This window comes from Mustela nigripes, chromosome 9 (assembly GCF_022355385.1).
Source record: "Mustela nigripes isolate SB6536 chromosome 9, MUSNIG.SB6536, whole genome shotgun sequence".
Classification (NCBI taxonomy): Eukaryota; Metazoa; Chordata; class Mammalia; order Carnivora; family Mustelidae; genus Mustela; species Mustela nigripes.
The window spans coordinates 1,357,665-1,493,591 of NC_081565.1; the positions used below are offsets into that span (position 1 = coordinate 1,357,665).

The 135,927-nt window shown below is 63.7% G+C and overlaps 3 protein-coding genes across 3 annotated transcripts; all 3 read left to right on the forward strand.

Moving 5' to 3' along the window:
- Window positions 1-3,045: 3,045 nt before the first annotated feature.
- Window positions 3,046-45,753, forward strand: CCDC187 (coiled-coil domain containing 187). Its single transcript, XM_059412126.1, has 24 exons — window positions 3,046-3,138; window positions 3,738-3,952; window positions 9,888-10,417; window positions 10,517-10,615; window positions 12,537-12,629; window positions 17,410-18,560; window positions 18,805-18,899; window positions 21,116-21,675; window positions 22,062-22,173; window positions 24,976-25,088; window positions 29,137-29,201; window positions 29,446-29,559; window positions 30,525-30,658; window positions 30,769-30,860; window positions 33,251-33,336; window positions 34,129-34,319; window positions 35,209-35,296; window positions 36,441-36,587; window positions 37,479-37,615; window positions 39,924-40,087; window positions 40,494-40,627; window positions 40,885-41,081; window positions 41,620-41,696; window positions 42,172-45,753. Exons 1-24 carry the CDS (start codon window positions 3,046-3,048, stop codon window positions 43,941-43,943), a joined length of 6,459 nt encoding a protein of 2,152 aa, XP_059268109.1. The 3' UTR covers window positions 43,944-45,753.
- An 8,279-nt stretch (window positions 45,754-54,032) lies between these two features.
- QSOX2 (quiescin sulfhydryl oxidase 2) lies at window positions 54,033-84,656 on the forward strand. Its single transcript, XM_059412127.1, has 12 exons — window positions 54,033-54,363; window positions 67,226-67,326; window positions 69,440-69,488; window positions 70,108-70,213; window positions 70,358-70,448; window positions 71,750-71,895; window positions 73,114-73,248; window positions 73,459-73,588; window positions 75,357-75,479; window positions 76,546-76,696; window positions 79,610-79,798; window positions 81,875-84,656. The coding sequence occupies exons 1-12, from the start codon at window positions 54,033-54,035 to the stop codon at window positions 82,420-82,422; spliced, it is 2,100 nt and encodes a 699-aa protein (XP_059268110.1). The 3' UTR covers window positions 82,423-84,656.
- A 1,697-nt stretch (window positions 84,657-86,353) lies between these two features.
- On the forward strand, window positions 86,354-94,744 carry LHX3 (LIM homeobox 3). The gene is made up of 10 exons (XM_059412128.1): window positions 86,354-86,429; window positions 87,034-87,151; window positions 87,249-87,324; window positions 87,948-88,027; window positions 88,130-88,479; window positions 90,652-90,823; window positions 91,388-91,590; window positions 92,066-92,217; window positions 92,337-92,508; window positions 93,335-94,744. The coding sequence occupies exons 1-10, from the start codon at window positions 86,354-86,356 to the stop codon at window positions 93,751-93,753; spliced, it is 1,818 nt and encodes a 605-aa protein (XP_059268111.1). The 3' UTR covers window positions 93,754-94,744.
- Window positions 94,745-135,927: the final 41,183 nt, after the last annotated feature.

Here is a 135,927-nt window from a genome sequence, read left to right on the forward strand (position 1 = left end):
GCTGCCTGCCTCCGTGGGGTCCCCCCGCAAGGTCTGGCTCTCGGTCCAGCAGCAGAGAGGGGCCTAGGAAAGCAGGAGAAGGGGCCACACCTCTTGCCCGCCCCCACCTGACCCTCACCCTCGCCCACAGGGGGTCTGTTCCCTGAGCCTCTGCCCTGTGGTTCCCCGCAGCTATGGTTGCCATGGAAACCCTGCACCCTAGAGCCCCTCCTCCCACGGGTTCTGCCGGAAGCTCAGCCAGGCCTCCTCCTCTCCGGGCCGTCTGTGGCCTCAGGGTGGGGTTCTTTTCAGAGCTCATTCTCCCGTGCTGCCCCGAAGGAAGGACAGCGAGTCCTTTCCCGCATTTCCAAATCACCCGGTCGGCTCCGTGGGAGAGGAAGAGGGAGGGAGACGCGGGGCCCCGGGTTCCCGTCACGGTTTTCACTTTCCCCTTGGTGTGGGACCCCCGCACCAGGGGCCGTAACCCGTCTGGGGGGAACGACTGAAGCACATGGCAGGGGTGGGGTGCTGTCCCCTAGCGCAGCACAGCAGGCGTCCACGCCAGGCCCTAGGGAGTCCCCAGGCCCCAAAGCCTCTGGAACCCCACCATTCTGGTCCTCCAAACCGCAAGCCTCCTGAGATGGGGGCACGGACATTTCCCAAGGGTCTGGCCTGGAACACCCGGGGAAGGGAGCAGAGGAAGGAAGGAGAGGCAGGTCTGGCCCCTCCGTCCCCGGACACAGGACCCCAGGCTTCCAGGCTCCCTCCTTTCCCTGCAGGACTGGTCAGAGCTCAGAGCCAGGCTGACTGGGCAATTAGGGACCCACTGGGGACAAACCAGCCGTGTGCGTTTGCTTTTGGCCCCTTGGAAGCCCCATTAAAATGACTGTAATGAGTTTCTTTGTTAAGTTACAAGCTCATAAAGACACAGAGGACCTAAGAGGGAGGCAAGTAGCTGGGGGCCGGCCCTCAGGTGCCAGGGGGGGACTGGATTCCAGAGGTGACCCCCCACAGCTGGAGGCTGGGACCAAGTGCCCCACGCCGCAGGGGCAGAGAGCCAGGGAATGGGGTGCTTACAGACTTCCCTGCCTCTGGCTCCACCCCCCACGCAAGAGAGCGGAGGGGCCTTCTCAGGGTCTGGCCAGCCCCAAAGGTTTGGAGTGTGCAGCCCGCCATCCCTCAGAGTGACCGGTTTGACCTAGGCCCCACCTGCTGCAGGTCAGTTTCTCCAGACAGGGAGGCCAAGGCAGAGTTTGGGGTGCACGATGTGGGTCAGGGGCCTACACCCGGTGGCCAGGCCTGCTGGGCTCTGGCTGAGTGAGACTTGATCCCACCCCTGGGTCCCCAGGCCCTGCTGTCCTTCCTGCTGGGGACGCAGCCCGCAGGGAGATCCTGAGCGAGGCACCCTCCCCTCTCAGAGTCGGGCCCGGGGGCACACCCGGCTGTGTTCTCCTTGCTGTGGCTGTGTCCTCAGTTGGGGCCACCCCCTCATGCACTCTGAGGAAAGTGGGAGCCGTGTCACGGGTCAGACGTGCCTATAACCCCAGGGGGTGGTGTCGGCTGAGGCCCCGTGGGCAGAGCAGGCCAACCCGTGCCCTGAGACCCCCTTCTGCGAGGACCCCCTCCTGCCCTTCCGGAACAAGGAGGCCCAAGAGAGCTGCCCGGTGGCCAAGCTCTGGGGCCCCGTGCCGCCCCGAGTGCTGGCAGGCTGGGCATTTGGAGGCAGGGAAAGCTGGACCAACTTTGGCCCCTAAGAGCTCATGGTGCTGGGCACACGGGTGGCCTCCGTCCGTCTCTGTCAGTGTGGCCCGCGCCCCTCGGGCCAGCACCAAGGCAGCTGGTGACCCCAACCGGCAGGGCCGGGCGGGGTCTAAGTGGCTTCGTACCGCTCCTTGGCAGGTGCTCGCTGATGGGCAGAAAATGGAGGGAGAGAGACCCGCGTGCGCTGCACCCGCGCCCTGAGCCTCTGCCCAGACCTCCTTTCCTGCACGGTTCACTCCTTCCTTTTTAGGGTCCTAATCAGCCGGGAGGCCGCCCGCCGCTGTCCTTCCACACACGGGGACCGGGTGCAGAGCCCTCCCCGGGAGGCCATCCTATCCTCACAGCCTTCTGCCCTGTCCCCTCCGGCAAGGAGGGCGCCTTGCTGCCGCGCCTGCGCCGGCTTGACGCCCAGGGGCCCACCCAGTGACCAAGCTCGGCACACCCTGCCCCTTCAGCTGCCAGGCTGGGCCGGCTCCGCTCTGCAGCCGGAGGGCCAGGCTGAGGGCCGGGTGCCGCAGCCGAGGGTGCCATGGGGCCCAGACCACGGTTCTGGGTGAGCCTCTTCTGTCCCACGTGGGCTGGGTAGGGCCACTGGGCCTCGGGCGTGGGAGGCCTGGCCAGACTCCGCTCGCGATGGCCATACTCGGTGCCAGGCCCGGCTGGGCTTGGGGCCCAGCTGCACACTAGACTTACATGCCAGAAGGCATGTATCTCAGTCTGCTCGGGCTGGGTAACAAAACTCGGCCACCTCGGGCCAGGAGGACTTGCCCTGTTTCTCTGACATCAGTGGAGCAGGGCAACCCCTGTGTGTGCCCATTCTGGCTCCCACCGCCCCGCTCCAGGTGCCAGATGTCTCTGAGGGCTGAGGCGGCCCAGCCAGTGTGCCGAGCGTGGTCGGGGAAGCGGGGTCACACCCCTCCTGATCCTCGGGCCCCAGGATGCGGCTGCCTCCAGTGTGTTCTTGCTTGGAAGGCCAAGCTCTGGGCCAAGGGGTCCTGGCCAAGTGCCTCGATTTTTCAGGAGAGAGCCCAGCAGCTCCCCAGGGCCGAGGGGCTGCTCCCGCATGCCGCTTCTGGGAAGGGCAGGTGTACCCCCTGAGTAAGAGACCAGGCTGCTCCGAGTTTCTCTGCCCCCAAACCCGAAGTTCCTGAACACTGAGAGGAATCTTTTGGTAAGAGATTTTACTAGAGTCTGTTTGGGAGGCAAAGACCCCCCTTCTGGGGGCAGGAGGTGGCAGGGACCGGCAGGGTGGGGGGAACCTCCCTGGAGAGCTGGCCCCCTTGGGCGTGACAGAGAGAAGACACCATGTCCGGGGAGGGCCCTGACTTCCATCAGACAGGCCGCCCGTCGAGGGACTCCTGGGCGCCCCTGGAGTGCGAGTTCGGAGCTGACAGGGCTGTGGGCAGCACGGTTCCCCCGCGCACCGACCCGCACCCACTGCTGAACACCTCCCATACGGGCCGCACGTACGGGCACAGATCTTAGCCAGATGACCAAACCCCAGGACCCACATGCAGGTCCAGGCACAGAATGCACTGCTGGGGTCCCCCAAGACCCTCCTGTCCCTCCACTGCCAAGGTGAATGCCCTGGGGAGCCCTCCCTGAGCCACAAGACTCCAAGGAGGCAGGCGACACTCAGGTTTTGAGTTTGGTCACTGGGCTTCCCAGCGGCTCTGCCTCCTCCCATTTCCCCGCACTGGGCCCTTCCCTGCTGTCAGGAGTCCCCCCAGCCCCACACGGTGCCTCCAGGACAGGGCTCTTAGATGCTGAGCAGCACTTCCAGAAGTCGGGGTGGGGGCCTGGGGGGAGCTGCTGGAGGTCCCTCGGGGGCAGGGGCGGAGGGCAGAGAGGGAGCAGTCTGGACCGCACTAGAGATGGCCCCCTACCTGCCTCCTGCCCTGCCCCCACAGCCACAGGGCCCCAGGTGTGTGTCCCCTGCCCAGGTGGACTGAATCAGCAGGTGAGGCTGTGCCCCACCCCCCACCCCCCACCCCCAGATTCCGGAAGCCAGCCTGGAGGAGGAGCCTGCATGGATGGACTCCCAGGTTTCTCTGGCAACATCAGGGCGGGTCTTCCAGACTCCTCCCCCACCTCCCGCGCACCTGCAGGTACAGGTGCCCTGCGTCCTGGTGTCTGTGCTCCACCCGCAGGCGGTGGATGGGCCTTCGAGCCAGGGCCGGCCGCTGCCCTGCGCCCTCCCCGCAGACAGCTGGTGAGTACCCTGGCGGGGGGCCCTGCCTGAGCCATACCTGGCCTGCCCCAGTGTCTTGGGAGACGGTGTGGGGGCCACGGGCAGGTTGGGAAGGGGGTTGTTAGCCTTTCCTTCTTACACGGAGGTGGCTGAGAGCAGCGTAGACCTCCTTCTCTGTCCTGCTTTCCTGAAGAGGGGTCTCCCTGTCTGGGGCTCCGAGGCAAAGCCAGGCTGCCCCTGGGAGTGCAATGCCCGTGAGCCCTACCCAGGGGGCTGCCCGCCTCTGGGCTCAGGTGCTGCTGTAAGGCCAGTACTAGATTCCCCTGATAACCTGTGCCTCAGTTTCCCCATGTGTACAAGGGGGTGAATACACTCCCAGACCCTGGTTGGGGCTGGTGGGTGGTTCTGCATTGGGTCCCCCAGCAAGGCCATCATCTGACGAGGAGGCCAGCCCAGCCTGGGTCCTGTCTAGCTACCTCCCTGGGTACAGGGCCCATCAGGCCATCCTCTCCTGCTGGAAGGTTCCCGTCCAGTAGCATGAGTTGCCGGTTGAGGCAGAGGCAGGAGGAGACCCATGGACCCCGGCTGACTGCTCTGAACCGTCTGAAGATGGTTTGGGCCCCGGGGTGTGTCTGTGTCCACAGGCTCCTTCTCAGAGTCCCCAGGTGCCCGGTCTGCTCCGGTCTGGAGGACGCAGGACCCAGGGCAGGTCTCTGCTCTGTGTTGTGACTGTGGGCAAGGTGACAATGCCTTCCTCGCCAGCTCAGGGAGGAGCCCTGGGTCGCCTGGGGAACGCCCCAGGCGCGGGGCGGTGCCCCAAGCCGTCTCCACAAGTGACCCAGCAGCCTGAGGGGGGCATGTGGGGCATGGGGACGAGGGCAGGGGCAGGGCCTGGGGGCGGGCGGAGTTCCCTGCTGACTCTCGGTGGGGTCCCTCGTGGCAGGAGTGGATGGTGGCCCCAGGGTCCCCCGGGCCGCAGGTTCCATGGGCGGTGGCGTCATGGGTTCTGGTTGTGTGGCCGCGGACGTTTGCTGGAGCCGAGAGGCCGTGGGGGTGCGGGCAGCCTCCGCTCCACCGCACTCACGCGCATGGCCCCCTCTGCCTGCCGACCCGGCCACTCGAGGCTGGCCAGGGTGTTTATCTGCCCCACCTCGCCCACCAGGGCTTCCATCTGTCGCCCGGGATGGTGCCCTCCTCCCGACGGCCAACCGTCTTCCCCACATCGCTGGCTGTGTCTCCGCCTCCCCGCCCTCGCATCTGCCGCCCTGGGGGCCCAACCAGCTGCGAGGAGTCCCTCGGCCTCTGTGAGCAGCTGGCGGAGACGCTGTGGCCGTTGTGGCAGAGTGAGTGGCAGAGGCGGGGGACACCGCCCTGGCCAGACTCCCGCATGAGGCCTGTGGCAGCCAGGCCAGCCCGCCCTGCCTGCCCCGCCCTGCAGACCCGGGCAGTGGGCATGTGTGTGCATCTGTGTCCGGTGTGCCCGGCAGGGGAATGTGTGCTTTTGTGCAAGAAGGCCTAGTAGGACAGACGATTTGTTGCTGTGTGTCTCCCCAGACACCACCGGAGCTTGGGTCAGCCTCCCACTGCTTCCTTTTGGCCCTCGAAGCCCCCCTGCCCCCCCCCCCCCCCCACCTGGCTGCTGCTGCTGGCGGGGGACTTGCCGGTGGGGCGTGTGGCCGCTGGAGACTCCAGTCTGGGTACAGGGCCGGCCTGGGCGTGTTCGTTGCAGGGACCGCTGAGTACCGGGGCTGGGTCTGAGCAGGTAGCTGTAGGGGTCACAGCCACGTCCACGCCCGTATCAGCTCCGGTGGCCGGCAAGCTCTCTGTGCTCTCAAACCCTGGGGCCCAGGGGCCGTGGCACGGTGGGCCCTTCTCCTTCACGTCCACTGACCCCGTCCCCAAGCCTGCTTGGTCAGCCTGGGGCTCGCTGCCCTGGGAACCGGCAGGTGAGAAGCCACATCCAGCTCCTGGAGGATGGCCCCCACCCCGCCCCACCCCTCCAGCTTGCCTGGGAGCAGCCCAGCAGGGGCCTGGGCCAGAAGAGCAGCGTGGTCTGAACGGTGAGGGGCTGTGGGTGCCGTGGGTGGCCCCCTGACGCCGGGACAAAGGGCAGGAGCCCTGGTGAGTTGCCCCTTGCAGATACCCCACGGGACAGGCCACTGGTGGGGATCTGGGCTGGCCGTCCAGGTGCCAGCGTGGGCTGGGGAGGGCAGAGGTGTGCGGGCTTTCTTTCCTCAGTCTGCACCCCCAGGCCGCCGCCCCCCAGGTGAGCACTGTGTCTCTGACCCTCCCTCTACTGACAAAGGAACCACCGGTCTGAGGTCAGGGCCCCCAGGACATTGAGGTGCTGGGCAGGGCGTGCGCATGCTCACCTTGCTCTCCACAGTAAGCCTCAGGCCAAGAAGCCCACCGTTGTGGCCCTCCCCACCCCACTACTTCTGACCCTGCCGCGACCCTGGGCTGTGGGACCTCTCAGGGAGATAAAGTCACACGGGACCCTGACATGCCATGGCTCTTACCGGGAGCCGCCCCTGTCCCCCAGTGTCCCCAGTCCCCACGGGGGCCAGAGGAGTGGGCGCCAGGACGCAGTGGGGCTGGCATTGGTGGGTCCTGAACCAGAAAGGAGGTGGGGGGTGAGGATGGGGGTGCCTGCCACAGCCGGGGGACCCCCCAGCCGGGCCTACCTCTCTGCTCAGGGCTGGTGGAGACATGGGGGCCCCACCTGTGTAACGGGTGTCCCTATCCCAGGCTGTGGCTGTTGGTCCCCACACCACGACTGGTGGTCCTGGCCGTGGCCCGGCTCACAGAGCTCCTGTCACCCCAGCAGGAGCCAGAGCACTGGGGCCGGTTGTGCCACCGCAGGCCAGCGGTGCTCGGAGGGTCCTGGGCAGGCAGAGGCCTCGGGGGAACCAACGGGGGACCAGCCCAGAAGGGGGTAGCTGGTGGAGCAGGGGGCAGGGCAGGCGCTCTGGGCTGGTCCCAGCTCACGGGGTCGCTGCGATGCTGGGGTCATGTGCACCGTCACACACTCGTTCCTGGATTCTCCTTTTACTGACTCTGGAGCATGGCCACCGGCGGCCGAGTTCACAACCCCACCGCTTCCCACAGAGGCCACTGCTCTGGACCCATGGTTCTCCTGCTCGTGGGAAGCTGGGACCACCAGCTGATCTCCAGAAACACGTGGACATTGGCTCCGGTCGCCACAGCTCAGGATGACCCTTTCCCACTGCCCTTGAGGGAGCAGGGCTAGGAAATCAGGTGGACACTGGGGAGGATGCCTCCCAGGACATCAGCTGATGTAGGCACCCCAGGGCCAGGCAGGGGCGTGGCCCTCCAGTACAGGCCTCAGGGGCCGCAGTGACCGTGGGGTTCGTTAGTAGAGGCCGCGGGGGCCACAGTGACCACGGGGTCCGTCAGTTGAGGCCGGAGGAGGCCGCAGTGACCGCGGGGTCCATCGGTAGAGGCCGGAGGGGTCTGCGGTTTCTGTCCAGCACGGGGAGACTCTCTGTTAATCAGCAGAGGCTGAGCTGTCTCTGGGACTCCTCGGTTGTCCGGCCTCTACGAGTAGTATAGGGGACACTGTGGTCACCCCCTGGTGATGTCCCCTGAGCTTGCCAGCTCCCATGTAGCAGGAGCTGTCTGCAGGCCCCGTGTAACCCCTGCAGTTCTCAGGAAACTGCGTGGGCCACGTGGCTCTCCTGGATGGGCCTGCTTTCCCAAAGCCCCGGGGCAGCCCTCTGTGACACCAGCCCCTTGCAAACATCGTGAAGAAACATGGGGGTGGGACCCATGGCATTTTGGCCTCACCGGGCGATGTCCCCAGTGGAACAGGCCAGCCAGGGCAGGGTAGACTCTTGGCTAGGCGGACGGGGCAGAGGGGATGGTGGTCTCGGGGCCATCGGCAGGGGGACCATGTCGTTAGTCTAGGCCACCAGGTGTGGTCAAGGGCCTTGGGGCAAAGGCTGGCTCTGCGGTCTGAGGTGCACGCTTTCCGCCCCTTGTCCCGACTGCAGGAGAAGCTGGTTTTGGAGTAGAAGGGCAGAACCTCACATTCTGAGCAGGGCCTGTGCCTGGGGCGTTCCCTTTCTTCTGCTGGTGGCTGAACATGGGACCATGTCCTCTGCGACCAGGGGCCCGCTGGGCTCAGAGCCCTGCCCTTTGTCCTGTCCTGGGGGCAACCATCTCCAGGCATCCCTGCCTCCCGAGGACAGGCTCTTAGGATAAGCGTCAAGGAGGCTCTCCCTTCTGCTGGAATGAGGAGCTCTTCTGCGGCAGACCCCCTTCCTCTGGGCATCCTGGAAGTGGAGCGTTCGTGGCCAGCTCAGCCAGCCCGCTGCTCATGGACGTGGGCCGCCCTGCTTCGTGCTCTCCTGCTGGCGTGAACTCACCAGAAGCTCACAATACCCAGAGGCAGGGCAGGGTGGGGTGTCTGGTCACCCGAGGTTACTCAGCCGGCTGGGGGCAGAGCGGGGATTGGAAGCAGCTCTCCTCCTCGGGGCCATGCCGAGCTCAGAGCCAGCTGACAGCGTCCACGTCTTCCCCAGCACACTGCCCTGCCAGGGTCGGCGAGGAGGTGACTGGACGCCCGCTTCAGGTGGACCCGCCTGGGGTGCTCCCCTAGGAGGGCAGGGCCAAGGATGCAGGCCAGGGGGTCCTGGGGCTCAGACTTCTTCAGCTAGCGTGTCCGTGGGCCAAAGGATGCCCTGCGCGTGTGCCAGGGAGAACTGAGAAGCCAGGGCCTGCTTGCCCTGAGCTGCCCCAAGGAGCCAAAGGCAGCGGCCTGGGCAGTGGTTCCCAGCAGGCTTCGGGTTGGAGGACTGAGACTCTTGTCCAGCCGCTGGGGCCGTGTCCTGGGCTGGCTCCCCGGGGCTCCCAGGTTGACATTGCCCAGAACTGGGCTTGAGCCTGGGGTCAAGCCCCACCTCTGCCCCCAGCCCTGCACTATGGCTGCCCCCCGCCCCCCTCTAGCTGAGCCCGCCCCCCAGTCCTGGCCAGTCCACTTGCCACACACACAGCTATAGACTCCTGTGCCCTGGAGGATAGGGGCGGGCCTGCTCACCGTCCCGGCAGGAGTCAAAGGCCTTGCTGTCGCTGAGTGACATGGGGTAATTGTGCTGTCACAGGCCACCCAGAATTCTCTCCCACCCTGCTGAGGGACAGCTGGTTAGGAAGGCTCCCCCAGGCCATCACCAGCCTGGGGCCCGGCAGATCGCCATGCCCACCCAGTTTCCACGACTATCTGAGGGTTTCCATCGTGGGCCAGGGGACCAGGGCAGGCCAGCCCTCTAGCCCGCAGTGGCCACCCCGTCCTGAGCAGGGATGGACACCAGGCTGCAGGCCAGCGGGCGGCCCTGGGAAAGCACCAGCCGACCCCAGGCAGGCGGCGACTGGAAGCTCACTGGGCTCTGCCCTTGACCTGGCCCGGTGGCCATGTCGACCTTGGTCATGGGGGCGCTGCCTGCTGGCCTAGGAGAAGTGATCCAGCCCCACCCCAAAGATAACCAGAGATGCTGCCCCTGTCCCTCTGGCTCCTCAGGACCCTGGGCCGCCCCCAACTGAAGGGCTGGAGCCAAGCCAGGTAGTGTTTGTGCTGCTGAGGCGAGGGACGGCCTCCTTACCCAGGAGGGTGGCCGGGTCAGCGTGAGGCTGGAGGACTTGGGGGGCCAGCGTGCCCCTGCTGGACGCCTTTACTGGACCCTCAGTCTCCCCTTCTGTGAATTGGGTTGATGTTCGTGCCTGCCTCCAAGGCTCGAGGTGGCAATCGGAGAGAAGGTCATGGCACTGCCCTGCCTGGGGGCGTTTTATCAGCCCCCCAACTTTCTCGGCTGTGAGCACCCTGAGACAGGAGGGCGAGGGAGCAGGGCGGGGGCTGGAGGGCCGCACGCTCTGAGATGCCCCTCTGCTCAGCACGGCCGGGTCTCCACGCCTGACTCGTGGTCTGCTTCTCTGTCCCCAGGGAATCCGGGCTCTGTCCCCCTGAGGCTGAGGATGAGACCATGGCTGCCCTGAGGTGGCCCGGGCCCTCCCAGCAGCCAGGTGACCTGCGGGGAGCTCCCCACACGGCCTGGTCTGACAACATCGAGCAGCCAGGCCCCCGGGGGAAGGCCCGCAACCACCCGGTGTGGTCAGAAGGCGAGGAGGCCAAGGATGGGGACAGCTCGGTGTCATCAGGCCGCCTCTCCGGCTCCTCTGGGGGCCACGAGCCCTGCACATCTCCCCCCGGGCCCTGGAAGGAGAGGCCCCCCCAGGTGCTGGGGCCCCGGCGGCAGCCCAGAGAGAGCAGCCCACGGCTGGAGCTGCTGAGGGACAGGATCCGGGCCCAGGCCCAGTGGCAGGCCAGCTGCGCCTCCCTGGGCACCTCTGCCCCGTCTAGTGCCTCCCACCTCTACAGAGCCTCCAAGCCGGACGCCCGGAAGAAGGCGGGGAGGCCGAAGAAGGCCCCTCCGGCCCCGTGGGAGGCCCTCGGGCCCCGGGCTTCCGCCGCAGGTGCTGCTTGGAGGCGGATGAGTGGCTGCTACGAGGGGCCTTGCCCCGCAGGGTCTGCACGGAACCCGCCCTCACGGTGCTCCTCTCGCTCCTCTCCAGGCTTGGGCACCCTGAGGGCGGCTCCGTGCGGAGTGGAAGACAAGACGATCCGCGGCCCGGGGAGCAGGCCCTCCGGGGTCCCTCAGCGCCAGGCCTCAGGTGAGGGGCTGCACGCCTGGCCGTCCTGGCAGCCCCCCTCCCGGGCCCTCTGGCGGCGGTCAGGGCGGACGCATCCGGACCCTGCAGCTTCCCTCTGTCTACGCCACCGGCTCTAGTGTGACTCCGCTCAGACCACGCTAAAGAGGCCCCCGCCAGAGAAGGGCCAGGCCCAGATTTGGACCGAGCCTGCTGTTTTCTGGAATGTGGCTTCCAACCTCTGCCTCCCCCTCAGGGCAGGAAGGCGGGCAGGCCCTGCGAGGCAGCGCAGGTGCAAAGGGCCAGGGGTTCCCTGTACAGAATGGATGACTTCTTTCCCTCGTAGTCCCACACCAGCCACAGGGCTGGGCTGAGCCCTCCCCTGGGCCTGGGAGGCGCTGAGTGCTTGGTCGTGCGTAGGCAGGCTTCGTGCAGGTGGGAAGGGGCCGGGGCCAAGGGAAGGTTTGGGCTCACTCCTTCACTCAACAGATAGAAGGGGTGAGGTTGGAGACGCAGACAGGAGCCACGCTTGGAGGCCAGAGGGAGGTCCACTTAAAGAGTCTGGAATGCACTTAGATGTCCCAGCTGGACATCTAAGCTGTCAGATGCTCATTGAGCCCAAGGGTCCTGCCGGTCTGAGCCAAGGGGACAGCGTCCAGCTCTGGCCCAGCCATGGGCTGCAGCCACTCCCCATGCCAGGTGCCCAGGCCGGCTGGGGCTCACAGCCCTCACCCCACCTTCTCCTCCCCTGCTCATGGGGACCCCAATAGCCTCAGCTCCCCAAATACCCCCCACCCCCCAGAGGCCACTGGGACTGCTCAGCCCAGGTCAGGACTGGCCACAGGCCACTTGGGGCCTCAGCATCTAGTGTCATTGGTCACCACTCTTGACCGTCACGTCTCTTCCTCTGCGTGTTAGAACCCTCTGGAAGCAGGCAGAGGGCAGAGCCTAGGTCTTTTCTGTTTGAATTATGCTAAGATACACATATCAAGATTTACCCCTTCACCACTTTTCAGTGCGCAGCCCGGGGACAACAGCACGTTCACACTGTTGTGCACCGTCCCCCTGTCCGTCCCCAGGACGTGGTCCTCTGCCCAGACCGAGCTCTGTCCCGTCACACGCAGACCTGTCCCCTGCCCCCGCCACAGCCCCGTCTGTGGGTCTGACTCTAGGGCCCTGTGTCGCTGGACCTACAGAATCAGGGCTTTTCGTGTGGGCTGGGCTGGCTGGAGGCGCCTCCTGCCGGCAGGTTCTGAGCAGTGAGGACGGAGGAGCCGGCCCAGGCCTGGGGAGGCCTTCGGGCAGGCTCTTCCCAAGCCCCGCTGGCCCCACTCGCACAGCACTGGCCAGTTGGCTTCCTCATGCCCCCGCAGAGGCAGCCGTACCCCAGCCACGGACAAAGACGCTGAGGCCGAACGGCACGGGGAAAGGTGGCCACACTAGCCCTCGGGCAGCTGGCGCCCTCCTGCCAGCCTCTGTTTGTCACAGGACTTGGACTGCCTCTACCCCCTTGGGGTCTCCATGTCCCCTCCTATCCAGCCAGGTGGACCCCACCATGCAAAGCCCCTGTGGCCCTCATTCTCACCCCCTGCCCCTGCCGAGCCCCTGTCCGGCCTGGCTGGTCGCCGCTCCGGGACAGCCCAGGAGTCAGCATAAGGGCTGTAGGTCAGCCTGAGGTGGGCAGGGGAGACCCAGCTGGGAGGCCACTCTGTCCTCCTCTTGGCCCAGGCATGCTGGAATCTGTGACCAATCTGGTTGGGGGTCTCTCCCAGGGTGACCCCATGCAGACCACGGAGAGGGGCGGGCCGTCAAGCGTATCCCTCTGGTCCTGCTCTCGGCCGCCGGCTCTGGCACAGGTCCAGGGAGCCGGCCGGACAGGCGCAGAAGCAGGGCGGCCTCTGGGAAGGTCCCTGCTCACCTTCCCTCCCTCTCTCCTCCCCCGAAGTTCCCCGGGAGAAAGCCAAAAGGCAAAGTAGTTCTTGCAAGAGGGAGAAGACCCCCAGAGCGCCCGTCCCCCGGGGAGCCACCAGAAACCAAGGTAAGGTCTGCCCGTCGGGGCTGCAGCAGGGCCTGGGGGTGGAAGTCCGTGCCCCCGCTCACCGGGTGGGCACAAGGTTCTGGTACAAGGTTTCTGGCGCTGAGACAACTGGCCGCCAGCAGAGGCCCGGGCTGCTGTGGGATCGGCAGGGGCTGGGCTTGGGGGGGGGGCGGGGGGTCTTCAGGGCATGGGGGAAGGGCAGTCCTGGTGTCCACATCTCGGGGAACCGCCGACCCTGGCCGTCACCGCAGTGCCAGGGGTCCCCCCACACAAGGGCCACTCCTGGCGATGGCGTGAAAGCGAGCAGCGGGCTGTCCTTGCGACGGCCCCAGACCGAGGAGGTGTCCAGGCACGCAGAGCCGCTCACCCCCCCATGCTTCACACACACGGATAGCCCGCACGCGCCCGTGTGAGTGGGCGGCTGCGAGGTGTCCGGGGGACGAGGTGTCGGCTCTGCCTCCGCAGCATCCCCGGAGCCGCCGTGCCGCGGCCTTCAGCAGCGGGAGCCCTGGTGGAGGGAGTGCGTTCCCTCCCCGCCGGGTCTGGGTTTGACTCCGGGCAGCAAGCCCAGAACACCTGCTTTCACCTGAGCCCTTGGTGGCAGGAAAGGCCTGGCATCATGTCCATGGTCTCCGGGCCCTCTGGGGGACTTGAAGCAGGGGTGGCGTTGGCTGACCACGTCCCAGGAGAGTCACAGAAGAGCGGGGACGGTGACGGGCTTGAGGTCGCAAAGGAATTTCTCCTTCAGGCGTCTCTCCCCTGGGGCCGGGCTGGGGTGGTGGGGCGGCGGCATCTGGCAGGGACCCTGCAGTCCAGCCTGGGTAGGCTTGGGGCCGTGCCCTTGGACCGGACCAGGCAGTCCCCAGGAGGGCCCTGTGTGGCGTGTGGGGAACGAGAAAGGCAGTGCCCCTCTGGGCGGTCAGTGCAGAGTGGCCGCCCTCCCCGGACATCAGCTTGGTGACCCTCACAGCCCTCCTCCAAGGCAGGTGGGCTCCCATTCTGTCGATGGGGACACTGAGGCTCCCAGAGGCCCACACGGGTGAGCCAGTTCCAGGCCTGTGCCCCTCACCTGAGAGAGCCGGGCGGTGAGCGCTCTGCCCGTGCCCTGCGCCCGTGTCTCTGCTGCGCGCCCTCAGACCCACACCTCTGCTGGGGGCGGTGCTGGCTCCGGCGGGACGCGTGATCTCCTTCCTCCTCCACGCGGGCTTCTGGGGCCCTCGAGGGAGGCAGGCGGCCGCCTTCCGCTGGAACAAACACATTTATTGAGCAGGGCAGGAGGCGACAGGAGAGGAGGGCAAACCCCATCTCGAACCTGACAGGGAGGGACGTTGGGAGCCATGCAGAAGGTTCTAGAAGGTTCTAGAAGGCCCACTGAAAAGGCACAAGATATCACAGTTTTCTGCATCGTTGTCTCCTCCTGCCCCTCAGCTTTGTGGTTTGCTCTATTTTAACGGTCTGCTTGACAAATGACCTGCTTTCTGCCTGACACGGGGTCAGAGGGCGTGCCACGGCTGCATCTATCATCGTAACCACGTGTCACCCTGACGGACTGGACCATTAGTTGCTGTCAGTGACCAAGTCACAGCTGGGCTAAGGAGAGATGAGCTTGGGGTCAGAGGTCGGAGCCAGAGGACTCGGGAATTGGATGAATTAGGAATTTGCTGTAGTTAACAAAAAATTAAATCGCAATACTTATAAAATATTCATCCATCCGGGCCGAAGGAAAATGAAGCCCAATATTTAATTTCAGATTATAGCCCCTCACTTTGCATTTTTTATCATAGATTAGGTCGGCCCTGGAACTCTGACAGGGCACCTGGGGACTTCATCCATTTCCACAGATTAAAAATCCTCTTGTAAAAAAAATTAATTGCCATTAAACTGCTCGGCAGAAGAAAAAATGTGCCCATCAGGACCCATTTATCGACCTAGACCCTTCTGGCGGGCTAATGGGGGGTGAGCGGCCAGAGATGGAGGGGCCTGGGAGGGGTCTGGCCAGCAGGCAGCCCCCTTGCCAGGGGCGGGGGTCCCTGCGTGGTGTCCCCACAGAGGGAGCCGTGGTGGTGATTTCGCGCAGTTCAGCAGTGCCCGGGGCCAGGGCGCAGGAGTCTTGCTGGGGAGCCCCACCCCACTGGTCCCTTCCAAAACCCCGACTCGCCCTCCCCAGCCAGCACCTGCGGTGAGAGTAACCACTTTCCTGCTTGTGGTCCTGCAGACGGGGAAACCAAGTGAAGTCACTCACCCCAAGGCCCATAGCCTATCCCGGGCAGAGCTGGAGTCGGACCTGGCTCTTACCTGTGGGTGTCCCAGGGGTCTGTGTGAGAGTGTGTGGCCTCAAGGGCCCTCCCTGGAGGAATGTGGCCTTGGGGGCAGGTCCTGGAGGGATGTGGCTCTACAAAGGGCAAGACTGCAAGGTGGTGTAGCCTTGGGTCTTGCCCTGGAGGCCTGGGCTTCAGGGTGTGACCGAGGTTGTCCTTCCAGGTGTGGCCTATGAAGGGCATGGCTTGATGTGGCCCCTGCCCCTTTTTGGGGCCTGCTACTCTAGGCCTGTGATTATCTCTGGGTCTAGGAGGTGGGGGAGGGATCCTGTTGGTTGCCTGGCTCCGGGGGTCAGTCTCTGCATGGTCTGGGCTATAAGGCACCCTTCCTTGGCAAAAATACCCCGCTTCGTGGGAGGCAGGACAGCTTCCTGCCTGGGAAGTCCAGCTTCCTGCCCAGGGCTGGCTCAGGGGGAGATGCAGTGTGCGTGTGTGTATGCCTGTGTGTGTGTGCATGTATGTGAGCATGTGTCTATGTGTGTGAACACACGTGTTCCCATCTGTGTGTCTGTGAGTCTGTATGTATATGCGTGCATGTCTGTGTATGTGTGCGTATCTGTGTGACTGTGTGCACGTGTGTGTATGTGGGCGTATGCGTGTGTGTCTGTGTCTATGTGTATCTGTGCCTATGTGTGTGTGAGTGTGTGCTTTCTGTGCGCACACATGTGCAAGTCTGTGTGTGAGTGTGAACACACATGTGCTTGTCTGTGTACGTGTGTGCATGTCTGTGCACGTGCACATGTGCATGTCTCTGTGTGTGAACATGTGCGCACGTCTGCGTGTGTGTGCAAGTCTGTGCACACGCATATGTGCGTGTCTCTGCGTTTGTCTCCGTGAGTGTGAACACACGTGTGCATGCCTGTGTGTGAGTGTAAACACGTGTGTGCACATCTGTGTGTGTGTGCCTATCTGTGCATGTACGCATGCGCATGTCCGTGTGTGAGTGTGAACACGTGTGTGCGTATCAGGGGATAGCTAAGGCTTGGCCACTGCTCTGGCCTCTGCCAGCAGCCTGGTCTGTAATGGGGGTGCTGATGCCGGCAGTGGTGTGTGCTGTGGGATTATGAAGTAGGGCTTTCATAAGTGACGTTTCTTATGTGGCAGCATCTGCTGTGGAAAGCTCATTCATGCTTCAGAGGCAGTGGGCATCTGTGTCCCTGCTCCCTGGGACCCCTCGTCCCATGGCCGGGACATGCTCATAGGTGGAGCCCCACAGCAAAGACCGTGCGTAGTCCGATCAGGGGCGAGGTCCGCCATCGTACAGACTCGCCCTCGCGCCGCCTCCCGACTCTGGCCCTTGCTGGGATGGGCCGGCGTTGACCCAGGATGTGCAGGGCACGTGGGCCCATGGCCTTGGTTTTACTTGGCTTTACAGGCAAAGCCGTGGGGAACGGGTTTTGTTATCCCACTGATCGAGTGTCAAAGAAGTCAGGTCACCATCCAGAGTCATCCTGGGACTCGGCCAGGCCGAGTGGCTGAGGCTCCCCCCAGCTCCTCTGAGAGTGTGTGACCTGTCTCCGGGGGCTTCTGGGGGCCGAAGACCTCCTCGTGTCGGCCGCCTTCGGAAGGTCCCAGCCACTCCGCTGTGTGTACGTTTTCTCTGTTTAAGATTCTGAGTTGGTTGGTGTGTACGCCTGGAGGAAAGGACCAGCCCTGGTGAGGGCCCTCCTCGGGCCCGCTCCTGCCTTCCCCAGGCTTCGGAGCAAGGCTCCCTCCAGAGACCAGTCCCCCACCGTGGACTTAGGTAGCTGGTACCTCTCCGCCTGGGCCCTCCCTGCTCTGCTAGGACGTCTGGAGGGTGAGCTCGGAGCAGGGAGGAGGTGGCCTTGGGTGTTGCAGCAGCTTTTCCCCGGCGGCCTGTCGAGCGCCCTGCCAACCCACCATCAGGACTTGGAGAAATCCTTATCTTTAAAAGCCAAGGAGGGGGCGCCTGGGGGGCTCAGTGGGTTAAAGCCTCTGCCTTCGGCTCAGGTCATGATCCTAGGATCCTTGGATCGAGTCCCGCATCGGGCTCTCAGCTCAGCAGGGAGCCTGCTTCCTCCTCTCTCTCTGCCTGACTCTGCCTACTTGTGATCTCTGTCAAATAAATAAATAAAATCTTTAAAAAAATAAAAAAATAAAAAAAAAAATAAAAGCCAAGGAAAGGCTCCCAGGAGGCAGGCCCCAGCCGTCTAGTGTTTCCACCACCATAGGGAGTGCAGGATAAGAGCGTCAGTGGTTCCTCTAGCAAACATACCAACCCCCACTCATGCTGTTTCCGCCAAGTCTAGAGTGGGTGTCTCTGTGCCGGGTGCTGGGCAGAGTCTTGAGTCACCCCCATGCAGCACCTGAGCCCACGATGTGTGTGAGGGCCTAGGGGCGAGCTCCCTGGGAGCAGGGTGGAGAGTGCCTGGGCGGGGAGCTCGCTCTGCTCCTTCTGGAGCCCCACAGCTCCGGACACCTGTGACCACCTGTCTTTGCAGGAGATAGCAGGAAAGTCGGAGCGGCCGAGAGCTCCCCCGTCTGCCCCCGGATGCCCAGCCCAGCCTCTGTCTGCCATGACCCGCCACTGTCCACCAACACACCGCATCTGGCTTCTTGTGATCAGCCTATGACCATCCAAAATGCTTTGACTATCCTTAGAGACCTCCGCCAGCAGATCCAGGCCGGGCTGGAGCTGGCCCGGCATCGCCACCCCACCGGAGGGCTAGAGCTAGGACAGTCAAACCTGTGGCTGCAGGACACAGCAGGGAGGAGGCAGTGGGGCCCCTGGGGCACCCCAGATGTACGGGGCTCCTTCTCGAAGAGTCCTCAAGCAGGGTTGAAAGGGAGGCGCTCCTCCCAAGACCGTGCCAGCAGCTTCCCCACTGGGAATTGCTGGAGCACCCTAGCTGGGCCGGAGTCCTATCCCCAGAGGACTGGAGCGGCCCAAGGGCGGAACCCCTCTTTCCAGAGGCCCGGGGATCCCCCCGAGAAGCTGACCTCTTTGCCTCAACGGCCCTGGAGCGCCTTGGCCGGGCAGGCCTCCAGGACACAGCGGACTGGAGCGGCCCAAGGACGGAACCCCTCCTTCCAGAGGCCCGGGGGTCCCCCCGAGAAGCTGACCTCTTTGCCCCAACAGCCCGGGAGCGCCTCACTCGGGCGGGCTTCCAGGTCCCAGCGGACCTGGGCCACTTATGCAGACTGGAAGACCCCTGCCCGAACAGCCTGGAGCCCTTGTGGCCCACGGTCCTGGAGCGCCTCCTTCCCACAGGGCACCAGCACCCTGGGCAAGGCCAGAGGCTCGCACCCGCCGCCCTCGGAGATGGAGCACAGCTGGCTGAGGCCCACCGGAGGTGCACCTGGGAGAGAGGAGGGGCGGGTGCCGCCGCCCTGCCCGAAGCCCCGGGGGGCCCTGGGCCACCCCTATAGTGCCGAGGCGCTGCGGGAGTTCATGCGCCAGAAAACTCAGGCCCGGCGGCGGCAGGCCTTGGAGGAGAAGGCCTCGGCCGTGCGCGCCCTGGAGCTGAGGAACCAGCGGCTGCAGGACGTGTACAGGAAGCAGAGGGAGGCCGTCCTCGGCAAGGCTGTCCCTATGGTCTCCCAGACGACCCCTGGCATAGTGACCTTCTTCCCACACTGTGCACAGTCCACGGTAGGTGCTGGGGGCGGTGGGGGTGTGGGGCTGGCCAGCTCAGCCTCCGGGTTCCCAGCAGACCCAGAGACTGCCTCCCCAGGCCATGGAGGGGAGGGACCCACTGCCTCTGCCCTGGAGGGGGAGCCCCCACGGGGTCCAGCCTGAGTGCCTCCAGAGGTCAGGGCTCGTGTGGGGCTGAGACACAGGGTCTTGGGGTCTTCCGGCCTGGCCAGGGCTCTGACTGTGCTCCCTTCTGGTCTAGGGCCTGGAAGCTCCCGGGAGCCTGGGGTCGCCTGTGCTGGAATGGAGCAAGGTGACCTCCGGCATGGTGCTGGGGGACCAGGAGGCCCCGGGCAGGTGGGTAGATGGGCTGCCATGGCTGGGTGGGGCTCCCTCTGCCCAGAGCCGATGATCATGGGGGATACTGGATCTCATGGCCCATTCACGGTGCACGAGGCAGGGGCATCGAGCCACCCCCCGTGTTGGGGGACCACGCCCTCTCCCTGCTCACAGAACATCTCAGCACCCCACCTGAAAGCAAACCGCATGCCCAGCAGCTGCTGCCCCAACCGCCTGGCTGCATTCTGCCTCTGTGGACGCATCTGTAGGGGGCGCTCCCAGGAACGGGGTCCCGCAGCACCTGGTCGTTGGGGTCTGGCTTCTTCCTTGGAGCATGTCTTCTGGGTTCACCTGCTGTAGTGCGCCGTGGGCCTTCGTTCCTTCTCTACGGCCAAATAAGATTCCGGGCGCGACCTGCTGCACAGGCGTGGCCGTGGGCCAGCTGGTGGGCGTTTGGGCCGCCTCCCCCTTTCGGCGGCAGCGAATGAGTTGTTGGGCTGCCCGTCTTGTGTCAGGCTGCAGACCTGGGAATGACCTTGCCGGGCCTCTCCGGGGGGGGGGGTCTGCGTTCCATTCCTGGGGGGCCGGCCGGCGGCTTTCCTCACGGGCCGTGCCATTCCGCACCCGCACCCCCAGCAGGGTCCCCGCTTCCTCTGTGCTCCGCGGCCTCCATCTCCGTGTTTTCCCTTCCGTGTGCGTACTTTGTTTTTTAAGACTGTATTTATTCGAGAGAGAGAGAGAGCAAGAGCAGGGGAGGGGCGGGGGGGTGGAGCGCGCTGAGCAGGGAAACCGAGACAAGACTCGATCCCAGGGGCGCCTGGGTGGCTCAGAGGAAAAAGCCTCTGCCTTCGGCTCAGGTCATGATCTCAGGGTCCTGGGATCGAGCCCCACATCGGGCTCTCTGCTCAGCAGGAAGCCTGCTTCCCCCTCTCTCTCTGCCTGCCTCTCTGCCTACTTGTGATCTCTGTCTGTCAAATAAATAAATAAATAAAATCTTTAAAAAAAAAAAAATCTTATAAAAAAAAAAAAAAAAAAAAAAAAAAAGACTCGATCCCAGAACCTCGGGATCATGATCTGAGCGGACGGCAGACGCCCAAACGAAGGAGCCCCAGGTGCCCCGACTATTGTGTTTGCTAACGGAGCCCGGGCAGCTGTTCCGAAGGTCCCTCCCTGGGCAGCCTCTGGAGGGGTCAGGAGTCCGTCCCCCATGTTGCTCAGGGCACCCCTGCAGGGCCCCGGTCCACAGAGCAGCCCAGGAGGCTGCGTGGTTTTTACCTGTTTAAACTTGATGTCTGGTCGGTGCAGCTCAGTGAGCGCTTACAGGCTCCTGCCCCCGGACCTGAGCGACCCGCACCCACAGGCAGCCCCTTCCTCTGCAGACAGGCCAGCAGGGGGGCTCCTGGCCGCGCTGACCTGATGCCCCCCCGGGTCCTCCCCGGCAGGCAAGGCTGTGGATCCTTCGTCTTCCTCCTTGTGTTCTTTTTTCCGTCCACATTTTAGAGAAATTGTAGGGAAATACACGTAACGTGGATTCACCGTCTTCACTGCTTTTACGTGCACAGTCTGGGGGCATCGGCGCACTCACACTGCTGGGCACTGTCCCCGCCGTCCGTCCCCAGGACGTGGTTGTCTGCCAACACCGGACTCTGTCCCGTGGAACCCTGTTCCCAGCCGCCAGCACCCCACTCCCCCTCCCTGCATCTGTGGTCTGACTCCTCTGGGCCCTCCTGGGAGCGGATCCTTCGGGGTCGGTCCCTCCGTGCCCCGCAGACCTCGCTGGGGACCACGGCCTCCTCGTTCATCTGCGGTGTGGCTGGTGTCGGGATTCCTGCCTTTTTACGGAAAAGTGATGTTTCTGTTATTGTTGAGTTGCAGGCGTTCCTCATACATGTGGGCATTGACCTTATGAGATATGGGGCTTGTGACAACGCTCCCCTCCCGGGCGCCGCGGTCTTGGCTGCCGTTCGTCCGCGCGCACAGCTGCGCGTCCGAGACTCTTTGCTTCATCTGTTTCTTCCCTCGTCGCCCAGGCTTTCAGGGTGAAACCCCAGAACTCGGTCTTTCTCAGCCCTGTGTGGCCGCCTCTTGTCTAGAGACCCCGTAGCCACACCTCCAGCCGCAGAGAGTCACTGTCATCAGACGCGCTCCTTCCCAGAAGCTGTGCCAGGCTCACCCCTGCACGCCTGTGCTCCAGCGCGCCGCGGCCTGACCCTCCGCACCTTCTCTCCCTGCAGCTTCTGCCTGTGTTTGAACAGAGCCTTGAACCGCTCTGAGACTCTAGAGATGGGCGGCCCCCGGGACGGCTGGGACGGTGCCCCCATGCTGACGTCCTCCCGCTCCTCCCCGGGCCCCCTGAAGCTCCAGGACCTGACCACCCGCCCCCCGCGCCCAGGCATGTGCATCTACCTGGACCCTGAGGAGAGCGAGCGCCTGGGCACCCTGGGGCCCCTGCATTTCCGCTATAAGCAGGCCCGGCTGCAGGCACTGGAGACCATGGCCAATGTCCTAAAGCAGCGGATCGACATCCTCACGGCCAAGCTGCACAGGCCGGAGACACCAGATGCTCTCAGGGACCCTGTGTCAGACCCCGGCACTGTGCCCACTGCCCGCGTCTGCTCGGGGGCCCTGGTGCCCGACGGGAGCAGAGGGGGCCCCTGGGACGGGGATGACGAGCCGGCCAGGACGCTGGTCACTCCCACCTGCTTCCTGGACCAAAGGCCGCTGCCGTGGAGCCCCGACTGGGAGAGGCGGCAGAGCGTGAGCCCAAGAGGCCACCACTACAGGGAGCCCCAAGGTAGAGCCGCTGCCCGGGCCACGAGCGGCCCCCCAGCCCCACCAAAGGCCAAGGGGACCCCACTTTCTCCCTGCCCCTCAGCTTCCTCTCCCTAAAAGGGAGTAGCAGATGTCCGGGCCACCTGGGGGGTCGCTGGGGACAGTCCTGGCAGAGCCCAGACATGCGCTGAGCTTTCCATCAGCTACAGACCCTGTCAACACCTTGGCCCTGGTGGGAGAAGGGGTGAGACCTGGCCCCGAGGCTTATGTGCCTGCCACCTCCCTGCCCTGCCTCCGAAGAGGGGCGAGAAAGTGGACCCAGCCCTCTAGGCCCCTCCTGTGCTGGGGGTGGGGGTGACCCTCCCTCCATCCCCACTGCCCCCTCAGCGGCTCCTTCCTGTCTGCCAGTTGCTGGTGTCCATCTCCCCAAAGGTTTCACTGAGGACGGGCGTTTGGAGCTGGATAACAGGCTGGCAAGAAACACGGCTTCCTTCCAGACACTCGGCCCCTTCATCGGGAGGTGAGCCTGCGCGTCCCCCACACACCCCCACACCACGGGCTGCTGGCAGGGCACAGCGGGTGCACAGGGGTGCACGGGGGTCTGGGTGCAGCCGGGCTGCTGGGGGAGGGACCCAGCTCCTGACCCAACCGTGAGAAGCCCCCACACCAAGATCAGGCCCCGCCGGCTCTGGCGCTGGCCACACGGTGGCTCAGGGACGCCACTCTGGCTGGGCTGTGGGCAGTGGGCTCCCTACCCCAGCCGGACACTGCTGGCCTCACCATCTTGGGCCCCGTGTCCCATGTCTAAGTGCTCAGGACCACCCACCCACGGACCCTGCACCTTCCTGTGGCTTTCCTCCCCAGCACAGCCTGAGGCCTTTTGGGGATCCCTTGGTGGAACAGGACACTTGCTGCCAGCAGGGGGCAGCATTGGGCTGGGCGTCAGGTTCTCCGCCACCAGCACCCCAGCCCCAGTGGAGAGGTCAGGGAGGGGAGAATCCCCAGAGGCTGCCCTGGGGCCTGAGCTCCAGGCCGACACCCCACATCTGCACGTCCCCCTGCTGCACGGCGGGCAGAGGGCCCAGCTGCTCACACCGCCGGGGGTTCCCACCCAGGAGCCCTCCCCATCCCCCACCCCGTACCCCTGGCCCCGACCATGCTGTGCAGGGTCGTGCCCTGGATGGTCCAGCAGCCTTCCTGGGCAGGGGTCAGGGCACAGGGACTTGCGGGGCCCTCGGCGTGTCCAGAACAGCTGCCTGGCCTGTCCCTTGCCGTTGGCTGCTCTCAGCTCTGTGCTCTGGTCTCCTCCCTCACTGCCTGGGTCCGAGGATGAAGGTCAAAGTCTCCTTGTTCAGCTTGTGGCCTTCCCTCTGCTGCCCCAGGCTGGTGCCCCCAACGTGTCCAGACCCAGGGCCTGGCCCGTCCTACTGCCTCTCAGGCCAGCTGTTGAGTTGGGGTGAGGCCACGCCCCAGCCTGTCCCTTTCCTGCTGGGACCACGGGGCTCTGTCTGGCCGGGCACCCAGCCTGTCCGCAGCATGGCACGGTGAGGCTGCCGGCCCCCGCTCTCCAAGGGCCCGTCCACCCCAGCATCTCTGGAAGGAAGTGTGGGGGAGGGCACGCCCCGGCTGTGTGCGGCCCCCCACAGGCCTTCCTGCACCTTGGGACTGTGCTGTCAGACCCCTGTGAGATGTGTCCTCATTCCCACTTTATGGACAGCAACACTGAGGCCCAGAGAGACCCAGTGACATGGCCAGGATCCCACAGCTCATGGGAGGCTGGACCCCAGCATCCACGGTTCTCCCACTGCGCCCATTCCCGAGTCTGGACTCACACTGGGCCCTGAGAGCTCGTCAGACGTGCAGAGTCCCTGGCCCACCCTGCCCCCACCCCCTGGCCCTCCTGAACCTGGTACACGAGTCCTGCAAGGGATCGTCTGAGAACCCCTGTCCTGGGAAGTCTAGGCCCGAGGTCACCGAGGCCCGCGGGCCCCTGGCTGTCTGAGGGTAAAGCCGCATGGGCAGTCAGCCATGGTCAGCACCAGGCTCATCAACACGCAGCGGGGCTGGGTCATGTCCCCAGAGGCAGGGACTATGTGGCCAGCAAAGCCCACGTGTTTGCTGTGTGTCCCTTTATGGGGCGTGTCTGCCGACCCTAGCTGGTCAGCCGATGGCCTCCTGGGCATCCCCTTCAAGGAGAGCCGCTGGGTAGCCCTGCAGGGACGTGTCCCCTCCTGTCCCCTCATGGTCACATGCTCCTGCAGCAGCCCCTGCCCCATCCTGGTCTTCCTGGATTCAGCCCCCTGCTCTTCCCATCGCCTCCCCTGGGCTGCTCCCTCGCCAGGAGCCTCTTCCCAGCCGCCTCCCCTGCAAGGCCATGGTCTGCAGGGGCAGGGGCCATGGGAGGAGGGCCTTGCCCGCCACCCCCACCCATCTCCAGCGGTCCCGAGTCGCTGTGTGCCTGGGAGAAACAGGAAGTGAGGCAGGGCTGTGTGTACGGCAGATGCCAGCACCCTGTTCCCACGGTCATTTCGGGACACAGCGGCTCTCCTGGCCTGCCGCTTTCTCTGGAAAGGCCCCCCTCACGCCTCCCTCCTAATCCTGTTAGTGACATGTGCTGGCCAGGCTCAGGGCAGGGGGTGAGGGTGGCCTACGTGGGGGCCGGTCTCCGAGTCCAGCCGGCCGGGTGTGACCCCTGTGTCCTCAGACACCTGGCTGGCTCAGGCTCCCTCCGTGGGATGCGGCAGCATTTCGGGCCATGAGCAGGGAGTGGTGAGGGTTAGGGCTAGTGTGTCTGCCCTGCTCTGCTCTGGGCCTGGAGGACAATACCCCTGCAGATGGTAGAAGGGACGAGAGACGAAGAGCGTGCCCTGTGCCCCTCATCCCCCGAGTGGCTGTCTCCCCACGAAGAGCGTGGCATGGGAGGAGACCCAGAGCAGGCCCGGGCTTCCAGGCGGAGGGCACTCCGGTCCCGCACAGTGCCTAGCAGTGACAGTGGAAGCCGGGCCTCAGCTGTCTGAGCTCCCGAGGGCTACTGGTCCCCGGAGTCCCAGTGCCCCCTGCTGCTGCTCACAGATGACGCCCCCCCGGCTGGGGGACACTGCTGGCTCAGCACCTAAGGGTGTCACCTGCTCACTGATGCCCTCCCATTCCTCTGGTCACAGGCCCATTCCCCTTAGGCTTCAGCTCTGGACACAGTGGGTCTGAGAGCTGCTTTGTTTAGGCCGAGGGAACCCGGGTCACTGCCCCCCATGCCCCCAGCTGCCTCGTACCGTGTGGGTGTTCCCTCCCGACTCTACTCATGTGCGTGTCTGTGTGCCCCCAGCTCCCTTGGGGTGCCAGCCGTGCTGGACCCCACCTGTGGCTCCCTGCAGCTGGAGGACGTGTCGGCGGCCAGAGGGGCAGGCTTGCTCACGCCCTGGACCGTGCGAGGCTGCGGTAAGGGCGAGCCCGCGGACAGGCCCTGGGCTGGCTGGTCGGGTGGCCGGGGAGGTCCGCCGGGGACCCCCTCCACTGCTTGATGCTCTGGTGCGTTCCTATGGGTTAGAGAGATCCTTTTCTACGTGGAGAGCGTCCACGCATCAGTATTAAAGTTTTCTGGAGGCTTTCGGGACCCAGCTGCGTGCCGTGTGCTCTTGCCACGCTTCTGTCGTGACCAACACCTGCTTCATCGAGGGTCCACTAAGGGCCCCGCTCCTGGGCCACCTCCTCTGAGCATCCGTGGGCCCAGGTTTCTCTGCCTTTCCTTTTGCTTCTGAAGGGTGTTGTCCTGGGTTTCAGGAGACTGGCAGGGGACCACGGGGCTGGTGCAGAGCCGGGGTGCAGGGGTGCGTGGGGCGGTGCCCTGCCTGGAGTGCTGAGTGGCCTGGATGGGCTGGGGGGTGCTCCTGGCACAGCGGCTGGGGACGCATGTAGAAAGCAGCCTGTTGTGGGAGGAGGGGTCCTGCCATTCCTGTCTCGTGGTCAGTCTCCCCCACCTCCCTTGCCCGGGGGACTCCCAGCCTGTGGGGTTGGCGTTGGGGAGCGTCACGCCTGGCCCTCCGTCTCCCCATCTCCTGAGGCCCCAGGAGCCTTCGCAGCCTTCTAATTCACTTGTTTGTTCCTCCCTCTGCTCTTCCAACTTGTGCCCACTGAGCCCCTGCTGTGCCCGACGCCAGCCGGTGATCTGGCCCTGCCCTGGAGGCACCTGCTTTTAGTGGGGCTGGGCGTCGGGAGACGCTCGAGTGAGGGCACACAGCATGTCAGATTCTGAGCGATAAGTGACAAGGATGAGTGACTGGCTTCCCGGCAGAGATTTCCACCCTGTTTCCAGTCCTAGAAAGTGTGGCCCAGAGAGGGGCAGTGAGGGGCCCAGGGACACCCAGGGAGGAGCCGGGATTAGGGCTTGGACGCAGGTGTCCACACCGCCCGTCCTTGGTGCCCGTCTGGAAGGTTGGCTGAGCGGGGGGTCGGGTAATGGTGGCTGGGGGTGACTGCTTCCTGGCCAAGATCCTGCAAGGGGGTGAGGCTCTGGCCTTCCCTCCGGCGGGGGCAGCCTGCTTCCTCGCCCCCAGCCCCGTCCACCACGCCCGCAGGGCCAAGCAGCAGGAGTGGCTTCTTCCTCTTGGGAGGGGCATCCACGGTGGGGGCCACGGTCCCCAGAGACCCCCTGAGAGGCCCCGGCAGGAGTGAGCTCTCCAGTCCCTGCACCAAGGTTGGGGTGAGGACCCAGGAGGCTCTGGCTTCGGTGGCTTCAGGGGACAGTGGGGACGGCCCCCGGGCCTGACCGCACCTCCACACCTGGGCCCTGGCTGCCAGGAACCTGGCGCAGCTGTGTGTTCCTGAAAGCTAGGGGAGCACAGGTGGCCCTTTCTCTCAACCGTCAAATGGGGTGACGAGAAGCTCAGAGTTGAGCAGAAAGCCCGAGACCCTGAGGACAACCACTGCGGGGCTCTGAACTTCCACTGCTGCTGGTTAGCAGTGCCCTGTCACTCCGGCCCTTCTGAGGGCACCTGGCACACGTGCACCCCCCGACTCGCGCTCCCTGCGCGGAATCTGCCTTCGTGGGGGGGTCAACATCAGCGGGGAGCGGGCAGCCCTGCCTCGAGCCATGGGGAGGGGCATGAGAGCGGAGAAGGGGACCCTCTCCGCATCCCAGTGGGAAAACCATCCGGCACCGGCTGCGAGGACACCCACCACCGAGGTGTGAGCTGCCCCGCGGACTCATTCGGGGGCAGTGGTCAGGGGCTCGGTCACTGGCAAGGACGGGCCTTCCTTCAGAGCAGCCCCTCTCCGCAGGTGCCTCTCCACTAGGCGAGGGGCCAGGCTGACTTAGAGGGCCCCATGCCACCTGCCATGGGGCCTCGGGGTCCCCAGGGCTCCCATCCACACCTGCCGTGCTTCCAGAAAAAGGAGACAGGCAGAGCTGTCCCTGCTCTGGGACATGTCCGTGAACAGCCTTCCGGGAGCCTCGGAGTCTGGTCTGGGAGGAGCTGTCGGCCAGGGCCCTGGCAGCTTCCACCAGTGGAACCTGAGGCCAGGTGTCAGGCTGTCCAGAAAAGCCTGCTCCTCTCCCTGGCCCCACCTCCAGACTGCCTCTCCAGGAGGCAGGGAGCAGGATGGAAGACAGGTGGAGGCTCACCCCAGCTTCTCGCTCCCTCCCACGTCGCTCCTTACACTGACCGTGGGGCAGGGCCTGTCTCTCTGTGCACAGACTGAAATTCTCCCGCAGGATCTCTTTACCCTGAGGCTACAGGCTGCCCCCAAGACTCACTTGAAATCTGAGCTGCCTGCATCTGGAGTGGCTGAGAGCAGGATCTCAGGTAGCCAGAGACCAAGCAGCGAGCACACCAGAGCGCATGTGCCCGGCTTGCGTGCGACACCTCCTCCAGGAAGCCTCCCAGACGACACTTGGGCTGCGCCAGGTCCTACCGCTCCCTCAGTCAGAGCTTGTGGGCCGTGAACACTTGACGGTCTGAGACCACGTTATCTGGCGGAACCCTCTGGAAGGAGGAGAGTGTTCTAGATTCTGAGAGATCCAGTATGGTAGCCATCAGCCACATTGGCTGTCTAGCTGGGATACGGGGCCAGTGTGGCCGAAGCATGGCATGTTGGGTTTTAGTTCCTTTTCACTTAAGTGTAAATGGCACGTGTGGTGGCCAGTAGCCCGGGCCGGAGACCAGGAGACGTCAGCTCCTGGGCCAGTGGTGCTCCCTCTCGGGGCATGGTATCCTGTCAGCTCCCTTCCAGCTTCGGGCCTGATTCCCTGAGCCGAGCCTCACAAGTGGGGACACGCTTGTCATGACACACCTGCTGTGGGGACAACCGGCTTTCGCCCAGGTCACGGCTGAGAGCTCAGGGCCACGGAGCCCGTGTCTGCCTGGTGACCAGGGGGTGCTGACGCGGTGTGGCCCTCCCTGGAACTGTGAGCCTGCTGGGTGCCTGCAGGGTGGTCGGGCCTGGGGGTCCCGAGCATCTTCTTCTCTGCCTCCAGCTTCTCCCAGTGGCCACAAAACAAAAGCAAGAGAGGATATTTCCTTCTTGAGGGAACTTGAGCTCAAAAGAGACTTCAAGCCGTTCTCCCCAGTGGGTCTCCGTTCCCCGTGGAGGCCAGCAGGGAGGGAAGGGGGACCCCACGCTCAGCACCCATTAGATGGCCTGAGCCCCTGCTTCTCCCCTGCTTTGTGCTTCAGAGTTTTCTCAGAGCTGTGCAAATGCCCTGGGGCTGGTTTCACTGCAGTCCACAGCCCCTCCATCCATGGAAAGCTGGGCCACTCTGCTCTCTCTGGAGCAGGAGAACAGTCTGGGGGACGACTTTCTCTCTGTACCCTGGCCAGTGATGGCAATGGTCATCCAGGAGGCACCAGTAGAGCCTAAGCCCTGGGAGTGAGCCCGCACGCCTTCCTCTGCCCGCTCCCACCAGGCACAGGCCCAGAAGACAGAAGATGGGCTGAGGAGGGAGCAGCGACCACCCCTCTGACCATGGAGTCGCCCTAGAGTCAGCCAGCCACCCAGGAGCCAGGAGCACCAACGGTGTGCAGAGCCCGAGCCGAAGCCCCCCACTGCCCTTAGGGACTGTCGCCCTGGCCGGGGAGGCGGAGGTTCCCGTGCTCATTCTCCAGAGCAAGCCCAGACATCTCAGGGACGCCTGGGGACCGACAAGCTGAGGCTCGGTCATCTCGCTGCCCGGGAGGCCGGCGTGTTCCCGCCGAGGGGCTGAAGGGCTGGCGATGTGTCCCAGGTTCCCCAGGGCAGGCAGGATGAGCCAAGGTCTGTGTGCGTGGCTCCCGCTGTCTGCGGACTCGGGCACGCCTCCCGGGAGAGTGTGGCCGAGGTTCGGGCGGCAGGAGCCCCAAGCAGAGGCGGAGTCGTCTCAGCAGCCGGCTGCCTCCCCCTGCCCCTGGCTGCAGGGGCAGTCCCCGGGGGTTGTGCTGGGAGTTGGGCGCCTGCCCTCCTGCGGGCAGAGGGCAGAGGCCGCTCAGCTGCCCCTTCTCTGTGGCTTCCGCAGGTCAGCACTCCAGGCACCTTGCCAACATCCCCTGGAAGTCCCTGAGCTCCCTCAAGTCCCTGCAGGTGTGTCCTGCCCCCACCCTGTCGGGCTGATGACAGCTGCGTCCCCCGGGAGGCCCGCCTCGGTGGGGCTGGGAGTTACTCTCGTCCCCCTGAGGCTGAGCAGAGAGGCTGAGTGGGGGGTTTCTGGGGGCGTCCCTCAGGGAAGTGTGGCACCACCTCCCTCTGGGGCTTAGGGCTTGGGGGGCAGCCATGGGGGCAGCACTGTGGGGCCCCCCAGGAATCGAGGCTCGGGCCCTCCCTGCAGCTGGACCAGGAGAAGCCAGAGCAGGGGCTGGCGCTTCTGCGGCAGCGGGCGGAGCTGGAGGTCTGGGAGACGCAGAAAGCCCTGGACCAGCTGCTCTTCAAGCACCAGTTGGAGGTCAGTTGGCCCGCGGGCTGGAGGGGTCTCCACGGGCATGGTCCACTCCCTGCCACGGAGCAATGCCACCCCGCCTGCCCCAACTCCAAGCCCGGGGCCCCCCCAGATGGATTCGGCTCTGGGGCTGCATGCAGGCCACCTGCCCTTGTGGGAGGGTGCGGCCACAGTGTCACCTAAACCACGGGCCCACGATGCCCGGAGGAGGACAGCATGGCTGCCTGCCAGCAGCCAGCTCCGTGGGCCACACACAGACGCTCAGTTTAAAGCAGACACAGGACGTTTCGGCCCACGACTAACCCAGGGGCTCCTGGCTGAGGGCACTGATGACCACCTGAGCCGCTGTCCTGGGCGTGTTGGCACCCACCCGAGTCTTGGGCCCTCTGCTGAGGGCCTCGGGAGCTGAAGACGTGTGCAGGACACACAGCCCTGGCAGGTCTTCTGGGAGGGCCAGGGGCCCCACATCTCCAAACCACCTCTGCCCAGCCCCCTGCGCGTGCTGGTCCGGGTGGTACAGATGCCCCCCACCCCCTGCCCTGGGAGTGACATCTGGGGTCTCCTTGGATGTGACCAACCTTCTCTGTGGCTTTGGTTGGGGACTATTGGGATGTACTCACAGTGCAGTTGGGGAGGCATTAGCAGGAGGGTACCTGAGCCCGGGGGACTGTGTGTAACCACATACACGCATGTGCCTGTGTGTGCGGGTACCATACACACGCGCCCCCGGGTTCCAGCTCAATCCTTCCCCTGGCTGCAGCTGGGGCACAGGGCTGTGGCTCCCCGGCTGTCTGAGCCCCAGCTCTGGCCTTACTCTGTGTCTGCTCGGCCCCTGCCGCCTTCCCCCAGCCTGCCACGTCCAGCCCTGTCTGGAGGGAAGGGGCTGCTTATCAACCCCACGTGGAGGACGGATGAAGGAGGCCTCTGAGGTCGGGGCCTCCACGACACACTCTGCCTTCCTATTCTTGCAGCGTCTGATGGAGAAACACTCCCCCCAGGCCAGGCCAGACCCGGCTTTGGCTTCTGCTTCGGAGCAGGAACGGCCACAGGTGTGTCGAGTCCTGGAGCCCACCACCTCTCCGAGCACCGAGACCGCCAGTCCCAGGTGGGGCCCCGGGTGGAGCTGGCCACAGCCTCCCGACGTAGCAGAGGCCGGGCCGGCAGGGTGAAACGGGCGCAGGCGGCTGGTACCATCTCCAGCACTTTCCCCCACAGATCACAACCAGCCAGGGGCAGAGACGCTGCCACATCCTCCCAGGGTCCCCAGGAAGGACAGCAGAGACAGGAGGACAAGTCCACTTCTGCAGGTGAGTCCTCGAAACATGCACGCAGCAGGTGCCTGACCCCGTGCCTGGGGCAGGCAGAGCCCCCGCCCGAGGGCTCTCCCGGGGCTTCCCCTTCCCTTTCCCGGGCGACACCTGCCTTACACAGTTCAGGACCTCCACGAGTCTCCTTCATTGTTGGAAACACTCTGTCCCCTCTGAAGGTGTCTGCACACTCCCATTTCCCATGCTGGCTCCGGCTGGTGTAGATGGGATTCTGTCTCTGGCTTCACTCTGCCTGGACGTCCGTTCGCATGAACGGTGCCGGTGACACAGTCTTTTTGTTTTCATAAAGCCTAAGGACAAACTCCTTTCATCTTTGCCCAATGTAGACGTCCAGGTGGATGTTATTCCTCGCAGCTGACACGCTGCCCGGTCCTCCAGTTGCCGTGTTGGCAACGAGAAAGCTGGGTCAGGCTTTCTGGGGTCAGGCTCTTCTCCCACGCAGGAGGCGCCTTTCATCTCCGTCTGCCTCTCCTGCTTTCTCTTCGTTACGGGCTATGACGGGTTCGGGTGAAGCTTCTCTGTCTCTTGTGCTCGGGGCGTGTTGTGAACTTGTACCTGCAGGAGTGCTGTACTCGTTTTGTTCCGGACTGTCCAGCTGCACTCCCGTGTCCTCACCTCGCCTCCACTCACCTGGGCGTTTTGCCACCTTCGGTTCTTTCTGTGTGCTTGCTTTTTTCTTTTTTCCTTCTGTGTTTCCTTCCGGAGAGTTCCGACTGCTGTGTCTTCAAGTTCATCCCTCCTTTCCTCTGCGGGGTCCGATCTGTCACTAATCCCACTCCGCGTCTTTTTCTTCTCATGCATTTGGGCTTCGTCTCTAAAAGTTCCATCTGGACACTTTTTTATATCCCTGATTCTACTTGACTCTTTGAACATAGGGAATGCAGTTATAAATGCTTCTAAAGTCCTCCTCCGGCTCATTCTACCCTCGAGTTCTGTCACAGCCGACGGAGCACTCTCGTCATGGGCCGTGCTTTCTTGCTTCTTCACATGCCTGTTGGACACTTCGCATTTTACCCTGTTGGGAGCTACAGTTGTGTGCTGCCACACACGGTTGTGAGCTTTGTTCTGGAATGCAGTCCCTTGGACGCAGTCAGATCCTTCCAGGTGTCGCCCCGATAATTGCCAGGAGGCTGTGAGGCAGGGTTCCGTCTGCGACCAAGGCAGAAACTTCTGTGAACTCTGCCCTAAGACCCCTGGATCATGAGGTTCTCCAGTCTGGCTAGTGGAGACACGTGCGATCTAGGCCTTCTGCTCCTTCCCGTGCTTCTCTCCCCAGCATGGGTAAACCTCCTCATATGGTTCCCACTGAAGGCTCGTGGGAAACACTCCAAATCTCCAGGTTCTCCCTCTGTGACTCTCTCCTCTCTGGTCCTTCTTTCGTGAGTTTTAGCTGCCTGGGTCTCTCCAGATTTCCAGCTCCATCTCCTCTCCTCTCGAGGTCCACAAGGCTCTGCCTCAGTTTCCCCTCCGTACACTGCAGCCTAGAAACATTCTCAAGGCAGTAAGCTGCAACAATCAGAGGTCTCACCCATTGTCTGTCTCTCAGGGATCACTCGTGCTTTTTTTTTTTTTTTTTTTAATTATTTAATTTGACAGAGATCACAAGTAGGCAGAGAGGCAGGCGGGGGGTGGGGAGCAGGCTTCCCACTGAGCAGAGAGCCCTATGTGGGGCTTGATCCCAGGACCCTGAGATCATGACCTGAGCCAAAGGCAGAGGCTCAACCCTCTGAGCCACCCAGGCGCCCCTCACTCGTGCTTTATTGCCTGATGTCCGGTGTCTGGAAATTTGTTCTTTCGTATGTGTGTGTGAACATTTATGTATGTGTACTTGCATATACATATGTCACTTTTTTGTTTTATTGTATTTTAAAGTTCTATTTAGTGGGACGATAAATCACAATCCAATCCCTTTTGCTCTCTTGGTGGGAAACACAAGTCCTCAGACGAACATTTTAAAACCATAAAGTCCTTTCTGCACCCAGCCAGCGCCGAGGGACAGCTAGCAGTGCTTGGCGGTAAGAGCCGCTCAGGCTCAGATTTGGGCGCTCTCACCCCACCTGCTTGGTGCTGGACCTCAGACGGGTCACACTCTGTCCTGGGGCCTCAGTCTCTCCCTCTGTGAAACTGAAGCTGCAGAACTAAGTCCTCCCTGAGGCCCCTCTACCTTGGGTCCGGTCTTTTGTACATCAGTGGGTTCACATACAACCTCACGTTGGGACAGAGATGGTTAAATTCTCCTGCTGTGAAGCTGTGTGTGTGTGGGGGGGGGGGTACTAAACTACCCCAGACATCCTACTTGAGAGGCCCTCCTGGAGAAAAGGGCCCTGGAACCCCTGCATGACCAAACACGGTGTGCTTTCTGTCCTCAGAGCCCAGACAGGCAGTGAGAGCAGACCAAGCTCCCTACCAGCGGCCCCGGGCCAGGCTGGACCCTCGGGTCAGCCCCACCCACCAGGTACAGGGAGCCTTGTGCTGGGGAGGGGTTCAGGGGAGGCACTGGCAGCAGCGGGGGAGGAGCAGAGGGGGAGGGAGAAGCAGGCTCCCTGCTGAGCAAGGAGCCCATGTGGGGCTGGACCCCAGGATGCTGGGATCACCATCCCAGCCAAGGGCAGACACTTCACTGAGCACCCCCAGGAGCCTCTGGCAGCAGCTTTTTGACTCAGATCCTCCGGCTGACTGCCTGGAGCCATTAGGCACTGAGGCCCACCTCGCCTAGAGCCTGCACCCAGGGTGTCTCCTCTGCAGATTCTGGGCTGGGGGAGGCAGTCCCCGGCACCAGCGTCACCCACCCTTCCAACTGACATCCACCCAGGCCCCGTCGTGCCTGAGGCGGTAGGTGAGAGCAGGCATTTCGACAAAGTGCTTCAGGCAGGGCTGGTCCCCACCTTTCAGGCCGCACATTTCAGGGCAGGTGGCCCAGTCTTTCCCTGACCCTCTTGGGCACTAAGAGTGCTCAGCCTGGATCAGGGCTGGGGAGGAGCCCCAGACGATAAGTACCCCGCCCTGCCCTTGGGCGCTCACAGTCGCGAAGGGGGTACTCCGCCTCAGGAAAGGAGGCACGAAAGGGCGCCGAAAGGGCGCCGGGGGTTGTGGGGGTGGGGGGGGGTTGAGGGTTGGTGGCAGCTGGGAGGAGTAAGGGGGCAGTCCGGGAGGGCTTCTTGGAGGCGGTGCCCTCCCCTGGGCGGGGCAACGCTCCCACCCAGCGAGGCTGGTCCCGGAGTGGCCTGCTCGGTCTGCCCCACCACAGTGGAGCCTGGCGGGGCCCTGGAAAGCCAACATCGCGGGAAGCCCCGGCCACTTCACGCTCCAGATGCTCGAGCTGAGCCTGCGGGAGGAGGAGCTGCGGGCGCAGCACCAGACCGCGCTGCTGCGCCTGCGCGAGAAAGCGCTGGAGGAAAGGATGCGCGCTGAGCTGGCCTGGTTGGAGCAGCAGCGAGGGTGAGCGCATGCGCAGTCCCTCCCCCACCGCTCGGGCCCGCCTCCCGACGCCGGGCCCCGCCCCCCCCCGCGGGCCCCGCCCCCGAGCCGCGGGCCTGACCGCGTGGCTGGGGTGCAGACTGCGCCAGTCCCGGTCGTGAGGGTGTTCGCGGGAGGTCAGCGAAGCCCGTGAGGCGCCGAGAACAAACGCCCGAACCCGCCTGCGGTGCCGCCTCCCCCGGGAGCCGCGGCCGGTCCTGCCGTCGAGTCGAGCGGCGCTCCCGGCTGCTGACGGCGTTCGGACACGCGCCCCGGCCCGAGAACCTTCCCGCGCCCCCCTACGCCGCCGCCCGCAGGGCCGCGCCCCGCTCCGCACACCCCTGCAGCGGGCGGCCGGGCCTCGCGCCGCTTCCCGCCGTGCGCCCTCACCCCGAGCTGGCAGGGAGACGCCTGCAGAGCAGATGCCTGCGGGTGGGCCGTGTCCGTGAGGACGGACGCCCTGAATCCGCTGTCCGCTGGCCAGGCCATGTCCCTGACGACGGACGCCCCAATGCCGCCGTCCCTCAGGACGGACGCACCAATACCGACGCATGTTCCCTCTTTGGCTTCCAAAAAGTACACCCCAGTGAAGGGCTTCCCAGGCTGTGGTTCCACGACGTGCCCCTCCCCAAAGGACCCTCTGGGCGGCGGGAGCTCCAGGGTGCAAGGGCATGAAGCGTAGGTGGGAAGAGTGACAGCCTGGACTGGGCCCCCAGGTCCCCTGGGTTCCCCCAGCCTGTCAGAGCCATGGGCAGGGGCCATCCCGGGTCCACCTGACTGGCCAGGGCTGGCCAGGGCTGGCCATGTCTGCAGTTTTCCACATCCGCTTGCTGGATGCGAGGTGGGCAGCGGGTCCTGCCTCCTCCCCCAGGTGTCTGGGCCACGAGGGGAACACCGCGGTGCTGGCAGTCTTGGCAGAGAGGCAGAAGCAGGCCCTCAGCAGCCTTGAGCAGGAGCAGGTAAGGGCCAGCTCAGCCCCCAGGGGTGGGTGGGCAGCCGGCACCGACTCTGTCCTGCCACCCTCCAGGCTGACTCGTGAGTTCTCTGCACCACCCTGTGATAGTTCCCTGCCATCAGCGCCCTCCCGGGGAGCTCTGGACCCTGTGGTGTGAGGGCATCGTCCAGGGCCCAGGGGGGCCAGCATGGCCTTAGTCCTGCCCCCTGGGGCCTCCTGGAGCCTCGCCAATGGGAGAATGACAGCCGTGTCTGCTGCGGGGGCGACAGGGGCCTTAGCACGGCCAGCACTACCCACGGGGTATTGTGCACGACTGCAGAGGGCCTCACTAGCTGCTCCGAGCCCAGTGTCCCGGGGCCACTCTGTGGTGGGACCAGTCTTAGCCCCCCTTAGGCAGATGGAGAAACTGAGGCTCAGTGTAGGGGGCTTGCCTTGCTCAGGGACCCACAGGGGCCAGTGAGGGGTGATGTAGGTTGACAGAAACCCTCCCCCCAGATATCTATGCAGGGCATAGATACCATGACTGTGAGCTGTGAAGGCAGCTTAGAAGGGGCTTGAGTTATGTTGTGGCAATGCAGTGGTGAACCAGGCAGTCTGAGCTGCTGACCACTGGGGCTTGAGCAAGGGACCCAGCTCTTGGGAACCTTGAGAAGGGACATAGCTCTTCTAACCTATGAAAGCTGCCACCACCTGGGGAGGGTGCGCGAAGACCAAGCGGGTGCTCTGGGCAAGGTGGCTCTGCCGAACGGCATCCCTCCAGAGGCAAAGCAGGGACCAGAGGACACCTGTGGACAGTTTAATGAAGGGACAGGTCCAGGGGCTGGGGGCAGGGCCCAGAACCTGGAGAGAGGGAGGGCTATGTGGGGGAGGGCAGAAGTGCAGCCAGCCTGTCCCGACCCACGTTGAGGGGGTCCAGGGAACAACACCCTACCTTCCCTCCCGCCTCCTGCCAAGCCTCCTGTTGGCCAAACCCAAGGGTGGCCAACATGCTGAGCAGGATGAGGAACGCACCTGGAGCGGCTCAGGGAAGGCCCCTCTGGAGCCAGGATGCCCCCCAGACTCCCCCTTCCCCGCTCATCACTCTAATCCTGTGGGTCTCTCTCTGCGCATGGCTGGGGTTTTGCTGACTTCTCCTCTGGCTGGTTCAGAGAGCAATCCGATGCCTGCAGAACGCCCACCGCTTCTCGCACGAGGAGAGGAAGCTGCTTCTGCAGCACCAGAGGGACATCCTGTCCCTGCGGACAGCTGTGGCACAGCTGCAGCAGGAGCTCAAGGCCCAGACCGGGCTGCCTCAGGTGGGTGCACTCCCCAGGCTGGAGACCTGTCACCTGCCACCCGGTTGCTCTGTGGGACAGTGCAGGAGCCCCGTCAATATGCCTCAACCCAGAGCGGGGAGGGCCTGGGAGAGGTCTAATGGGAGGGCAGGAGGCAGTCGCCTCCTGCAGGGACCAAGGAGGTTTCCCGGATACCACAGTCCTGGTCGGTCTCTCCAGGGGGATCCAGACCACCCCCCCCCACACACCATAGTAGGGGTCAGGGGTGGGGGTGAGAAGCCCAGTGGGAAGGAGGGGGTTAGACTAGAGCTGGGGATGGGGCTGGGGCTGGTGGCGGCTGAGGCAAGAAGGAAGGGTGGCCTGGGCTCCTAGGGGGACAGCCCCTTGGGGAATGCCAAGCAGCGAAGGTGTCCTTGCTCCAACTGCCCGTCCCCACCAGCTGTCGCATGGAGGGGGTCGTGTGGACACTGAGTGGGGCGGCCGTCCCCAGCCTCAGTGTATCCTCGGTTGAGATGGGGATGCTGACACGGCCTCACCTGGCGGGGTGAGGATGGAAAGAACTGGGCTCTGCGGGGTGAGCAGCAGGTGGTGTGTGCCCTGCCCTAGGCTGGCCTGCAGGACAGGTGACCCGGGACTGCCCATTGCCAGAGCGTGGCCTTGAGTGTGGGTACGGTGACCCGGGGCAGCCTCGGAATCCAGCCCCGGGCCTTACGTCTGCATCTGCCAGGGGGCAGTTAGTTCCGATGCAGGCTGCCTGGGAGGTTAGAGCCGCCTGTCTCCGCCGGCGAGAGCGCCAGCTTCCACGCCGCAGCCCGGGCAGCCAGCGGCCTCCGCACATGCAGCCTACCCCCAGCATTGCCTGAGCAGGTGACACAAGTGTGTTTCACACTGCTTTCCGGTGCTGTTTCTCAGAGGTCTGGCCCCAAAGTCAAGACCACTCAGGTGGAGGGGCCAGCACAGGGCGATCTGTGCCCGTCAACACCACGTGGGCCTGGCGACCCCACCAGCCCCAGCCCCCGGAGAAGCTCCGAGAGCCCACGCGCCCAACAGTGAGTTGTCAGCGGCACTCCTGGTCTCCGTGCTCACCATTAAAGCCTTTCCTGTGCCGAGTGGCCCCGGTACTCATGGCTGCTGGGCCCTGCACGTCTCAGTCCTGCTGGTGGGGAGGGGGCGGCCCTGGAGACCCCAAGGGGACCCTGCTCCAGCTGACCGGCCCATGGGGATGTGGGCAGAGGCCAGCGTGGCCCTGGGGTCCAGTGGGAGGAACACAGCAGAGGAGCACAGCGCTGGCTCACGCCTAGCTGGGCTGCTGGCTAGAGTGTGGCCCTGGGGTGCCCTCCCTTCTCTGAGCCCGGCTCCTCATCTGCCACCATGCCTTGGCTACGTGGGGTACAGGGAGACAAAACAACTAGACAGGCTTTGCTGGGAGGCAGCAGGTGGCCCCTGTGTGCCCCCCCCACCCCCAGCAGCCAGGAGCCTCCCTGGAGGCTGGCTCGGGGCTTTGCTACCAGCTGTGACGGCTGGGCCTTTTCTCCCAGGCCTGGCCACGTGGCTGCTGGCCTCGTTTTGCCACAACAGGGCCTCTCCTGGCCGATGAGAGGGGCGCTGCCCTGCGAGGGTCGAGGGGGAGTCCAACGACCAGAGCCCTGACCCAGAGCCCTGTGGGAGAGAGCGAGCTGCTTTTCCCATCACGACTGTCCTACATCCCTTCTCTTCTGCCTTAATCAAATGGCCCCAGGGCTGTCGGCCCACCAGCCAGACTCTAATCCCAGCAAGCTGGGGAAGAGGACACAGGAGGCAGCCCCTACCGTGGGAAGGCCTCGCCGCCCCCACCAGGAGCGGCCTTCACAGGGACCCCCGCCTGCCTGCGGGAGCACCAGCGCCTCCAGCAGCCCTCTGACCACGTGGCAGGACCCTTTGCCTGCCTCCTCTGCACAAGCGGGTCTTGGCCCACTCGGCTGCCCGACCGCAAGCCCCGCGTGCCTTCCCCGTGAGAGGACTTTGCAAGTAAATCTCAGCGTGGACTGATCTACCCTTCACGTTGCCTTCGATGGCCGGGCCCGGGGATCTCGGAAGACGCTTCCAGGCCCGCTATACCCTCTCGGTCCCAGGGAGCCGGGTTGGGAAGGCTGGGTGGGCGGGGCCGTGTACAAGGCTGTGGGTCGGCCTGGGTACTGCGGGAACCAGCCGTCCTCCGGGGGGGCGAGGCCTCGCTTGATTTCTCCTGACACCAGCGAGGCACGAGTCGCCGTCGGAAAGTTAGGGAACAGAGAAGCTGTGTACACAGAAGGAAAAATCTCAAATTTCTCCTAACCACTCCCTTCCTCACTGAGAGAGACCTTTGATTTTTTGCGGGAGGTCAGGCCGTGCAGAGAACAGGAACTTCTCTCGGCTCCAGCAAGAGGAGCTCAGTGGAGCTGGGGCTGGGTGAGGGCCCAGGTGCACCCTTGAGCTAGGGCCCCCGGGGCCACTCCCTGCGCTGCTAAGCCCCACACCGCCCTCCCTACCCCCTGTCCTGGCTCCTGGCCTGAGGCCCATTCCAGATTATTTAGCCGGTCCTGTCCCCTAGGCAGTGCTGAGGGGTGGGTGATGGGCTCAGGCGCAGCCCCCTTGCTCCTGGGGCCGGGCAGGGCCTGCGTCTGGGACACCCCAGAGGGGACAGCTGCCTCCCAGGCCTTGTCCCAGAGAAGTCAGAGCTCCAGTCCCTGAGCGGTCCCCTCCTTCAAGGCCCAAGATTACAGGCTCTAGGATGGCCCTGGGACCCCAACCCTGTTCACGCCCCCGATGTGGGTGTGACCCCACTGCGGGGAGACGCTGGGCAGGGGAGGGCAGCAAGCTGTGCCTGGTTGTAGTGTGCACCTTGGGGGAGAGGGTGGAGAAACACGGCAGGCAGAGCCTGAGAGAGAGGCAGCTGTGGCCCAGCCGGGCTCCCCATCAGCACTGACCTTCGCACCAGGCCCTTGCCCCCGGCCGCCTCCTTGAGGCTGCGACCATGGGGGAGGGGGCTCTTGATGTCGGTCCATGTGTCCCGAGCACGGGAGCAGGTCTGGATGTGTGGCATCTGGGCCTCCCAGAGCGCAGGGGAGCCCAGTGGCCGGTCCCTCCCATTACGCCGCAGAACCATGCCTATGCCGTTAGCCCCCAGCCACGGCCCCATCTGGGGGCAACGGCCTGGTGGGCAGGGCCCAGGCCCTGTCTTCCCTCACCCGTGTGCTGACCACTCAGCCACTGTCCACAACTGTGCCCTGGACACATGCCGTCCTGCTTGTGGAGTGTCCCAGTCAGGACTTGTCGCCTGGGGTGGGGGGCACAGCCCTGACAGGCAGTCACAGACCCTCTGCACTCACTGCCTTGTAGCCTTCCCACTGGGCAGGAGGACAGGACACACCCCGAGGCCACTTCAGCTGCAGACAGTCACCGACCGCCTCCAAGGCCTGTGTGGGGAGAGGACATGCCTGTGGCCAGTGGCTGGCCTGATGCTGGGGGCCGGCTGGTAGAGAGCCAGATCCCTGTGGACCAAGGTAACCAGATAAGGCAGCAGCGGCCGAGGACGGACAATCACTCTGTCCGGGGGCCCTGGCCACCTGGGGCAGCACCCGGCTTGTGATCAGACAGACCTGCATCCTGGCCAGCCTTGCCCGAGCTGTGCGACAGGGCTGTCCCCCACCGCTCCCTCCATGTCTAGGTGCAGGGGGCCTACCGGCAGGAGGGTCCCCTGCACACACCTCCACCAGCATTTCCAGGCAGGGGGGTGGGTGAGGGGTGCTCCTCCCTGTCCTCAGTCTCCCCCTCTATAGGACAGGAGGCCAGGTCAAGGGTGGGCCCATTTTCTGAGACTGTTCCACATGGCTTCAGAATTCCTAGACATTGTGCCATCCACACCCTGCGTTCCACTCCCATCAGTGCTCACGGTCTCTTTGCTCACAGGAGACCCCCCGCCCAAGCCCCGCCCTTTGTCATCGATGGAGAGGACGCAGCCTCTGAGGGAACGCCGCGGGCAGAAACTCCAGGGCCGGCGCTCCCTGGGCGGAAGGAGTCCGCGCAGCCCCCCGGAAGCCGGCGTGAGTCGAGGCTTGGCCCTGCACCCTCTGTGGGCAGAGTGGGGGCCTGGCCTTGCTTGGTCAGGCTCTACTGTGTGGCTTTGGATGGGACGGGTCACCCTGTCCACCAGATGGGGGTGTGGATGTTTGGGACCTGTTTGGCCCTTCCCAGGTGGATTCGTCCATTGAGGGGGTGTTTGGAGTCTGGGGTGGGGTATCTGGCAAGTGGGGGTCTCCAGGGCCGTCTTTAAGGGGACGGTCTTTGTTCATTACCATAGTCACAGGAACGTGCTGGAGGTTATCCACCGCTGAGGGGCCAGGACCCAGTGCCCTGGGGCGGTCTCTCTCCAACATGCTCCCAGCAGGTGGTTGAAGGCAGCATAAGCCCAGCAGAGTCAGAACCAGAGCTGGATTTTGCCAACAGCCCCAAGGAGGAGCCCCACCAGATGGAAAGCCGGGCGTCAGGGGGACAGAGGTGTGCACTTTGGAGGGCTGCCTGGGGCCGGCGGGACTCTCGGGCAGGAGTCGGGACCTGGGGCATGGAGATGCCTGTCCTCTCCTCCAGAGAACCGCATTCCCTCCGGGTACCCCTCGTCCTGGCCTGGGCCCCCTGGGCACCCCCAGCCCTCCCCATGCTGTCCGGAGCCTGACCCCCTCTGTGGAAACAAAGATGTCCGCTGGGGAATCAGCCCCAGGTCCGATGGTAGGGGCGGTAGGAGGGGCCCTTCTGGGGAACATGTGCCTCTGGGCTGCTCAGATGGCAACACCCCCAGAGACCTGATGCTGCAGGCAGGGACAGGCCAGAACCCGCAAACACAGGGCCCCTTGCCCCCACCCGGGGAGTCCTGTGCCCTGGCGGTCCCTTCCTATTGGGGCAGATGCCTGGCAGGCCGGCTGTCAAGCTCACGGGGTAGTTGAAGGTCCCGCAGAGGCCCTGAGCCTTGAGGAGGAGGCTGGGGGGATGGGACCCTCTCCGGGGAGCCCCCGGGACACGCCCAAAAATGTGCCTGCAGGATGGAGACCTGTTGGCAGGAGGACCCCCACGACCCCTTCTCTCGGCCGGAAGCTGCCCCGTGGACTGCTGCTCCAGGTGACCCCCCCCGCAAAAGGCCCCACTCTGCACAAGGGACAAGGAATTCCCACTTAAGGGTCATCCAAGACCAGCTTCTCAGTCAGAGTCAGGTTTCTCCCAGAGCCCCACGGGGGAGCCCTGCCCGCCCCCACCCTCCCGACACGGGCCCTTGCGGGGCAGGTGAGGGAGACCCCTGTCCAGGGTGTCTGGGCCTCAAGGAAGCCGGCCAGTGTGGGTGCAGCCTCCCCGTCTAGCACACAGCAGCTCCCAGGCCAGACCCACCCAGACGTGACTCCCTCCCCTGCGGGCGGGTGGAGAGTGGGGGCTCAGCCACGCGGGCGCTGTGGACATTTCTTCTGCCTGTCAGGGCGTTTCTGGTTTTGGGCCACTGGCTTGGGGCCTGTGGCTTGTGGGCTGCAGCCCGTCCGTGCCCGCAGGGGTGACAGAGCCTAAGGACTGTGGGCCTCACCCCCAAATGCCCCTCTCTCTGCAGCTCCTGCGCCCTCCAGCCCAGATGCGGGCAGCCCCCTGGGGCTGGGCCCCGAGTCCGAGTCTGAGTCAGCTCCCGGGACCTGTGCCGGGTCCCATGCCGCCTCCTCCCTGAGCGGGCTGTCCTGCTCTTCTCTCCAGGAGTTTCAGAAGGCGTCCGCCATGCTGGTGCAGCTTTCCGAGAGCTCTGTCTCCCTCTCGGACTGGGAAGCTGGGGACCCCATTGATGCAGACCCCGGCTGGTCTGGGGAGCTCTCACCCCAAGACTCCTGGGGGGTCCACCGGGGTGGGGAGCGGGTGGCCTGGGAGAGGCTGGAGGGCAGCAGGACCAGTCGCCAGGGCGGCTCCCCCACAGACGCAGGGGGTCCAGAGTCCAGGGGAGGACTCGTGCGCGCGGGCCGGCTGCTGCCTCTCCCGGATGCCCCTTCTGGGAGGTCAGGGTCGGAACTGTCAGAGGCATCCAGCGAGGTCTGGGATGAGGAGAACCTGCTGGGGCCAGGCCCCGGTGCTGACCCAGCCTCAGGGCGCCGCTCCCCTGCGGGAGGCTCATCCCATCTGGAAGGTGGCAGGGTGCCCTGCTCTGTATCTCCTTCCCTGGGCCTTGAGGAGGGGCAGGAAGCTTCCGGAACCAGCGGGAGCCTGATCAGTGGATTAGATACAGAAAGAGCCAAACAGGTGTCCCCGGAGGCTGCCTCCCCACCACTCCCGTCCACGGCCTCTCCCTCCAGTGACTCAGACCTGCCCCTTTCCTCTCCCTTCGGGTCCCTGGCATCAGAAGGGGTGGAGTTTGGCGAAGGAGGAGACACTGGGGCTCTTCAGGCCTCGGCTGGCTGCCCCGAGGGGTCTGGGGTCACTGACCTGAGTCTGTCCAACCACAGGAAACCTCAACAGGCCTGGTCTGAGCCTGAGGTCCCCGTGAGCCCGCAGGCTCCTCCTGGGGACCCTGGTGGTCTGGTAGCCCGGACGCCCGAGGGCTGGGCACCTGGATGTGGGGGGAGGGGACACTCCCCTGCCCCGGAGGAAGCCCGGCCCACCCTGGCCAGCGGGGTCTTGCGCGAGATCCTGTCCCCCGTGGACGACGTGCTGTCCTATGGCAGTGCTGACCTTCCGTCCTCCACCCACAGGGACGCCAGCCTCCCTCCTTGGCCACCCACCCTCCCAGCAGAGCGCGAGGGCGCCAGCCTGCCCTCGGGAGACTTCCCTCCCCCACCGGAAGACGCCATGTCTGCTGGGGGCTCGCGGGGCCTCCCCGGGGACGATGCCTCCATCAGAACTGGGGAGTTGCCCTCCTTGTCTGAGGAGGTCCTGCCTGAGCCACTGTCCCCGGGGCCCCAAGAGTCAGGGCTCTGCCTGGGGGCGGGCAGACAGGGTGGAAGCCTTGGGAAAAAATGGGGCGGATCGTGTTCTGATGGGGGAGCTGAGGCTGTGGGCAGCCAGTGGTCTGAGCCAGCTTGCTGCCTAGGGTCCCCCTTGTGTGGGGGGGATGGTGGTGCCGTGGTGGGGCTCCCAAGGCTGCCAGCGCAGTCCCCAACCCCATCCAGAGTGGCCTTCATGGCCGCGGAGGGTCTGCCCATGTTGTTGGCAGCTGGAGGTACGGGGCCGTCTGGCACTGGGCAGGGCGACCTGGATCCTGCTTTGGGCGTGGGCTCCCACGCAGATGTACCTGGTGGGGAGAGAGCCGAGGTGGTGGACTTGGTGTCCAGCCAGCTCACCAGAAGGATCCTGTGCGACACGCTTGCTGTGCTCTCAGAGTTGGCCCAGCCGGCCGCCCACTGATGGAGAAGCAGCTGTGTCCCCACGGCTGACCCGGCACATCCCCAAGACTGATGAGACTCCTGAGGAGACAGGGCAGGGCCCGCGGTGACACACAGACACCTGTGACATTGCTGTGTCACTGTGCCCACGTGTGCCTGTGTGTGGGGGAGGCTCCGGAAGTCTGGACCACCGAGGCCAGAGCCGCCGCTCAGAATAGCCACCTGCCGCCGGCCGTGCAGGTGGTCCTCTGACGCTAGGTGGGGGACCGGGCACTGCTGTGACATCCCGTGCAGTGGGCTCTGTTCTTCCGGGCTTTGGGTCCACGGCTTCCATCAGGCCCCCAAAAGGGTCCCTGCTGCATAGTTCAAGAGGCAGGAAGCTGAAAGGTTGTGCGGGGCATGTCCGAAGGCTGGCTGGCCCAGGACAGATGCGGAAGTCACGGATTCAAGAGAGAACATTCTGGAGGAGCCAGGAAGGGGAGCAGCTCGAGGCTGAACCAGGCACCAGCCCACAGAGACCGCCCGCCAGCACAGAGAGCCTGCCACAAAGGCCACGGGAGAGAGCACCGTTCTGGGGATGTGGGAAGCCCGGGTGGAGGTGGGCAGGGGGCACATCTGTGCGGGCTCACACCCCCAGCTCTGTGGTCCTGGGAGGCCCAGACCTGCATGGGGGCCAACCCAGCTGTGTGGATTAGAGAAGTAGCCCACTCAAGGGCCAAAGGTCACTGGCCAAGGTTTGGCCTGTCCTCTGGGGGTAGGTGGGCCCAGGGCGCTCAGGACACCTTCTGGAAGACACAAGAGCCCGTTCCCTGGTGGCCGTCCACCATGGAATGAGCCCTCGGGGACACCGGCAGTCTTCAGGATAAGGGCGGGGTGCTGACCCCTCAGGCCTTGGCTCCTTCCATCCAGGGCCTCACACCTCCCAGCTTTCGGAGAGGGATTCATCCCCTCGACAGCACTTATGGACCCCTGGGAAGACCCAGACCTTCGTGACTTGTAGCTTAGGTGGGACACGTCTCCATGCCTGGCAGAGCCCCGAGGTCGGCCTGTGCCCTCCACCTTCTGGCTCTGGCAAGCTGCCTCCTCCAGGCAGCCCTCCACCAGGCCCCAGCTCAGGGGCAGCCGCGTGTCTGGGCCGGCTGCTGGCCAGACCCACCTTTGTCACAGGCTGGCTCGGGGCTCGGGGAGGCACAGCTAAGACACCTCACGCGCTCCTGCTTTCGCTGGGGAGAGGCTTGGACCGGGGGTGGGGGTGTTCGCGCTCTGTAGACACATTTCCAAATAGCTTCTGAGCGACAGCTTTTTTATTGATTTCCTTCTAGTTTTCTGAACAAATCAGTCTGTAATTTTTTTATTTTTCTCTATTTATTGCTGACCCTTTTGGATTTACGAGGCTGAGAGAGGAATTATGTATCTCGCACACAGGTTTGGCCACCATGGTAATAAATCTCCTGCGTCACAACCCTGCAGATTTGCCCCCTTCCTGGCGGCCGTGGGTGGGGTGGCTGCGCTCCCAGCCGGACCCTCCTGAGCGACCTTCCCCGGTGCTGGCGGCCCCGCACCCACGATGGCCCTGCGCTCTGTGGGAACTTTGTCCAGCTCAGCCCCGGGGAAGGTATCTGATGCCCTCAGTCTCCCCCGGCCCAGCGAATGCAGAGCACAGCTCTGGCGCTCGAGTCCATGGAGCCGGCAAAATTCTGCACCGAGACTGTGGCCGCCAGGGCCTCACGCCTTGACTCCAATCCCTGACCATCTCTTGGGCCGATAAATCCTGATACCGGCCTCCAGAGAAGTCATTTTCTTTCATAGAAAACGATGATTTCTCAGTTAAAGCCCACACTTAATTTTCCAGTGATCTGTCTCTTTCAGCTGTCCTGCTTTGCCGTCCCCTTCTGCATAAAATGCCCCCGGAGGCGCCTTCAGCGCTTTAAACCCCAAATCACCAGACCAGCTTTACAGGGCCTTTTGATCCCTTACCCGGAGTGGCCGACACAGCCGTTCCTATAAAACACAGCTGGGAGGGGCGCCTGGGTGGCTCAGTGAGTTGAGGCCTCTGCCTTCGGCTCAGGTCATGCATGATTCCAGGGTCCTGGAATCGAGTCCCACATCGGGCTCTCTGCTCAGCGGGGAGCCTGCTTCCCCCTCTCTCTGCCTACTTGTGATCTCTGTCTGTCAAATAAATAAAATCTTAAAAAAACAAAAAATACCACCGAAGGCCAGGGGGGCAGGTATGGGGCAGCAGCAGGTATGCGCCCCAGGGGAACACAGCATTGCCCATCTGGATGGTGCCATCCTGTACCCAGGGCACGTAGCCCCCCAGGGTCTGCCTGGGCCATGTTCTCCAACTGTCAGCTGAGTGCCTGAGCAAATCCAGCTGAGATCAGACCTGTCCGTGCCCAGTCCCCAGGCAGCCCCCGGGCCCCAGAAGGTGGTCTGTGAGCCCCCACAGCCCACCCTCTGCCAGGCACGGACGCCAAGCTGCTCCCCACCGTTTGTCCCCCAGCAGAGGCCCTCCCGTGTCCCCGTGAGCACAGCTGGGAGCAGGTGGGAGAGTTTGCAAAATGCCGACAGGTTTGGGACACAAGGACAGGATCGTGGGCACACGTGCAGCTCCCCTGCACCCGTGGCCCGCCGGGCCGCATCCACCCAGGCCTTAAGATGACCCAGCAGGGCTGCTGTGACGTTCAGAGCCCATCCCAGATGCTGCTCTCCAACTCTTCCTGGGGGTGTGACAGGAACCCTGTCCCCACACGTCCACGGTCCGGGCCCTCCTCAAGGTGTCCTTATGAGGACACACAGGACTGAAACCACCACCACCACCCCCCCCCTCCAGGCTCCGTTCCTGGCATGTGGCAGTGGTCTGGAATAATCGTCCTTCTAGAAGGTTTCTGAGGATGGACGGTGTTCCCGAGCAGCTCCGTGGGGACACCAAACACCAGCTGGAGGGCAGGGCCCGCTCCAGAGCCCGGGCTGCAGCTGGATCCCTCCCTCGGTCCCATGCAGAGTCTGCCCTGTCTGTGGGGCACAGAAAAGGCTCAGCGGCTCTGCCCTCCGGGGCTCATGCCCAGCCAGCTGCAGAGGCTGGCGTGGCTCAGCTCCGGGAGCAGGGAAGGAGCTGCGCCTTTGCCGGCCCCTCCTGAGCCTCAGGGTGCCCAGGTTGGAGACCGCACCATCGAATTTGTACCATGTACGCTGAACTACAGTACCTGGGCCCCTGAGCCTCAGTTTCCCCCTCTGTAAACAGGAACACCATCCCTCACCGTATCCACTCCACAGTGCGGGCATCCCCACCGTCGGATGCCTGTGGTCGCAGCGCATCGTCCTGTCGGAGGGTTGGACAATCACCCCGGGCTGCGCATGTTCCTTCCTTAGCAGCACAGTCGCTGGGGCCCGCGCTCCTGCGGAGGGCAGCTCCTCTCTCCGGGCAGGGCGGTGCCAGGGTGGGGGCGTGGGGCTTGGAGCAGGGCCTGGAAAGCCAACAGGAGCAGCAATGCTGCCGGTTTCTCGGATTCTAAGATACACCCCCCACACCTCGTTTCGATGCTTCTGAGCTTGGCTGCACTCCACACTCAACGTGTGCGTTTCCGGGTGCAGCGTCTCCGTGCTGGGCGAAGCCGGGTGCCACAGCTGGCTCGATGTCACCCAGCCCGTTTGGGGTGAAGTGTCACCCGCCCATGCAGACTGGCCACCAGCGGGGTTCACGAGGTCAGTGGCACGAGCCTGCCTTGTCCCCACGTGGCGGGTCACCCCCTGCCCCCTGCCTGATGAGACCTGAGAGAAATGGATCCCCACAGCAGGAAGGGGGGTTTGGCCAGTGCTCTCTGGGACTGGGGCTGGCGGAGTGGGTGCTGGCCGCCTGCCAGCCAAGGAGGAAACAGGAGAACCCCAAGGCTGTTCGGTGGGGCAGCACGTACCCCACCGCCCCAGGGTGCTGCCCTAGAGCACCCCGTTCTGGCTCCCTTGCCACCTGGATGGGGACACGCAGGCCCCAGGGTAGAGTGGTGACAGGGGTATTTGCACCTGCGGAAGAGAGGAGCACCGTCTCTCCAGGCGGCTCTTGGTGTCTCCCCAGAATTCCTATGTTGAACATTAACTCCCAGTGTGCTGGTGCTGGGAAGCAGCTTCGGGAGGTGGTGGGAGTTTGATGGGGCCATGCAGCCGGGGCCCTGGGAGAAGAGGCCCCAGAGAGCGGCTCTCGCTCCGTTCACAGGGGCACCCAAAGCAAAGGCCCCAGGAGGACGCGGCCGGGAAGCAGCTAGCAGTTCGCAAACCCAGGAGTGGGGCTCACGGGAAGCTGACCCGCGGACCCCTATCTGGAACGTCCAGCCTCCTGAACTGTGGGAAATGAATGTCTGTCGTTCAGGAAATGCCCGGTCTGAGCGGGCCAAGACAGCATCCTAGGTCAAATTCCTCCTGGGAGTGGGGTGCAGGCGTGCATGGCGGCCTGCAGGAGCCCGGCCAGCCTGCCTTTGCCAGCCCGGTGACCAGCCTGCTGGTCTGTTTGCGCCTCTGTCGTCTTGTGGCTTCCTGGCCGTGCCTCGCAGGTGGGGTCTAACTGGTCGTAGGTGGCGGGGGCAGAGGCGGGGGCATGGGGGCCCAGAGGAGGCTGAGCTCCACCTCCAGGGCAGCAGGGGCTCCCATGGGCCCCAACAGAGGAGGAGGGGCCCATGGAAGCACAAGAGGCAGACAGGGGCTCCCTTAGGACGCCGGTGCAGCCCCCTCTGTGGAGAGGGGCTGAGCTGGGGGGATTGAGGGGTGTAGGGACTGGGTGCCTCAGTGGCTGGCTTTCACCTTCTTTCCCTCTCTGGGTTCCACTAAGCCCACCCTGGCTCTCCCCACCCTGTTCCCTGCTGGGCAGGGCTCTCCCTCCTGCCTGCAGCCCTCCTACCCGCTCCCAAATCTCCACTCCCCTTCCCAGAAGGTCTCCTGGGAAGAGCCATCGATCAAGTCCTCATGGATCGCTCCTTCTCTCCTTCCGCCTCTCCATAAACCGTCCCCTCTGTCCTCCTGGCCTGCTGTGGTGACCTGCACCAGCCCTACCTACCCTCGGAGCCCCACACCCCCAGAGCCCGCCAGTGGCCTGGCACCTCCCTCAGATGTGGAACCAAGCTCGGGCTTCCATCTCACCCCGACTCCACCCCCCGTGTTCTTCGCCAGTCCATGGCTCAGTCCGCAGCTGTCTCTTCCCTCCAGGAGGACACGACCTCTCTGTCTACATCTGGGTTTGAGTCACCATGTGTCTTACCTTCAAGATGTTCCTAAAGTCCGACCCCATCACTGGCACTGCCATGCGCCACCATGAGTCCCACCATCCCTTGGGGGGCTGTGATGGCCTCCTGCTTCCCCTCGCCCCTCCTATATGGCAGCCAGAAGAGCAGACCCTCATCCCTACTCAAAATCCTCTGATGGCCACACGACTTTCAGAGCTGGGGCCCTTGTCTACAGTCCAGCTAGTAAGGGCCCACCCAGAGCTCCTCTCCGCTGGCTCTCTGGTTCCCTCCCTTCCCTGGCTCACTCTGCTCCAGCTGTTCTTCCAACATGAGGTCCTTCTACCTCAGGGCCTTTGCACATGCCCTCCCTCTGCCTGGGCTGCAGAAGAGCCAAGAGGCCTGAAGCATAAGACTCTGACCAGGCCAGTGGCTGCCGCTGACTCACGTCTGCTCTGTGATCCACTTCCTCTTTTCTCTGTTTCAGTCCCACAGTCCAGAGAAAATGTGGATGTGCATAACAGTTACAAATAACAATTAAAAACCAGGTCTCCTGTTGGAGTAAGCAAAAAGGCATAGTGATAGGACTTGAGGAGTCAATAGGTCATCAGGGAGCTGGCGTGAGCAAGGTCGTACCAAGCATCTGCGGGTCAGGCTCTATATGCTGAAAACTGGACGAGCAGCCACTGAGCGAAGAACCCATAAAGTGACCTAAAGCAGACACAGAACGTTGAAAATACAGTGTGGAAGGCTGAGCCGCCGGCCCGGATCCCGGGAAGCGAGGACCAAGCGCCATGCCCGCCAGGTCCTGGACGCCACAGCCTCAGACAGAAAAGTCTCTAAACGGAAAACGGTCAGCAGTGGTCCCCGCCCAGAGAAGACTCCTAAGGCAGCTGGACCAGACCCTATAAGGCTGCGCTGCCCCCAGCCCCTTCCCTCCCATGTGGGAGTCCTTTCTGCTCCGTGAAGCTGCCGCCCCGTCTGGGTCTCTCCTTCCCCCAGTGCACTCGGACACGGATGCGGGGGATGCCCACTCGGCGCTGGGGACTCCTCTGGGGGCTCATCAGGGGTGTCGGGGAGGCTGAGCAGTACCGCGACAAATGCACTTTCTCTTTTCTTCTCCTTTCCTTTCTCGGGCCATCTCTGCCCTACAAATGTTGCTGTGGCGCGCAGGAGCACCACGGGAATCCGTCAGCCCGCGCGTGCCCGCCGTTCTGAAGCCTCGGGGGTCGGGCTTGGTGCACCCGGACTGTGCAAATCGTAATCGTCCTGTTCCCGGAGCAGGAACTGTTGGCTCTGTCCAGGGTCAGGGGCTCGGAGGCTGTTTGATGGGAAGGGGCGCCCCCTCTCGGCACCTGAGGGTCCCCGGCCAAGGCTGCTCATGGTTGGCTTCCGAAGTAGAAGGGACAGGGACACGGTGACCCAACGGGCGACCCAACCCAGCGGACCGTTGGCGGCAGTCCCGGGTGAGCAGCGTGCCGAGTGGAGCCATCTCCTCTCCCCGACCCCGCTTTCCCCTGGATCCCTTTGACCCCGAGTTTTCCCCTGAGATCTGCACCAGGTGATAGGCGGGGGCTTCTCTGGGGCCACAGACGACACCTGTGGCTCTTCAGGCCCACGGTCCCGCCTCCGGTCACCAGCGGGCAAAGGCTGGTCACAGCCCTGCTGCAGGAGGCCTTTTGCTCCTGTAATTAGCGTGGGTGAGTCTCTGGGTAGCTGAGAGGAGATGTGAATGGGGCGAAGGGGGGATCCCCGATTTGCCTTCCCTGGGAAAGCCTGGTTGCTGCAGAGGGAGGTCCCAGATCGGAGCACATAGCCCAGGCTCTCATCTGGAGCTCTGAGTCAGGACAGAACCCCATCTGCCTGCCGAGGCCGTGGTTGGCCTCTCCTTCTGGGGAGCCCCGCAGGCCGTGCCCCTGAGGACCTGGTGGGGACAGGCCAACCGCACACAGGCCGGCTCTAGCGCTGAAACAGGAGAAGGAGGGCACGGGGGACCAAGGGCTCAGGGGCACCGAGCGGCCACAACCCCGACAGGCCTCACCCCTGCCCCTAGCCGCAGAGGTAGGAGGAGACATCCTGTTCAGGCCGTACTCAAGACGCAGAGAATCACAGGGACACTCAGAAAGTCCTTATTCTGTAGGTGGGGAACACGCCCTCCACAGTTCACTCTCCCCCGGAGGGCATCGTCACAACCGACCCTCAGAAAGAAGCATCTGACAGCCTTCCGCCCCTGTGCTGGCCCGAGGACCAGCCGGAAGGTGGAGGGAACCGCCCTCCGGGGGAAGTAGGAACCGACAGCATTCTGCACTCACACCTGTTCTGTAAAAACAAACAAACAAGGCAAATGGTCTGGAGGTTCCTATTTATGTGGGGGCTCTCTTCGCCCTTCGGGGTAGCCCTGGCTTGGACAGGACATGTGTGAAGGACCCAGCCTTTCAGGCCGTGTGCAACAGATCAGAACAAGGCGGGGACAGAAAAAGAAGTCAGATCTTGACCAAAGCAGAAGGCAGCTGCTCCACCAAAGCACCCTCCCCCCATACAGACTGGAGCCTGAGCGCCCAGTCATTCCTTTCTCCTCCCACTGCAGGAACAAGCGCCGGACGAGGGAGGGACCCCTGGGCCGGTCCCCCACCCGCTGTTGCTCCAGGACTTGAAGCAAACAAAAAAGGCCGCAAGAAAAGGCTCGGCTGATCTTGCTGACTCTCAAGGTCCCTGGAGAAGCCAGTCAGGTCTTCCATCTTCCCGGCAGAGACAGTATGTTCCTCCCGAATTGGACCCTCTCTGCCTCTGAAAAGGATCACCCGTGTGGGCAGACCGGATTTACGGAGATGAGCCATGGACAACGGGAAACCCCGGCCCTCCTCGACACCTCCGGCCTCCGTCTGAGCCCCCTTCAGATGGCCCAAGAGCAGGGGCGCCAGGCTCCACATAAGGAGGGGGAGGAGGATGACACCCTTCTACGTACCATTGGGAACCAGGCTGTCCCGATCTGGAAGGGAGACGGAGGACCAGACGTGCCCCCGATGCGTCGCTGAGCGTCTCAAACACACTTGCCATAGGCCTCTTTTTAGAAAAGTTCTGAGAGGCCCTGAGAAAAGTATTAAATTTAACAATTCGGATCCTGATAATTACTAGGGACGGCTTATTCTTAAGGACACATTTGTCACCCATCTACATATATGCATTTTTTATTTACTTGAGAGAGATCGAGAGAGAAAGAGACCAAGAGAGAGGTGGAAGCAGGCTCTCCGCTGAGCGGGGAGCCCTACGCAGGGCTTGATCTCAGGACCCCAGGATGGTGACCTGAGCTGAAGGCAGATGTTTAACCACTGAGCCCCCCAGGCGTCCCCTGCTCAGGCGACCTCTGACATTAGGAAAAAGTTACCAATATCTCCTCCCGGACTCGAGGACAGCCTCCTGAGGACGGCTACCGCCATCTTCCACACTAGGTGAGGCACCTCGGGGAGCTCCCCCAGGAGACACAACTTGCATGGCCTGCTCTGCTGCCCACGTCCTGTTAAGGGTCAGGAATACTCCCCCTCCATAGGAGATGAACTTCTAACAGATCTGAAGCTCCTTTTCAGGAAAAATGCAGCCCTTTCCTCGGTGCCAGAAAAGTAATGACTATTAGTCTTTCTTGGTCATTCACAGCTTTAGGTGCTGTCCTGCTTCTCTTTTGCCGCGGGATGACACGCAGTGCCTCCCTGGAGTGGGGAACCTGTCAGAGGCCCTGGTTATGCTGCTCCTGCATTTCCTATATGGACTTATTTATTTGAAGTGGGTGGGCACCAGCTGGGGGAAGGGCAGAGGGAGAGAGTATCTCAAGCAGACTCCCGAACTCTGGAGCCCACCACCCTGAGATCACGACCTGAGCCAAACTGAGAGTCGGACCCCGACTGACTGAGCCACACACACACACAACCCCCCTGCGCTCCCGCTCCTTTCTTCTCATAGCATCAGCCCTGTGGGCTACCTTGGCCTTGGGCCCACCGAACCCATCTGTCGGGCACCCCCCAGCACCTGTATTTGGGAGCAGAAGGGCAGCCTTAAGCCCGTTAAGTGTGTGGTGGTGCGCAGCTCACACCCGTCCATGCTCCGCACCGCTGGCCCATGCGTGCCGTCCCCGCCAGGCACCTGCAGGCTGACCGGCCACCTCAACGGAGTGGGCCAGGGCACAGGCCAACCTGTCATTCCACCGGAGGGCCCATGCCCGCCGCTGCAGACTTGAGCGACTATTCCAGGCTCTCCAGGTCTGCGGCGGGGATCCCCTCATGCAGGGAACCCTGTCCTTGGGTCAACGTGTGGCTCTTGACAGCAAGGCCCCCGGCTGCCTCCAAGCTCACGGCTCCCCGGAACCAAGGGGGAGCCCTTGGGTCACCACGGAAGCATGGCGCATCGGGGCACAGCGGGGCACATCGGGGCAGACACTCGGGCCCGCGTTCCTCGGGCCGCGGGGACACAGAGCGCTGAGCCGCGGGTCCCGGGAAGCGAGGACCGGGCGCCTTGGCCCTACACAGGGAGGTCCCCAGGCCGGCCGGGGGGAGCGGTCGGCGGGCAGCGTCCTGCCCCGGGCCCGCGGCTCCCCTCCCACAGCGCGCGCGGACCGGCGTTGGGGACGCGGCCCCCCGGCGCGGCCCAGACCGAGATGCCCCGGAAGCCAAGCTCAGGGCAGCGGACGCCCACGTCCAGGCGGGAGCGAGTTTCCGGCCAGACGACGGGGCGGCGACGCCCGCACGTCGGACACGGGACCTTCTCGGTCGCTGAACCCGGGGACCCTGCAGGGGGCGGGGCCGGGTGCTCGGGGGCGGGGCCGGGCGCACGCTCGGGGGCGGGGCCGGGCGCGCGCGGCGCACGTGACGCCGGTTGCCAGGGTGAAAGGTCAGGCGCGCCGCGGCACTCCCAACATGGCGGCGGCCGAGGCGGCGGCGGCGGCGGCGGCGGGAGCGGCCCGCAGCCTGGGAGCCCCGGCCCCGGCCCCGGCGGCGGCGGCCCGAGCCCGGCGGCTGCCCCCGCTGCTCGTGCTGCTGGCGGCGGCGGCGGCGGGGCCGGGGGCGGGCGGCGCGGCGCGGCTGTACCGCGCGGGCGAGGACGCCGTGTGGGTGCTGGACAGCGGCAGCGTGCGCGGGGCCACGACCAACAGCTCGGCCGCGTGGCTCGTGCAGTTCTACTCCTCGTGGTGCGGCCACTGCATCGGCTACGCGCCCACCTGGCGGGCCCTGGCCGGGGACGTGCGAGGTGAGGCGCGCCCGCGCGCGACCCCGACGGCCCGGGCCGCAGCCGCCGCCCGCGGGGGGAGCCGGGCCGGCCGGCGGGGCGGGCGGCGGCGCCCCCAGGGCTCGAGGTCCCCGCCGCGCTCCCGAGCCCCTGCCCGTGAACCCTCTCCGCCGGCGGCGCGTACGGCGGGAGCTGGGGGCGGGCCGGGGCCGGCGGCTCAGCCCCCCCCGGATGCGCCGGACGCCTGCGGGGGCCCCGGACCGCACGGTGTCGCCGCCCGCGGGGGGCCGGGCCCGGGTCTCCTCGCCGGCCCCGCACGGCCCGGCCGCGGCACCCGCCCCGCACGGCCCGGCTGGCAGAGCGTGCGGTGGGGCTCCCCGGCCCGGAGTCGGAGCTGCCCTCGCACGGGGCGGGCCGGCCGCGGTCCAGCCGGCGCTCGCGAACCTCTGATTACGCGTTTCCGCGGGCGGGAGCGGAGCAAATCGCTGCGCCTTCTTCTGCGCTTGTGTCTGGGTCTGACCTCGTCCTCTGCCGTGATGTTTTCTCCGTCACGGGACACGCTCACACACACTTCAACGCCTAACTAAGATTTCTGTGCAAAACCGTACATGATTTGATTTTGTTTGTGCATTTGACAGAGACAGACCACACGCAGGCAGAGAGGGAGAGGGACTCCCTGAGCAGAGCGCCCGATGCGGGGCTCCATCCCAGGACCCGGGATCAGGACCCAAACCGAAGGCAGAGGCTTAACTCACGGAGCCACCCAGGCGCCCCGGCAAATGATTATCTTTAAAATATGTTCTCTTACTTTGGAGTGTTGGGAGCCTTTTTTTTTTTTGGTACAGATTGTATTCCCTCATTTGAGAGAGATCACAAGCAGACAGAGAGGCGGGCAGACGGAGAAGGAGAAGCAGGCTCCCCACTCAGCAGAGAGCCCGACCACGCAGGCTCGATCCCAGGACCCCGAGATCATGACCCAAACCAAAGGCAGGCGCCCAACCGCCTGGCTCGGGGCGTCCCTGCGTGCTGGGATTCTTGATTCTGAAGGCTTTGTTCTCTGATCTCGTTTTCTTAAGCCGCCAGTGTTTGGACCCGAGGTCAGAGGCTAGGAAGTGGACAGACTGCCCCTTCAAGGCTCTCTTAAAGCCTTTTTTCTGAGAACAAGCATGCATTTTAATAACAGAACTTTTCAGTTGTCATTTGTTTTTGAGTGGCAGAAGCGACATGTAAATTCAAATGCAAATGTGGGACTCTGTCTGTGGCAAAACATTTGTCACCTATTTGTGCGTATTTTGATTCCCTCACTGGGCTGGGCGTCTGAAACAGATGCCGTGAGCCAGATTCGAACATTGCAGACTGTTCTGTGTTGAACCAGCAAGTCAGGGGCCATGGAGCTTGGATGGAAGGTTCCTTCTAGAAATGAGGGCGGTAGAATCCATACCTAATGGGGTGATTAACTCAGCTGTTAGCTGAATACGGTTATCTTAACAGGATTGGACGCTGGCCAAGTCAGGCCTGTGGTGGAAGGGAGATGTGGCTGGAAGGGAAAAGCAGCTGTGGTCTGAGGACAGCTGCAGGGACACCTGGGCACAGCCCTCGGCACTGGGGAGTGGCCCACTTGGGATCCCCAGAGAGAAGTCACCTGGGGGCTTGTTAGACGTGGGCCCCAACCCAGGCCCAGCCTCCTGTCAGCACAAGCCCCACGTCTGCAGGATCACGGTTCTCAGGGACACTGGGCCTCAGAGACTCCTGCATGGAAAGGCTCGTGGCCAAGAGCGCCAGGAATCACAGCACATGACCTCTTCCTCGTGGATGTCCGCCACACACAAGAATTCCTCAGGAAAGGAGCGTGCTATGTCTAAGCCTTTGCTTCCCGCTTCATCTCCCACAGGGTCCTTTTTGTGCCTAATTTCAGCCAACTCCCCATGGAATCACAGGGAAGCAGCACCCTCTCCCCACCCCTGGCCGCCCACAGGGGAGCAGATGCCCATTGTTCCCCCTGTGAATGCACGCTTTCCTCCCCCTGTCACCGCTTGGCCCCATCAGTCACTTGTGAATTCGGCTGTCCCGTCCCTGGGGCACACAGGCCTTGCCCTGGGCCACCACAGGTGCCTCTCAGCACCGCTCTTAAAATGGAGAGTACCCAGCCGGCTTTTCCCATCCACCCCTCCTCCAGCCCCATCCCAAGGCTTCTGGAGAGTGAGCTAGGCTTGGCTCCCCCGTGAGACTGCCTGGGGTCGGGGAGCTCTGTCTCCCCAGATGTCCCTCCACCGTCGTCGCTGCCACATGGGGTCAGCTCGGAAGGGACGGGACAGAAGCAGGACGGAAGCAGGAGGGGTGGTCTGCAGGGGGTGGGGCTCCTCCCAGCTCTGGGAACAGCTGAGGGGGCCTTTGTTTTTCTAAAAGACTTAGGTTGAAGTTAACACTTCACTGACATTTTCAAGGTTTTTGAAATAAGTGCTTTTCCTCGTAAGAAGGCTTAACAAACAAAAGGTCTACTGTTGGGTGTCGCCAAATGCTACGCCAGTGTTTGTGGATCTGGCTTAGGCCTGTCAGTTCTAAATCCTTTGCAAAACAGAACCCTGCTGTGTTCCTGGAAATCGTTTAGCCCCGAGCCGGGGCGAGCCGGGGCCGTGGCGGGCATTCCCTCAGCCTGTGATGCTGCCACCGATTGGGCCCGTGAGCTGTCTCTGAACTAGCTCGAGGGAAACTTGGCCATCCCAAAGAGTGTCCCGGTCAGGGTCAGGGTCAGGGTCACCGAGGCCTCAGCCTCTGTTCTTGTGGGTCTCGCATGTACTCCCTTGTGGAAGCAGGCAGATTTTCTGCAACAGCGCTGGACCTAGGTAAGGCTCAAAGGGGAGCCGGAGACTTGGCGGGCAGTCACAGCGCACACCTGCTCTTCCTGCTCTGTGAGGGGTTGTGGGTGTCACCCCTGTCCTGGATGGTGACGCCTGGAGGCGGCGCGACGCTGGGTCGTTCTCTTAGGATCACACAGCTGAGTGACAGGCTCTGTGGCTCCGAGACCCGCCGCTCCCTCTGCGTGGTGGCCGTGAGGCAGGTGCTCATTCCTGCCCAGAGTCTGCTCTGGCTTGCCCCCCTTGAGCTCACCACGCAGTCTGGTCTTCCCACCCACGCTGGCCTCTTGGAGATGAGCTAGGACTGCTTGATGTCCCCCATGGGCCCACATTCAAGCAGAGAGTGGAGAGTAGGGGTGGCGGCTGATGGCCGAGGGGTGACAACACCAGCAAGAGCGACTGACTGGTCAGTGCACCTGCAGGGGTGTGCAAGGTGGGGAGCTGCAGGAGGCTTCCGGGAGTCTGCCTGGACCCTGGAGAGGGTGGACAGAAGGTGGGAAGCAGGCAGGGGTCACATCCGCCTGTTATGGCCCCAGGAAGGCCTGTTGTGCCCCCCACCCCTGGCCCAGGTAGCTGTGGTTAGCCCCGAATGAGACTCTGTGATGACCGTGACCAGAGGAGCACCACTGCAGCACTGCCGAGCTCAGTGATGCCAGGTATGAGAACCGGGTCATCAGGGCGCTGGGAAGACGAGCGCGGGGAACTTTTCCTCTCTCTGGCCAGCATTGTGAGGCTTCAGCCGTTTGCCAGGAGAGAGGCTCGCGGCCAGGACGGCAGTGTCCCATCAGGCTCTGGAACAGCTGCCCAGGACTCCGTGGAGCTCATTTCACCCCTGTGCTGGGGTGGGTGCGCTGCAGAGACCCTCCACTCCTAGAGGACGCTGAGCAGAGTGTGCCCGGACTCCATCCACCTCCAGTAACTCCTGGATGGCTCAGGCTGGACTCTGCTGCGCACTACTTGGGCTCGATTTCTACCCAGACTTACGTATGTTTCTTTCTTTCTTTCTTTCTTTTTTTTTTAATGTAAGCTCCTTGCCCAGCGTAGAGCCCAGCACAGGGCTTGAACCCTGAGATAGTGACCCCAGCTGAGATCCCGAGTCGGACACTCAACTAAGCCAGCCAGCTGCCCCTACCCAGGCCTGTGTAGCTTAAACTTGCTCTTGAACTTGGAGCCTGTCCAAGACCACCTTGCTGAAGCAGGAAAGGGCCTGCACAGGGGGAAAGAGTGTCCTCCGGTGGCTGGAACATGCAAACCCCACCACCCTGGCTCCACCTGGAAGAGAACACCCCCCCACGCCCCCCCCACGCCCCGCCGCCCCGGTGCGGCTCTGCCTTCCAGACAACCCTCCTCTTGCTCCCTCTCCAAGCCCGGGGAGACACACGACGACGACGACTCCGTACTGTGATCGTTTTCTAGGACAGATTGATGCTTGCCTGCAAATCAGACTTACAAAGACGTTTTATTAGAACTTGGCAAGTAGTGGTATGAGGTTCAGTCCTGTAAGTTAAGAATAGAGTTACTTGAAGGGTAAACTTGAAATAAATTTCAGTTTGCTGTTACACAGAAGCTTCCGTCTTTGACAGATCCGTTTTCAGTCTGTGGTACTGAAAGTGGGCAGGCCTGAGAGCAGAGCGGAGCGTGGCTTGCAGACTCCTGTGGGTGCCCCTGGAGGCCGCAGGGCTCCCAGCTGGTGCCCTCCCCCCCGTCTGGTTGGAGTGGCCTGACATTTTGTCAGCCAGGCCGTTTGCATTCAGTTTAGAGTGTTTCTGTCCTTTCTATGGTGGGGTCTAGACAGGTGGGAAAGGCAGGAGGTGGGGAGGGTACGAGTTGAATGAGGCAAGTACCCCGAAGCTAGACCTTTGAAATAGTTTGCATTTTACTTGATAAAATAGACTGTCTCTTTTGTGTTTGCATGAATGCCTCCGTCTGCCAGCCCGTAAACCGAAATTCTCCCTCTGCTGCTTTCCTCGCAAGCTTTCCCGCCCAGCCCAGCGCGGGCGGGCTTCCTTTCCCAGACGGACAAAGGCCTGGTGAGGTGTCCGCCCGCCCCTCCGCTCAGCCGCCGGTTTCCGGCGGGCCGACCGGCCAGCTGGCTGAGCTCTGCGGACTGCTTGAGGACCGGCGTCCCGACGGCCTCTGTGTGCTGGCCCGTGGCACTGTCCTCGCCCCGTCCGTGCATCCGCGTGCTCCCTATGGAAGTAGAATCTGATGTCCGCCCTGCGTCGGTCCTGCGTGTTGGAACTTGTCCTGAGTGTGTTCTGTGTGGCCCTGGTAGGTGTGAGAAACCATGAACAAGACAGCGGAGATCCGAGTGGAGCCTTGTGCCTCAGAGGCAGGGACAGTGAACAGAAACACAAAATGAGGCTAACGGAAGGTCATGAGTCCTAGGAGAGTAAACCGGAAGATTGCATGGGCACTGGGTGGCGGGGGAAGGTGTCGGGTGGCATGTGACACTCAGAACATGAGGGGCGCGCCACAGTCCCGAGATGGGCAGGACCAGGGGCATCCGAGGACTGCAAGGGGCCACCACGGCTGTCCGGTGGCGAACCGGGGGGGGGGGGTTCCGGTGGGTCAGGCAGCCGGTGGGACCTGTGGCTCCAGGCTTGTAGGCTGGACGGACTGCAGGCAGGAAGGAGGAACGGCTTTAAGTAGGCGGTTATATGATCTGGTTTCTCGGTTTAAAAATGTGGCTGGCCCCGGAGAACCGAGGGCCAGGAGTGACCGGAGCAGGGTGAGCCTGCGCTACCAGCACCGGCCGCCTCCAGGGGGCACTGATGGACCTGGGGCGCAGATTCTGGGAGAAGAACCGCGGGGGGTGGGGACACTTATCTTTCTGCTGCAGGCAGGGTCTTGGAGTTGACCCTTCGTAGTTTGTGGACAGGAAGGAGGACTGTTCTAGGCAGTGCTGTGTTTTCGGATCCATGAGTTTTGGTCAAAGCTCACCAAGTGGGACGTCTTCCTCTGGGGAGCACAGCAGGCGTGGGCATTTCCCGCGTGTATTTCAGGAGCATACCCCATGTCCCTGCCCTGGGCCACTTTCATGCTGGGCTAGTTTTCTTCTACATCCTGCCGTTATGAAACATTATCTGAAACCTGGAACTGTGAACAAGAGGGCTGGCGTGTCCTCTCCATGTCCTCGAGCCTCGTGTCATGGGCTCCCCCTGGGGCTAGTTTTCCGAGGGACGTTCCGTGTTGGACATGGCTTGGTTAAGGGCTCTGACTCACCCCCTCATCTGGTGGAGGAACAGAGTCCTGTCCGGTGGAAAGGGGAACCCAGCAGCTGGGAGCTTCCTGCCCTCCTGGGCATTACCCTGCTGTGTCTCGGAGCCGGCAGTTCCTGGCAGGCCGAGTGCTCCGTCAGCGTGCCCCTGACCCGCTCCTGCAGCGCTCAGTCTGAGCACCGTCGGTGCCCGTTTGTCCTGTGTCTGCACGAGTCATGCCTCTGACTGTTTGGAAATTAGACTCTGACACTCGCCGCGAGTGGATGCAGGGTCTGGAGCCCTCACGTGGGCAAAGTTACCAAGTGTCTGGTTTCCCAGAGGCAGCAGAGGGGGGCCTCCTGGGCGCGAAGTTTCCTCGGAGCCCCTGTGGGGCGGTTGGGCAGCAGTCGGCATCCCGAGCGCCTGCACTCCGTGGGTAGCGCTGCACCTCTGGCCCTTTCACCGCGGGATGAGGAGCAGTGGTTAAAATCCAGGGAAACCGAGGTTTTCTTTTATCTTTTTCATTTTTAAGCCATCAGCCGTTGTGCCCTATTTCAAAAGGCAGGGTCCACCTCCTGGGTGCCTGGGGAAGTTGGAGGACTTGGCAGGCTGAAAAGCCGAGAGTTGGTGACTGCAGTCTGGGCCACCTCCTCTAGTTTCCCCGTGGGCGTATCTGCAGCCCAGACCCTGCACATGCCCCGAGCCCAGCAGCCCCGACTCCTCACCTAGGAAGGCAGCCGGCGCCCCTGAGAGGGGAGCTGGCTCCCCACTTCCAGGGGGCAGGGTGGGGCAGGACCAGGGGACCTCCTTCCATTGTCATTTGGGAGGTTGTGCCTGGGACAGCCTGGTGGGGCGTGTGGGGAGGGCTCGGGCTCCACATCCAATGGGTCAGCCGCTCTGCACCCTGGCCCTAACCCCGCCGACTTTAGAGGGTAATTGCTCCGGTGCCAATGACCTGTGCCCAGTTCTTCCAGAGTCCGTGGGGCCCAACTGGGGTGGCCACATGTGAACACTGGACCTGCCTAGGGGTACAGGTTGGGTCAGGAAGGACACTGTCTACCCAGAATCCCGGTGCTAGGCTGGTCACTGACCCAAAGAGGAACGGTCTCGACCTCGCTCACCGTAGCTGCCGGAGCCCATGGAGGGCCACCTTGCCCCATATTCCTGGGTGCCAAGACGGGAGGTGGCAACCAGTCTGCAGTCTCTGTGCCACCAGGACCCCGCGCTGCTGGTCAGAGTGATGTCACTCCTCCCCCTGCAGTGTGTCAGTCCCTCCCGAGACCCGCACCCTCACAGGACTGGCCCAGCCCCTGACTCTGGAGCCACTCGTGCTGGCCACGCCCCACCCGAGCCCCCCGCTGGCCTCTCCCCTTCCGTCCCTGCCTCTGGGACCCTGGGCAGTCGCCACCGTCTGCGAGGACGGCAGTTCGCAGGGTCACTGGGAGTTTGCCACTGGCCTGCGTGAGTGCGGTGTCCGCTGCCGCGCCACGGCTGTGGGGAGGGCTCGGGACACTTTCTAGCAGCAGACGCCAAGCCGCCGTGCCGTGCGCGGGGCTGCCAGCCCACCTGTCCTCACACCCCCCTTGGAGGGAGGTGTTGTCTGGCCTCTGTGTTGTGCCCACGAGGCTGCGCAGGTTCTCCAGACCCGGTAAGAGGCAGAGCAGGATGTGGGCCGCACGGGCCGCCTGACGGGTGTCCTGGTGCCATGCGCACCGTCTGCCCTCTGTCTGCTCCAGACGGGCCTGCTGGGACGGGGGTGGGACGGGCCACGCCAGGGGCACCTGGAAGCCTGATGGGACTGAGCTTAGTAAAGGGGGCAGAGGCCGGGACATGTCAGGACGTGACCTCAGAAGAAGAACGTGTCGTGTGGCTGTTGGCGGCGTGACGTTAGACACAGCAGGGCGAGAGGGGGGCCTGTCCTGTCCGTGTGGCTGGTTGAGATGGCTCCTTGGAAGCCATCAGGGTCCTCTTGGGGCTGTACCTGGTCCCAGCTTGCTGCCATGTGCGTGGAGTGTGGCGTAGAGGCAGCCTCCACCCCGGACGGCTCCCAGGGCCCTGCTGGTGCCCATCGCCAGCACAGCCTGCCTTGGCGACGTCTCCTGCTTCTGCACGCAGGCCTCCCCTTTGTCAGGCAGAGAAGAATCCCCCGTCCCGCCCCCCCATGCCCCGGGGGTGGCATGTCGTCAGCGCTGTGCTGGCAGAGCGAGATCGGCCTGTCGTGTGCGGCTCGCCCTGCATGGGGATGAGCAGGAACAGCCATGCTTGGGTGAAAACGGTGTCACAAGTGTCACGGGGGGGAAGGGGCAGAGGAGGTGAGGACCGTCAGCCACCTGGCACTTTTGTGATGCCAAGAGACAGTTTCCTGGTTACTGTCCTCAAAGTCAGGATGGCCCAGCTCAGGGGCAGAAGGCTCCTCGCGGCTGGGGCAGCCCCAAGGCCCGGGCAAGGGAGGCGGCACTGGGTGCCCCTCCTTTAGCCTGTGGGGCCAAGGCGCCAGCTCTCTTGCCTGTAAAGTCACGTCACAGTCGTGGGCATGGAGCTGAGCTGGGATGCTGTGGGTCAGAGCGTTTTAGATTGTGGAGTCCTGCACGAGATGCAGGTGGTGGTGATGTGGCCGCCCTTGCAGAGCAACGTGGCTCTTGGGGCTCGGGACGGGCCCTGGGGGCACGGGGAGTGGGAAGCAACCCCTCTGCCATGTCGCTGTGCAGGGCGCCAGCTGCTCGGCTGCACCTGTGGCTCGGAGCAGGGCTCCCCGCGGAGCGACACGGCTCCTGCCAGTGCACGCAGGGCCGTGGTCTGGTGGAGGGATGGTAGAAAAGATGCTGGCAATACAAGGATAAGTGGTTTTTCCAAAGAACTGGTTTTCTCTGTGTTTCTCGAGGAGACAGTGCAGAGGCTCGTTGAGGGAGTGGTTGATTCCGTTCCACATTGACCATGTGCGGTTCAGAGGAGCATGCGTGTGCCGCATGGCGGGGCGGGCTGCACTTGAAGGAGGGAGGGTCTTCATCTGGAGCTGTGGGATAAAGGGAGAGCAGAGCCTTGAGAAGATGCCAGTCGGCACGCTCGTGCTGCGTGTGCTCCGCGTGCCTATGACGGCAGGTGACCGTGGTGCCACCAAGCAGATTGTGAACCCCAGACAGATTCCTTAATCTCTCGGACCCTCAGCCCCCTCATCTGTAACATCCCGCCTCTTCCACCCGGCAGACTTCCATAGGTGGTGGCTTGGTAAGAAAGCTTGTAAAGTACAGTGTAGTTGACTTTGTTTTGGATGCGAGACTGGTGGGGAGCTTTTCTTGCCATTTTAACTGTGCCTGGGCAGAAAGTCAGGGCAGGCCTTTCTATGGAGGTGACATTTGTGTTGAAATCTATGAATAAGGCAGCAAGTACAAGTTGGAGGAAAGCATGTTCCTCCAGGAAAGAGCAGGTGCAAAGGTCCTGGGGCAGGAGTGCGTTTGGACCTGTCTGGCTTGAGGGGAGGAATGAATGAGGAAGAGATGAGGGTACAAGTCAGCTGATGAAATGGCAGAAATGTGCAGAATCTGGAAGGTTCTGAGGGCACCCAGAAAGTGATCTTGCCTACAGACATGCATGCCTTGCTGAGGGCTAGGCAACCCTCAGGGGTCCTTTCCAACTGAGGTTAGGATTTGAAGAATCACATAGTTCAATCTCGAGCAGAATGTTTTTTCTTAGCACGGAAGTGCAGGATGTGGGAACAGCTGGCAGATGTTGGGGCCCGGGGGAGGTCTGCCTGGAAAAAGAGCAGCCCAGTCAGCGCGGCTGGTTTGGAGGAGGTGTGGGAGCCTGGCTGCTGGCCGCTGCCCGGGGACACAGACTTTATCCTGCTTGTGCTCAGAGCTGGGCACCCGGATGGCACCGCTGAGTCACGGTAGGGGGGCGGCTGCAGAGGGACACAGGAACCAGCGTCTGCTTTCCAGCCCTTCCTCTCATCTGGGGCTGCGGGCTGAGCCTGAGGCCGGACAGCCTATAGTTCTTGGGGCACAGCAGCACACGATCCTGCCTTCGGGGTTACCAGGGTGTTCACGGGGGCTGACAGCCACTCTTACCTCCGCGTGGGCAGCCAGCATGTTCCCGCTGTCTCTGTGCCCGGTTAGACTCAGGACGGTTATTGCAGTGTGGCTGGTGCCGCTGTGGCCTTGCATCTGGTTTGATTCAGCATCATTGTCACGGGCAGCGTCATGACCCAGGGCTGTTTCATGGGGTGCTGTTTGGGGCCTCTACACCGGGAACTCCAGCGGGTGGGAACTGAGCACAGCACGAGTAGCCCCAGGGCTCAGTGTCCGCCAGCCCCCTGCAGACTGGGGATGGGGGCGCATTTGCTTGTGTGTGAAACGTGCTTAGTAAGAAGACTCGCAGAACAAGGAAGTCAGACCAAGTCCCACCGCGAAAACCATACGGTGGCGGCCGTCGAGGAGTGCGTTCCTTCCGCTGCTTTCCCGCTTCCGCGTCTGGCTTGATGATTCATCGCAATTCTACCAAACGTCAGGGTTAGCCCTTGGGGCAGGTCTTCATTTTCTCACATACTCTTTCTGGGCAGTGGGTGCTTTTATTTTTTGAAGCATGAAATGACAGTGTGTCATGGAAATTCCCAGTAAACAGTGAAACCGTGCGCTTGTGAGGCAGAGACGAGGAGGCAGGCAGGAGGCGTTTCGGCAAGATGAATGGGAAGAGAAGCGAGGCTGACAGGCTGGGGGAGGCCCCCCCAACAGGGCAGTGGGGGTGCGTGTGGAGGGCGGGGGCAGCTGCCGTGCAGGAGGCAGCATGCGGGGTGGAGGCCGCCCAGAGCACCGTGTGGCAGGTGGAGGCCACCGCCTGGAGGGCCCCGTGCGCAGGTGGGGGCCGCCGCGGTGGAGGGGGTGGCGTGCGGGGGGGGGCACCGCGGTGGAGGGCACTGCTGGCACCGCACCGAGCTGCCCGCTCTGGGCCATCTGCTGCCCTAATTGGATGCGAGTATTAACTGTCCTTCCTTCGTTCCGTGTAATCCGAGACTCCAGAAAGATGTGACCTGTGGTTCCTGAAGGTTTTGTGATTCTTGCTGGGAGCCCTCTGAAGTGGCCTCGGGACAGACTTGGTTTCAGGGAAGCAACATGAGCAGAACAGTGTTTGGTCCTCGGTGGTGAAAGCCAGCGGTGGGTCTTCCCATGGCGTGGACGCTGGTCACTGGCTTCGTGAGGACAGAGGAGGAGGGCGAGTAGTTTTAGACAAGTGGTGCCTTGGTTGGGAAACTGGGAAGCTGCGGACTTGGTCACGCCCAGAAGTGCTTGTGTAGTGCGGGATCTGGTCATGTCTGCTGGCTTCTCTCCTCCCAGGCCCGTGTTCGATGTAGCCTCTGAAGTTCAAGATCGCAGCCAGGCCCCGGGCAAACCCGTGGGACGTGATTGTTAACCAGATGATGGTGCCCTGTCAGCACGCCTGGCGGTATGGGGCCTCGTCGGGCTCTGTGCGGACTCACGGGAGCCCCCACGTGGCACTCCCTTAGCTGCAGGGGACCAGGAGTGGACCCGCCCACCGCCCCTGGTGGCCCCATGGGCAGCATCTGGGGAGCGCCTGGGTCCCGCTGGGAGCGCCCCGCATGGGGAGCGTCCTGCTGCGGTGTCTGCAGACCGCCATGCTCCGTGTCCTGCTTCCTCCGGCTGTCCCTAAGGAGCCGGGAGGTGTCTGGCAGCGTTAACCGGGACATCCTCGGGGGAGGGATCAGATCTTTTAAAGAGAGAATCTCACTTTTTGGAGGATACTTGGGAAGCCGTGCCTTTGAGACTGGCAGTCACAGGGCCAACCAAGCCCTTGTCTCCCTGTGCACACCGCGCCTCGGGGCTGCCGTGCGCTAGGCCCCTCTGTGCCCCCTCCTGACGGGAGGGGGGGTGAGATGACATACCGCCCACTTTCGGGGGAGGGGAGGGTGGTCTGTCAGTGAGAAGGGAGGAAGGGAGGGAGCCAGAGGTCACCCACCCACAGGGCCAGCTGGGAAGCCATCTCCCAGGCTGACTCGAGTCTCCACGCAGGTGCACGCAGGCTCTGGGAGATAAGCAGAGATGTGCGGTCAGCCCAGCCCTGATGTTGGGGGGACCTGGGGTCTTCGACAGGAAGTGCGTGGGGCACAGGGCTGTAGTCACAGCCTCCTGACCAGTGAAACTTAAGGAGAGGTTGAATCCTGAGGGGGGGTAGAGAGAGAGAGAGACTCGGTGTGACCGCGGCCACTGCTGGCTGTGACTGGGCGGCGGGGCTGTTGAGTGGAAGCGGGTTTGGAGGGAGGGGGCCGCCCAGCCGGAGACCTTGTGGTAGTCACATGTGGCGACATTCCCATGAGAAAATCTTTGAAGATAAGCAAAATATATGTGTAAAACTGCACCTGTTCTAAGGACCGGTGCCAGCGTTTGAGGGTCTGGGGGAGGCGTCCATGGAAAGTAGAAGTCGCTTCCCAGAAAGAATGCGGCTCAGACACCGCGGCCACAGGTTCTCATTTGCAGGAGTGCCCGGGAGTGTCCTCGCTAAGCTCGCGCGGCCGGGCCTCTCCGTCTGCGGCCGCTCTCTGGGGAAGGCCAGCACCCGCCCGCTTCCGTCCGGCAGAGCCGTGCTCGGGTGGGAGCGGGGGGGCATGCACACTGGGCAGAAGTCCGCTGGCCGTGTTGTCCGCGATGGGAGCGCCCTGCAGCCTGGGGAGGCTGTGTTCTCCCCTCCAGCCTGACCCAGGAATGCTCTGGGCACGTGAGGGCTAGATCTGGGACCTGAGGGGGGCGTGGGCCGGTGGGCCGGTGGCCCGTGTGGATGCGGGCACACAGCCACACTGAAGGTCACGCTCCTGCTTTTCAGACTGGTCTGCTGCCATCCGCGTTGCGGCTCTGGACTGCGGGGAGGAGGAGAACTATGAGGTGTGCCGAGCCTATGACATCCACTTCTACCCCACCTTCCGGGTGAGCACCCTGCCTGTCTCGCGGCCGGCTCTCCTCCCGTTCCGCCCAAGGGACACCTGCCCACGAGGTCTACTGCGCGTGTGACTCCTGAACCCGGGCATGTCGGGGGGGTCACGGGGGACCCGGCAGGAGCTCGTTTGCACGGGGGTCACCCCTGGCGTTCCACCCTCTTGGGCTGTATGTGTCGTGGGGGGCTGTAGCAGTAGCAGAGGAGGGTGAGTCTGCAGCCACAGGCCCTAGGGCATGGCCGTGCTAGGGAGCCGCCGTGGGCTCCCCAGGCCAGGTCTGTCCTCCTGCTCCCCTGCCTGTGTGGCCCGTGTCTGGCTCGGGGCCCTCTGGCGCACCATGTATATGGTGGGTCAGGTTGTCAGAGCGACACTGGCAGGTGGCCTTTGGGTGACCCTACAGGCAGGTTTTACTGTGTCCTCTTTTTTTTTTTTTTTTTTTTTAAGATTTTATTTATTTGCGGTGCCTGGGGGGCTCAGTGGGTTGAGCCTCTGCCTTCGGCCCAGGTCATGATCTCAGGGTCCTGGGATCAAGCCCCACATCAGGCCCTCTGCTCAGCAGGGAGCCTGCTTCCTCCTCTCTCTCTGCCTGCGTCTCTGCCTGCTTGTGATCTCTGTCTGTCAAATAAATAAATAAATAAATAATCTAAAAAAAAAAAAAAAGATTTTATTTATTTGACAGAGACAGAGAGGGAACCCAAACGGGGTGAGTCAGAGAGGGGGAAGCAGGCTTTCCGCAGAGCAGAGAGCCCTATGTGGGGCTCAGTCCCAGGACCGGGGATATGACATGAGCCGAAGGCAGATGCTTAATGACTGAGCCACCCAAGCGCCCCGATTTTACCCTTTTCTTCCACGGGGGGCCGAGAGTAAACAGATCTGTTGAGAAGGTTCCGAAGGTGCACGTGCAGGGATCGTGTGTACCTGTGTGTGCGCTGCGGTCCCATGTGGGAGCAGGGGTGCATCGGGACAGTATTTACATCCCAGAAAACAGCGGCCTTTGAGGAAGCTTGGAGGCCTCAGTCTTCCAGCCCCAAAACCCTGTGCTCCGTGCAGCCTGGGGCCGGGTGCTGTCCTGCTGCTCCCGTGGCCGGGCTCCGTGGCAGCCGCGCCTCCGCCCCCAGGGATGCTCCTCCAGAGCTTCCCAGCCTCACCCTCACCTTCCCTGTGTGAGTTTTATTGTGTTTTAGCGCCACACGCAGGGTGCTGTGCCGGCTGTGAGCCCCAGGCCTTTGGTCTCCCGCTGAACAGGGTTGCCGAGAGCTCCCGCACCCTCGGCGGTGGCTCCGGAGCCCTGAGAACGCCTGCCTGCATGACCGCAGCTTCGTCTTCTGTTCACGGGCTCCGTGTCCCTCAGCTGCTCCTTCCGTGTGCCCGATCGCTCTTGGGGCTTCGCAGCTTTCGTGACTGATCGGCAGGAGCCCCGGCACGTTCTCGACCCTGACCTTCCTTGCAGTGCGAGAACAGAGAGGCTCTTCCCTGTTTGCTGTTCCCACCCTCTTCCGCACCTCTTCTAGCGAAGAAGGTCTTTAACTTGAAGAGTTTCTTTTCTTCTGCCCCGAGAGGTCCTGTTGCATCTGTCACCCGCCCCATAGGTCGGAGCCGGCCACTAGGGTGCACGTTGGTGCCGGGAGTCAGGGAAAGCAGCAGCTGCGCGGCCCGGCTTCTGGCCCTGCTGGGTCAGAGAGTGTAGATCACAGAACCCCGATGTGCCTGCCCGGAGACATGGATGGCTGCAGACGTGCATGGAAATGTGCGGCTCCTTCTCAGTTAACGGGAACTTGCTGGAGCAGATGAACTCAAGCTCTTTTTATGGTCATTTTCTTGCTTCAAGATTAAACATTTGCACAGGAGGCACCTCAGGGGCTCAGCAGGTTAAGCCTCTGCCTTCGGCTCAGGTCATGATCTCAGGGTCCTGGGATCGAGTCCCGCATCGGGCTCCCTGCTCAGCGGGGAGCCGGCTTCTCCCTCCCCCTCTGCCTGCTTCTCTGCCTACTTGTGATCTCTGTCAAATAAATTTTTAAAAAATCTTTAAAAAAAACAAGAGATGAAACATGTGCACAGACACCAGGTCTGGCTGTTCATTACTTGTTTTGTGTTTTTTCTCTTAGTATTTCAAGGCGTTTACAAAGGACTTTACAACTGGAGAAAATTTTAAAGGTAAAGACAAGTTTTATATTTTGTTGTCAGAGTCGCCTCATAAACCTGTTAAAGCGAAGGTGATGTCAGGAGAGCAGGGAGCCCGGGGGACGGGTCCGTGGGCCTCCACGCCAGCATCAGCGAATCCGCGTCGGCACCTCTGACCACCTGTCCTCGGACAGCTCAAGCAGTGTCATAATTTCGGCAACAATTTTTTATTCCAGGGTTTGCCTTCCTTGTTAAATTTGACAGTGAAATCTTTTTTTTTTTTTTTTTTTTAAAGTAAACTCCTTACTCAAAAAATATTTGGAGAAGTTCATGAACTACATGCTTGCCTAATGAATTGTATGAGGGACCCCACCCCCACCCCGGGAGCCAGTGCCCAGGTCAGGCTCCCAGGGACAGCGGGTCTCCAACAGGGTCAGCGGGGCGTGTTCCGAACACTCCGTCTCCACGCCGTGTGTGTGAGATTGGCCCCTGGTGCCCGTTTGGCCCCACAGCAGTCACCGTGTGCTCTGTCTGTGCACCCACCGTGGTCTGTCGACGACCATCGGTGCATCCTGCCCGTGTCCGTGCGGTGCCGTCTAGGGCCCTGGGGCAGTGGCACTCCGCGCGGTGATAATGGCACGCCTGCCCGCAGGGCCCGACCGAGAGCTGCAGACGGTAAGGCGGACGATGGTTGACTTCCTGCAGAACCACACGGACGGAGACAGGCCGCCTGCTTGCCCGCCGTTGGACCCCATTCCGTGCGTACTTGCGTGAAGAGGGGAGTGTTGGGACTGGAGCCCAATTCCGTCAACACGGATTTGCATTAAATGGTGTGGGTGCTGCATGGGAGTGCCAGCCCGCTGCCCTCGGAAGCACTGAAAGCCTCTTTGTTTCTCTCCAAGGCCCAGCGACGTCCTTTCCCTTGTGGACACTCACGGTGGCCGTTACGTGGCCATCCTGTTTGAGAGCCATGGCTCCTATGTCGGCCGTGAGGTACTGTGTCCGTGTCTGTCCCCGTCTCTCCGTGAGCGTGCCGCGATTCGGTTCCCCCTCGGTAATGACCTTCCCGCATCTTGCTCCTGTTAATTCTTGGGGCATTGTGGTGTCCCTCAGCGGATTGGCTGGTTCGCAGAAAACACTGAGAAGGGGCCTCGATGGCGAAGCGGGGGCTCAAGTGGGGCACCCCAGACCCAGCTTTCAGGGTGCCCTACCTCTTCCCTCGAGGCTCTTCATTTCTTACTCATAGACATCGCCATCAGGATTTTTTCTTGGCTGTGTTGGAAACACTCAACTTTGCCGCCAGGTCCAAGATGATATAAAATATCGTTTCTACAGTGGAACTTTCTTCTGTTCTCTTTCCGTACATGGGGTCTGAAGCCTCTGCCCCTGGTGCCAGACTCCGGCGTGGAGGACGGGAGGTCCCTCGAGGGCGGAGGCAGCGGCTGCCGGCTGGGGCTCTCCTGCTTGTGCCCAGCGCCTTCCTCCTCCTTCCGCTCACCGTGCTGCCTGCCTCCTGGCCATGTCGCTGCCTCTGGGAGCTCTGGGAGGGGAGGCAGGACACCATGTGCTCCTGGCGGGTGCGCTGGCGGGTGCGCTGGCCGGTGCGCGCTCACGCGGAGGCTACGAGGGTCAGCCGTCTGAACACCGCGCTGTGCCTGTGCCTCCGAGTCCCAGCGAAATCGTGCCGCCCTCTCTGTGGCTGACCGGAACTCCCGGGGCGGCGGGGAGGCTAGGAGGAGCCACCAGCAGCAGGACCTGGCATTCTCACCTGGCACCCCCCACGCTGTCCCAGGGCTGCCTCTCCCTGCTGTGCACTTGTGTCCTCAGGCGCCCCTCCCTTCCCACACGCAGGGATGACGGGCAGGGGCTGTCCCCAGGGCCGGTAGCTGCGGCCATTCCCCGGAGGGCACTCTGCAGCGGGGCCGGGTGTGGAGAGCGTGGTGCGCACCTCCGGCAGCGCCCCCACTTGGGACACGCGTACCCTTTGGCTGAAAGAAGTGGACAGGTGTGGGCTCCGCACCCGATCGCATTGGTGGCGCGCCAGGCTTGGGGGTCATCTCTCAAGCTGTTCCAGCTCCTATGGATTTGCTGCTGTGGTCCTGCTGCTGCTCCGTCCCTGCCCCTGTGCCCTCAGCCTGAGCAGGGCTGGACGGGGTGGGGGGAGGGAAGGTCGGCTTCGCCCGGGTAACCCCGTTCCTGGTGTCCGTGCTCTCGCTGCTTTGGGACGCGTCAGGGGGACGTTTCCTGAGACGCGGCCCCCACAGGGAGGGTGACATTGCTTTCTCCGCCCACAGGTCATCTTAGACCTGCTTCCGTACGAGAACATCGTGGTGAAGAGAGTGCTGAACGCGGAGAAGGGCTTCCTGGGGAGACTCGGGGTCTCTTCCCTTCCCTCCTGTTACTTGATTTACCCAAACGGGACGCGTGGGCTGATGAACGTGTAAGTGCCGTTTGGCTTCAGGAGTCTCGCGACCTCCGGTAGGATCTGGGGACCCCTCAAAGTGTGGGAGCCTCCTCTGGGCGAGATGCCACGCGCCTCGTCACAGTTACGAGCACAGAACCCGCCTGGGTGCCATCTCCTCGCCCCAAGTGCCACTAGAAAGTGAACAGCCCGCAGCAGGGTGGGAAGGGCCGTAGGTGGGAAGGTGAGATGGGGTCCTGGGGCGTGTGGTGTCTGCCCTAGCCCCAGGAGGCCTGCCTGCCCTGGGGGTGGCCCGCCCCGCCCCTGGCTTGGAGGTGCTCACATAGCCGGCCGTGACTCGGCCGCTCTTGGCGCGTCTCGGCGTGCTGGGACGTGGCTCAGCCAGGACGCGCTTCCTCCATCCCTGGGCTCCTGGCTGTCTGGGAAGAGGCCTCCCCAGAGCCTCGGATGTGCCCCGGTTCTTGGGTGGGTTTCCCTTCTTAAGCAGAAGTCAGGGTGGGCGTGGCCACCTCTGCGGATTGGGTCCCTCATGCCGTCCTCTGCGAGCGGGCTTGTCCCGGGCTGGCCCTGCAACAGAGGGTGCCAGCGCCACGTCTGCAGCAGGAGCTATCCCCGACAGAGTGTCCCTGAGCGGAATGCCATTTTGAAGAAAAATGCTTGTTCTACATAAAAGCCCCGTTTGTAGTACTTCTCCACATGAAGTGACGCGGATACTGGAGTCAGAAGGAGCCATGAATGTCATTGATAAGCCCTGAGCTCCTTTGGAGGGCTTGGGAATCGCTTTACACAGCCTCTAAGTGTGTGCTCCTCCCCACCCGGGTGAGGGCCCCCCGGATGCCCCCGTGGCCCCGATTGTCTGACACCCTGCTTGCAGCTGGCAGAGGCCCTGGGTATGCCAGGCCCTGGGTATGCCAGAAGCCGCAGCTGAGGAAACCTGGTACTGGTCCTCATTGTGGCTACAGCTCGGTGATTTCTGGCTCTGTCTTAACCTCCCAGGTCGGGGGGCTGGCCCGCTGACGCCCTGCCCCGCTGCCCACAGTCCTTGCAACAAAGGCCCAGAGCGTGGGGGGGCTGGGGCGTCCGGACAGGCTCCGCCCATTGTGGAGGGAGGGCTCTTCTCGCCCGGGGGGGACCCGGGTGCCTGGGTGACCGGCGCGTGCTCCGACACCTGCGGAGGGGGACCAGGCCCCTGGAGGCGCCCTGGCCTGCGCCCACACCTGGCCCCCTTTCTCGCAGCGGGAAGCCCCTCCGATCGTTTTTTTCCTCTTATTTGAAGTCGTTGCCGGATGTGAGGAAAAAATTGCTTTCGTTGCCTGAAAAGCCCAATGAGGACAAGAATCCCGAAGTCGTGGTTTGGAGAGAATTTGACAGGCAGGTACCCTCCGGCCTGAGCCGGCCCGCACGAGGCTGCGTGCACAGGCGCCCCTGCAGCCCTGAGCCCCTGAGCCGTTGGCTTTGCTCAGATACGCCCCTGCCGGCTGTGGGGGAGGTGTTGCTGTCATCCTAGGGGGGGCGGGCGCAGGGGGAGGGTGTGTTCAGGCGAGGAAGGGGCTCAGCCAGCCCCGCGGTGTTTGCTCTCAGGTTGAAGCTCTACACGGCGGACCTGGAGTCGGGGCTGCACCACCTCCTGAGGGGAGAACTGGCCGCCCACAAGGCCCTCGCGGGGGCCGAGCTGCGGACACTCAAGGACTTCGTCACCATCCTCGCCAGGGTGCGACGCGTCTCACCTGGGCCGCAGGGGGGGTTCAGGAGGGCACCCGGGGGCGTGGCGGGGAGTGCAGCCAGCCTCAGTTGGAGGACTGCTCTGTCTCCAGCGGCGCAGGCCTGCGCTGGCTTCCCTGCTTAGCACACACCAGTTCTGAGCCGTGGTCATGTGGCGGAGGCCAGGTCGCTGCTTGCCGGGTGACCAGATGAGCTGTCAGGGCGGGGCTGGGGACGTGCGGGCAGGGAGGCTGCGGCAGACAGCGGGCAGGAGGAGGCCGCCCAGCAGCCCTCCCTATGCAGGGTGTGTCCAGTGGGCCGGGTGCGGGGGTGGCAGCACCCCACCTTCACTGGTGGGCGGAGCGGTGAGGGTGCACAGGCCGGTTGTTGTCATTCAGGAGCTGTGGCTGTCGGGTCCCCTTTCTGCCATGAGCCCTTAATTCCTGGGCCAAGAACCCAAGGCCTGCTGCTTTCCCTGGGCCAGAGCAGCGGGAAGCAGGAGGTCATCCCTCTGCCCCAAGGAGTGCCTGGGGCCCCTCCGCGCTCTCACGCCGCGCTCTCACGTCGGGGAAGGCCTCGGTCACAGTGGCCTGAGGACAGAGCCCTTTGCCCCGTGTCTGGCATTGCAGTCATGCCTCGAAGAGAGGGAAGCTTTGCTCGGAAGGACTTCTCTCGGGGCACCCGGCTGGCTCTGTTGATGGCTCTGCAGCTCTTGATTTCGGGGTTGGGGGTTCAGGCCCCACACTGGGCATAGTGATGACTTAAAATTAGATAAGGGGCTTCTCTCGTGTCAGGTAAGGGGCTTGGTACAGTAATTCCTGTTCAACACTTCTACGGTGTGTCGCACACTTGTGTCCCGTGACTTCGGAAAGAGATAGAAGACCAGATCTCAGCCCCGGAGTAGTGAGTCACGTGATGTGTTCCCAGTGAAGAAAGGTGGTGTAGGCCGGCGGTGGCCTGCGGTGCTGGTCCCGGCTCAGAGCCCCGCGGTCCTCCCTCCTCTGCCTCCTCCTCCTCTGCCTCAGGCGTGCAGCTCTGTGGTCAGGGTGACCGTCTGTTGTTCTTTCTGAAGCTTGGCTGGACCCAGAAGCTAGAGGCCGGCGTGTCGCTAGCAGCACGTTGTGACGTGCGGGAAACAGGGTTCTGCAGCTGTGAGCCGTGCTGGCCCTGGGCCGGCGGAGGCAGTCTCTGAGCTCTGGGCGGCGTTGTCAGGTGCTCGGGGAAGGGCCACGCCCGCCGGTCGCGGAGCCGGTGCTGCCTGAGCGCGAGGGGCCGCAGCTGCGCGGCGGGCACAGACGCTTCATTAACCAGCACAGCGCGCCCCTCTGGGGTGAGAGCCCCTGTGGGGTGCGCCTCTGCCACATGGTTCCGCAGTCAGACAGCAGAGGGGGAGGCGGAGGGAGCGTGGAGCGCCGCAGGCAGGCCTGCGTGTGTTAGCTCGAGGCCGGATAAGTCCGTCACGGTGCTTCCAGAAAGGGCTGCAGGGCCCTCCACCACATGATGCAAAAAAGTCAGGTCGTGGCCATGTCGTCTGTCACTGTGAAGCAGTTGCCGGCTGGGGCTCTGAGCTGGTGGGCGGCTGTGAGAGCTGGGGACCCGCCTGCGGCTCCTCCGTCCCCCTACTCTGTGCTCCAGACAGACCCTCCACCCCAGTACTAGGGGAGAGCCCTGGGACCTCTCCCAGCAGACTCCCAGGTGGGTCCGTGTCCGGCAGACCCGGCTGTGCCATGGGCGGCATCTCCCCCGAACTGTCTTAAGTACGGTCCTTCCTTGCACAGCTGTTCCCCGGCCGGGCGCCGGTCAGGAAGCTGCTGGAGACGCTGCAGGAGTGGTTGGCCAGCCTTCCCCTGGACAGGATCCCCTACAATGCCGTCCTTGATCTGGTCAACAACAAGATGCGGGTGAGCCCACGCCCCGGAGCCAACGCCCCGCCTGTCCACGTCCTCCTGCTCCCCCTCCCCGCCCAGGGGCCCGGCCGCGTCCCCCCCGCTACACCCCACAGGTCCCACGGTCCCGGGACGTGCTCTGTGCATGCCGCCTCTGTCTGGCGCGGCTGGCTGAGGCCACGGGAGGTGTGCTGTGACACAGCGGTTGGTGGGTGCTCGGCCTTGTGTGTTACTTGTATTTGTGGTAAACGCCTCAGTCTTACACACAACAGGCTGATAAAACCATGTGCTCCGGGAGGCCCAGGGAGGCCCCGCCGAGCGCCCCGGGCCAGTTCTCTCCCTGCGACCCGGGGCAGGACGCAAGCCCACGTGAGCCACACGTCAGTGCTCGCGGGCGCCATGCTGTCCGGCAGCACAGAGACATGCTGGGTGCGGGCCTTGACCTCCCCCTGGACTCCCCCTAACCTGGAGGCCCCCACAGGCTCCTTGGCTACAGGATCTGTCCGCATGCACGTCCCTGTGGGAGCCACATGCTTCAGGCTCCGTGGACAAGCCCTGTGCCAGCCGGCCTGCCGGGAGGCGCCGACCGTGGCTGTGGACTTGGCGTTAGAAGCTCCTACGTGGCTGCGGGCACATGGGCCCTGGGCTCTTAGGGCCTCGGCGCTCCACCGATGCCGCTGTGGGCCACACCTGCTCTGGCTGAGAGCCGCTGGACCGCTGGGTGGTTTCCTCTGACCCTGCCCCAGTGGGTGGGGGCTGGGTTAAGTGACTCGAGCGCACGAGGCCGGGAGCCCTTGATGCTTTCCTGAAGCTGCGTTGGTCCGATACCATGAACCTTCTCGTCCCTGCGTGGGGAGGAAAGGCACAGGCTCCGTCCCCCTAGTTTGAGAACTCCTTTGGTGGAATAGAGGCTGTGTTCTCTCACTTGTTCGGTGTGGAATTTAAATACACGTGTAAGGAGACGTGCGGTGGACACAATTCTGACGCATCAACACCAGGCGTGACCAGCGCCCGCTCAAGCCGGAGGATGCTCACCAGCTACTTTAATACTAAAGTTACCTCTTTCTCTCCCTGTTCGCAGATCTCCGGAATATTCCTTACTAATCACGTAACGTGGGTTGGATGTCAAGGAAGCCGGCCGGAGCTCAGGGGCTACACGTGCTCTCTCTGGCAGCTGTTCCACACTCTGACTGTCGAAGCCGGGGCCCGCCCAGAGGCGCTGGATGGCACAGGTACGCGCTGTCCCCACGTGGGCCCAGGGCACGCCGAGCCTACCTGCCACCTTTGCCGTGCTGGGGCCTTTCAGTGTCGTGAGCAGCGGTGTGTGAGGGGACACGTCCCCGGGTGGGGGGGGTGCGGGCTAAGGAGCGTGGAGGGGAGCGTCTTTCCTGCGCGGGTGCCGGGTCCTCCGGAACTCACAAGCCTGTGCGTGGCTGACCTGTGGGGATAGCGTCACAGAATGAGGGCACACGGGCCAGGAACTCCTTTCTCGCAAAAGCGTGACCAAGTGAAGCGCGTTCAGACACGTCTGCTTGGTACGTGTGGTCGCGAAATAAGTCGGCAGCTTAGTTTTCTGTGGGAGTGTCTGTGGGCAAGGGACTCCGACGGTGCTGGGCCTGGGCCCCCGGCTGCTGGTGTCCGGTGAGCCTGCGGGTGCAGAGTCGGCTGGCGCTGCCGGGGCGTCATCCGGAGTCTGCCCTGGGCGGAGCCCCAGAGCCCTGCCCCTGCTTGCTGGGGGGGGGCGGGGGGCAGTGGCGGGACTCGGGGCCTTGCTGGCGATCGGCCAGCGGTGCTCCCAGTTCCTCGCCACGTGGCAGCCGGCTCTGCAGGCCAGTCGGCGTGTACTCGGTGTGCAGCCGGTCCCTTCTGCTGTGGGCCCGGGTAGCGGTGCGTGGCCAGCCCGGCCTGCCCCGGGAAGGCCGAGCCCGCCGAGCGTGGGGGAGCTGCGGCCCTAGGCCATCACAGAGGCCGCCCGCACAGAGAGGTTAAAGGCCATGAGAGGTTAGGTCAGTGTTAATAGCGTTCATCACCGGGTGGTCACTAAAGCGGAGCTGTCGCAGTTGTGGCCCGCACAGCAGCGAAGACGTGCAGGGGCTTCCCCACTCCCGGCTCCGCCATGCGCGCTTCCCCTGTGAAGCTGGCCGCTGCGGGCGGATCGCCTTTCGTTATTATTTATTCTCTTAAAGATTTTACTTACTTACTTGACCCGGGGGGGGGGGGGGGCAGCACACACAAGCCGGGGAGTGGGAGAGGGAGAAGCAGTCTCTCCGCCGAGGAGGGGGCCCAGCCATGGCCATAGGGCTCGATCCCAGGACCCTGGGGTCATGACCTGAGCCAAAGGCAGATGCTTTCCCAAAGGAGACCCCAGGTACTTGCCCACCTGCCTCCAATCTGCGCTTGGACCGGGCAGCTGCGGACGCTGCTGTGCTGAGTGAAGGTGGGGGCTCCCTCCCTCCCCAATTTCTGTCCAGAAAGACTGAAACGTGCAGTTCATCCTGCTCCAAAACGAAGAGAACCAAACACTGGGGCTTGAGAGAACCATAGCTTTATGTGCTCGGGAATCCGTGCGGGTCACCCCAGCTCCCCACAGCCCTGGGCTTAGGAGGGACCTTGGGGCTGGACTGGACAGCACAGGGCGTCTTGTGGCATGGCCTGTTGGTCAAATGGGCCTCGCCCAACCCGGGTCCATGGTGGGGTAGAGCGGCTCCCTGGTGCTGGGGGAGTCAGTGAAGTCGCTGCAGGGGGACGGGGTGTGTGGGAACCATCAGCAGCCTGGCTGTCCTCGGGGTGATGCGGACGGCCACGTCTCAGGGACCTGGCAGGGGGTGTGCTCCGCTCTGCGGGAGCTCACAGCGCTGGGCGGAATGGCAGCTGGGCAGCAGAGCACACCGTCGGGAAGCTCTCCGGGCCGCAGGCCGGAGCCACATCAAGGAGCGCAGCTCGTGCCCAGAGAACTGGGTCAGATGGACACGGCCGGATTAGGTCTTGGAAGGTTTTTCTCTCCTTAGTGAGTGTTTAAACCCCATCGACTAAACCGCCGCGTCCTCTAATCCCCCACAGGTACGGCTTTATGGCTCTTGTCCTCGCTGAAGATTAGGGCGTCCGGGCCGCAGTGGTTTGCCTGGGCGACAAGAGAAGGATTACCCGGGGACGCGTGGCAGCTGGCGGCGGGGAGAAGAGGGCTGGGAGCCGAGCCTCGGGTGGGCCGGCTGGCAACGTGTCCTCCCCGCGTGCACACGGGCCCGCGCCGCCCTCGGAGACGCGCCGAGCTGAGGAGACAGTGGCCGTCCGCTCGGCCGGTGCTTCTGCTGCGCCTGGGGAGGCCTGCCCGGGTCCAGGACGGGTTTGGGCGCTGGCCCTCCGCGAGCGGAACCACACACAGTGGGGAAGGAGAGCGTCGCAGGCGGGCTTGCTCTCGATTAAGATGGATTCTGTCTCAAAAGCACGTCTTCCCCCCCGCCAATTATTTTGCTGTGTTTCTTTTAATGCTGACATTTAATCTGCTTTAATCTCACGGCGTCTCGCTGCCTGGCTCAGTCCCCCGCATTAGCTGTCTGAAGGGAGCCGCCGGCGCCAGCCCCGTGACCGCCCTTCCTTTTGCTGTTCTCAGGGGTCCCCATTTTAGTGAGACGGTGGCTGCTTCCCTCTGCTGTTGGGGGCCATGTCCTTCGACAGTCACGTTCCGCGTTCACACTGTCTTTACACACCGTGTCCCGGCAGCACCTGCACCCGCACCCGGGACACACAGTCCATGTGGCATTGCTGCTCGTGGACAGGGTCAGCCTCTCGAGAGGGGACAGGTTCTTGCCTGCTGCTGCCCCCTCATGCCCTGGAGGGAGCCCTGGTGTCTCGTGGCCTCGGGCTGGTTTTCCCGGCTGTTGTACATGCCCGGGAGCGTGTGCTGCGCTGGACGCGGGCCATGGATCTGCTCTCCAGGGGACACGAGCCACCCCTTCTGGATGTGGCAGGCGTCCAGGAGGTGCTGCTTTCTCCCTGTGTCCTTCCCACACAGACAAGCAGGGCCGTCCGGAGGCCCCGGGGCAGGCACTGGGCCCGTTCCTGGCTCCTGACGCCAGCCCGAGGCCTGGGTCCTGCAGACACGCTCCTGTAGTGCCAACACGCTCTGTCCCCCGCCCCCCCCGCAGGTCTGGAGGATGACCCCCAGGCCGTGCTGCAGACCATCCGGAGGTACGTGCGCACCTTCTTCGGCTGTAGGGCATGCAGCGAGCACTTTGAGGCAGTGGCTAAGGAGTCCGTGGGCGCGGTGAAGACCACGGACCAAGCGATTCTCTGGCTGTGGGAGACTCACAACCTAGTCAACAGCCGCCTGGCAGGTGAGCAGAAGCCACCCTGGGGCGGCCAAGCCCGGGTCCAGAGGGGGCGCCGCAGTGGGGGTGAGGCCGTGTACACAGACGCCTGTCAGAGCGAGGCTGTGTAGACGGGTGGCTGCCCGGAGGACGGCCGAGAACGCAGCTGCCCCAGCCACCGGCGTCCCCGCCTTTCCCCGCTCTTCCCCCTCGGGGAGGCTGCCAGGCCCTGCGGACAGTGGGCGGCAGAGGGTCGAACCGATGTCCGGAAAGCCGTTGGCGGCGCGGCGGTCTGCTCTCAGCAAAGCACACCGCCAAGGCGGCTTTGTGTAAATGCGGCACGTGTGCCGCCTCCCGGTTAATTCAAACTGTGCCCCCAAATCACCGGCAGATTGAAATTAGGCTTAAAAATAATTCTGCTGACAGATAAGTCTTAATAGAGATGAGTAGGAAAAACCACTAAACTATTGGTCTTTATTTAATCCACTGTGTCGGGAGACGCTACGACTGCAGCACTAAAGAGAATTGGTTTTTCTTTGCTCTCAGAGCTGCCACAGCTCAGCTCACAAGGCCACAAAACCATCGCTTGCTGGGGGTCCGTCCACAGCTGTCTGCTTCCACCGCGGCTCTAGTTCTGGGACCCTCCACCTCTGGGTGTGCGGCCCCCTGCCCCCACCGCACCCCAGACCGGGGGAGTTGTCCCGGGCAGCCCCAGCCCAGGAGCCCCGCGTGCCCCCCATGTGCTTGCGCTGCAGCAGAAAGGGGCTTTGCGCAGCCCGAGTCGTTGTGCCCTGCTTCAGTTCTGCGTCCCCCCATGTCCCCCCAGGCCCACTCTGGCCTCTGCATGGAGGCCCAGACTCCTTGGAGGCCTCAGAGACCGGCCCTGGGCCTCGCTGTGTGTGTGGCGTGTGACACCAGGCCCCAGCAGCTTCTCCTTGGTCTCCTCGTGGGTGCCTCTGCCTCATGCCCGGCGCAGACCCTGGTGGGTGGCGCCTGGGTCTCGGGCGCCGGCCCCTGCTCCCGGCTGTGTGCTCACAGATGAGGAGAGCGTCTCCATTGGGCCACACCCAGTAGATGTGATTTTGTCCACATCTGTTCACGGAAGCACTTTTGGGGTGACAGGGCACCCCACGTTGAGTCAGGGGACTCTGGGAGCTGAGGGGCACAGTGTGGCGCACCTCATGGTCCTCAAATCTGCGTGGCAGGGAGCCAGAGCTGCGGGGTCGGGCAGGGTGTTGCTCACCCAGATGGAAGAGAAGGGGGAAGGGAAGCGAGCAGGTCAGGCTGCTGCTCCGCGGGCTCCATCACCCAGAGGAGCGAATGCACTCACCCGGGGACAGGAGGAGTCTCCGCCGTGGCCTCCATGCACGGCTGGCAGGACTATGACTGAACCACCTTGTGAGCAGAAGTTGAACAGGAAGTACTGTGACTTTAAACTGGGGGCGCTCTGCAGAGTGCTGGGGGGTCACAGTTCCTGCAAGGAGCGGTCCTGCCGGCCGAGTTGACCCTGCGCAGTGTGGTCAGCGGGTGCGGGGCAGTGCTGTCTCGCCGTGCCGCCTCTGGGAGCAGGACGGGCGGCCGGCTTTCCGCGGGTTCCCACAGCAGGTCTCGCTCCCAGGATGGGTTTAGAGATCCTGATGGGATTTATGGGATTTGGGGGTCTGGGAGGACCCACACATCCCTGAAGTGCTGTGGAATTGTCTGGGCGGCCTGTGTCCAGGGGCAGGGACTGCGGGGGTTTGTGTGGCCGTGGACCTCAGATGCATCTTAAGGGGAGAAGACAAGCAGAGATGAGGCACGAGCAGGGGCCTCGGGGTCACGGGGAGGCAGAGTAGCTGCAGGCGGGAGCGGGGTCTGGCCAGGTGGATGGCACCGTCCCAGCGAGGACCCTTCCCTTGCTGTGGCCACGAGGCCCTGCCAGAGGTTCTGGGGAAAAAACGACACTTATGTGGGGGGGCTTGGGGACGGGTGTCTGTGCAGGAGTGATGGTGTGAGTGCTGGGCGGCCACGGTGCAGGCGGGTGGACAGGGGAGGCGTCTGCGGGACAGGGGGCACGCGGGCCACCAGAGAGCCCGTCACCGTTGCTCTCCCTCCCCGTCCCAGGCCATCTCAGTGAGGACCCCAAGTTTCCAAAGGTTCCGTGGCCCACCCCGGACCTCTGCCCCGCCTGCCACGAGGAGGTGAAGGGCGTGCACGGCTGGAACGAGGGCCAGGTGCTTCTGTTCCTGAAGCAGCACTACAGCGGGGACAATCTCGTGGACACGTACGCGGCAGACCTGGGGGACACCAGCGAAGGAGGCGGCCCACACCAGGGCGGGGAGCAGGAGAAAGGCCTCGCCTCCCCAGGGAAGCCTCGGAGAGACCAGCGCGCCGAGAGTCTCCGGCCACCCAGCGGGCTGCCTCCCAGACCCCGCCTGGCGGACGGCTCGCAGCTCGGCCTGGACGGGAGACTGCGGAGCGTGAGCGGAGCTGAGGTCCACAGGGAGGCGGAGGTGGCTGTGCCCTTCCTCGGGATGGGCTTCTCTGGCCTGGACATGAGCCTCTGCGTCGTGCTCTACGTGGCCTCTTCCATGTTCCTGATGGTGATGTACTTCTTCTTCCGAGTGCGGTCCAAGCGGTGGAAAGTCAGACATCACCGGCCGTCCGTGTAGAACCAGGCGGGACCACAGAAGCGCCTTGGGGGAAACAGCCCCACCAGGCCACCTGCAGCTTTCACAGATCAGGGATTTTATAAACAGCGGGACCCGGTTTTACTTCCAGTGGCGGGCAGGCCAGCGTTTGCCGTGGGCCCGCGTGCCCTCCTGGCGTGCTCCCTGTACAGAGCCGACAGCAAAAATGTGTCTGTGTTTTCACTCTCCTCTGTCCAAGGAAAGGGGGAGTCCAGGCCAAACAGACAGATTTTCCGGGCTGCCTTCGTCCCAAGTTTCTAGATGCGCGTCACCTTCCGCAAGCCTGGCTGGGGATTCCGAGAGCCACCGAGCCCTTGTGGGCTGGGAGGCCAGCGGGCGATTGCACGTGGCCAGCCTGGGCCCCGTGGAGCTGCAGCCCGGCCCCTGGCAGTGGGTCCCCGGTGCACCGCACCCTCGGCCGCGCCTCCAGGCCAGTCTGGTTCTCAGAGAGCCGTTTGCGAGTGGGTTTCCCGGCGGCGTGGTGGTTTCTGCTGAAGCAGAAGAGCGTCCCGTCCGTCCAGGGGGGAGGGAGGAGGAGGGTTTGTGACTTCCCTGCCTTGCAAGGAACCCCGCTGCGGGGGAGGTGGCAGAGGTGGCGCCTTCATGAATCTGGTGGCAGGAGAGCACTCAGTGGCCACGGGCTGTCCCCAACTGCCTGTGCCCAGCACGGAGGGCAGAGCCCCACACAGGAGGGGTGTGGGGTGGCCGAGGCCCCAAGGGACCTTTCAGGGAGCCCTTCATCTGTGCCCTGTGGTCCAGCAGCTGCAGGGCCTGCTGCCAAACAAAGCAGACGCTAGGACCGGAGGGCCACGTCACGCTAGGACCGGTGGCCCTGGGGGGGGTGACGTGTGTATGGTCGTCAAAACCGTTAAGGCTGAACCCCAAATCTCATTTCCCAGAAGCTGTTTTACAAAAGGTCCTGGCCCACGACCCTGGTCCCCCAGGCTTTGGTGATTGATTTTTTACCATTTAATGATTTTTCACACACTGTCATAAAACCCAATCACTTAGAGGTGAATTTGTTCCTGGAGATGTAAACAGACAAAGTAGCATGCTCTGCCTCTTTCATGGAGATGCTTTATGACGCCGCTTTGTCCACAAGCGCAGCCGCGGCTGGGCACTCCTGTCACTAGGACGGTACGGACCGTCTTCTCCACTTCGCCCGGCGCCTGCTGTGATCACGAACTGACACCTGCTGGCCAGGGGCTGACCAGAGGCGTGTCTTGGGGGCGCAGCAGGCGAGCTGTCAGGAGCTTGAGCCTCTGCGGGGAGTGGGGGATGGGGTGGCAGGGGACGGGGGTGAGAGACGGGATGGCCATGGGACGGGGGCAGGACAGGATGGAGGACAGAATGAGGGACTAGAGCACAGGGAACGAACGAGGGATGGGCTGAGGCCAGGGTGGGGGACGGGAACCGGATACAGATGTGATAGGAAAGGGGGGGTGCGGGCAGGTGACTGGGGACAGCGACATACAGATGAGGGATGGGGGGGATGGGGCTCCGTTGGCAGCTTCCTCAGCTGCTTGGCTTCCATGGCTTCTCCAGAGGTTTCTTCCCGTCGGGCTGTGCCTCGCCCCTGGAAGCCCGTGTGCTCAGCCCATGTGCTCCGGTGGTGACTGTGCCCCCAGTTACTGAAGACCCGGAACCTGGAAACTGGCCAGATCCACCCACAGAATCCAGAGGGGGTGCCCAGCACCACAAGTGAAACTACCTTCTGGTTCGCGTCCAGTGTGTTTCCTCCCCGAAGTACATCTCCGCACGTGGCGTGGTCTGGGATGAAGGCGCAAGACGCCAAGGCCATGACCGCCACAAAAGCCAGGGTCGGCCTCTCGGGGTTCATGGTAACGTTGCAGTTGGAGGTCGCTGTTATTCGAGGGACAAGTTTGCGACTCCCTGAGGGGACAGGTTTCCCCTGGACCGTGAGCAGCCAGGGACAGGTGGTGTGCCAAGGCGACCACGGGTGTGTCTGATGTGTGGGTGTGAACGTGGCCACATGCCTCACGTGGCCTGCTAGGAATTGGACGTTAACTTTGGGCAAGATTTAAGGTCTATTTTCTAAAGTTGTAAGCATTTAGATTAATGAATACAATAGTTCGATAATTTAAATGTGTATTTATTTTTAATGGAAGGATTTTGATGAAAAAGAAGCTAATTGACGTGGCAACATCTGAAATTTCTTACCTGTAAGAAAAATAAACATTTTGTATTTAAGTGAACTATAATGTGCACATTTTAAAATAAATCTGACATTTGGAAGGACTGTAATTCTTTTGAAAACTTGAGCTCGTTCTGGCAGGGGTAGGTCAGGGCGCAGAACGGACCCCTCCTTCCCTTCCCGAGTTCGCAGACCGGGCGTCTGAAACCCTGGGGTTCCTTGTATTGAGCCTCTGGTTTCGGAAAACAGCCCAGGAGGAAAGTGAAAGATGGAAGATCCATTATAGATTATCTTCTCGGGGCTGATGTAGTTGGGGACCAGCCACCACGCGTGTCACATGCTAGATTGGTGGGACACAGCAGGGATGGGTACGTGGGAGTCCCGTGACTTCGTGACGCACGAGGGGCACCCTGGTGACTGGAGCCCCAGCCCAGCCAGTGCTGGACCCGCCCCACTGCCGCCTCATCTGCACACCCCAGCACGGCCTCTAGCCACGGCTTTACCCCCAACACCTGTGTACTGCCTCGGGTTCTGAACTATTGATTCCGTCTGCTTCTAACTTTTATTTTGCTGGGGCCGGGGCGGGGGAGGGGAATCTGGTCATGGTGGCTTCTGAGGGACTCGCTGGAGGTGGCTCCCCCGGATTCACCTTCCCAGCCAGGCTGTGTGCTAGCTATAGGTAATCCCTTCCCTCAGAGAGGGAGCCCCTGTGTGCCCGCCAGGCAGGGCACGGACCATTCTGCCATTCCGGGTCTGTGTGGTGCTGGTGTTGGCAAGGGTCCGCAGTCTGGTAACCCCTCCCAGCCCTTGAGTCCTGAGTGGTTCCTGCTAGGGGCGCCCCTGTGCCCCTCCTCCTCAGCTGCCCTGTGGGCGTAGCGGTGGGCTGCTACAGACCCGGGGAAGGTTGTGCGGGCAACAGGTCACTTAGGACAGCAACAGCCTTGTGTGCCGGGCCACACCTAGAGCCAGAGAGGCATGGGGGCTGGGGCTGGAGGCCGGCGGGGCTGGAGCAGCAGAGTCCTGGACACTGCCCTGTAGGGCAGGGTGGAGGCCCCCTGACTTGCTTCCAATTCCCAAGCCCAGACCAAGCCTCTGGGCAGAAATGGCTGCTCCTGGCGATGGGAGGAAAGGTGGGGTGAGGCTGGCTGAGGGACTGGGGGTGGGAGGGTTCGGACAAGGGCCTGAGGAGGGGAAGTGGGTCGGGGGAATCTGGCAGGTGCTTGGTGGAGGGACTGGAAACCAAGGGAGGAGGGAGCTGGGAGGAAGGCAGGCAGTGGTGGGTTGCTGGGGGAGGCAGGTGGGGGGATTGCAGACCTAGGGAGGTAGGGTAGTGGGGAAGCGGGATGGGGGAACAGAGTGATTGGCAGGGTTTGGGGGAGGTGGAGAGGGGGTGAGGGACAAGGAGCCTTGGGAGACGGGGAGGTGGGCGGGGCAGGGGGAGGCAGGCGCAGAGACGGCAGACCTAGGGAGGTGGGATGGTGGGGAGGGGAGCTAGGGGAACAGAGTGGTGGGCGTGGTCAGGGAAGGTGGGGAGGGGTGGGGGGCAGGGGCCCTGGGGAGATGGGCGGCTGGTCCGCTCATTCAGCACCGCGGACAGCGCCCAGGCCCGAGGCTCCCGCTGCCGGAGCTGTGCGCACCGGATCACGGTCCCGAGACATCCGGGCCTTGGGGAGTTCTGAGCCCTCCCAGGGTCGCAGAGGAGGAAGGAGAAGGGCAGCCCGGACCACCTGGACTCCCTTCTCTGGCCTGGCAGTCGTCATGCTGCTGGAAACCGAGATCAGTGGAGACCGAGATAGGCAACAGGCCTCCATGGCCACTGCCGCCTGCAGCTTCGGTAGGACTCGGGGTAAGGGCCCCCGCGAACCCCTTGGCCTCCACCCCAGGCAAGATGACCCCAGTGGGAGAAACAACTAGGACAGCAGAGTCAGGCAGAGGGATGGTGGGAGAGGGGGACTCAGACACAGCAGAGAAAGGAAGAAATTCTGGAGAAATCACGGTGGGTTGGGGGGAGGCAGCACCCATAAGAGATGGGAACAGTGGCGAGGGGATGCGAGTCTGGCAGACCCCGTGGCAGAGGGCCTGGAGTTCGCTGCGGTGGCTCCAGAGGCCATGGGCTATTGTGGAGGACCCCGAGAACAGAAGGGGCCTTGCAGGAACTGCTGGGGGAAGGGACAGGGCAGAGTGGAGACGTCAGTTTCCTCCAGAGACCCCACACCCCTCAGCTCTCCCACACTGCGCAACAGTGCAAAACTGGGACCCCTGGGCTGGGTCTCCCACCTAAATTGCCCTCCCAAGGACCACTCGATCGCCATGGACGTTGGAAAATAATGGAGGCATTGTTGGCAGGCCAGCCAGAAGCTGAGCATGTGGGGTAGCCGCCTCCTGGACCCGCTGCCCGCCTGCCCCTTCCCCCCTCAAACCACACATGGTCCTTCTAGGCAGGGCTCTGCAGCAGCTGACACTCCACGGCCAACATCTCAGTGTGCCCAGCACCCGGCTCACCGGCTTGTGCGCCCTGGCCCTGTCCTCTGGGAACAGTGTCTTGCACAGGGAAGCGTGCAGCGCTGGTGGTATGAGCCTTTGCTCAGATCCGTGGGGCTGGCTCTGCTGGGGTCTGGGAGGGCACTGTGCTTTTCCTGCCCCGTCCTTCCAGGCTTGCCTCCTTAGTAGAACGCAGCACAGACGAGGTGACCAGAGGCCAGGATACGGAGCAGGACGAGGACTGTCCTGTACCATGGGACTCTCCCAGGTGGAGAGATGGGGAGGCCGGCAGAACTCTGCTCACCCCCGTCACTGTCTGAGGCTCCTGCCCTCACCATGCCCGGGGCTGCAACGGCCCCACACTGCTGTCTCCTAATCACTGGGGACGGGGTGTCCTCTCCACAGGAGCAGCTGCCCTCGGTGGGGGGTGCGTCCCATGGGTGGGTTCCTACAGGCTTACCCTTTGGATTGGGGACAAAATGCTGGAAGATCAGGTGTGGGACTGCCTTCTGTGCAAGCTGGTATGTGTAAGGAAGTGAGGACGGACCTCCAACTCCCCCAGCTCTGCCCTGAGTCCTGGCCGATGACTGGGCGGAGGACACCGGGTGTACCTGCTGAGAATCGCCCCTCTCTGTACCTATTCTGGTGGCAGTTCCCAGGGTGGGGCCCAGAAGCTGGTCACAGCTGGGAGGTCTAAGGTCTGTCTGGCTCCTGGTGGCTTTGCTTTGAGCCTTTGGGCACCACACTCACCCTCTCTGGGTCCCGGGTCGCGTTCCTGCGGACCAGACGTCGTCACCAAGCCTCCCAAACCCGGCTCTCAAGCGGCGATGGGACGCGGCTCCCTCCCGGACCGTCCTCCCGGGACCCCCAGCCTTCGGGCACGCGATCACGCCTGGAGCCCAGGCCTCAGCCCGCGGCCCGCAGCGCGGGGCAGGAAGCTGCGGGGCCCGGGTGAGCTCCCGCGGGCAGCCCTGGCCGGGCTCCTCCCCTGACTGTCCCCGCCCTCCTCGGGCCGGCTACTCGGGTGGCGTCTGGGCACCCCGGGTCCCCTAGCAAAGACGCGCGTAGCCAGCGGACGCCCGCGGCGCGTCTCAGCGACCCCCGGCCCCGCCCCGCGCCGCGGCCCCGCCTCCCGCCGCTCCGCCCTCCGCGCGGCCTGAGGCTCCGGGCCCCAGGGCGGCCCGCGGGCGCAGCGCCCAGCAGCGCGGGGAATAGCTCGGACACCGGCCTGGGGCCCCGGAAGCCGTGGCCTCCCCGGGCCGCGGGAAAGTTCGGGGCCGGAGAGCCGCGGCGCCAGGCGACGGGACCCATGGAGGCGCGCGGGGAGCTGGGCCCGGGCCGCGAGTCGGCGGGCGGCGACCTGCTGCTGGCGCTTCTGGCGCGGAGGGAGGACCTGCGCCGAGGTGGGTGCCCGGGCTTGAGCGGCTGCACGGGGAGACCCGGAGGTCCTCGCTCCTTTCCGGGCTTGGCCACACAGGGGGCGGGAGAGGGGGGACCCGGGCGGGCGTGGAGGCAAGGGCCCCAGCACGTCCCCACCCGGGCGCCTCAGTAGCGAGTTAGCGTCGGGGCCCCGGAGCCGTGCTGTCGGTTGGGCGGTCGCAGCGCCCAACAACCCAGGCCAGAGAGTACTTGGGGTCCCGGGACTGATTTAGGAAAGCCTCTCCCTTATCCCGAGAGCATGTGGAGAGTAACCGTGCCGGCCGGTGCGTGACCGTGCCGGTGACCACCGGACAAGAAGATGCCCGACAGAGCAGACGGCACCCAGATAGTCCACACTTTCGGGGGCAGAGAGTCAGAGGCAGGGCCAGCGAGCGTAGCTGGAGCCCGCTGGCAGATGTCCCGAGTTGAGGTCTCCTTGTCTGCCCTACACGTACCTGCTCATCCGCGGCTCCCAGGCGGGTCCTCAGGACCCTTCTGGAGGAAAGACCCCAGCTCCTGCCGCACCCGTCCTGCCCCCGTGGCTCCCTCCCACGCTTGGGCTCCGGAGAAGGGCAATCGCCAGTCCTTCGTCGCCCGCGGGACCACAGGATGGAGACGGAGGCGGGCCTGGCCGTGTGGGGAGTGTCAGGGACCCAGCAGGTGGGAAAGAGGTTACATCCAGGCTGTGGGGTCTCTTTCGTCCCCTACTTATTTATTTATTTATTTTTCCAACGGTTCCTGGGAGGGGTTGGCCGCAGGGGCTGGGAGGAAGGGGTGGGAGGCGGAGGGAGAGGGAGAGAGGGGAGGCGCACTCCCAACGCCATCGCTCCGGAGAGCTGGCCCCGAGCGGGCGGCAGGCGGGAGGCTCCACTGTGCCCCACCAGCGCTGAGGGTAGGAGTCGCCGCCGAGGCTGGAGTCGCCATGCAGCGTAAGGCCCGGGTCGCAGGGCGCGTCGGGGAGCAACAGGGGCCCAGTGGGAGCAGCTTTTGCCGGACGCGGGGCGGAGGGCAGCTCGGCCGGGCGCTGTCCCGGCCACGGTGCTGAATCCGCGCTGGCTGGCCTGTGTAGCCACCAGATGTAGGCCGGCTGCGCTCGCCCTTCTGCCGGCACCGCCAGCGAGGGGGTCCCCACCCCAACCCCCGGAGCAGGCGCCTCCCCACGCTCCACTGGCACTGGGGCCGCGGTTTGGTCCGATGCGGGACCGCATCCTCGGCGAGTTTCCTGCTGCTGGGCCGGGGGGCTCAGTCGATCAGGGGTGCTTTCAGCCTGGGACGCAGGGAGGCCCTTCTCCGGTCGTCCCACCCACTGCCGGCTGGCCTGGAGCCGGAGGGGTCTCTGGCCGGGGAGGGGAGCATGGCCAGGTGGGTGCAACGTTTGCGCAGGCTCCAGCTCCTGCTGCTGGTTCTTTCCTCTCCAGAAGACTTTTCTAAACCAACAAGGAGATCCACCCTGTGAGCACCCTGCAGAGCCCCACACTGGCCGCTGACTCCCGCAGACCACCCCGAGTTCCCCCAGCCTTGCTCCCCCAGAGGCCTGCAGTCACGCGGTGGCAGAACCGAGTGTCGGAGTAACTCATGTCAGGCACCGACACTTGAGTATGGTGACAGCGATCCAATTGTCCAGTCCGTGTACAAGGACTTGCGAGGGCTCCCGGAGATGGGTTGGACACCAGTTTTTACCTTGGTGCCTGAGCGGGGTTGAGTGGCCAGGCTTCAACAAGGGACCTCCAGCTGCAGGGATACTTAATTGCGCAAAATAGCGATGGGGATCGGGCGGTACGCACCCGGGGACCACGAGCATCTTACCTCCGGGTCCTGCTAGACAGCTCCTGTGGTGGGGTTTTCATTTGAGCTCAATGTGCACCCTTTGTGGTCGCTGGGAACATTTTGCAGTTGACGGTATCTGGCCCAATGGAATGGCCGGGGCCCCTTCCTGCTCACGGAGACACTTCTGAACCTTTTTCAGTTTTCCCAAATTTTAACTGTAGGCCAGGTCGCAGACTTCGGTGTCATGCACTCCCTACAGCCGGGAAGGGGTGTGCGGGGAAGGGGGTCTCCTGTGGCAGCCCCGGGCCCCGCGGGCTGGACTAGGAAGGGGACTCCAGGGCTCCCACTCCGTGCGGTTTCTCTGACCTCGGTGGCTCCTTGGCCTGCAGAGATCCCGCTGTGCGCAGGCTGCGACCAGCACATCCTGGACCGCTTCATCCTCAAGGCACTGGACCGCCACTGGCACAGCAAGTGTTTGAAGTGTACTGACTGCCACGCGCCCCTGGCCGAGCGCTGCTTCAGCCGCGGGGAGAACGTCTACTGCAAGGACGACTTCTTCAAGTGAGCGTGGCCCCGGGCTTGTGCGGGAGGGCAGGGGTGCAGTCTGCTCCTGCAAGGCGGGCCCCTTCTCTTACCCAGGCCGGGGTGCGGGTGGGGAATCTTCACGGGCCCGCCAGGCCTGGCTGGCAGGGCAGCTCAGTTCTCTCCAAGTAATTAATTTTGCAAATCATGGAAACACAGTCATGCAAAAAGACAACCCCAAGTTTACAGAACTTGATTGGATTTACTCCGTCTTAATTGCGGTCTTGTGTTTGTCTTCAATGCCGGGGAGGGGGTGCTTTTCGAGCACAGGCCTCTGGGATCTAAGGGAACTGTCCTATGGATCCCGCTTCCCCCCTGGGACACGGAGGTCAGGGCAGCGAGGTTCTTCCCCGGGGCTTCTGGTTCCCTTCACCGTATTCTGTGCCGCTCTGTGGGGACTGCCGAGCCGGTGACTAGGGGCAGGGCCCGGGTAAACCTCCCTCCTCAACCTCACTGCACCGCTTCCGGCTCCTCGTTCTCCAACCCGCTCCCTGCGAAGGAGCCGCGGACGCTGCGCTGAGCCGCGCCCTGTGCGTCCCGCAGGCGGTTCGGGACCAAGTGCGCCGCGTGCCAGCTGGGCATCCCGCCCACGCAGGTGGTGCGCCGCGCCCAGGACTTCGTGTACCACCTGCACTGTTTCGCCTGCGTCGTGTGCAAGCGGCAGCTGGCCACGGGGGACGAGTTCTACCTCATGGAAGACAGCCGGCTGGTGTGCAAGGCGGATTATGAGACGGCCAAGCAGCGCGGTCAGTGGGAGGGTCCACTCACCTCCTTTCCCCGTCGGCAAAATGGGGCTGGGGTCCGTCTGTTAGGGGCGCAGGGAGGGATCCACGCCCAGAGCCCGCTGCAGGGCGCTCCCTCAGGGGCGCCAACTTAAGCGCCTCCCCACCCACGGCCAGGACGGGTGGGGGCCGCCCCGGTAGGGACGATCCACCGGCTCCGCGGAAGCCTGGCTCCAGGGCCTTAGCGGCCTGCTTCCATCCTCGGGGCGCAGGGAGGTTGGTCTGAAATGTGCGGATTATCGCCCCAAACCCTTGACCGAGAAGATCCGTCCCTACCCACAGCTTTGGAACAAAGGGGAACCGGGGTGGAGGCGGGAGGGGCAGAAGGCAGCCGCCCCTCCGCCTTTACCGCGGTGTCCCCGCGCGCCGGCGGGTGCGGGGTGGGGGGGGCCATCGGGCAGCGGAGGGGCCCAGCCTCACTCCACCCCTCGCGGCGCAGAGGCCGAGGCCACGGCCAAGCGGCCGCGCACGACCATCACGGCCAAGCAGCTGGAGACGCTGAAGAGCGCCTACAACACGTCGCCCAAGCCCGCGCGCCACGTACGGGAGCAGCTCTCGTCGGAGACCGGCCTAGACATGCGCGTCGTGCAGGTCAGCGTCCGCCCGCGCCCCGCGCCCCGCGCCCCGCGCCCCGCTCACCCGCCCTCCGCCGCGCGCGCCCCGCGCCCCGCGCCCCGCTCACCCGCCCTCCGCCGCGCGCGCCGCCGCAGGTGTGGTTCCAGAACCGCCGCGCCAAGGAGAAGCGGCTCAAGAAGGATGCGGGCCGGCAGCGCTGGGGCCAGTACTTCCGCAGCATGAAGCGTGCCCGCGGCGGCCCCAAGTCGGACAAGGACAGCGCGCAGGAGGAGGGGCAGGACAGCGACGCCGACGTCTCCTTCACCGGTACAGCGGCGGCCTCGCCCCAGGGCACCACTCGGGAGGCCCGCAGCTCGCTCGCCCTGCGTCCCCGGGAGCCTGCAAACGGGCATTTCCCAGTCAGGGGCTGCCCTGGCTTTCTTTTAAAAGCGGTCACAGATTCTGGTCCCCTGTCCCCAAGCCCTGCGGTTTGGCCCCTGGGGCGCTCAGCTGTCCGGTGGGGGACAGCCCCCAAGACCCACGTGACCCTCAGCAGGCTTTCTCTGGGGAAGGGGTCCGGCCATTTCTGTGGCTCCTGGTCCTTGCAATGATTTTCAGGAGAGTGGGCAGTGGTTTCGGGGTGAGTGACAAAAACTCACTGCTGTTTGGAGTTGGGGGTTGGGAGTCGGGAGGCGGCCCCCCGTCTCTGTGGCATCTCATCATCTTATCCCGTCTGTGAGTGACCCCATACTTATCCCTTAATGCCTATCCTCAGACCGTCTGTGCAAGAGACCCTCTCTGGCTGCAGCGTGACCTTAGGCCACTCGCTCTGCCGCTCAGAGCCTCAATTAAGTTGTCTGCAAAATGGGCATGGGGCCACCCTTCCCCAGGCAGCCCTGCAGATTATCCCGTGACCCTGGGCCCTGGCTGGCCTGTTCCTCGCCTGGTCCCGCAAGGGGATTCCCCCAAGACACCAGGTGGGACTGAGCTGAACAAAGGCGACAAGCATGGAGGCAGAGGGAGGCCTAAGTTCTGAGAGCCGCAGAGGCTTGGGCGAGCCGGTGCAGGCTGGCCACGAGTCCCCCAGAGGAGGGGCGCTGGGGCCGAAGGGGGAGGGGCGGGCCCTGAGCAGCGCCGTCTGTTTCCATTGCAGATGAGCCAGCCGTGGCCGAAATGGGCCCTGCCAATGGCCTCTACAGCAGCCTGGGGGAGTCCACCCCGGCCTTGGGCAGGCCCGCGGGAGCCCCAGGCAGCTTCCCGCTGGAGCACGGAGGCCTGGCCGGCCCGGAGCAGTACCGCGAGCTGCGCCCCGGCAGCCCCTATGGTGTCCCCCCATCGCCAGCTGCCCTGCAGAGCCTCCCTGGCCCCCAGCCCCTTCTCTCTGGCTTAGTATACCCGGATGCCGGGTTGGGCCTGGTGCCCGCGGGGGCCCCAGGTGGGCCCCCGCCCATGAGGGTGCTGGCAGGAAACGGACCCAGCTCCGACCTGTCCACAGGGAGCAGCGGGGGCTACCCCGACTTTCCTGCCAGCCCCGCCTCCTGGCTGGACGAGGTGGACCACGGCCAGTTCTGACCGAGGCCCCCCGCTCCACCGAGCTCTGGACGCAAGGGATGTGGGAAGCAGTGCTGGCCCTGGCTGGGGGGCCCGGAGCGGCCCTCCCCTCCTCTCCCAGAGCCCAGGACCTCGGCGGGAAAGCAGGTGCCACAGGCGGCCGCAGAGGACAGGATGAGACCCTCAAAGGAGGGCTCCTTTCTGCGGAGCGCTCAACCCCGCGCCCTTCCCTGGGGGGCAGAGGGACTCCAGAGGCTCCTGTCCGTGCCCGCTCCGTCGTGGACACAGGGCCGCCGGCCTCGTGGCCGCCAGCGAGCCGTGTTTTGTAAGCAGATTTCTCCCTTGATCGACCAATGAACTGGACGCTGGCTGTTTCTAGACATGAAGCGTCCCCCCACCCAGGCTGGGCCTTCCCCCCTCCCCCCGCCGCGCTCCAGCCCAGGGCCACGCTGTCTTTGGGCTGGAGGAGGCTTTACTGTCCGAAATGAAAACACAGAGCACGAACCATGCTTCTCTTTCCGGGCTCCATCTCCCTGATGGAGGACCCACTCTTCTGTCGGGGCAAGAGGCGGCCGAGCAGGGACCACGCCCGTGTCCCTCGGGTCCCAACCCCCACCTCCCCCAGGAGCCTCCTCTCTCGTCTTCCCTGGGGACCTGGCTCTAGAGCTTTCGGTTCTTGACTCTACCACCTGTTGGGAGGAGACGCCCCTGCCGGGCTGCCCTTCTTCTCCAGGAGCAGCGCGTTAAGGTTAAGGCCCTGGGGACCTCCCTCCCCGCCTACACCAAATTTCCACCCCTCCCCAGTCACAGCTGCCCCCGGCCCTCCGCGTCCAGGCCCCGCCCCACCCGCCGATTTCCGTTGCCAAACAGCCCGCGGCCCTCCCTCTTGGACTGGGCTCTAGCTGCCGGAGGACTGGGCGGCCTCCTCCACCCGGCGCCTGCGGCCGCCTGCCCCAGACCCCGAGGCCGGTGGCGGGTGAGACCCCGCCATCCCCGCAAACCTGCATCCCCAGCTCCCTGTCAGTTCTGTGGACATCCCGTGTTTTTTATTTACTCTCTGACTATCAGCTCTTTCCAAGACTTCAATAAATTTGTCAGTGACAGTCGAGAAGGTCCGGGTCTCTAGTGTGGCGGGAGGGGGGGGGTGCGCGGGGGCAGGGGTGTCGGAGGTGGAGCGGCTCTCCGAAAGCGGGAAGCCGTCCGCAGCAGGGACCGCACCTGCTGTGAGTCGGGCCCCTCTGTCCCCGGATTTTGTCCAAACTTCTGAGCACTGGAAGGTGAGGTGGGAAAACCTTGTGCCCGGCCACTGAGGGGTGGGGATGGTGCCCGGGTACCCGGGCCCTGGGAGAGGCGGGGGCTGGGGTGACAGGCGCGTGCTCCCAGCGGGGAGCGGCAGCAACAGGGGTGGGGGCAGGGCGGCCAGACCCAGCGCGTCCGGAGGTTCCCGGCGGAAGGTCCCGGGTGTCTCCCGACTTGGATTCCAGTCCCAGGCATCTGCTAACTTGCTGGGTGACTCTGGGCAAAATGAGCTGCCCTCTCTGAGCGCTGTCGTCCTGCCAAGTGGAGACACTGCTCGAAGCTCCTCCAAGGGGAGGCGTGAGAAGAGGGTCGGTGCTCACCAAGCAGGTGAGTGCTCCCTGGAGGGCAGGACTGGGGCCTCCCACCAGACAGCTGGACTTGGAGGCGGGTGGAAGCCTGAGCCCCCAGGGCCGGGGAGGAGTGGTGGGAGGGGGGAGGGGTGTTCGTGGGAGCTGTCCTCGCCCTCACGACGTCGAAGAGGCACTCACGGGAGCCCCGGAGACTGGGAATTGGGAGGCGCCAGGAGAGGAGTCGGGGCTGGGAGAAGGGGCCCCGAGGCCGTCCCATCTGGGGCTGCGAACAGGGAGTGCAGCTGGGGTGTCCAGACCGCACAGGGGCAGGAGGACGAGACCGTGTGGGCCTGGGTTGGCCTGGCAGGGGGTGCTCAGAGGTCAGGCCTCCCCGGGGTGGGGCAGGGGAAGGCCCCGGGGCTGGTGGGGCGGGGTCCTGCAGCGGTCGACCTCGCACTTCCTCCGGGGGGGCGGAGAGCCCCTGGAAAGGAAAGCAGCCCGGGCTGGGTTGTGATCCGGGCGGGGCGGCACCGGGGTGGGCTCTGTCCGACCCGGCCGCTGTGGGGGGCGGGGGTGTGCGTGTGTAAATTCTCAAGTCGACACCCCTCCTCCCTCCTCGAGCCCCTCCCCCAGGCCACCTGGGGCCTTTTAGGCGCTGACAGGTTAATAAAGTGCTAAGTGTCCCCATGGGGCCCTCCGCCTGTTGGCAGTTGCCCACCGAGCTCGCTCCAGCTGGCGGCGCGTCAATAATCCCGGAGCCGAGTCGGGGCGGTGGCCCCGGGGTTGGCGGCCTCCGAGACCCCTGGGGGCTGGGCCCAGCCCGCGTGTGGGAAGCCCGAGACTCCGGCTGGTGTGCTGGAGGGACAGACGCGACGGGCCCAGGCACCGGGCGGAGGCCTTTGGCCGTCAGACCCGCAGCCCGCCTGGGGTGCTCACTCGCGCCCCATCTCTGGCCTTGGCGTCCCCATCTGAGATGGAGCATCCCCCGGGCGGAAACACAGCTCCATATCCGGGGGCCACCACGAAGCTGGGCGCCCGGGGCCCTCGCCGGGACTGGCATGGCAGCGGGCCACGGTGCGGAGGGCCCCAGCACTGCCTGGACCCAGACCGGCGTAGCCAGCGGCATCAGGTGCCCCCGGGCTGCGGGGCCACCTGGGTGGGGACAGCGCTTGAGCTTGCTAACCTTTTGGGGGGGGGCGCGGGTAAGGCTTATTAACCTTTGAACCCATTGATGTCTGACATTCTCAAATGTAAATACGTGAATGATATAAATAACAATATTGACCAATACGTAAAGGGTTTTCTCTCCTTTTAAATACAAAATTCACCCAGGAGGCAAAAGTTCAAAGGACACTCCCAAACCCAGGACCTGCCTCTCCCTGAGAGGAGGGGCCGCACCTGCTCCCAGGCCTGCCCGTCTCCCTCCTCACTCCCCCCACCAGCTGGCTTGTCTTGAGGGACTGGTCCCCCAGATGTGCACAGGAAGGGGATCCAAGCCCTGGGGAATCTCCTGGTTGAGCACCGAGACTATAAATCAATGGGTTTTCGCAGGAATCAGTCTGGAGCGCTCAATTCCAGGGGCTGTAATGATCAATTCTTTAAGCCCATAATTGTTCAAATTACTCTGAGCAACATAAAACATTAATTTTAAGAAATTTAATAGAAAAAAGCTCTTTAAATCCACAGCGAGATAAATGACACCCAGCGTTGCGACCTTTTTCCATACCTTGGTGACATTGAATAATCTGAAAGTTATTTACATTTTCATTCTTCGTGGAAAATGTTGACAAGCTTTTGGCCACGGGCGAGGTGCGCGGGCGGCGCGGAAGGCCCCCTCCCCCTAATTAATGGGGGAGCCGCGGCTTCATAAAGCAGGGTTTCCATCAGTCTGCGGGGGCGACCTGCGCTGGCGGCTCCCACCCCTCCTGGAGCTGATGCCACAAGCCTCATTTTTTACCATAAAAAGATTCCCTCCCGGCCAGCAGAGCCCCCTCTTGGCACGCCCACCTGATGCGGGACTAAGGAGCGGCTGTTGCGGGGGGTGGGGGCGGCATGGGGATGGGGTCCATGGCCGGACCTGGGGGGAAGCGACAGGTGCTGCGGACCCCAAAGTCAGGGCGCGCGCGCGGCACGGCTTCGCGTTTGCAGGAGTGTGTGTGGATGCAGGCGTGGAGGTCATGCCTGGGGCCAGGGGGAGAGGGAGCAGGTGGGCTAAGCCCTCCGAGCCCTGACCTCCACCTGTTCCCAGAGACCGTCCGGGTGGCCTCCTGGGCCAGGCTGTGGGATGTGACGTGTGGGGTGGCCCGGCGGCGGGCTGATGTCCGCGAGAGGGAAGCTGGGTGACCCTGGGAGGGGCTCAACCTTTCTGAGCCGGGCACAGGGCAGCATCCTGCCCTCCCTTCCAGGGTTGCCCTGAGGGGACCGGCTCCGATGAAGGGTTGGGCAACACTGGGGACCGCGACGAAAGAACCCCTCTCGGGGGCTGAGGGCAAATCCACGGACGCAGAGGAAACAGCCCCCTGACCTCGCCACCCCCAGACGCTCCGCATCTGTGCTTTCTCCCTGAACTCGGAGGCCTCAGTCGCCGTGAGCGAAGGGGGGCTTGTGTGCACCGGCTCTGGGGGCTCCGGTGCCCTCCCTGTGTCTGAACAGAGCGCCCAGGTCTGGGTGTCCTCTGAGCCAGGTGGAGGACCCAGACTGGGCAGCAGCAGGGTCTCACGTCCACCCGCCCCCTCCTCCGGCCAGTGTGCATCCCCCCCACCGCCCCCTTCCCCCACTCCGGGGTGGGTGGCTGGAGGCGCTGCGGGGACCTGCTGGGGCAAGGCATTACTCAATATGATTGGTCTGGGAAGACCCGTGCGGGAGGAGTCCCCATCCCCGAGGGTCCCTGTCATTGAGTTTCCCCTATCACAGAAGGGCTCCCATCCCTGAGGGATCTCCCACCCCAAAAGGTTCCCCCAAACCTTAAAGGTGCCTTGTTCAGAGGAGTCCCCCATCCTTGAGGGGTGTCCCCCAAACCTGTGGGCAGCCATCATTCTGTCCCCCATGTGCGTGGCCATCAGCTGTGGGCCAAGAGATGACTCTGTGTCTCTCTGCAAGCCGCCCCACTCATCTGCGAGGGGTGATCTGGTCATCGAACCCAGGAAGAGACACCCCCCTGGTCCCCGGGGAAATTGAGTCAGAACGACAACACGAGGCAAACCAGATACAAGTGCCGGCGCGGCTGCTGGGGCCCTAAGAAGCCGCCACCATGGGCACCGTGGTACCGTGCACCCCGGCGACTCCACTCGTGGGTGCGCACCCAAGAGACGGAACGCAGGGACCCAACTGGACACCCGAACACGCACGTTCCCAGAGGCAGGGGAACAGCGCAGGTGGATGCTGGCTGGGAGCTCGCGGCCCTCTCCCGGGGAATGGGTTCCCGTCCAGAGAGATTGACTTGGGGGCTGAGCAGAGAAATGCAGCCCTGCTGCCCCCACCCAGGCCTGTGGTCGTCTACAAAGTGGCTCTGTCCTGTTCCCCAGCCTAGAGCTCCACAAGAGACCCCGGACCATTGTCCCCGGGCCAGCCCGCCCAGACCTCCAGCTCTGCAGGCGCTCCAGAAAGGGCAGAGGTCGAGACCTGAGATGTCTCAGGGCAACAGGCCCCCCCACCCTCATTTTCTCTCCGTGTTGGGAGGACAATGCTCGCTGCCGACGGGGCGGCCCGTCTGCACTCTGGAGAGGCTCCCTGGGCCTCCCTGGAGGACAGGAGGCGGGCCCGGTCAGCTGCCACCAGCCCTGAGCTGCATGGGGAGGGGAGCACCTCCAGGGACGGCCGGCAGGGCTCGAAGGGACCGGGACCCCCGAGGCCCATGGGGCGCTGGTATCTCACGTGGCCTGACTGCCTGGGACAGGGCAGACACCCGCCCCAGGGCCCTGGCACCCAGCGCAGGGTTTGGTGAGGACGCCCCCTGACCGTTCCCTCATAACCAGGCCCGCCCTGGGGGCTGCCTTGGGTCCTGGGCCTGCGCGTGCACCCAGTCTTCCAGAAGACCCCCCTTCACCCAGAAACCCCTCTGTAGTGTACAGCTGAGGCCCCCAGCAGGCCTTTCCCGGGGGAGGGGGCGGCCATCCTCTCTCCCTGACGAATGTTTCCGACCGAGCTCCCGCTAATCTTCAGAATGACAAGGTTTAAAATTTAATTAGCAAGTTCCTCTTATGCAAATTCTCCTCATTAAACTAAGTGTCCTATTAGTTAAAATGAAGCCTGGCGGGGGCTGGGGGTGGGTCTCGGGCTGACGCGCTCAGAACCTCCTCCTCCTCCTCCGCGGCTCCCGCCAGCAGGGGCTGCCGGGCTGCTCCGTCCTTCAGGGGACACCTGCGGCCGGACCCAGAGGGAGGGGCCGCGGCCTTGGGGGGCCAGGGCGCCACCCGCCACCCGCCACCCGCCACCCGCCACCCGCCGCCTGAAGAGGTGCCTGGGAGGGTCTCCACTGCCCCATCCCTGCGGGGCCCGTGGGAACCCCCACCCGTCTCGTAGGCCTGGGGTGGCCTGGCCAAGCTCCCAGGAGGGGCGGCCACTCTCAGCGTTGAGAACACAACGTGCGCGGCTTCTCAGCGGCTCCTTGTAGAAAATGTGGAGAACGCGCAGGACCCCCCCCTGCTGTTCATTCCAACCAAGAAGCCGCCCGCTGCTGCCCCTCACACCTGCACTGGGGCATGCGCGTGTGCCCAGTGGCTCCGTAAGCTGCGTCGTCCTCACTTTGGGTCACTCCAGGGCCATCTCCTGGGGCCCTGAATGTCCCCCGAGATGCGTTCAGCTGGTGGCCTTACCTGAGGTCTGACTGGCTATTGGCCCCTTGCATGGTTTCTGCTCGGTTCCTGGGGACGTCAGCTCCGGCCCCCTGGGGACCCTGTCCAGCCTGGTCAGGAGGGCCGCTCACCTACCCCTTCCCCCATGCCCCAGAGTCTGGAGCTGTCGGACTGGACCCACCTGGTCCTGGGAAAGGGTCAGCATCTTTCCTCTCCAGGGGCATCTCCCCGACCAAAGGGAACAAGCCCCATGTTGTCTTCCTCTTCTTTTCTAGAATGTTCCATACCGAGGCCACTCCCATACCCTATCCGTAACACCTGCACCCCCCCCCCCCGTGTCTCTGATGGGGCCCTAGCACAGTCTAGGGAGTCTGTGGTCACTTCGTGGCTCCCACCACAGCCCCAGCTCTCTCCCCCTCCCGCTAGGGCTCCTGGCTTGAGAACTGGAAGTTTCTCAAACTGTACCTAAGGGTCGGCTGTTCTCAGAGGCTCCCCACAAGTCTTTAAAAGTGTGAGTTCAGGGCGGCCAGCCTGGGGGTGGGGGAGGCTCTGGGGTCCAGCGAGTGGAGGCACTCGTCCCATCGGGGAGGGTCTGCATCAGGGTCAGGGGCTGACCTCTCTGGGGCGTGGGCACGGACAAGCCCAGCAGACCCTGGGGGGCAGCTGGCTGAGGGGTGGAAACCAAGAGGCACTTCTCAGCCCCCAAGGAAGCTGGACCAACAGTCCACAGTCCTCATTCAGAGCCCTGCCTGCATTTCCTCTGCCCTAGCCTCATGCCTCCTTGGGGGCTTCTCATGCTGCTCCCCGCCCCCCCGTCCCCGGACACGCAGGCCTATCCCAGCCCCTCGGGCCCATGAGCTGGAGGACACCCGATGGGCCTGGAGGCCAACTCCGAGCGTAGCCCTGGGAAGAGGCCCATCCAAGCTCTCACGCGTCCTGGTGGCTCACCCCACCCAGCCCCTACATCTGGCCTCCCTTCTCGTCCATCTGGTCCTTTGTGCGTGGGCAACAGGCGGGTGGGGAGGCCCTCCACGAGGGTCCAGGAGGGCTGCAGCCCACCTCCCCCAGGGCCTGGCCGGCCGCCTCCAGCCCCTGTCCTTTAGCAAACCCTCGGAGGAATTTCTCAATGGAGCTGACTTCCTGACTGCTCCTGGCTTGAGAGGGCTTCATGGGCCTGGGGCAGAGGGGTGGGGGGGACCCTGCTGCCCCAGCCCCCCACAGGTTGGTCCAAATCCTAGCCGCCCCTCAGTGACAGAGCTCCGTGTTTTCCAAGCCCCTCCTGCCCCGGTATCTTGCAAAAGGAGCCCCGAACAACTTGTTAACTCAGGGGACAGAAAACCCCCTGTGGGACTTAGGGGGGCTGCGCATTTGTGGCTTCCTGTTTTCGTCTGGGTTGAAATAATTCGGCCCATTAGTTTGTGATTCCCACTAAAATGTTTAATTAAGTAACAGGTTTCAGCTTTTAGGCCGATCTCTTATTAACTCTGCGAGCTCTCGGAAACACGAGAAGCCGGGCTCCACGTCTCTGTGCAGCGCGTGTTTTCCGGGCCCAGGAGCCCTCCCTTTGGGTCCGGCGGGAGTGGGGGCGGGGTTGAAGGCTGGAGGCTGCGTTCTGGGTTTAAAGTCATTTAATTGAGTCGTGGCCCTCCCGACATCCTTCTTAAGGTTTTTGCTTAGCTTCATCAGCACAGCGCGGCCGGCGAATCGTATTTGCAAACTAAACTTTGGAACTTAGGAAACAACGCAAGTCTCGAGTTAATTGAATTTCTGTAAAAACCAAAGTAATTACACTGAATGCCCTTTTTTTAATGCTAAAAAAAATAGGAACATTCAAGAACACAGAATATGGCTTTTGAACAAATTAAATCTTTGCTGCCCAACCTCAGGCCAGGCCGTTGCGTCCTCTGGGTGATCAGAGCCCCATCCTCGCCCACCCCTGCTCTCCTGCGTCCCCTGAAGAGACGTGTTCGAGTCCCAGCCCCCGGGAGGCAGGAGTGGAACCTGCTGTGGGAAAGGGTCTTTGCAGGTGTAACTGAATAAAGATACCAGGTTGGGGCAGGTCCTAACCCAGTGACTGGTGTCCTTCGAGAAGGAGACACGTGGGAATACGGCCGTGTGGGGACCCGAGGCAGGGATGGGGGGCGCCCTCAGGGGTGCGGGTCCTTCGGGGGTCTGCCCCTTCCTTCCCCAGCCTGTGCACGCCAGCCGGGCCTGTCCTTCCCTCCTGTGGGTATCTGCAGGTTCAGCCCGTGGCCCAGCGGCGCCCCGAGTCTTCCAGGGCCTTTGTATAAGCCGAGGGGGTGGGCAGTAAGCACGTTGGCTGACCCTTCCCCCGACAAAGGTCCCCGCGACCCTGCCTGGCCCTCCCCGAGCCGCCAATATTAGAAAGGATTTGTGTCCCCGATAAATAATGCGAAGTTAAATTACATCCGCTCCGGCTTAAATTTTCATATCCCTATTTCTCATCTCCATAAAGAAATTCTGCTTGCGGGCCTCCCAGGGTGGCCTCTGCCAGCTGCCAGGAAGGTCCTAATGAAATTACTCCTCTGGGTGGTGGCCGCCGGCGGGGCAGGGGGTGGGAGTGGCCCGCCTGCCTGGGGGGAAAAGGTAAAAGGCCAGAGTTCAGATTATTTATCTCCCTAATAACGTACCGGATCGCAGGCATCGAGCGGCCTGGAGCCAGGCCGGCCGGTGATGCATGAGGAGGCGGGCCCCGGCGGCGTGGGAGCTTCCCGGGAGTGACCCCACCACAAGGGCAGGGCAAGGACAGGGGATCCCCCACATCCAGGGAGAGGTGGGGACTCCAGGGCTCAGGGAGGGAGCCCGAAAATGCAGGACGGACGGGGGACGGACGGGGCACTGACGTTTCCTTGGGGTTTCTGCCCGTCTGCCGTAGCTGAAGTCGGGGGCTGGCTTTGGCCCCCTTTCTCGTGTTTTTCCTAGACCTGGGACAAACCGGGTACTTGGACAATGCCGGGTGCGCGGTGTTGCCCCCTGAGGGGCCTCCCAGGGGTGCGGGTAGGGAGGGGAGAAGCTGGGCTTGCCCTGGGGGTGACGAGGGGCCAGATGGAATGAACCAGAATCCCAGGCAGGGTGGGGAGAGGCCCCTGCAGGCTGACGTCCTTGGGAGTGCTGAGCAGGTGGCTGCAGGTGGCCTTGAAGGGCCAGGGGGAGGAGGAGGTCCCCTGCCCTTCCCCCCCGCCCCGCCCCGCCCCGGGGAGCAGCCAGGCAGACCACAGCACAGTCCTGGGAGACCCTACACCAAGGCAAGGATCCGCAGCCAGAATTTAAATCCCCAGTTACCACTGCAAGGATCGGGGCCCCCCGCCCGTGCGCCCTTCCAGACCGCGGGGTCCTCTAGCATTGGAGTCCCATGAGCCCCTCTGCTCCGCGGATGGAGTCCCTGGGCCATAACCGGGGTCCGTGGTGGTTCCCCCAGGCCCCAGTGGCTTGGTTCCTTGGACCCCCCACCTCCGGAAGAGTCAGGGGGAGCCCTTCACCCGGCTGAGAGCAGCAGCCTCTCCGGCCCGCATCGTGGTCCCGCGCCCCACTTGCCTTCGCCCCAGGTTCAGCACCCCAGGCTGGGGCGCTCCAGACCCTGGCTGGGCGGGGAGCATGGCCCCAGTTTCCTGCCCCTCTCCCCGACTGCCGCACCCCCGCCCCCGTATTTATGGCCACTTAATCTGTGCGAGCGGCCGGCCCTGATAGATCTCTGAGTATCGATCAGCTTTAGGCTGATAGAAGTTCAAGCTCACAGGGCCTCGCTCTTTGACCCCCAAATAGGGCATGAATCTCAATCAAATAGACTGGTATTTGCACACGACTCCTACCCCGGGCGCGGGGCTGCGGGGAAAATCCATGGAGAGTACTAATGACTCACGATTTATAGAACACGTGCCATTTTAATATTAGAATAAATGTCATATTGCAAAGGGAGGGGACACGGGGGTCTCAGGGAAGATATTTCTTAGAGAGCCTTTTCTGCTGGAAAATGATGTGCGTGGAGTTTTATGAACTCAAATTTATAGACCTCATTTGGGCTTATAATTTAAAAGTGCTTATGAGAAAGACATTAAGTAGAGCGCTGGGTGGGGGGCAGGGGCTGGACGAGTGGGTGGTCCCAGAGCCGCAGGTTGGGGGAAGCCACAGGGAGGGGGTCTGGGGCGCCAGGGTGGGGCTCTGCCAGGGCCTGAACAGCATCTGGGGGAGGCGGCGGGCAGGGCAGGGGGACACCCCAGGGCGTCCTCGCTGCTGGGCGAGGGTGGGTCTCCCCGTGGGTACCCACATGCACCCCAGGCGAAGCCGGACACACGTGTGCATGTGTGTTTTGCACGTTCATGCCCTATCTGCCCCGCGCAGCGCACACGCCGCCCGGGGCGCGTTCACGCCGTGCCGTGCCCACATGCACACACACTCCACCTCCCACTCCAAAACCACTTCTCTGAGCTTCCGGCCAAAGAGAGGTCTTCGTCCCAAGCTCCCCACCCCGACAGAGGCTCCAAGTCACCTGTGTCCTGGACTGGGTGGAGGTCAAAGGGTTCCCCTAAACTTTGTCACCTAGATAAACTCTGCTGGGTGACCGGGAGGGGTGGGCACCACTGTCTGGTAGGAACGGGCTTGGGCTCAGGAGGGCTTCGCCATCCAGTCTGATAGCAGGGCACGAGGCAGTGCCGCCCCGCCCCCACCCCCGGGGGCAGCCGGACCCCAGGCAGAGGCAGGCCCTGTGTGTGGAGGAGCGCACCAGGAGGCCCACCCCAGCCTGCACGGCCCCCTTGAATGTCTGGCCCTCAGTGACCTTTGATGGAGACCACTGGGGCCACCTGCGGCTTCGCAGATCCTGCCCCTCTGGGGCTCGGTTTTCCCAGCTGTGTCTGGAGAGCGTCCTCACTGGACCGCCCGAGGGCCTTCAAGCCTAGTCTCTGGCGCCTGATTCTGGAGCCCTGCCGGAGGGTCAGGTCCCCACCACAGTCCCTGCCAGGAGCACGCCCGCGGGGCCGGCCTCGGGGAGCCGGCATTTCCAGAGGAGGGTCAGAGGGGACAGGGATTAGCCTTTGCTAGTATCCTGTCCCCCAGGACTCCCGCAGGCCTCCGCTCCGGGCTCCTCGCTGAGAGCTGGGGAGACGTCTTTCAGGACGCAAACCTTCCCCCATCCCCTTACAGAATTGCCACCTCCCCTGCCAGGGTCCTGGGCTGTCCCCGAAGGCCCGGAGGCCCAGCAGGGGAGGTCCCCACGGTGCTCTCTCCCCTGCACGCGGTGACGGCTCAGCCTCCTCCATCAGGCCTGCGCGCACTGCCGCGGTGCCTGGTGTGGGCCGGGCTCGTTGCATTTCCGACTTTATTAGAGGAGAGTGTGGAGCTTGGGAATGCCGCCTCCTCTCGGTGGTCAATTCCGCTCCTGGAGGCCATAAATCTCCAGGCCTATGATTTGTGACTCCGCACTCCCGATAAATTAAATCTTTCTTGATGAAAAGGTTGGCGCTCCCGACTCTGCTTCAGGTCACTGTGCTCGTCCCGAGTGAGCGGTGAGGGGCCTTGGGCGGGGCTCCCCGTTGCCCCCCACCAGCTGCCTGCCCTCAGCAGGACATTTGGGACATTTGGGCTCTTGGTAGAAAATGTCTGCAGATTTCCGTAGGAAGAACAAAGCCGTTCTCAGGGCACGGTGGCACGGGACAGGGCCGAGGCCCGATCCTGCGGGCTAGCCTTGGGCAGTTCCAGAACTGGCTTCTGGGACCTTCCCTGCTGGCGTTGGGGGCAGGGGTCAGACCACTGGGCTCCTGTGGCCAGCTTCTCCAGCCACACCTCCCCGCATCCTCAGAGCCTAGGTCCCTAACCTGGGAGCTAAGCCAGGGCCACCGCAGGGACGTGCGTTGGAGGTCCACGCCAAGGACAGCCTGACCCTGGGCGGAAGGTGGCCAGCATCCCCTGGGAACAAGCCTCTGGCCCCAGGAGCGTCTGAAAGCGGTTCGCAGAACCACCCAGGACTTTAGCCCCGCCGGCTCTTGAAATACAGCAGACCTGTCTCAGAAACCAAAAGGAACCGAGGTCCGCATTCTGGAACAGAAACATCTATGGCCCTACTTGAGTTGACCCCAGGGCAAGTGCCGGGGAGATTGCTCTGCCACAGAACGGAATCTCCCAGAGCGCCCAGCAAGCTAGGCGGAAGCCCACACAGAACGGGGAGCTCGGGTTTCAGGGTGGTTCTCGGGGCACCCACATTCCAGCCCAGCCAGGGGCTTAGGCTCTGGCACCGGAGACAAAAGCCCTAACCCCAGGCTTCCTGGGACTCCATTATGCTGATGAAGCAAGTCATTTCGGAGGCACTCAGGCCTTTTTGGCTGATTGCTTTCGGGAGAGAGCCGCCCCTCCGGAGCCGCTGGGGAGTCCCATCTGGGAGGGGTGGGGGGCCACCCAGGGTCAGCGGCCCGCTGGTGAGGGGAGGCCCCTGTGAACACCAGTAACTCGCCCGACTATACACAGGGGTGCCTCTGACCCCCTGCAAACTCTGGCAGAGTTCAGGGAGGAAAGGGGGCAGGAAGGGGCCCGCAGGGCTCTGGGGACCCTTTGGGTCCAATGTCCTAGGAGCTCAGGGTTTCTTGCCCAGCGAGGAGGGTCTATGCCTGGGCTTCTGGGCCCCAGGCCCTGGGGACGGCTGCCTCGCTGGACAGACTGTGGGTGAAGCTGAGACGGGCAGCGAGTTGGGACCCCGCTGCCCAGGTTAGCCCACGACACTTTGGGCAGAGGCTCCCGGCTATCGGGGGCGTGTTCAGAAAGGTGACCCCAGAAAGGCCGCTCCCCTGCTTGCCCCGGTGCCTGTGCACACCTGCCGCATCACTGTCCCGGACCCTCAGGTCTGCCCCTCCCTCGGGGAACTCACGGTCAGGGTGGGCAGCCCGATGCCCAGTCCCACAGCCCAACTCACCTACCCCCCCCCGGCCCCCAGTGCCTTGGATCCTCAGGGCCTTTGTACCTGCTGTGTCCTCCGCCTGGCACACTCTTCTGCGCTGCCTCCCTGGACGCCTCGTGTGTGGCCTGCACCACTTGGGGTCACTGGAGTGGGTGTCGGCCCGCATGCTGGGTGGGTGGGTCCGGCCAGAGAGGGAGAGCCAGGGGCCAACGGGTGGGGGTGGGCGTGGAGGGGGCTGCCAGCGGGGTTTGGGGCCCGCTGCTCCAAAACGCCATCCCCGAGCATATCGAAGCCGTGTCGCTGGCGGAGGCTCTCCCTGAATCCGTCCTGAGACCTCCTGTGAGGGCCGGTCTCCCCACACTCGGGACGGGAGCACCCTTATCTCCAAAGGCGAGGGGACTCCGGGAAGAACCCCATGAGCAGGCCTTGTTCAGCGGACCCCAGGTCACCATGCGGGCTCCCCGCTCCGGGCCTGTCCGTCGTGCTCCTCCGGGCCTGTCTGCTCTCTGTCCAACAAACACGCGGGTCGCCGGCCGCTTTGGGCCTTCCTGCCCCGTCGAAGAAAACTCAGGCTAAGCTGAAGACGCACGCGCGTGCTTTCCCTCTGCTCGTCGGTCTTTGTCCGTCCACCTCTCAGACCCAGGGATGCTAAGAAGGTCGCCGAAACTTCTTGCTCCCGGGAGCGGGCGTGGGTCAGGTGTGGAGCCGGATTCCAGGGCGGCAAGGGCACAGGCACTCGGCGTTGGGGTCCCACGCCCCTGGGGCTGTGTCACTGACCTGGCCCCCGTAACAGTGACCACAGACCGGGGAGCCTCACGCCATGGGAGCTTACTCTTCCCAGCTCTGGAGCTGCAGCCCCGAACCAAGAGGTCCGCAGGGCCGCCCTCCCTCCAGGCGCTGTAAGGAGGGGTCCCACTCGCCTGTCCTAGCTCCTGGGGGCCCCAGGAGTCCCTTGGTCTGTAGCCACATCGCCCCAAACCTCTGCCTCCTTCTTCAAACAGCTTCTGCTCTGCGCCTGCCCCCTCCCCTCTTATAAGGACCCCAGTCTTTGGGTATAGAGCCCACCCTAACCCAGTAGGGTCTTGTCTCTGAGATCCTTAACGGATTACACCTGCAGAGACCCTACATCTGCCCCCAATTGGCTGACCATGAGCCCCGGCCAGCCTCCGTGCCCCCACGCGCCCCTCTCTAAGGTGGACACGACCACCCTCACTCAGAGAATCCGCACCCTCTGAGAGGCTCCGTCATCTCCTGCTTGAACTCTGGACTGAGAGCAACGCCCCTGACAGCCCCGTGGGCCCAGGATTCGAAGGCCTCGGGGCCAAGCTGACAGCTTTCCTGCTCCCCAGAGTGAAGCCCCTGGGCCTCAGAGAGCCGTCTCCAAACGTGTGACCCCATGCCTGGTTGGGGGGAGCCACTGTTTCGGCTGTGTTTCTAGAAATTTCTTTTTTTTTCTTTTTTTAAGATTTTATTTATTTATTTGATAGAGATCACAAGTAGCCAGAGAGGCAGGCAGAGAGAGAGGAGGAAGCAGGCTCCCGGCTGAGCAGAGAGCCCGATGCGGGGCTCGATCCCAGGACCCTGAGATCATGACCTGAGCCGAAGGCAGAGGCTTTAACCCACTGAGCCACCCAGGCACCCTCTGTTTCTAGCAATTTCTGCACCGTCAAGGCGTCAGTCCGCGGGGAATGGATGGCTCTGGTTCAGCAATGATAAGCCGAGTGGGGTGTGCTGGTCACCTCTCTGGGTCGCTACTGGGGCCCCAGGCAGCCTCTGTCCACTGAAGCCCGTGCGTCTGCTGTCCGGGGTCCCTGCTCTGCCCACCTGCCCTGCTCCCGCATGCTGGGTTTGGACAGAGGACCGAAGGCTTCCTCGGCCCCCGCTGCTCACCAACCACCTCTTCCGACAGTGCGGGGAGGGGGGGTGAGGGCGCCCCATCCCCCACCCCACACCCCCTCACACCTGCACACCGGGGCTTCCCAGCCCGGAGGCTGTCACCATCAGCAGCAGTCATGGCCACGAGCTGCGTGGTGGGACTCCGCCAGGTACTAGGGAAGCCTGCGACCCCAACGTCTTTGGGGATCCTCGTAGCAATTTATGCCGTGGGGCCCCAAGCCCACTTACAGATGAGTAAACTGAGCCTCCCAGAAATGACATCACTCACTCAAACTCACAGCAGCTTCAGGGGCTAGGGGCAGGGGAGCCAGGTCCAAGGCCACGTCCAGCTGATGTCAAAGGCTTACTGCCCCCTTCCCCCGTCTCCCACATCTACAGCAGAACGGGAGCCCCCAGAGTGGCCAGCACCTCCCCAGAGGCCCCCATCAGCCTCCCCTGAACAGCCTCGGAGCCCGGGGGCTGAGGGAGACAGGCTCCAGGGACCCATGAATACTGTGTGGGGAAGGTGAGGACCCTCCGCAGCCCAGAGCTCACCACTTGGTGCCCCAGTTCCCCCAGGCACCTTGCCCCGTTCCTGTCCACGCAGCCCCTGGGGGGCAGGTGTGGGTTCTGGGCCAGTGGAGAGGGCAGGGGTAGGAGCAGGGCAGGGGCTGAAGGGCTGGTTTCAGCCGCTGGGCAGCTCTGCCAAGGACCTTGGGTGCCTGGGCTGTCTTGTTGGGGGAGGGGAGGACCGTCCTCTGACTCCGGGTGGCATCGATTTCGCAGGAGGGAAATCAGACCCTGGGCAACCTACATCTGAGAAGGGGACATTCTTCGATTGCTCCTGGGGGTCAGTTCCAGCCTCCCAGTCCCCCCTGCAATCCTGTTGACTTCCTTGGGCTTTTGTCTGGGTGGCCCCAGGGGGATTACCCAGGGTTCCTGTTACATCGGCTTCGGGGGCCCGGCAGAGGTGAGCTTGAGGCCTGCTTTCCTGTTGTCCTGGGAACAACCTGGGTGCTCTGGGCTCCGCGGTCAGCGTCAGCCCAGCGAGGCCTGCCCCGGCGTGCAGGGAGGGCGGATGGGCCCCGTGTGCAGGCCAGGGGTTGGGGGGCGTTCCAGCTGGAGGGCACCCACGGCAGAAGTCCTGAGGTGGGAGGACCGAGGCGTGTCCCAGCACCTGGAAGGAGGCTGAGGCAGGGAGAGAGAGGGCGCCACGGCTGGCGGGGACGGCCGGACGCAGCGGTGAGGAGACGGCACTGTGGCGGGGTGGACAGGCTCCAGTGGCTCTACTTGACCGAAGAGAAGCTGAGGGTCAGAGTGGCCCAGAGGCAGCACCCTGGTGATGCAGCTAATGGGCTGAGCTGGGAGCAAATCCCAGCCTGGAGATTTCAATCCTCCTCTGTGATCAGTGCTGCCCGCAACCCCTCTTCTGGGGCTTCCCGACCAGACTAAAGACGCCATTCCAACTGGACAAGAGGCCTTGAACACACACTCCCGAATGTGAGTCCCCAGGCAGGGGAGGGGCTGCTGGGGGACCGTCGGGGGGGCAGGGGCAGGGTGAGCCCTGGAGCGGCCGCCCCCTTCCCATGGCTGGCCGGCCTCTGCTGCCCCCTGGCGGTCACCCCCACCCAGAGAGCCTCGACCCCACCGTGGACTGCCTCGAGGCTCCCTCTTGGGCCCAACCTGGGATTCTGCAAACAGGTTTACCAAATTGTCAATTAAGTGAAAATCAATCCGGAGCCATTCATCACGGGCCGCCATCGATCGGGGCCCCTGGGGAGCGATTGAGGCCAAGTGCAGCCCCACATCTGCTACATCAGGGCAGCCTCTGCGATCCATCATCGGGAACGGCCACAGCGCCCATGGGGCTTGGGGCCGGCCCAGCAGGCGGGAGGCGATGGGCACAGGGCCCTGTGCCCACGGAGGCTCCTCTGCTCCCCCAGCCCCACATGCCTGCCCCTTCCCTGCCCGAGCCCACCTTCACCTTCCCTAAGGACTAGGACCCTCCATACCTCTCCTTGCTGGCTCCCATGGCTCTGCTGGCTCCCTCTCACAGTGCCCACGAGGACCCTGGGGTCCAGAGCCAGGGAGCTCAGGAAGTCTGCGGGAGGAGACGGACCCCTCCCATCCTCAGCCTCCCCTCTCGGTCTGGCCTCCCCACAGTGTTCCCCCATCGACCCCGCCCTCAGCACGGCTATAACCCATGTGGAACCTTAAAGCACTGAGCTGAGTTCCAGACACCCCCTCCAGGGAGGCCCCCAACCAGGGACCGGTCTTGGGACCGCAGGCCAGGGATGCGTCACTAGGAGACCAGAGCCCCCAGGACTCGCCGCACACACCTGGGGAGTCTGCAAGACCCCGAGACACCCACTTTTCTCTTAGAATTCCTTTGCAATACAGCACTCAGGTCACTATTTCTCTGTCAGGAGGAAACAGACCGTCACCACCCTGCCTGCAGTCAGCCTGTTTCCAGGCCCCTTGAGGGAGCTGCCCCAGCCCAGACCTCCAGAGCCTCCCAGCAGGCCATGGGGGGGACCCTGTGCATGTGGTCAGTGCTTGGGAACTGGACGCCCTGCTCTATAAGCCAATGGTGTTTCTAGGGGAGGGGCCTCACTGGGCACCCTCGTTGTCTACAGGGGACAGATGAGAGCATGATAGGGAGACCCCCAGCCCTTCCTCCTGGGCTTCAAGGTGGGAACGACCACCTGCCCGAGCTCAGGATTTGGGCTGAACACGGAGATCGTTCCGAGAGCCCCGGGAGCAGCCAGGCGCTGGAGTCACTCCACATGCTGACACTGTGGCTCTGCTGTTTGCGCTTCTGGGGGCAGCTCCTAGCTGGCCAGCCCTGCCCACCTCCTGTGGGCCATGCCCTGGGACACGGAGGAGGTGTCTGACAGGAGACAGGCGGCTCCGGACAGGGATCCAGGGAGATGGTGAGCGAACGAGGTGCTGCTGGGGCTGGTGTGGGCAGAGAAACCCAAAGAGCACCAGCAGTCTTCCGAGAGAAGGCTGAGCGGGCAGAGGGGGCTCCTGGGAGCCACGGGACATCACCCCGAGTGTCCTGCCTGCCCAGCCAGGTGTGTGCAGCGGGCGCCCAGGCCGGAGAACCGCGGGAAAACAAGAGCAATCCTCGGAACTTACACAGGGCCTGGAGTGCAGAGGTGTCCGTGACCCGAGTGAGAGGCCTCGTAATTCCCAGGACGTCAGCTGAAATGCTCCGAAGGGCCTCCGCTCAGCTCTGGGGCCAAATTAACCCCGACGCGCTAACAGACCAGCGGAGCTCAGCAGGTAGCGTCCAAAGGGGCAAACTGCTCCCAGTAATTGAACTACGTCCCAGAACCAAGCTCATGAACTACGTCCCAGAACCAAGCTCATGAACTATGACCCAGAACCAAGCTCATGAACTACGTCCCAGAACCAAGCTCATGAAGATCTCCGGGGACACAAAGTATCCTTCGCCTGACTAGCGGGAATCTAACTGTCTAGCACTCAAGCAGAAATTACCAGGTAGGCAAAGGAGCAGGACGAAATGGCCCAAGACACTGCAAAAGCAACAAAATGAGTCAGAAAGCACAGAGGTGAGAGCACGAGGCTGGAAGGCTGTCGGGATGGGCGCCGGCGCCGTGTTCCCTACGCCCCAGGAGGAGGAGGGGAGGCTTGGCGTACAAGGGAGGGCTTGGAAGACACAAAGACCGGAGTCACATCTCTGGAGAGGAAAATTCACTGCCAGGGATAGACGAACACTAGAGAAAGGAAGGTGCACGTGAACGCAGAGACACGGCAGCAGAGACACGGAGAGAAAAGCCCACAAAAGCTGGCCTCATGCACCTGCCGCTGGCGTCCTTGAGGCTGAAGACAGAGAAGGGGACGTACGTGAAGAATTAACAGCCAAAACCTTCCCCGCATTGATGGAACCTGTAAACCCACAGGTCCGAGAAGCTCTACAAACCCCAAACACAGGAAATAGGAAGAAAAGGACGCTGAAGCTCATTTTCTTTCTTAAAACCAGCGACGAGGAAAGAGCACGCCAGGCAAGCAGCCAGCGGGGAAGGGCGCGTCCGTGCAGAGGCGGGAAGCACGGCTCCTCCACGGAAGCAGGGCGGGCATCTCGGAGGCTCGGAAAGAAAACGTTCGTCGCCACTGAATTCCACAAAGGCAGACGTCTCCGTCGCAAACGGCGTGAGAGAAAGGCTCTCCAGGCAGGACAGAGCTGAGAGAGTTCTTCCCCTGCAAACCCGCAGCGCAGGAAGCGTCAAAGAAATCCTTCCGACGAAGGGCAAGTTGTTCCCGGTGGGAAGATCCACCCACACAAAGAAATGGAGAGCACAGGGAATGGAAACCCTATGGGTGATAGAAAACGCTTTCTTTCTAATTAAAATCATTACGTAATTGGCGGTTTTAGGCAAACATTGTGATAATGTGTCATGGGGCGGATGGCGTATGTCGGAGTGTGGGACGAACGCACCCGGGCTGGGGCGGGCCCCGAGCTCCACCGCGACGAGGTGCTTGGGTGGACGGAGGCTAGGAGAGCGCTTGAAGGTGGACCGCGGTGAGTTAAGGGTGTTCGATCCCTTAAACGGCCTCTAAAAACACCACATAGGACGTCGTCACTAGTAAGTCAAGGGAGGAGATATGGTGGGACAGTGAACGCATCCTGTCAAGCGAAGGAGGCAGGAGGCGTGGGGAGAGGGCGGGCGCCGACGGAGGGAGCGACAGCAGACGGCCGGGGACACCCAGCCCCGTAAGTGCGACCGGTCTGAGCGCCCCACTAAAACCTGGCGCCGTGTTCTTCTGCGCGTGCTGCGGGTGCACTGGCCTGAGGACGACCGGCCTGCGGGAGAAGCCAACGCAGAAGGCCCCGCGCCGTCCAGTTCCGTTTCTAAGACCCACCGAGAATAGTCAAATTCCCGGACACAGAAAGGACACCAGCCGCGGGGGCTCAGGGCCGGGAGGGCGTCAGCGTTTAACAGGGACGGACGTTCGGTTGGGGCAGAGGAGAAGGTTTCGGGGACGGATGGAGCGGACGGACACACACCAGCGTGAACGTGCTTCATGCCACGGAGTCGTACCTGTAAAGTGGCTGAAATGAAGGGGCGCCTGGGCGGCTCACTCAGTGGGTGACTGAGTCTCGGTGTCCGCTCAGGTCATGACCTCAGGGCTCCGTGTGGGCTCTGTGCTCAGAGGAGAGTCGGCCCCCACCACCCCGCTCATAAGCTCTCTCTTGAATAAAAACATCTTTAAAAAAATAAAGAGGGGCGCCCGGGTGGCTCAGTGGGTCAAGCCGCTGCTTTCGGCTCAGGTCATGATCTCAGGGTCCTGGGATCGAGCCTCGCATCGGGCTCTCTGCTCCGCGGGGAGCCTGCTTCCTCCTCTCTCTCTCTGCCTGCCTCTCTGCCTACTTGTGATCTCTGTGTGTCAAATTAAAAAAAAAAAAAATTAAAATTAAAAAAAAATAAAGAAAAGAAACAGACAATGATTGTTGGAATCGATGGGAAAATCACCGTGGGCCAGGTACCGCTCTGGACGCGCGGTCAGCAAACCGCCTTGCCCGTCCCCAGCCCCGCTCACGGACCAGCAACACGGACACCTGGGACAGCCCTCGGCTCTTGGGAAGAAGGAAGGAGCGACAGGCACAAGGCTTCGCTTCGGGGGCCGTGAGGCCCGTGGGTGCCAGGAGGAGGCTCGGGGCCAAGGGAGCTTGGGGGCTGGGTCCCGCATGGCCCATTTTAGCAACATTGTTTATCAGAGCGAGGAGACAGCGTCCTCCCAAACTTCTCTGTGCGGGGGACACCATTAAGGGTTTTATGCTACGACCAGTCCACGGAGGATTGTGCAGCCAGTGAAGAGTAGTGACGAACTTGGGAACATGTTGCCATGAGTGGAAAACGGGAAATGGGCCATGGGACACACTGCACCACGGCACACACGGTGCGTGTGCACACAGCTACGCACACACACATGCACAGACACACGTGTGCACAGACACGGAGACGCACATAATTGTGCGTGTGCATAGACACATGTGCACATGCACGGACACTTGTGTGCACAGGCACACATGCACGCACACATGAACCCACGTGCACTCACACATGTACGCACCTCCGCGACTCTGGGATTGCTCCCTCCGGCCCCAGCCTGGCCCCAGGGTTAACACGCGGTCTCGGGCATCTCGTGGCTCTGCCGCGCCGCCCCATCCGGCAGGCCTTGCCCACGGTCGTGGAAGGGCACCTAAACAACCAGGCCGCTGCTGGACCCTCGATGCGCAGGCCTGCATCCCAGGGACAAATGAGACTCTCAGGGGACCCGCGGCGGCGTCCTGATCCCAGCGCACCCAAGGAAGACCGCGGCCAGCGGGAAAGGGGGTGGAGAGAGCCGGATCCGCTGCTAATTCTTTCAAACTGCTGTTTATTGAAATGAGGCACCAGGGGTAAACCAGAGGTGGGTCGATAATGGTCTGTCTAACACAATCAGCCCGGCCTCGGCCGCCGCCCCCCACCGCCCCACGCCGCCGTGGGAAGCCCAGAAGGACAGAGGCCAGCGCGGCCCAGGCCTGGGTCCCCGCCGCCCCACCCAGGGAAGCGGCGCAGCCCCCGACCCTGGGCCCTCCTCCCCTCCCCCCTCCCCACAGGCAGGCGTCTTCTTCCAGGATCACCCAGACACAGGAGCGGCTCGTGGGGAGCAGGGTTCCCACCCAGCCTGGGACTGGGTTGCCCCGCGCGCTGCTCCCGGATGCTCCAGCCGCCCACGGTCCTCGCTCCTCGCCGCCCCAGAGCCCAGTGCTGGGAGTCCTTGGGCACAACCAGCCCTGGGTAGCCTGCACCCGGCCTGGGCCTCTGTGCCTCATGTCTGCGAGTGCCCGGGTCCCACGGAGCAGCGGGATGGGGCACAGGTGAGACTCCCGCTGGAGGCTGTGTCTCCCCAAAAGGGGCTTGACTCTGCTGGCAGCCTGGGCACGGACCGTCCTGCCCCTCTCGCTCAGGCCCAGGCTCCGCGGGGCCTCAGGAGTCCCGGGGTCGGGGGTGCCGGTCGCCCAAACCCAGCCCTGTGGGGTGGAGCCCCCGGCCTGTCCCAGCTCCCTGCTCCCCAGAGCCGGTCCTGCTCTCTGTGCACAGGGCCCACCCCTGCCCTCCAGGCTGACATCTGTGCGCACTGCCAGTGAGGATGGTGGAGGCCCGGGGGGATGGAGGCAGGCCGGGCTGCGAGCGGGCGAGGTAGGGCCCAGACAGGGGCTCACAGTTCATCCGTCCTTTGGAGAATGCGCCCGTGGGCCACCTGTGCACTGGCTTCCCAGGATAGACTGCCGGTCCATCATCAGAGCAGGACAGACACAGGTCACAGCGTGGCAATCACGTCTCCTCCCCACCGTGAGGGAGGAGTGCCCAGAAATACGGCGGTCTCGAAGTGGCGTGCCCTTCCCACGGGTCTCCCAGGGCCGGCTGGGGGGACATCTACTCCTTCCCAGGTGATGAGGCGGGATATTTGACCCCCCCACCCCGTCCTGTCGGGTCCTCTGGGGTGAGGGGTGGGGGCTTTCTAGCGTGCTGGGCCTCAGGCAGGTCCACCGACTCAGCAGGTCCCATGCCCGGCTTTGCCTGAGCTCGGGGGTCAAACTCAGCTTGTACTCGACCTTGTATTCCACCTTGTTGGGGGAAGGCTTTGGAAGGTTCAGAGTAGGGTGACTCCAGAAGGCTCCGAGCACGTCCCGCGTTCAGCTCCTGCTGGGGAGGGGCGACCGCGCAGACCACAGAGGAGGCAGGTGTGTTAGCCCCAGAGCTAACGGGGGAGCAGGCACGGGGCTCTGCACAGCGGAAGGGGAAATGGGCTGACCACCCCCCCAGGTTTCACTTCTCCAATAGGACGCGGACACCTTCCCCTGAGGGCAGCCTTTCCCAGAGCCGAGTGGCCCGAGCAGGGTTTGCCGTGTCCCCCTGCAGGGATGGGGGAGTGGGGCGCTCAGCTACAAGGCAAGCCACCTGGCTTCTACAGGACCACGGGGGAGCTGCCTGCCCTCTGGCCCTTTCTTCCCCCGGGAATGTCTTCCCTGGGACCACGTGCTTCCCCTCAAGGAAGAGCACAGGACAGGGGCATCGGAGGGACACCACTACCTGAAGCAGGGGAAGGCCACCTGTCCACCGGGACCCGTGACCAGCCACCTCTAGGCGTCTGCTCCTAGAGGCCCAGGCTCCAGCGCCCTCGGTCAGAGCTCCACAGGCAAGTGCCCCTCCGAGGGCCTGGAAACAAGGCTGCCTGCAGCTCCGGCCCCCAGGGGAGGTCCACAGAATCGGGGAAGATGTTGTCAAACAGGATGTGCCGGGCGTGGCTCACCAGGAGAGCAACGGACCGCCCCCCCAGCCTGGAGACCCCCACTCGGTGGGCCTGGGCACAAGCAGGGGTCCACAGCCTCACGAGCTCCAGGCAGGCTGGTGCTCTGGCTGAGTCCCCTGGCTTGGCGGACCCCAGGACACAGCTCAGCCCAGCAGACAGCCAACCCTCCAGGGCCGTCCCCATGCAGGCTGGATTCCGGGGCTCCCGTCCGTGCACAAAGCCTAGTTCTCCCTGGGTGTAGATCTGACTCTTCCTGACCACCGTCCCCTCAGGCCTCAGTTTCCCCATCTGTAGGGGAGGGGTCCGGGGTGGCCCCGTTGGTTCTGGGTGCTGATCGAAGCGGCTCACTGGGCCCCCGGGAGGGGAGGGTCCTGCGCGCTCTCCCAGGAGATGATGAGGTGACGCTGGGCTCCTTGGCGCCCTTCTGAGTGCCCCGGCCTGGGGGGCAGCTCCCGGAAATATGGGGCGCCTCCCGTCGCAGGGCGGGCGCCACCGGCAGCGTGTCCGCCGCCTGAGCCCCAGTGCGGGGAGGGGTGCGGCGGAGACTGAGAGGAAATCAAAAGCAAATTATTTTCGGGATTATGGCTCTGGAGCCCTGGCTGGATACGGCCCATTTTTCAGAGCAGACAAAGCCATTTTCCGAGGGATCAATTTTGCCCGAGCAAGTCGCCTCCTCTCAGCCCACAATCCATCATATTTCCCCATTTGCAATTTCTCGTGTCTGAGTGTTTTAAGTTTCCGATGAATTATTTCATAAAGCTTTCCTTCCTGCCGCCGAAGCAGGGCGCCCGGGCGGCCGGAGCTGCGGGCCGCACCCGCGGTCAGCCCGGTCGGGGCGCGCAGGCCGGGCCGCAGGGGCGGGAGCCGGTGGGGCGGCGGCGGGGGGCCGGGCCCCAGCCCGCGGGGGTGGCGAGGCGGGTGCGGGGAAAGTTTTGAAGAGATTTATTCTGATGTGCTGCTGAGGGAGGGCCATCCTTCAAGAGGCGGCGTGTGTAAAAGTCCCCCGGCCTGTTGATTGGTCTGTCATAGTGATTTGTGGCTCTTCCCCCGAGGTAATGGGGAGCAACTGGGCCCTTGAAAGGCAGCCGGACAGATTGCTGAGCGGAGCGGGCGGGAGGCCGTGGCGGCCGGCAAGATTTATTGACCTCGACCCGCCGAGGTCCCCTCAGTGCTTTTAATCTGGCCTTTAAGCTTGTCACCAGCCCTGATTGCAGCCGGGCAGGCTCCCCGGGGCCCCACAGGGTAGAGGCACGGGGCCACCCAAGGGCCTTGCCATCTGGTCCGCTACCCCCGTGGCGGCCCTGCCCTGCGGAGGAGGCGCGGTGACCCCCTGCCGCCCCGATCTGCCGCCAACCAGGGCTGCCACTTCCTGTGCAAACGACTTCGCTGAGCTCTGCGTCTAGTCCCGTGCGGCTGGCCCAGTCACAGCGAGCGTCCGGAGGTCTCGGTGGTGCTCACAGGGCCGCACAGCCCCCACCGTGGTCCACGGCAGACACGCCCCCGGCCCCGGAGAGCACCCGGGGGCATCTCGGCGGCTCCTGCCCAGCTTAGCAGACCCTCAGCGCACCGTCCAGCTACCGGCTCCTCGGCTTTTTTACCCAAAGGAGTGGAAAGCTTAGATCCGCACAAAGACCTGCATGTGGCTCTAGAGCACGTGTGCTCATGGTGGCCGTAGCTGGAAGCAGCCAGGGTGCCCTTCAGCAGGGGCTCGGAATGGCCACATTGAGCCGTGGTCCCTGTGGGCCACGGAATACTATTCGGCACTAAACAGAAACGTGCTGTGAGTCCGGGAAACGGCAGTGAGCCGGCTTACAAGCTCCCAGCGACTGAGAGAGGCCAGCTGAGAAGCCGCTGCGTGTGGCTCGAAGCCACCCTGAGCTGCCGGTTATCACGGCCATCAGGGCCATCACGACACGGACAAGGGGACAGGTGTCGGCCAGGGCATGGAGACAGGGCCCTGGAGCACGGCTGGGGAACACACGCAGGGGCAGCCACTGTGGGAGCTGGCACGGAGCTTCCCCGAGAAGTGAGAACTGGAACCTCCGTCCGGTCCGGGGCCCCACCTTGCAGGATGCTCATCCGAAGGACGTGAAACCCCATCATCGAGCAGCGTCTGCAGCCCGTTCTCACAGGGGTCGGGGCCCAGAAACAAGCCACGTGTCCACGGACGGATGGACGGACGGATGGACGGACGGATGGAGAGGACGTGGCTCTGCGCAGGACAGTGGAATGCGCCACAAGAAAGAAGAAAATCTTGCCGCTTGTGACACCAGGGACGCTCCCGGAGTGCGTGACCCTGGCGACAGGCGTCTAACAAAGACGGACGCCAGGGGTCCCCACTGCTATGTGGGTCCTAAGACCCCTGAGCCCGTAGAGGCAGAGCACAGGCCAGTGTGAGCAGAGCAGGTGCCGGGAGGCTGGAGGCGGTGGAGGACGCGCTTCCATGCGCAGCAGGACGGGGGCTGGGGTGAGACGCGCGGCCCCAGGACCGCGGTTCACGATGTCACGGATTTGGAAGTTGCTAAGGGAGTAGGTCTTTGAAGTTCTCATCACAGGAAGGAAGGGCCATGACCCTGAAAGGTGAGGGGGTCCGCGGCACACGCATATGCCCGCCGTGTGCCGCGTGGCCCAGTGACCCAATGCGGCGTGTGGCCCTTCACGGGACTGTGATGCCTCTGAGGGCTGCCGGGCTGCGCTGAGCGGTCAGGGTCATTCCCTGCCCGGCTGACTGACGTGCCCTCCCTGGGCTGTGCCGAGCGGTCAGGGTCATGCCCTTCACTCCCCAGGACAGGCTCCTCTGGTTCGTCTGTCATCTGTGGAGGGCACGTGGGCTGTTCCCCTTTGGTGACTGAGGGGTGCTGCCGTGGACACTTGTGGATATGTTTTCCTGCGGAGGGTCCTTGCCGTGTCTCTCGGGGGCACACCCAGGGCTGGAGGTGCCGTGTGTTGGGTGGCCCACGTGTGGCCATTCGGGGAGCTGCCAGGATGTGGCTGCCACACATCCGTTTCCCACGTGTCCCCTGACGGTGGAAGCGAGCGGGCTCGTCGTCCCGGCTCGGCAAGATACGGAAACGTGTGAAGGAGCAAAGCAAACAGCACTGTGCGCCGTAGGCCCCGCGGGCCAGTGCGTCTTCCCGTCGGACCTTGACCTTGTTCCTTCTCGTCGCCAGCTGTGCCCCTCGCCTGTCCTGGTGGCGTCCCGTGAGCCTTGGTGCTTAGCGGAGGCTTTCCTGCACGCGCTTTAAACCACTGTCGGATGTTCCGGGTGCCGGAGGCCCCGCTGTGCTTAACGGCATTCGGGGGCCCCGCGGCCGTGTGTTCACACCTTCTGGGGGCCCGGGTCGTGGCGTGGCCATCAGCCGGCTCAAGGGCCAAAGATGGAGACCAGGGCAGACCCTCGGGGCCCAGCCTGCCCCTCAGACTTACCGCTCTCCGTGAGCACCCCATTTTCCCAGGGCAGCCTAGAGGGTGGGTTCCACACCTCCCTGACCTCTGGGGGACCAGAGCCGTCATGGGCCCCATAGGAGGTGGTGCACTGCCAGGGGACAGGGGCCTTGTACCCCAGGTTCATGGGAGAAGGGGGAAGTCATGGGGCCGCCCATCTGTCACCTTCACAGCGACCAAGTCCCTTTCCTTTCCTCCAGAAGACTGGGAAGCCTCTGGCGTTTGAAAATCAATAATAATTCCAGCGACACCAGGGGGGGCAGGGACACCGAAGGGAGGTGACACGGAGCCAACACGCTTCGCCTCTTTAAAGACACCTTTTCTGAGGCCCCTCCGCGGACAGGACGCGGCTCAATCTATTCCGAGTTCGCACTTAGAAATTAAATTCCCTTTAGCCGAATAGGAGCCTGGCTTCAATCAGCCGCGGGCTTGCCCCCTCCCCCCCCAGCCGCCCTCCCCTCGCCTCCCGTAAGTATGCAAATGAGGGCACCTTGCGAGCGGCCATCGATCCTGGTGCTCGGCAAGGAAATGAAATTAAAAAGGAGCTGCGGCCCCCGGCTGCCCTGCTCGCGGCCCCCGGCTGCTTGGGTATTCTCGGACATGGCTCTCCTGGGCCCGCCTGGCCCCTGACCCTGCTACCCCGTGGGGGGGCCTGTCCTGGCAGCGGATGGCCCTGACCTTGAGAACTTCCTGCAGCAGGAACCACCTCTACCCGGAACATACCCCCCCCTTCCCAGCCGGGTCAGGTTCCAGGAGCACCTCGGGCCCTGGTGTGGGAATGCGCGTCCCGAAAGTGAGTGTCCCTCCCGGCAGGGCCTGTGATGGAGTTCAGGTCCTGGACCCCATGGAGGACCCCAGAATGAGTGGCCTGTGGTCCCCACCCCCGGGGGCCTTGGCACACACCCCTGAACACCATCGTTTTCATGCTGGCGCCTGCTCTCATCCCACAGACGGCCCGCACGTCCATGGGGGCAGGGCCTGGTGCTGGACCCCGGAGACACGGGAAAGACGGATGTCTGCCCTGCACCCGCCACCCCTGAGATGATCAGAATGTGTCTGCTGGTGAGGGGCCTCCAAGATGGGAAGGGTCTTCAGGACCGGCAGGAGGCTCTGTGATGGGGTGGGGTTTCAGGCTGGGAGCCTCTGCCTGGGACCACTGACACCAGCCCCTTGGCAGACGGAAGCAGGTCTTGAGTCTTGGTCTCGAATGAGGATCCCTGCTATTCGTCCCAAGCCAGAACAGGACGCAGAGCCACTTGTGGGCTCATGGCTCCCTCCCGCCCCGCGGGGTCCCCACGCCAGGAGGCAGATGCTTCCAGGGGCAGGAACGAGTGAGGAAGTTGGGACATACTTGGAGTGAGGGGCCCGACTTTCCGAGCCGCTCTTGGGCCCCGTTCCCACTCAGGCAACCCTGGGGGGCTATAGGTGGGGGCCAGATGCACCCCAGGCCACGTGGAGGGTCTCGTGGAGACAAGGGCCAGAGTGAGCAGACACCGTGAGCTCGTGCTCCCTGGGAAGGAGGCAGGATGAGCGGCTGGCCAGGGCGGAAGGCCCAGGGTGGCCCCACTCTCTTCACCCCAGTCCACCAGCCTCCTCAAGTGTCTCCTGTCCCTACCTCTGGGCCTTCGCACCTGCCGCTCCCCGCCCCCAGGGCTCGTGTGATGGGCTCCTTCTTGTCACTGAGGAATCAGCTCTCAGGTCACAGCCTCCCACTGGTCTGGATCAGCACCTGACCTGCACTGTCCTAGAGCTCTGTCTGTGCCTCTCCCCACTGGCTCTCTCGGCTTGTTTCTGTTGTGACCCCGTCTTACAGGGTGGGACCCCTCTAGTAAGGGGCAGAACCAACCCGGAGCCCCGCCGCTGCCCCTGCAGGCTGCCCAAGGCCTGTCTGTCCGAAACGGGGCCTGCGGGTAGAACTTCAGAGGGCTACGTGAGGCTGGGAGTCGGGGGAGCCCCCGTCCCCCCGTGCCAGGGAGGGGAGCACAGCCCATCTTCGATGTAGAGCTGTAACGTTAATTGTGATGTGTGGCGCTCACCGTAATTAAACTGATTCATTCCCAACAATCAAGACTACACTGCATAATATATTTAATTAGCCAGATTTCCTGTGCACGTTGGCAGGACGGAACTGGCAAGTTCTCGGTGTAATACACTTAATTCTGAAATAAATCATTGTTTGCAGAGGCCCACGCAAGGCCCGCCCCCCAAGGGGCCAAGGGCACTGGGCGGGGGGGGGGGCGGGATCTGCCATTGCTGGTCACCCCGTGGGCATAGACGGGTAGGGAAGCCCTTCCTGGTGTGGGGCGAGTGAGTGAGGAGGGCCGGCTGCCTGGGCCGGGGGTAGGTGGCTGCCGAGAGCGTGCCCTGCCCAGTGACACCTGCCGGGGTCCTGGGGAAAGTGTGCAGAGTCATCAGGCTGCCCCGTAGGAAAACTGTCTTGTGGGTGTCAGCGCTGGGTCAGAGAGCTGAGTAGGGGTCCCCCAGTCCCAGGCTCATCTGGACGCCATGTCCCCAGGTACAGCCCAGCCCCGCCCGCTCAGCTAGTGCCAGCACAGCTTAGAGGACCCCGGGCCTGGGCCGGCTCACTTCCCCAGGCTAGGGCCGGGCGTCCACCCTTTGGAGCACCCTCGTCCCCATCCGAGCTCTGTGAGGACCCACATGGCTTCTACCACTGAAAGCCTGAACAAGGGGTGAGAGACATTTCCAGGACCGAAGCCAGCAGGCTCTGTCCCTCCCAGCAGAGTCCCCGGGGCAGGAGGGGTCCTCGTGCGTGTCCTCCACCCCCCGGGAGGGGGGCGGGAGGGGCTTCGGCGTGCCTCCCTCTTGGGCAGCCCTCCTGCCCCGGGCTCTGGTTACCGTGTGCACTGCCATCTGCCACCGGTGGGGCGGGCCTCGTGCATAATTCAGGCATCTCGGAGCGGTCCCAGCGAATGCGCATTGACAAGGCCTGACTAGCCTGATCGGGTGTCGAGACATTGGACCCACCAGCAACAGGACCTGTGTCCCATGCCCTGTCTGGGCTTCGGTGACAGGCCGGGCAGGGAGCAGGCATGGGTGCTGTCCTCCTGCTGTGGGGGGGCAGACACTGCCTTCTCCACGTCCCCCTACTGCTTGGGCAGGGGGCGGGGAGCGTGCTCGTGTCCAGCCCGTCCCTCCCCTGCCCTGCGGCCTCCATCAGGGGGTCGCACCCCAGCCCTTGAGCCTCAGTTCCCGTCTGTGAAAGAGACCCAGGGCAGCACCTGCTGCTCAGGGTTGGAGGGGAGTGAGATGACCTCCAGGTGGGGACTGCCCCGAGGTGCCCGCCAGCCGCCGGGAGACCTGGCCTTGAACCTGAGCCTGGTGCTCTTCTCCCCAGGCCACGCCCCCTCGCTCTGTGCAACTGGAGAGGAAATTCTGGCCTCTCAGGACTGACCCTAAAACAAGATCTCAGACCATGGTCTCCCACACCCAGCATCCATGACCACCCCGACGTGGGCCACTCCACGGGACCCACCGCTGTGGCCACGGTGCCTGGGAGCTTCCGGGCATCATGGCTCAGCCGGGACGCTGGGAGGCTGCAGGGCAGGCAGACCCCTAAAGGCCCTTCCTGGCCTGAATCTCGGGTGTGACCACAGGACCGCGTGTGTGTGCGGGCCTGCCCCGCGTGCCCACCACCTGCTGTGGGCCGGTCCTGCAGGTCCCGAGCCCGGGCTCAGAGGACCAGCCTCCAGGACCACAAAGCCACCCTCACCGCGACCCCAGATATGCCGGTCCAGGCAGCAGAGGGGGGACACTGCGACTACAGAGAAGGCTGGGTGGACGGCTTCCCAGGACTCTGCCTGCCACCCCCCGGCCCGTCTGCGGGGCCTGTTCGAAGGCTGCTGAGAGGACATGGGCGAGAGAGCCAAGGGCAGAGAGGGGCTCACCAGGAACACTGAGGGCCCTGCCAGGCCTGCGCGGGGCCCAGCAGTGGCTGCCGGGATGGGCACCCCGTCCTTTGGGGGACGCACATCTCACGTGGGCACCTGCAGACCAGGTAACCCGAGCCCTCTGCTCTGGCTGTCGTTGCTGTTGAGAAAAGAGGGATCCCTGCCCTTGAATAATTGATGACAGGCAGAAACAATGGACCGCGGGGAACATCTGGCAGGCAGGGGTCCCCCCCCACCAAGCTGGCATCAGACGAAACTGCCTTTTGGGAGGGGTCACTGGCCGGTGGGGGCAGAGCCTGGCGTGCCCGCTCCGTGCCCCGGCGCCGACTTGTGGGGTCTGACCTCTCGCGGTTCCCAGGGGGCACATGTGTGTTCCCACAGCAGACATGTGAGCCACACACAGGACGTGCTCGTGTTTGTGCTCCCCACACACACACATCACCGGAGCCCTCGTTCACACACGTGTGCTTGCACGCACACACACCCCGACGCACACGCCACACACACGTGAATACGTCCTTCCGTGAGGGTGACCTGCCATTGCAGCCGTGACCCTGGGGACCTCAGGGACCTTTCCAAGCCTGTGGGAAGCTTCCCTTCCCTGATGGGCCATGTGCTTCCTACTGAGGCCCGAGGACACGGCGTGGGGCGAAGGGAGCCGGGGGAGGCGGGGCAGGCGGGGCCGGTGCGTCCTGGTGAGCCTGACCTTGGCAAACCCCCTCACCCTGAGTGCTCTAGGGACAGACGAGCTGGCACCTGACCCTTCCTCTCGCGCATTCCACTTACTCCTCTCAGCTGGGCATCATCATCTGGGGAAACTGAGGCCCACGTGGGTAAGAAACGTCCCGGAGCCGCCCGACTCCACAGCAGGCAGCCCCATGTCCGGATCCTCCCTCACTCGGTGCCGGGCAGCTGGGGAGCTGGCCGGGGCCGGGGACCTCTGCCCTCCCGGCGCTTGTCTGTGCCTACATGGACTGTGGTGACTCCCTGCTTCCGAGGTTGGTCATCGCCATCGGGCAGAGTCCCAGCAGCTCTGCCTGTAGGCTCTGGGGACGGGCAGCCTGAGCAAAGGGCTTCCCACCGGGGCATGGGAAGCCGGGGTCCCGCTCTGGGCTGAGGCTGGGCGGGGCATCCCAGCTCCGGAACCTTCCAGGGCTGGGGTCCGGGGTCCAGGAGTGGTGTCTGGGCAGAGGAAACGGGGACACTCCCCAGAGCCCGGCGGCAGCCCTTGGTGCGGGGATGAGGTGGGGAGGAGCGGCTTCACCCCTGCCCGGGGCCCCAGATGGGGGTTTGAGGAGAGAACAGCCCATGCCAGTGGGCACCTCTGCAGTCTTGGCCTCGAGGCACCGGAGTCCTGCCCAGAGCAGGCACGGCCTGGGGGCCTGATGGCTCCTCTGGCTTCCTCACTGTCCCCGGCCCGGCCTCACCCGGGGGGGGTCTCACACTCTAGCCCCCATGTCAGCGGTCCCCTCACTGCAGGGCACCGGCACGGCAGCCCTTAATCGTGCGTCTCATTGGACTCCCGAGACCATGTCCTGCTTGATGTCTCTGACGACACTAACCCTGGGCCGAGGTTCCGGGCGGAGGGCGGCAGGTGCCGAGAGCACCAGCATCCGGGAGCGGGTGGGCCTCAAAGCTCCCGCAGGCTTGCGCTGGGAGCTGGAGCACGGGCTGCAGCCGCGTCCCCCACTTCCCAGCAGTGACCGGGGCAGACTCTAGCTGCCGGGGGTGGGGGTGGCACGGGACCCACAAAGATCTGGGAAAGAGCCCCTGCTCCGAAGTGGCCTGTGTCTTGAGATGGAAACGGACATTTTGTCCAAATTCACCATCGCCAGGGGCTGTGCGGAGCGCGGCTGGGGTGGCGATCGGAAGAGCAGAACGGGCCCCTGGCCTGCGACCTCGCGCAGCTGCCCGAGGGGGGTGCCCGGGCCGGCTGGAGCGGCACCCCCGCCCCACCGTGGAGGCGCGTGGACATGCCCGGGCCGGTGTCACTGGCCGACACTTTGATTTCCCGAAGCTGCTCCCGCAGGGCGGAAACCTTCCCAAGTGATGCTCGTGCGCAGTGGAGGTGTGAGCCCGCCCAGGGAGAGCGTGACCCGGCTCGACCCTGACCCTGGGGAGGGACGAGAAGGGGACTCTCTGGGCATCTCACTCGGGAGGACCTGCCTGTCTCCCCTCCTGCAAGGTGGCGGGCAGATCTGGAAGGGGCCACTCCCTGCCCCCGCCCTGCTCCTCTCCCCGCCGCCCCCGTGGCCCGTCCCTGCACAGGGATGGGAGAAGCAAGCTCCTCGGAGCCCCTGGAGGGCCCAGGGGACAGTCGGGACTGCCTGTCCAGGGCCTGCCTTGGCTTCCCCGTCCCAAAATGGACCGGCAGGGCTGCCAGCCCGAACCCCCCCCGGGAGATCCCAGGAGGTAATGAAGTCATGGGTGGCCTCCAGACCCCGTGAGAGGAGCGGCGGGAGGGGCCCCGTGCCGGCCCTGCAGGCGACCGCCACCTTGCCCCAGCCATCGGAGAGGGAAGAGGAACTCCTGTGGCACTCGGGCTGGGGGCCTCGAGGTTCCAGCATTTCCATGTTTGCTTTTTTTTTTTTTAAGATTTTATTTATTTATTTGACAGACAGAGATCACAAGCAGGCAGAGAGGCAGGCAGAGAGAGAGGAGGAAGCAGGCTCCCTGCCGAGCAGAAAGCCCGATGTGGGACTCGATCCCAGGACCCTGAGATCATGACCTGAGCCGAAGGCAGAGGCTTAACCACTGAGCCACCCAGGCGCCCCTCTGTTCCAGCATTTCCACACGCCTCCAGCATCCAAGGCCACACCACACCCAGGGCAGGGGTGCTGTGTGCTGTGGTGTCGGCCGTAGGGGTGGCCCCAGCTTATGCTGCCCCTGCTTCCCCAGAAGAGATCATGAGCAGGGCCCCCCGTTTCCCAACCCAAGCGGCTGCCCACATGAACCAAGCTCAGAAAGAGGCCGCTCCTCCCTGGGCATCTGCTACCTGGCCTGCCTGGGACACCTCTGGGGACCCTCGGAGTTCACTGAGGGTAAAGGCTGCCGGGAGGCTTGGAAACATGAATAACGTTTAGATTTTCTGTTTTACGACCTGGACAGGCTTCCAAGTGGTGAGAGCCCTGCTTCACGAGGACCCAGGCATACAGGCCCTGCCCCCACGGCAGGACATCCTCCTGATTCCCAGGGGACCGCGTGGCCCCGGGGGACCGTCCCTTCAGCTCGTAGAATAGTGATTCCAGTCCCCCTCATTGATCTCCCTGAGTTTTTAAAGGAAATTTTATTTGTTTGGGGTTCCTAGTCATTAAGTTAAAACCAGTAAAACAGAGCAAAATCAATACGCGTGGGGCACGGCCCAGCCTGTCGCATTGCGAGGACAAACAGGCAGAATAAATTGCAACTGGGACTCGGCCTGGGGGAAGGGCCCCGGCGCTCACGGGTGGACGACGGTCCTCTGGGCTGCCTCCGACCTCACCGGGACCCAACGTGGGGCCAGCGGGGGAAGGCAGTGCAGGGCGTGTGGGGCCGGGAGCGGCGGGGCTGGACCTGTGTTTTCAGCCCTCCGCGCGGATGAGGAGTCTTTACTTGGAAATCAGGACGCACATTCGAGCAAGCGAAGCAAGTGGTTTGTGATTCTCAGCTCCTGGGATGCCCTCAAGCTCTGCAGATGGTGCCAACGGCGCGAGGCCACCTCTGCCCTGGCGTGCGTGGGGACAGCCTGGCATAGATGCACCAGGAGAAGGTCCGGCCAAGCTGGGCACGGCCAAGCCCCAGGGCTCCCATCTGCCTGCTCACCTGTCCCTGAGCGGATGGGGCCCGTTGGGCTGTGAGTGCCACGCGGGGGCAGTGGACTGGGACCATGTGACAGCAGGACCCACTGTGACAAGTGACAGGAAGGCTCCCTGTGCTGCTGGGGAGGCCAGAGCTGCCGGGCGCTGAGGGTGCCTGGGCGCAGAGGGGTCAGGGACAGAGACGGAGAGGGGCCGCACCAGAGCAGGGCAGGTCTCAGCTGGGAGCAAGGCCGGCTTGGTCCTCGGCGTCCAGAGTCCCTAGAAGCTTCTCATCACGGGAGAGCCTCGTGCGTGCCTCCGCCGATGGAACTAGCTAGAAAACCCAGGACCTCTGGTTTCTAAAGACCAGCCCCTCGCAGGACGGGGCCGGAGGCAGGCAGACAGCCTTCCCTCCTTTATAATTCACCCCGCTGCGGTGCGCAACTCAGTGGTTTTCAGTATATCCGTGGATGTGTGCGACCATCGCCAAGGTCAGCAGGAGAACATTTTTATCACCCCAGAAAGACACTAGCTACACCGCAGATGGACCTGGAGGGCGGGGTGCAGAGTGAGGTCAGCCCAGCACGGAAGGACTGATCCCAAAGGTTTTGATCCCAGGAGGCCCGAGGGGAGTCGGACCCGCAGACACGGGGAGTGGGAGGGACCGTGTTCCATGGGGTTAGAGGCTCAGTGTGGGCAGGTGGAGAGCCCTGGGGACGGATGGAGGGACAGGATGGCTGTACGGTGGCGTGAGTGTGCTTGACAGTGGCTGAGCACTTAAAAAAAGGTGAAGATGAGGGCGCCTGGGGGGCTCAGTGGGTGAAGTGTCCGCCTTCGGCTCAGGCCACGATCTCAGGGTCCTGGATTGGGTTCCCGGCTCAGCAGGAAGCCTACTTTTTCCCTCTCCCTCTGCTGCTCCCCCTGCTTATGCTCTCTCTCTCCCTCAAATAAATAAAATTTAAAAAAAAATTTTTTTAAGGTGTTCCCAAGATGCACCGCAATCCAGGATGAGAAAGTCCCCTCTCCAGAGCTGCTCTCTGGCCTGGGAGGACCCGGGGGTCCAAGGTCGCCATCGTAGATGGATCAGAAGGATGCCCAGTCCCTCCGTGGCTTCAAATAATGAAAAGTCACCGCCCACAACACCCCCAGATGTTCAGGGATTTTAATCTCACAGGTGACCTCGAGGCCCATAACTCCTGCTGCGGGTGACGGCGTTCTCGGGAGACAGAGGAGGGAACGTTCTCTGCGTGCAAGCCCTGGCCTCTCTTCCGTGTACCCCGCTTCCCAGTGCTGCCAACACTGGGCACTCTGCCCTCAGAGGATCTGTGGCAGGGCAGGGGACAGTCCACGCGAGCTGGCTGTCCAACCCCCACCCCCAGGCTCACGCCCGTCCCATCCACTGGGCGGGGGCGTGAAGGGCAGGCCGGCGGGAATTCCCCATCCAGAGGCCCACCAAGTCAGAACACGGGTCGCCGTCTTCTGGAGTCCCTGGAGGACACCCAGTCTCCCCGCAGGCCAGGGGCAAGGCCACGGCCTGAGCCGCCTTAGGAGCTTGAATGAGGGTTTCCAGACCCTGCTGGCAGCAGCGGCGCGGCCTCCCTTTCCCATCAGGGAGAACTCGTGGCTGCGAGGACCCCCCAGCTCGGGATCCGCAAATGACAAAGCCCAAAGCCTGTGTGGGGGACGTGGGAAAGGGGAGGGGGGAGGGTGGCTTGCGGCCTGTCTGCCGGGCTCTGGGGGCAGAGCTCTCCCTCCTGGGAGCTCCGGCTGTGCGGCCGGCTGCTGGTCTCCCCCCCCCAGGAATCTGGGACTTCACACGGCAGCGGTGTTTGACACTTGAATTCCATAGGAAATTAAATCAATTACAGAGTCTAATAAAGGATCCCAGGTTTTTAATTAAACTAAGCTTAATTAAATGGTGAGCACGGCTCCGTCGATGCCCTGATCAGGCCCTGGGGAGCCAGGAGCATCTGGGGAGGCCACGGGGGCGCTGGCGGGAGGGGGTCGATGACCCACATGCCTGCCGGGTATGGCTGTCCGACGGCAGGGGTGGTGGTTGCCTGGGGCAGGGAAGGGGGGATCCTGCCCTGCAGAAGGCCAGCCACTTTCGGCCCAGCTACAGAGAGCCTGGAGATGGCCCCATTATACAGAGGAGGAGAGGCCCCCGAGAGCCGGCAACATGCTTGAGGTCACCCAGCGCCCCGGTGCCAGGGTCTCCCCTCTACCTTGCCCCGGGGCACCCTACAACAGAGCCCCCTCTGCCTCTTCTTGTGGCAGGTGTGACCCCAGGGCCTCCATTGGCACCCCGACTCCAGCCAGTCCCCTCTCCCCACAGCTCACAGCAGAGCCCTGGGCTGGGCCTCCCTCCCCTGCCCACCTGGGCTCCCCACCCTTTCCTGGCCCTGAACCTTAGCGGTTGACAGAAGCAAACACCCAGCCTAGCCAGAGTTGATAGGCTGCCGGAGAAGCCACCTGTGCCGGGACCCGGATGCTGGGTACTGCCCCTCTCTTGCCCCCAAACAACCTAGAGCCTGGCCCTAGGCACCAAGCACCATGGGGACGACTGGGCAGCCAAGCAGTTTGGGGCAGCTGCCTGGTCTGCCGTGGGCCAGGGGAACAGACCTGGGGAGGCTTTTGGGGGACAGAGCCCTGGGGGAACCATAGGGGCAGTTTGGCTTCAGAAGCTGGGGAGGGACTGGACAGGAGAGCCAGTGAGGGCCGTGCATGGACACTAAATAGACCGCGTGGGAATCCCCATCATCCTGAAGTCCTCAGCTTGTGACTTCTCATCTCCGTGCTTGTACTGAACGGGAGAAAGGCATGGTGTTTGCCTCAGCCGCTGGACAGGCTCGGGGCCATCCTGGGCACGTACTGTGTGAAGCAGGTGTCCACGATGGTGAAGACAACAGAAGCTAAAATCAACAAAGACAGCCAGGCTGACCGAAAGGGCTCCTACCAGGACTGGTCCTGGACACTGCCACCCCAGTCTCCCGAGCCAGCCTGAAACCAGGCGGACGTCAGGATGCTCGCTCCGTTTCTGGTGACCTGTCCTCACCTCCTGGACAGACAGAGCAAAAATGGCCGGCCTCAGGCAGCCCCAGGGCCATAGAGCGGACCCTTCAGTCCAGACACCCCTGGCTGGGTAGGACCATGCATTCTGGGGCAATTCCGACTCCCTGTGCCTCGTGACTCCAGCAGAAGCAGCCCACAGGGGACAGGGCCTCCCTCCTGGACAGTGCTGTCCGTCCGGCTGTGGGAACCCCTTCAGACCGGCCGAGGATGCTGGGAACCTCCAGCCCCTCCCCCGCAGCTCTGTCTCCCTGTCCCTCCCCGTCCTCAGGCTCCGGCTCCGGAGCACCTCCCCGCGCCCCGCCCAGGTGCCCAGAACCTGATGGATGTCTGTCAGCGGGACACCGTGTGCGTCCTACCCTGGCGCCAGGAGCCAAAGTGCATAATAAAAACACAACCTTCACGGTGATCATCTGATCTGTATTTATTGCATAACACGCAGAATTAATAAGACACTGACTCCAGGCAGCCATGGCAACCGCGTGCAGAAGGACTTGCCCCGGTGAACAGATGAATTCATAAATGACCCCAAAACACTGAGATCACCGGGCTCGGGACCCTACTGCAATGCTAATGCGTCCCACTGCCCCTGCGCTCGAGTCCAGGCCCAGGAATCGGTGCTGCACCCCTCAAAGGGTGACGGACCTCCAGCTGTCTCCTGGAGCTCCAGTGAGACAGGTAGGTGTTCTGCGGCGGCTCAGACGGGATCCCTGGCAGAGTGCCGTGCCTGTGCGGGCTGGGGTGCAGATCAGTGGCCCCTGAGGGTATGGGGAGACACAGGGGAGCACCCGCATCTCCCGCATCTCTGACAGCTCTGTGGCGGGGCCCTCGTCTTGCCTTCCAGAAGCACCCAGGAGATTCACGCAGGAAGCCAATCATCCACTCAACAGAAGTCCACTGGCTGCCAAGAATGTGGGGGTACAGAAGGGAGCCCTGTGAGCCAGGCAGGGGCATCTGGGGGAGTCCATGGACACCCCAGCAGGTAACCCCTGCCAGCTGGGGCAAGGGCTGGGTGGCCTCCAAGCTGCCCGCCCAGTGCTGGGACAGCCCCCTGCAGACTCTCCCTGAGCACCTGGCAGAGTCGAGAAGGTGCCATGCCCCCCCCGGGGGCCACTGTGTTCCCTGCCGCGGTCCTTCGATTTCGCCCCCGACAGTGAAACCACTCAGCCCGGCACGAGGGACCACCACAGGCCACTGGGCCGCCCACAGGGCATGGCTAGGCCATGCTTGCAACGTGCGTGTCCCCCGCATGAGTCTGGGCAGTGCTGCAGCAGCGGCGTGCCAAGGTCACCGTCAGGCCTCAGCCTGGTTGGCCCGTCCAGGGGGCACGGGTCCCTTCGCCGCTGCCGAGCCCACATCTAGTCCTCTGAAGACTGAGCACCCCGGCCTCCACCTGGGCCAGCGTCCCAGGAGAGAATGAAAATGAGAGAGTGAGGCCTGAGTGTGGGGAGGCAGGGAGGGCTCTCACGGCAGCCACACGACTGCCCGTCTCGAACGGCAGGTCCGGGACCCTGTGCGCGTGTCCAAACCCACAGACCATGGCACGCCAAGAGTGAGCACAAAGGTGACCTGTGGACCCTGGGTGACAATGACGTGTCGACATGGGTTCCTCAGCTGTAGCAAGTGGGCCGCTGCGGCGGGGCTGCTGGTGATGGCGGAGGCTGTGCGTGTGGGGGGCCTCTGCCCCTTTCTGTCTGTTTTGCTGTGAACTGAAGAGTGTTCTCAAAAATTGTGTTGGGGGGAACCTGGGGGGCCCAATGGCTGAAAGCCTCTGCCTTCAGCTCAGGTCATGATCCCAGGGTCCTGGGATGGAGCCCCGCATGGGGCTCCCTGCTCAGCACCCAGGGTGGAAAGAGTCCCAGGGAGCACCTGCTGGAACCAGGACCCTTGACCGCGCCCCGTCCCCTTGGTAGCCGTCTGGTGCCTCCGCACCCATCGGAGCCCCCACCGCAGTCACAGTTCTTATCAAACTTTGCGTCCCTCATTTTCTTACCTGTGAATTGGGGTCTCCCACCCTCTGAGAGCGTCTCCCTCTGTGCCCCCCCCCCCAGTCTCTGTCTCTCCGCCGCTGATCAAAAGATGACCCTAGGCACCGTGCAGAGCCCACGCAGCCCAGGCCTGTGGTGGGGAGTCACCCCAGCCCTCCGCCTCTGCGCTCCTGCTGGACACCTGCGGCCCGGCGCGTCCACTGCTGAAGGCGCCCACCCACCTGAGCCCCGCACGCCCACCTGCGCTGTTCCAGGAGCCAGGCAGCGGGCGCCCCCTGCAGGCCTCTGGGGGGACGGTCTGGGCGCTGCAAGCCGCGGCCACGGAGGGAGTCCTGCCACCTCGCCCCAGGCCGGGCCACCGGCCAGGGGTCCCAGGACCCAGGCGGGAGGGCGGGGCCGCCCCCCTAGCGCCGGAGGCGGAGCGCGGGAGCAGGACTTGCCCACGTGACCCCTCGCCCGGGTCAGGTGGGCAATGGGGATCCCAGGAGGGGCAGGGGCAGGGCGCACAGCCCTTTCCTCGGAGCCCCCCGCCCGCTGTGCTCGGGGACCCTCATGTACAGGGGGTGCGAGTCCCTTCTGGGCTCGGAGCTCTGCTCACCCCTAAAGTGGGGCGCCCAGGTGCCCCAAGAAAGCTTGCGGTCGGGAAGCGGCCGCAGCAGCGCGGGCCCCGCTTCGCACGCGTCTGACCCCAAGAGGAAACTGAGGCCCAGCGAGAGGGAGCGACCCGCCTGGGTCCGTGGGGGAGACAGGGCAGCTGGGGGGCCCCGCGGTGAGCCGGAGCGCGGAGCAGCGCCCCGGACAGGGATGAGCTGGGGTGAGGAGGGCCCCGAGGTGCGCCGGGGTGCGTGGAGGTGCACCGTCCTGGAGACCCGGCGGCTCGCAACCCGCTGTCCCCGGGGCGGGCACCCAGGCTGCGTGGACCGTGCGGATCGCGGACACCGGCGAGCGCGTCCTGCCCGGGGGCGCCCTCTGCCGGCCGCCGCGCGCACCCGCCGGGCCCGGGGAGCGGGGCGCTGGGGGTCGCCGCGGGGATTCTCCGGGGCCTTCCGTTGCGGCGCTGGCTGGGGGGTCGGGGGAGGGAGTGGGGGGGTGGGCAGGGGCGGGGCAGGACACCTGGTCCTTAGAGACGCTCGCCCGCCCGTGCTGCCGCCCCTGCAGTGGGACCCTCTTCCGGGGCCCCGGGGCGGTGACAGTGCATTCCCTTTCACCATCGGCTGTGAGACAACGGTGGACCTGCAGTCAGCCTGGCCTCGGGTCCGTGGAAAGCAGTGGGCAGGCCCCTCAGTGAGCACCGGGCGCGATGGTTATCCCCACTTAATGAGGGGGAGCCTGCCCCAGGATGCCAGGCCGGTTGCCCACATGCCCTTAGGAGCAGGAAGCAAGGGAGACAGTTCCTCCGGACCCAGACCACAGGCCCAGAGCCTGTAGCCAGAAAGGGGAGCCCAGCTGAGAAGTGTCGGCAGCGGCCAAACACAAGGTAGGTGCGCTGGTCCTGGGCTGCGTTCAGGACAGGTTGGATCCAGCACCTGAGTCCTGTGCCTGCAAACGTTTGGGGCTCCCAGGAGCCAGCAGCAGGTTCTTCTGGTGGGAGGTGAGGGAAGAGAGTAGCCATTTGGTCAGCTCTGAGGCCAGCCCAGCACAGAGGAGAGTTAAGACTCGTTCACGGCAGACCTTGGCCCAGTGCCAACAGCAGATGGTCTTGACAGTGGCCTTGCAGTGGGACCAGCCCTCCCACGATGTCGAGGGCTGCCCCGCGTGCATCTGTGCCATCGGTTCCCACCTGTCCCAGTCAGAGGCACTGCCCACCCCACCGCACAGAGGCCGAAGCTGGGCCCCGGGTGCGGCGAGACCCTCGAGGTCCAGCCAGGATGTGGGGCCCCGGAGGTCCGTCTGGTCCCAGCACTCCTGCCCAGGGAATCGGGGCTCAGTGACCAGGGCTGGGAGTGTCACTTCTCAGGGGACACCGCGTTCATCTGGACAGAAGACAGGAGTGTTTTCAGTGTTCAGGACACATGGTTTCTGCCACTGTCCTCAGAGGGTCAACAAGCTGCACTCCAGTGTCCTTCTGCGGCTCATGATGCCTCCGCCCTGCGACTTCCAAGTCCTGAGAGCTCTTCCTCTTCATGGAGCCGGGGGCCCCGTGAGGACACAAGCCAATGACCGTCACCCAGGGCAGGGCGGGTGCCTTGGACAGAAACCTGGACAGGCTCGGGGTCCCTCAGCACCAGCCTCCCTCCACAGGGACGTGGTGACTGGGGCTTCTGTCCCTCCCGAGGTCCAGCACCATTTCTTTCTTTCTGGTCAACCCCCAAACCCCTGGGGAGCTGGCAGGCCTGGGGCCCGTGGTGACGCCGAGGTCCGCTGCAGGACGCCATCCCCACAGACCCCACCCAGCCCGCATGCCCCAGGCCCCAGCACACCGAAAGCAAAGCCTCCTAAATGCACTCCCAGAAGACCCCCTGGCGAAGCCCTCACTCGCCCTCCAGCCTGCCCACAGCGTGCTCCCACCTGGCCCTTCCCT

Excerpts from the sequence above, each read along its gene's own strand:
- CCDC187 (XM_059412126.1), top strand. The coding sequence starts at position 3,046 with ATGTCCGGGGAGGGCCCTGACTTCCATCAGACAGGCCGCCCGTCGAGG. Across the intron at positions 18,900-21,115 it reads GACCAGGAGGCCCCGGGCAG|CTTCTGCCTGTGTTTGAACA; the intron begins GTGGGTAGATGG and ends CTCTCCCTGCAG. Across the intron at positions 22,174-24,975 it reads CTCGGCCCCTTCATCGGGAG|CTCCCTTGGGGTGCCAGCCG; the intron begins GTGAGCCTGCGC and ends GTGTGCCCCCAG.
- QSOX2 (XM_059412127.1), top strand. The coding sequence starts at position 54,033 with ATGGCGGCGGCCGAGGCGGCGGCGGCGGCGGCGGCGGGAGCGGCCCGC. Across the intron at positions 75,480-76,545 it reads TGGTCAACAACAAGATGCGG|ATCTCCGGAATATTCCTTAC; the intron begins GTGAGCCCACGC and ends CCCTGTTCGCAG. Across the intron at positions 79,799-81,874 it reads AGTCAACAGCCGCCTGGCAG|GCCATCTCAGTGAGGACCCC; the intron begins GTGAGCAGAAGC and ends TCCCCGTCCCAG.
- LHX3 (XM_059412128.1), top strand. The coding sequence starts at position 86,354 with ATGCTGCTGGAAACCGAGATCAGTGGAGACCGAGATAGGCAACAGGCC. Across the intron at positions 86,430-87,033 it reads CACTGCCGCCTGCAGCTTCG|GCAGGGCTCTGCAGCAGCTG; the intron begins GTAGGACTCGGG and ends TGGTCCTTCTAG. Across the intron at positions 87,152-87,248 it reads AGTGTCTTGCACAGGGAAGC|GCTTGCCTCCTTAGTAGAAC; the intron begins GTGCAGCGCTGG and ends CCGTCCTTCCAG.